Raw genomic sequence first — 144,179 nt, forward strand, 5'->3', positions numbered from 1 at the left:
CAAATCCTGCGAACTGACAACGGTACTGAATATTTTAATTCTGTTCTTGGTGATTACCTAACCAAGCAAGGTATTATCCATCAAAGTTCTTGTCCTAACACCCCTCAACAAAATGGGGTGGCTGAAAGAAAAAATAGACATCTCATTGAAGTTGTTAGAGCCCTCTTGTTTACGATGCATGTCCCTAAATACCTGTGGGGGGAGGCTGTCTTGACTGCCTCATATCTCATCAATCGGATGCCCTCTCGTGTCCTGAATTTTCATTCTCCCATTCTTGCCTTACCCGCGTTTTTCCCTCCTTTCGGGCTCTCTCTTCCCTTCCTTTAAAGTTGTTTGGCTCTGTGGTTTTTGTTCATATTCCTCCACATCAAAGGTCCAAACTTGACCCTAAGTCTGTTAAATGTGTCTTCATAGGATATCCTCCTAATCAAAAAGGTTACAAGTGCTACTCACCTTCTCTTCGAAAGGTCTTTGTTTCTATAGATGTTACTTTTTATGAAACACAATCATTTTTTCTCTTGACTTCTCTTCAGGGGGAGTCTATTGGTGTAAATGAAGACAAGTCTTGGATTCCAAATAATTCTACTGTCTTACCTTTACCCTTGGAAACATCTGTTGTTTCTTTACCTTTGGAGGCAGGGGGAGTTAATGTACAGGAGACAAGGAAAGCAACTGTACCAAAGACTGGAGATCCTCCCGGTAAATGGGGAAAATTCTACAGCAGGCGTAAATCTCCTCAAGATCCTCTAGACTACCAGGATTCTGACCCGAGTCCTAGTTCCAGCAATCCACTTGAGAACACTGGTTCAGCTGACCTAGATATGCCCATTGCCCTTCGAAAAGGTACTAGATCTTGCACTGCTCATCCTATTTCTCATCACATTTCATACGAAAAGTTTTCTCAGGTTTTCGTGCTTTCAACACTATATTAGACGGTACAAAAATACCAAAAAATATCCAAGAGGCACTTAATGACCCTAAATGGAAGGATGCAGTCTTTGAAGAAATGGATGCACTTAAAAAAATTGGAACTTGGGAGTCCGTGGCACTTCCCATAGGAAAGAAAACTGTAGGTTGCAAATGGGTGTTCACAATAAAATTTAATGCAGATAACAGCATCAACAAATATAAGGCCAGATTGGTTGCCAAAGGATTTACTCAGACTTATGGGATAGACTATCAGGAGACGTTTGCTCGCGTTGCCAAACTTAACTCTATCTGAGTCCTACTATCACTTCCTGCCAACCTTGATTGGCCCTTGCATCAATTGGACGTAAAGAATGCCTTCTTAAATGGAGACTTACATGAGGAAGTTTACATGGATCCACCACCTGGTTTTGAAGAGGGAGATGGTTCAGTATGCAAGTTGAAGAAGTTTCCTTATGGACTTAAACAATCCCCTAGAGAGTGGTTTGAAAAGTTTACTCGTGCTGTTAAAGGAAGAGGATTTGTCCAAGCTCAGACTGATCACACTTTATTTTTTAAACACTCCGATAGTGGCAAAATTGCTATCCTCATTGTTTATGTTGATGACATAATTGTCACAGGTGATGACTGGGAGGAAATAAAATCTTTAAAGGGGGGTTTAGCTAATCAATTTGAACTAAAGGATCTTGGATCACTCAAATATTTCCTTGGAATGGAAGTTGCTCGTAGCAAGGCAGGAATTTCCTTATCTCAGAAGAAATATATCCTAGACCTGCTACAAGAAACAGGTATGCTAGGGTGCAAGCCAGCAGAAACTCCTGTTGAACCCAATATTAAATTGGGAATTGAAGATGGAAAAGATGTTGACAGGGAGCAGTACCAAAGGTTGGTAGGGAAGTTGATCTACTTATGTCACACTCGGTCTGATATTGCATTTGCAGTTAGCATGGTTAGCCAATTCATGCATTCTCCTAAGGAAAAACACCTTAGTGTGGTTTATAGAATCTTCAAGTACCTCAAAAACACCTCTGGTCGAGGAATGCTCTTTAAAAGGGGACGCAAGAGGATGATAGAAATCTATACAGATGCTAATTGGGTTGGCTCTGCAATGGACCGAAGATCCACTTCAGGATATTATACCTATGTCTGGGGAAATCTTGTGACCTGGAGAAGTAAGAAACAAACTGTTGTTGCCAGAAGCAGTGCAGAAGCAGAATTTCAGGTGCTAGCCCATGGCATTTGTGAAGGAATCTGGTTAAGAAGACTCATTGAAGAGTTAAAGATATCTTATTCTCTACCTGTCAGACTCTATTGTGATAATAAGGCTGCAGTCAGTATTGCTCAAAATCCTGTACATCATGACAGAACCAAACATGTGGAGGTTGATTGTCACTTTATTAAAGAAAAATTGGAGGAGGGTAGTGTATGTTTGTCATATATACCTACCAAGGAGCAAACAGCAGACATTCTCACCAAAGGATTACACAAACCCATCTTTGAGGATTTAATTAGCAAGTTGGGGATGATCAATATATATCTCCCAACTTGAGGGGGAGTGTAGAATATTCTAGAGTCTTTTACTTGTTACTAGCTACTAGTGTAATATCAAATATTTTTATTAACTTTAACCTTATGCTTTTAGTTTAATTGAGAAGCTCAAACTTTTAAGTTTCGAGGACGAAACATCTTTTAAGGAGGGCAGAATGTCATACCCCATATTTTTATTAATAAAATAATAATAATAATAAACTATAAATTAGTAGTAATAATAATATAGATATATATAAATAAATATTATGGTGATAGATAACAAAGTAGAATATTAATTTTATTTTTGATAAAATTATTTTGTGCGATATGAATGCTATTGGAAAATAATTTTGATACTTTGTAATACTCTAAATTATTTATAATAACATAATATTAATATGTACACATATATATAAATATATATATATATATATATATATATATTAGATGATAAATTGTAATTAATTGGATTATTAATTGATTGATGATTTAAGCATTTATGTTTGATTAATAATGATTGATTGATAATGTTCAATTGATAATGTTCGATTGATAATGTTTGATTGGTAATGATTGATTGGTAATGTTGATTGGTAATTTGATTAGATATGATGAGTCAATAATGAGTCAGCCTTGAGTTAGCAAATAAGTTAGCTGTAATCTGAGCCATAAGAAATTAATAATAAAATAGTGTATGAAGCCCATATCTGAGTCAGATAAATCAATAAAGAAAAAGGAAATAAATGCACGAAACCCATATCCGAGCCCAAAACTTCAACTATAAATAGAGGCCTAGCCTAAACAAACTAATTCACTCTTCAACATTTCTCCTCTACTACTCTCTCTCCTTACTTCAAAACTTTATTTGTTTTATTTTCTATATTCTTTTGGTTACCAACCGGTTCTCTGCCCCAATTTATTCTCTTCTAGAAGTTAGCAAAAACGGAGACTAGGTAATCCTAATCCTTAGGTTATAATTTTGTTTGAAGTTTATTAATAGTAATCCTAATCCCTAGATGTTTGTAGGTTATCTGTATTATATGAAATTTGGGCATGATCCTTATATGTAATCCGTAGATGTTCTTAATAGTTTGGTATGAACATTTCTATATATATAGGTATTTGTTCTTTTTAAAATTTAAATTACTACATATGATAATTAGAATATGGATACAAGTTATTCCTTAGAATGAAAGAGAATTCCGAATAAGCTTTTTTTGAAGTACATGGGAATCGATCTGCAACACACACACCCACTAAACACTACACACCCCACCACCACTAGGCTAGCCCTAGTGGGTTGAATTCTGAATAAGCTTGCAATATATGATATAAACTTTTATTTTAGAAATTATGATTATGTGCAATATATGATATAAAATGTTATTATTTTAGAAATTATAATTATGTGCAATGTATGGTATAAGATTTTTCAGGTGCAATATATGGATCTTATTGAATAATTATGAAAATTATGGAATTATAATACTCTTTAAGAAAAACTTTCCAAATATGTGTTTTAATGATTGAATTTGAATATTTATAACTATGATAATTGATGTGATGGGATTATTTGAATGACGATGATTGGATTTGAATTTTTCTATGATGAATGTTGCAGATTTGAATTATTATATCCTTGAATAAATTTGAAAGTTATGAAGAGGATCGGATTTGGATTTTACTGTGATGAACGTTGAAGATTTGAATTATTATATCCTTGAATAAATTGGAAAGTTATGATGATGATCGGATTTGGATTTTACTATGATGAATGTTGAAGATTTGAATTGTTATATAAATTCAAAAATTTATGATAATAGTTGTTTGAATTATGATACTTTGGAAAATTATAATGCCCTTGAGTAACTCATTTAGAGATGATAATACTTAAAGAATAAATAATTATGATTGAATCTTTCCTGATTGTGTGTGTTTGTAATAAATTAATGGTGGGAGGATAGCTTTGGGACGGTACCTCCCAAGGTGATGAACACAACTTTTGGGCTTTATGCCTCCGATGTGAAACTGATGTGAAAAAGATTATATCCGTTCTTCCCAAAGTGGTATCTGGTAACAGTGGTTTTTTTCCCGGGGTACTAATAGCAACTTTGGGAAGAGGTGTGCACACTAGGAAGATGTGAATTGATTATTGCCAATTTTGATTATACGTGGCTGGTAACAGTGGTTTTTTCCTGGGTCACGGGGTAGACTGGCAGGGTTTCCCGGGTCTACCATGGTTCTCTTCCCACTAAATATAATGAACTTAAACATTATTAATAATGAAATTTGTTATTTGATTTGATTATGAAGAATGTCATTGAGTTGTGAATATTATCATATTATGACTAATGTTGTGCTAAATATGTTAGTTGATAATTACCAAATACATCAAATGAACTTAATAAAGATAAATATTATATAATGGAATTTTGATTATTATATTCATATTTGATTTGATTAATGTGGAATTGATTTGAACACTATTTGATATTTGATTTAATTTGTTATTAATTACATTAATCGTATTTTGATTGGGATTACCAGCTTTGCTGACTTTTGTGTTTGTTTGACTGCAATGATCCTGAGGCTGCGGGGGAGCAAATTTTCAGTGAAGCATGTTGCAAAGGATGGGGCTAGCTGTGGGCAGTGAGGATCACGACTCGGATATTTCTAGCTGTCATAAATATTATGTATAAAAAAAAAACTGTAGTCTTAGATTTTTATTTGAATGTAATAGAGTTAGCCTTGCACTTGTCCCTGTACAAGTGCGGCGGTAACACTTCCCAAATTTGATTATTTTGAACTTCCGCTGTTATTTATAAAATTATTGAATTTATTTATGCTATTATAAATTGTTAGAATTTGAGGTGTTACAACTATTCTCTTTGAGTAGTGTGATGCCTCTTCGGATACTGTGTATTTTCTTTATTACTTCAACTCCTTAACTACCTTGTAATCTGTATATAAAGAACCCTTTGGGTGTCAATCAATATATGAAAAATACATTTCAGTCTTATATTACAACACTAAAGTATAGAAAAGGATGAACAGCAGTCTGTGTTCCAAAAAATAAAATAATGAAGTAACAAAAGAATGCTAGCAATATACTCTTTTCAACATACTCTCTATTATTAGGTGAATTTCACGAGGGTTTAAAAAACCTAGGCCCACTCTCAATTTAGTGACCCATATGACATTCACCAAATAATTAAGAATATGTTGAAAATAGAATTAAAGAGTGTGTTGCTAGCATTCATCAACAAACCAAAATGTAAAAATAAATAAATAAAAAAGAGACAAAGTAAAATGACAAATAACAAAGTCTCTTTATTGGCAAATCAATTCATTAATGGCCAAAAAAATAAAAAAATAAAAGAAATGTCTTTTATTAACGAATTATAAGGATGACTATTCCCCTTCATAAAACAGAAAACATTACAGGCTTCTAACAAAATGAAATAACAATACTATCCAATCTACAAATCTCAATAAGAAGAATGCCTCTACACAAACTGTAAAGTAAACACTCATCAAAGAAATGTCAAAATTCACCTGTAAGAAGAATACCCAAGATAGTGTTAGGCCAACCCGAACATCCCTAGACCGTACTCCACTTGCTGAAATGGAAGTAAAAAAAGTCATTACGTGCCCACAAAGAATGGACAGGATCAATGGAAGTCCTAATAAGGAAATGAGGACAATTGTAAACTTGTAATTGTTAGATACATAGGGATGTTCCATTACTCTTACTGTTTCAGGTTTGTATCTTTAGAGTTATGTGTTATTATTTTGTACAACTGTAAATGCTTGTAAAACAAGCTCTCTTTACATAATAAAATTCAGAGTATGGTGTCTGAACAAGACACGAACTCCATCTTCGCCTTTGGATTTATCACTTTCTGTTAATAGTAATGAATCCCAATCAAAATCCAACTAAATTTTTTTTTCCATATAGATGTAAACAGGTCATACATTTAATCAGCAAATGCAAAGAAAAAGCAAAGTGAATTGCAACTCAGAAAATGTATAAAAATAAAAATGAAACAATCTAATGCCCACTTGAAAGAAATTTTCGTTCCATATTGAACAAAAGCTTGTAGTGATATAAACAAACATAAAAAGCAATATTCTTCCACCCCATCCATGCAGACAAGCACTCATGACCACTGTTGCATCGAAACTGACACGGGACACGACACTATGACACGTTAATTCTAAAAAACGTTAGATTTCGACACGTTTTGATATTAAATAATATTTTTAATTTATGTAATATATATTATAATAAATATTCAATAATTTAACAAAAAAGTGAAACTAAACTTATAATACCCATCAATTTTGCAACGAAATATAAGATGTAAATATTTACTACTATATTTTCAAATTGAAAATCTCTTATACACTCCAGTGAGATTTTTCGGTATTCATTTTTAATTTTTATTTATCAGTTTGGTACAACATCGATCAATTTTTTTATGATATATAATGAAATTTCAAATATTATAGATGTTGGAGCTTGTCAAGAGTGTCGGGAAGTGTCGGACACGACACTTCAAGTTTTTTGAAGTGTCAGTGCAACATAGCTCATGACTATCAAAAAAAGCAAAGCCCCGTTGGCTGAGCATAATCCTTTTTCTGCACTATCTGAATGAAAAGATCTAGATTTAGTCACCTGCCAACCCAAAACTCACTTACAATCAATCATTTGATTTCCAATGATCTAATAGAAACACCAGCATTTAAGTGTCGTTTCATTAAATACACTCACATAGGAAGCAATATAAGAACTCATAGCCTCCGTGAATAATAATAACCAAAAAAACAGACAAAATGGTATAGCCTTGGCAATTTGTGCCTATCCTGCAGGTACCCAATTGGACACACACACCTACTTGATTAAATTCAAGACAGATGTGGTGAAAGTATTCACATGTCTTTCAATTATATGAGATGATGGTTGGTTTTTAGGATTTTGATTGATAATGCTGTTCGTATCTGTGCAGGTTTTAATATTTACAAAGGAGCGGGTTCAGTTTAGTATGGGTAGGTGCTACTTCTCTTTCTTTTTTTTGAGAGGGGGGAGAAGGTGCAGTCCCGCCAGTGATCCAAGCAAGCATTATACCTTTTGTGAAGGCCAAAATCAAATGCTTATGCAATCCACCTTCTAGTTTTTTTGCTTGAGGTAAATGACCCTTTCCCCTTGGTTGAACCTAGTAAGATTTAGAAACATTTATGAAGGATGAAATAATCAAGGAAAAACCAGAGAAAACCAATATATAGAAACCTGTGCCTCAGGATTCATTCCAAGAGCAAGCAAGGAACCTAAAGTTTCAGCAAAGGCGTCCCGAACAGATGGAACAGGATCTTCAAGGGCCTATCACAAGTAGCAGTGACAAAGACATATAAAGAATACTATGAATTTGCACCAAACAATTGGCATATTTATAAGTGAGGAGAAGAAATTGAGACAAAAATACCTGCCTTAACACAATAAGAGGCTGAATTGTCAAGTTCTGCCACACCTAAGCCTGGACCTCCAATACTAGCAAATGCCTTCAAACATCTTGAAGCAGCTATTCTCACAGCAAACGACTTATCCCCAGTAGCAGATTTAATTATGAGACGGAATGCCTCTGAATATGCTGTTGAAGCAGCACTACCACCAGAGCCTTCCAAAGCATTCTGAAGCATATATAATGCCTCTTGTCTTACAAACTCCTAAAGTTTGAGGGACATATCGAATTTATTAAAAGAAAGCATAGCTTAACTATAATGAAATAGATGTCTCTAAAATGACAATTGACAAATGATGCAGAAATGAGACAAGGAAACAAATAAAGGTATGTAGCCAATTTACAGATCCTCCCAGAAACAATTGGAACAATGAGCTGCCTTAAATTTAGGAAAGTGGGAAGTAAAGGTTAAGCCAATTAGACTTCATTCTTGTTGGCCAATACAATTATTCGTATTAAATTGGCTATGATTTTCCTCTAATGGTAATTTTTTTCTGGTTTAGAGAATAATCATCACAATTGAACAGTAAATAAGTACAAAAGCATAAGATATCCTCCTAAAAGAAACAAGAAAATGGGGGAAAATAAGGAAGGAAGAGAAAGAATACTCAACTAAGAAAGGCTCAAGTTCCACTTCTAATGAATTTGACCATTTTTGCTAAATGGAAATGACTAATCTGTCAGACTAAAAAGTACACTTAAGTCCTAGCATGCTTAAAATACTATCAAGCATTAGCAACTGAATTATCTACACCTTTTATTGTTCTTTCCAAAAGCACATACCACATAACATATGCAATTACCACTCTCTCTCTTGCACTTTCTATGATGTAATCAACCTCTGTTCCATACCTCTATGCCACATCTAAGCAAGATGCTAATAGAGTTTTTTTCCTTTTTTAATTTTTTTCCTCCTTCCATTTTCTTAATCATAGTCAATGCTCCTTGTTCATGATCATATACAGGTAACCTTAATTTTAGTTGGCTTGATAAAAACCTCAAGTGATGTAAAACAAACATTCTCAGCAACCCGGTGCCAAAAATTATAATGAATATTATTGTCCAATTAAAAAGTCTATCTTTTCACTCAACAGTTAGTTTACAGACATCTCAATATGTAATTAAAAAAAAATCAAATAACAAATCTTTAAACTTAAACAGAGAACTGAAAACAGAATAAAAAAAACTTGGAGTTATAAATTTATAATCCTTGGAAAAGAGGTTAATGTTATGCATAAACCAACAGCACCAACCAAGGGAGGAAATTTTTGTCTTTTCCATTTGGTCCTTCACTTCTTGTGGCTTAGCAATTTAAACATATAAGCATGCAAACTGAAAGGAAATACCTCATTGAATTTCATAAGTTTTGTTGCTATGATTGTTGTCTCAAATAAACCTGAAGTGATTCTTCTACCAAAGTACTTGTACAATTCTCCCAAACATTGTGCAGCACCTATAAAATCATTTTCAGAAAAAATAAAAGAAAAGTGGCAGAATCTAAATTACCAAATGAAAGCAACAATGAGAAAGACAATATGCTCTAGAAAAAACATGCAACACGAAATTTAACATAACTATGGTGTGCAAGAGTCATGTCATGCCAAAAGAAATCAAAAGAAAACTTGCAGAGTAAAAGAGATAGCTAGTTATTTTTTTAAGAGATTTGATCCAGTCCATAAATTCCTTACCTTCAAACTTGCTTTCTGATAGGACTGTTTCAAAGGCTTCTTTAGAGGCACTTGATTTGGTTTATTTCAGAGAATTAGACATGCAGAAATATCAAAAAGCTCCTCTTTTTAAACTGGAGCAATTGCAAGGTTGTGTGGCTTTGTGACCTAGTGGACAGAGGTTTTAGTCCGGAAAATAACATCTCAGTCCTATCCGCTTATGAGGGTAAGGCTGCGAACATATGACCCTCTCCAGTACCAACAATGTTGAGATCATCATGCATAGGCCACTTTGCCTTGGTTTTAATTATTGTTTGCTCCAAGGAAGACACTTGTTATCATTTTTACTTGTGTTTCTTCCACTCCCCCAATAATATGTTTCTTTTGTCTACAGAGAATAAATATATAGAGTAGTCCTCCCAAGCTACTATCCAGATTAGAGAAGATCCAGCATATATCCAGAATAAAAATAAGGTGTTTCTATTTTTGCTATGCTGACAAACTGGACTCCTTGCTACATTTCATATTTTTTCTTTTTTTCTTTTTATTTATTACAAAAGAGGTCCTAAGTCCAAGTGAAAGTTATGGGAAAAGATGAGTAAGTGTGAGCATTCTTACTTCTTTCTTACACCTTGTTCTTTCTTTTATCTATTTTGGAAATGTCTTATCTTCACCAAATTACTTTTTTCTCTTTTATTTCCAAAAGTTAATTATGGCTTGTTTTAAAGCTTTCCCCCTAATCCTCAGTTGATTATGGCTCGTTTTAAAGCATTCACCATATTCCACAAGCTTTTGGTGATCCAGTCACGGCCACCATCCGCTACCCGCTACCATCGCGGGTAATTGATAACCCTGGTTGTAGTAAAAAAAATGGCACAATAAATTTTTTGGCAGTGTACAATTTATACAGTCCTTTGATTTGTGTGTTCCACTTGCATCCTTAAGGGCAACTCTTTTCCCCTAAACATGTTAATACAATAGAATTATGTTTATGGCTTCTCTTTGGTGTTGCACTCATGGCTTCTTCAAAGGAGTTGCTAACTAAGAAATGCATTATTGATACTTTATTTTGGTTTGTTGTCTTTCAGTTTCTATGTTTTGGAGGACATCTTACCCTCCCTTAGTTGGACTTTCCCTCTATCCTCTCTAATAAAAGTTGTTTTTGTGGCATATCATACTAATTTTTTTTTAAAATAAGATGAAAATAATTAGGCAACTCAATCACTAAGCGAAAAACAAAAGATATAAACATTGCATAACACATAATGTCACTAAGCTTTTACTGTTCCTCTTCAGCCAAAAAACACCACTCTTTAAATGGATGAACCAGTTCCTAAGCATCTGAAAGTTTGAAGCAATAAATCTAACATATCCAGTGTATTTTCTCTTGATGGTAAAAGAACAATTTTTTGGGAAAAAAGAGTACAACAATGGAGAATAAAGAATCGTCTGAAAGAAAACCAAAATAGAAACATGTGCTAGCTCAAAGGGTCTTCTAATGCCTCTGCAAATCAAACAAAGAACGCCCCAAGGCAAAAACAAAAAAGTCTAGAAGTCTACACAGAAGAACCTTGGCAACATGTCAGATGTGCCGTGTTCAAATTGTCATATGCCTAGGCTGACTCAATGAATAGTAAGCTTAAAGTTCCACCGACATGCATTCACTACTCAGTATAAAAAATCTAAGAGTCCAAGCCAATCTACGTAGGTGACAATCACCAGGTGCTACATGCTCTGGTGCTAAAGTAACCAATCTCATACATACATGCATAAAAATAAAAATAAAATTCTTTCTTTCTCTCATGCAATTTAAGGACACAATGTAACTACACAAGTTTATAGTGTGATAATAAGTTCACTTGGAAGCAGGGAGAGGAAATATATTATAATAGAAAAAAAAAATTCATTAGCCTTCATAAAAGAATCTTTGCATCGATCCAAAGAGTCAATCAGAGACATTGCAATAATTCAATGTCCATCTATAAGTTCAAGAAATCTTTAATTTTAACAAACCAGCAATTCTCTGAGGTTCACTCCTCTTCCCATCAGAAAGAAATCCCTGAAGGCTGCTAGCTCTAGAGTAAATCGATATCGCATCTCCCTTAGATATGACCTTCGCCATCGCTACTGATCCCAAGTGACGCACGGGCCGTCGTGCACCAATAACAAGCAGGGAATATAGCGCATCCTCACATCTCCTTTGCCACAGCAAAACATTTTCCTGGAAATTATATATTTTAACATCAGATGTCAAGAATCAATGCTCTAAGAGTTTCTAGTTAGAATACAAAATGCCAAAACCTTTATAAACTGTAAAATCAAATGAATACCATTGAACCTCCCGCTAATTATGAAACTTCAGATTAAAAATGAGAGCCAATTAATAACAAGCAACAAGAGCTTTGTCTTAGTCTTAGATTACTATCTCAAGTCTTGTGAGTGTTCTGTTCTGCATATATTGAATTTGAAACAATAGTTTGGCTAATCACAGAAAGCTAGCATCAGAAGAACAAACAAAAACGGTTTATCGTAACTGATGCAAACAAATGTAGATTAATCTCAATCTCAGACTTAATCCACTACAAAGAGAGATTCACGAAAATGCAACCGTGAATGAATCCAAATAAAGTAAGGAACACATCGGATCAGCGGAATTCCAAATCAAATCACAAACAAACGAACAGTGTGAAGCTATGGGAATGAATGACCTTGGTGTCCTCGTCGATGGCGGAGACGAGATCGGAGAGGAGATCGAAGCAGAGGAGTGGCTCCGGAGATTTATGAACTGTAGAGGCCACTATGGATTCCAGTTGTGCCACCAGCACGCCGAACCGCGACAGCGGCGCCGCCATGTTGTAATTTTTCGCCATGTAAATCCAGCTTCACTTCGTTGCACTGTACTACCTATCGCGCAGATGCTAATACAAGAAGAGGGACTTGCCCGGATCCGTTCAAATGCTGTGTAAATCACAAACTATCTCTCATGTAAATTTGTTTTGCGAGACATAACCCTCGCAATTACGGCAAGAAGTGAGATAAAATAAATTTCAAAGATAAATAAAGGGATTATGATTTCTCAAATAATTTTTTTTATCTCTTACACACTGAGAAATGTGGGAAAAGCATACAGAAATATATGAAGTAATGTTTTTTTTGAAAGATATATGAAGTAATGTTTTAAAACTCGATCTGGTTTGTTATAAAAAAAAAAAAAAAAAAACTCGATCTGATTATCGATTCGATCAGAATCATTCGTTCAATTGGTTTAATCGGATTTATTATTTATATATTGAAAAAATATAAACATATTATTTAGATTAAAAATTCACGTAAAAAAATTATCAATGAGCTTTAAAACAATAATTGGTTCAATAATAAATATTATATATTTTTAGGCTTCTAGCTCTAGATCATGTCCTAACATTCGATTAAAATTACAATATAAGTTAAATATATCTTTTGTGCCTTGACATAATGCAAATAAACTAAATCATGATAATAAATGGTAGGCATGAAATATACACTAAGAAGAAAGCGTTCACAATTAAGACGAGACCATCAGTGTTTTCCTCATTTAACTTCTTGAGATCATTATAAAATGCAACTAAATTACATAAACAAATTGCATTAATCCAAAATAGCTTATTTATCACAAAATATGAACATGATTTAATTCAAAAATTCTTAGCAACCAAAAAAAAAATATTTGACCCCGTGATAAAAAAAATATCTGACCCGGTGATAAACCGCGATTCAACTAGTATCGGTTTTCTCTTTAAACCAATTCTCAGCAACCAAAAAAAACATATTCGACCCGGTGATAAACCGTGGTTCAAGTAGTATCGGTTTTCTCTTTAAATCGAATTTTTAAAATTAGTTACAAAATATTTTTCGCAGCGGGTGGGATTCAAACCCCTTGCATTGAGGATATACAGCATAGCAAATACTATTAAATTACATCAAGTTATTGTTTAGATTGCACCATTTAAAATATTTATTATATAATTAAGTATAAAATATAAATTTATATATATATATTCGATTCATGCGGTTCAACCAATGACTCACCGATTAAACCAGTGATCTAGTACCTCGATCAGATGAATAACCCCTACGGTTGTAATTACATTGTTCATTACAGAGCTGCACCACTATCTGAGTATTTTTTTTATTTTTTTTTAGTAAATCCATCGGAGTATTTTAGCGAAACTAGTCCAGAGACATATTGTGGTGGGACTTTTGACCTAATGAGCCTAACTACACTAATTAATCGTTGATAACGTTGTGGACATTGGATACCCAATGAAATCTGAAATATATTACCTAGTGCCCGCAAGGTCAGATGATGTCTTAGTATTTATGATGTCACGAGTATCTTACTATGTTAAATGAAATGTCAAGATGGTGTGGTATCAACAGGGTTAGAAATGAAAACTATAATAGATGTTTATACATGGGGCTGCTCTTGGAGAACTTAAGCATCTTGTATGCAAGGAAAAACTAAATCCAAAAACAGACAATTGAACCTAACCATACATATCCTAAATAATTTGAGAACTCGGTAGTCACACCAAGTTACATCGCAAACAAATATTTTGAGGAGTTATCTGACTTAAAAAAATTGGAAGGTAAAAGCAAAGAAGGAATATATTAGAAGACAGGTGAAGGTTAATTCCCATCATATGAAGCTTACCGGTCAAAGAGGAAAGGTGCAAAAATTAAACAAGGAAACTTGGCAAGTAAATTTGCAAAACTAAGGGACTATGCTATGATTATAAGGAAAGATAATTCATGCACCAGTCAACGCCACCAAATGTAACCACCAAGTACAGAAAATTGAGCTAAATAGAAAAGTCAAAGGTAATAATTTTCTTATGTAGTAAAACATAAAAGTTATTTTCTACACACTCATTGGTATATGTGAGGTCCATTTTTAGGGGAAGAGAGAGAAAAAGTAAAGTGAGACTCATCTTGAATTTGTGTGTGTAGGAGATAGATTATATTTTATGCAACATAAGAATAATAAATCCCAAAGTTAAAATGGATATATGTTATAAATATAATCTATATAAAATTATTTAAGGGGTGTAACTTTTTGAAAGAGTTAGTTATTGACATACTATTAGAGTCCTTATGGCTAAGTGATGTGCTATCTCATTCTTTTAATAAATATTATAAAATTTCTTATCACATTATAATCTCTAACTTTTTATTTATTTTCTTGTATCAAAAAAAATCTCTAACTTATAGTTATTCAAAACGTACTATTCAAATTCAAATCACTTTCAAAACTCTACCTTCAAAAAGGTGACAAATTTTAGAAGAATTACAAAAGTATTTTGACGGTGAGCTGAATTAAAATGCAGTCCATATATTAATGTAGTAGTAGTTATTATTGACTAATATTAGAAAATCTTCACGGGTAGTGATAAGATTTTACATTGTTTTAATATATAATTTATCTTATGTAACAAATCAAGCCAAGTTACGCTAGTAAACATCCAAAGCTTTTTAAAGAATACACATTTTTTTTTTTTTGGTGAAAAAATATACACATTAACAATAACAGTAATTGACATTTTTTCTCTTCATCTTTTGCACCTTTGTTTCTCATTCTCACTCTTCTTTCACCTCATTTTCACCAGAATCTATGTAAAACTTAGGAACATAGTGTTAGAATCCTAATGAATCCATTAAGGTACACTACATCAGCAAAATTGATGAGGTATACCCGTTACATACGTAATTTCTCGATGTGAATATTGGTGGATTCCAGAATACTCTAATCCAACAACTAATACTTGTATTAACTTTTTATTGAATTAAATAGTACCTGGCTATGATGTCATTATTGGTGAAATTAATCCAAGGTGGCAATAGCTAAGATGTCTATATTGCTCCCATAGTGGTCCTATCCTATGGCACAATCACAACCTTCTTCCAAAGCATCATTCCTTTTAAAGAAGTCCTCTGACTCATATTCCATGAAGAATCCCAGTTCAGAAGAGGCCACTTACCCTACTCACACTAGAATATATTGTTGGTTAAGGACAATTTCTAAAGAAAGAATAAAGATACTCAGCAACACGGACCATCCCTTTTCTTAATATATGCGTTCTAGCTGATTCCCTTTCATTTCAGTTTGCAATTTCTCAGTATTTTTATCCCATTACTTTGAAACTTTCACATGGATCCCGCCTAGACCGAGACTATTCTGAAGTTAACTGTAGGGTATAATAGAATATATATATATATATATATATATATATATATGGTACAAAACGAAATGACAACACCAACTCATACTTAATATGATCAATAGATATTTTATTTATTAATCATTTGGATACAAAAGGAGGGGAGAAGAGTGGAAGGAATAAAGTATTACTGTTTAACAGAAACAGAAAAGACTAGTATTTTTAGATAAAGCTAATTTTCTGTTACAAAAACTAATGTTACGATCACCAGAAACAAACTGCACCAGTTACATAAATGCCTAGCAACCCCAGATTTGAGTTTTACAAATATTCTAAACACTTGAAAATCTTTGTACAGATAATGGATTGAAACTATAGGTACCATAACCATCATCCTAACAAGTTATCATGTTCTAGCACTATGAAATTGTAAACATTCAGAACAAAAAACAAATACATCAGATAAGTAGCGCAGCATGCGCATGCAAGAGTTACTGGTTCAGGAAGTTCCTGATATTAGAAATCATTTCTTGGGTCCGAGAATGGGAAAGTTGATAATTATGAAGCACTTGGAATGCATGACCTACGCCTTTGTAGATAACTGTTTGGACCCTTTTCCCTGCTTTTGCCAAAGTGTTTGACAACTCCAAGTTTCTGTCTCTGAGTATATCCATTTCAGAAACGCATACCATAAGAGAAGGAAGCCACAAATCTCTCAACTTGGCCGTGCCATGTGCAAGAGGGTTGCAATATGGATGATCACGGGTAGCCCCAAGAGGAAGTGCTAAGCGCCAATAAGTGTCAGAAACTGATAAAGTGAGTGCTGAATTTGGTGGCTGATGGGAATGCTTCTCAGAGCTAGTTCTTTCCTCTCCTCCAAAGAAAGGTTGGATCAAGATTACACCCTTGAGAGATAATGGATTTAGAATGGTTGATCCTAGGCGTGTGGCCACATTGTAAGCTACGTTGGCCCCTGCACTGTCACCAGCTAGAAACATGCAAGATAAGTTGCAATGACTCAGCCACCATTTTTGAACACTGGAACCATTTAGAGCTTCTCGTTTCACCCACATGAGAGCGTTGAAACCATCATCATATGCAGCAGGAAGACGTTTCTCTGGGGCTAACTGGTAGTCTACAGAGACAAGGACACAATTTGCTTTGGAAGCAAGATTGGTCAAGAAATCATGGTAACAGCTCCAAGCAGAAGAGCCAACACAGAATCCACCACCGTGGAAGTAAATAAGCAAAGGAAGCTTACCGTGACAGCTTGAGGGAACATAAATACGTGCCCATGAATTGGTCTCTTTATTGATTATAACATCTCTGGCAGTGACACCACGTTCTGATGCCACTGTGCATGAGACATTAGGCACAATTTTTGGCCTTTCAACACGTCCATCTCTGTGAACTCTTATGAGTCCTTCAACTTCTTCAGTGATGAAGTCCCTTTGCTGATTAGTAGTGTTTACTTGTGGGTTATGCCTAAGTGAAATGGCAGCCATCCTATATTGACTCTTAATAAAAATTGAAAAGTAGTGAAAAATTCTCTTTGTGATTGCTTAATGGTGTTGTGGTTTAGTCCCTTTTATAGAAGATTAGAGAATGAAAAGACTTGGCGTCCAGGCCAATGAGAAAGCTTCAAGCTTAAGAAGCTTCCCATGTCTATACAACAAGTGGTGAAGCTGAAGCTCAATCTCATTCCCCCACGTACTGTCGCGATGATTCTCGTGTGATGTCGGGAAATTTTTAATATATGACTTTTTTCAATTGTATTTAGATTTCCATTATTTTTCTTAAAACTGTTATGTCAAATCCTTGGGTGCTTGACTTTTTGCCCTGATTAAATTAAAAATTACAACTTTACCCTTATCCTAAAACTATACACTAATGTATCCATATTTGACCGTTGACTCGTTCAAATAATCAATTATATGAGCGAAGTAATCGATTAAGTGTCGAGGATTTAGTTAATCGATTACTTCATCCATATAATCGATTAACTTACACCATATTGATTTTTTTAAAACCCTCGTTTCGGTTGAAGAGGGTTAAAAGAAACGAGATAATCAACTGCTCCCTTAAACTCAAACTCCCAAATTATTGATTTTTGCTAGAAAATTTCCTCAAATCTTGTGGTGGGTTCTTTTCCCAACATCATTCCCTCCTTTCTCCAAGTAATCGATATGTATTTTGGGTTCGCTTGATTTTTTTCATTTTTCTTTTTTGGATTTATGAACCCTAGACCAAAATAAACAACTTTGGTTTGATTGGCTTTATTTTTTGCTTTGATTTTTCAGTTTAATAGTTGTTTAGTTTAGGTTTAGATGGTTGTATATGGTTCAAGGTTTGTGATTGTACAGGTTTTGTAATATATATTTTTTGCTGATTTTCAAGACTGATTTTTGAGTTTTTTATTAATTAAGTTTTTGCTTTGTGTCGTTGATGAACTTTCATGTATTTTTGTAGGTTTGTGTTGTTATTATGGCTAGAAAATAGCTTTCAAAGAGATCCGCAACTGACAGACGGCCCAAGCATCGCCACGATGGTTCTTCTTCTTCAAGGACCGTTGAGCCTGACCCTGTAGACTTGCCATTTGGATATTTGCTCGAAGATGATCTAATGGAGAAAGCAAGATTTATGTCTAATTTTGTTAGCAAAGCCAGTTGTGAACCGAAGTCATTAGATTCAGCATTTTTTTTACGGAGGGATTTAACAGCATTGTTGGAGCAGTCACATATGAGAGTGCTTGCAGAGATGTTGAGTCCCTATTCAGAGGTTATGGTGAGGGCCTTCTATTATAACCCCAACTATTCATAGGGTGATCTGAGGTCTCACATTTGCGGCGCAGACATAATGATGACGACTCTTATATAGATGGAGTTATTAGGGTACGATTTTAATGCTCAGTCTGCAGCCTTTTATGACATAGAAAGCAATGCCTCCATTGATGTATATGTACGGGGGGATATTGTGGACGAGACCAGAAGGCATGATATTGTGCATGGGTTTCATGCTATTTATAGTGTGGGGTTGCTTAACATCGATGCTCGCATTTTATTCTACATCATGACCCACATTGTTTCCACGAGCTTTCAATCATGGAAGGGTGCTGGAGGGTGACTTTGTTGCAATGTAGGCCATCTGTCACAACATACAGGTCAACTAGAGGCACTATATATGCATTTGTATGCATCAAACTAAGGCTAAGGCTAAGGGTGCATCTCCATATGTCTTCTTCATTTAGAGGATATGCAACATTTTGGTGTTCTGTGGAGACTAAGTGTATTAAGATGGTTAGAGGCTGGAATGCCAAGTTTGAAAAACGTCTACTGGAGCAATGCGAGATCTCAAATACAAGGAGTGAGTGTAGTGGAAAACACAACACAATATGTTGCTGCCAATTGCTCATTCTTTTGTATGGCTTTGACAACCTTCTTTGAAATTCTCTTTCCTTCTGCCATATGATCCTGTATCTCATCACGTTTTTTGACAAAATATTCAACAAGTCTAGTTTATGTACACTTCATCAATGCTGTTATCGGTAGACTATGTGCACTTTGAGGGCCTTGTTCACATACTTGGATAGGTTAGTCGTCGTGTGAGCAAACCTTTGACCCTCCTCATCATAAGCCATACACCATTACTCTTTCAAAATTTGATCATTCCATGCAACAACCTCTGTGCTAGTGTCCTGAAATTCCTGAAATTCCGTGTCAAAATGAATCTTTGAACTCGTACCCTACAATACAAAGAGTTTCAAAGCATTAGCATATTTCAAACTTTGAATCAAAAATCACAAAGAGTTTATATAAATGAAATTTTATACCTAATTTCATCAAATCTTTCTTCAATTTCACATTCTTGAACCTAATATTAAAATTGCTTCATGCAAAACACATGATAGGCATCTGGAGGCTGTCAACCAAGATGGACATTTGAGATCGCAAATATGATGCTCTGATGACAATCAGATATTAGACAAATACCTCGCCTTTGTGTTACATGAAAACGAAGAAGGTTAAGAAACCATGACCAATCTTCCAACTTCTCACCTGGGAGGAACGACAACAAAGGCAATTGGCAGCATATATCCATCTCCATCTTGTGATGTCACAATCAAAAGAGTTCCTCTGTATTTCTCATACAAATGAGTGACATCAACTTGAATTATCAGCTTACAAAATCTGAAGGCCTCAATGCACTTGTGAAATGTCCAAAAAATCCTATGAAACACAACCTTATCGTTGACAAGCCGATGATGGACAAAATATTTCTTTATATCAAGCTTGAAAGCAGAACCCACAACACATTGTGTCATATATGTCAACCAATGTGCAAGAATGCATAGGATTTGTCCCAGTCGCCAAATATCTTCACAATGTCCTTCTTTTTTGCCTTCCAAGCCTTCCTATATGATATTCTGTAGCCATACAAATGTTGTATCCTCTCTTGGATCAGAATTGGTTGAAGTGAAAGATCTTCCTTTAATATCCCTATCAAATACAAATAAGGTTATTAATACTTACATCAACATTTTTCACTAAATAAATAACATAAACAAACCTATATAACTGCACACCATACAAAATATACTTATAATGGCTGAACATATAAACTCTAAAATTCAGTTGTCTATGATCCTGAGAAAGACCTTGCTGCTTCAAGTAGGTGTAATCTTTACCCTACTTACGGATCACTCATTTATTTCCATTCTTAGGTATGATTACCCTCACATACTAGGGACTACCTTTAGTATGATTTCAACATTTCATCATAAATCTGTGCTCATCGCTTTTTGCAACTATGGTTGTATAATGACCCTTCATACAAAATAATTTCACAGCATGTTGCATTTCAGACTTGGAATCAAATTCCTGTTGCACATATAATGGATCCTCAAATTGCTAACCATCGTACAACTCATCATCACCATACAACATCTCTTCATTAGGGCGTGCCCAATTAATGTAAGAATAATGATGGCTTTCATTCCAAAATAGCTCAATCTCTGGCACTACACCTAAACCATGAAATTTTCGTCAGAAGCATTAATAAGATAAATATGATACGTTAAACAAAAATTGGAATTTACTAACTTACCACTATTAACTGGGTCAACATGAAGTGGTGACTATGTCGGGAAACTTAGATTTACTGGGTTCATATTAGCATCAAAATCACCCTCCATGTCAGTATTTAATGAATCACCTAATGGAATAACACTTTCGGGTTCTCCTTCCTCATCAATGTCCATATCCTCCTCTTTATCTTCTTCTTTTTCCCTTAATGTTATCTGACTTAACATCTGTGAAGATGCAGATAAACCGTCAACTCTATCTTCTTGACCAAAATACCGTAAAGTGTTCGTATGCATGGGCAAAGATGAAGGCTGACCATAATTAACTTCAACATATATCTCAATAAAATTTTATTCTTTTCGGTTAACAAATGCCTCTATGACACAATTTATATCTTCATCATCATTGATATCGTTCCCAATGTAATACCCATCTCTAGTCTCGTACCTGGCTATCAAGGATGAATGCATTGGTTGTCTTTGAACCCACATTTTTTATGAATTCTCCTCTTAAGTTCATTGTATGTTATGCCGCGTTTGATTTGCATCATTTTTGTTTGTCCTTCAAAGTTGGAACCATTGACCTTCAAATTGCCTCCCATTGTGGTAGATAATTGCAACATAAGTATTTGAACTTGAGCTCATCTTTCAGGCAAAAATGGGATTAGGGTTTGGTTTGGGTTCAATTTTTGAAAAAAACTTGGAATACGTAAGTGTAATGACAATAATTTCATAAGCTAGGTTAAAGGTTTATAGATATGGGATGAAATGCAATCTTAATGAGTTGGAATAAAGATGAGAAATGACTGAGATTTTCGTATAGAAAATGAGTATATGAAAAATGAGGCTGAAACCCATTGATATAGCGTTTTTGGCTTCGAAATAATTGATTACAAGAGCCTTGTAGTCGATTATTTCATCCACCCACAAAATAATCGATTACATGATTCAAGTAATCGATTAAATCATCCCGTCAACGATTAAACATGGATAAATTGGTGTTATATTTTAGTAAAAGATTGAAATTTTTAAATAGTATAAAAATAGGGGTATACTAGTAATATTTATTTTAATCAGGGGCAAAATAGTGGGAAAAAAAACCCCAAATCCTTCTGTTACTTGCCAATCCCAGTGTGAAATAAAACATGGCGAATCTGATTGAATGAGTGAATGAATGTTAAGGATAAACATTATTCTTATCTGATAGAGGTGAATGCAATGCAGCATTTCACGCGTTACTTTCGTAACAAGCATGAGTAACAACTTGCACCGTTATTATGAGATTTAAATTCTGTAACCTTTTTTTTTTCTGCATATAAGGAGGAAAATATAGACATGGCTTATCTGTTTTGAGATTTTGATACCCAATCCATAAAGTGAACTAGGACCGGCTTATCCTTCTGCAATCTTTTTTTGTCTGTGTCTTCGAAGGTATTATAGATTATAATCCCCAAAAGATTATTAATTAGCGTTTAAATTGTTACAATCTGCAAATAAGAGTTGGCTTAATTTATATGACTGATCACCAAGTTGAGACTAATTAACCTGTTAATAGATTAATAGATTATCAATATTACTGTGAACCTTTTAAGACTGGTATTGTGACATGCTAAGACATAAGAATGAATAACCTCCCATCCTCTTAAACTTTATCCAATCAACGATTCCTGACCAATTTGAGGTGTAGTTTTAGCCCACGTCAAGATAATTTCCAGCTTTGGAATAATTGAGTATTTGAGAGTGATAAGTGATAACTGATAAGTATCACTTCAACCCAAAATCTTAAGGTTTGGGTGAAGTTATATAAATTATTTTATATTTTTCTAACACAATCATTCACGTAAGAGTTTTTTGGGCTTAAAGCGTAGATATGACACAAGTCTATTTTTTTTATCTACTTTATGCCGTACATGTTTATTTTTTGGTTTACCTTGTACTAAAAGTAGATAGCGGTGGGAATCGAACTCGTAACCTTCTAATCACATATATATCATGGTAAGTATCACTTCAATTCAAAACCTAAAGGCTGGGGTGAAGCTAAATTAATTAAGCTAAATTAATAACAAATAGCAGTATAGGTTCAGTGCTGCCGACATCAAGTGTTTGTTTCCTTTCCTTTATAAATCCACGAAATTGATGATTTTACGTTAGAAGTTACTAAACAGATTGGGAATTGACCTGAATATCTAGACCATAGCAATAAACGGATATTCCTCTAATTCCAAGTACATGCGAATGGAAGTTAACTTTATTCTTTAAATATCCCATATCTTTGCAAATATGCCCTCTATATATTTTCTTCGAAGTTATTATTCTAATTTTCTTGTTTATCCTTTTAGAAATTGAAAAGAAGTAAAACAATTTATTTGCTTCAGGAAAATGAAAATTAAGAGAATCTCTATTTTAGTCTTTTGAAGATTTTTGTAACATCAATTAAACTTTAAAAATTTTATTATATTAATTTGGTCATTGAATGATAGTTTTATTAACATCTAGATAGTCGAAAATTTAATATTTATCTCGGGTATTAATTCTGACAAAATTTAAAAATATAAATTAAGAAAGAAGAAAATTTGAGAAAAAAATTATAAAACAAATATAAACTATTAATTCAAGTAGAATATAAATAATAAATTAAAATAAAAAATATTTTAAATTATAAAAAAGATTATATGTATAACTAGTTTAAAAGAAATTGAATTTGAAATTTAAAATAAAAAATGACATAGGTCATTGTTTAAGGAAAAGTAGACTAAGAGATGAAATTATTCTAAAAAATGAAACTATACATAATATACAAAGGTAGATTATAACGAAATTGCTTACCAAAAAAAGATTATAACGAAATTAACGTCAAGCCATGATAAATATTATTTGAAGAATAATTTGTTCCGACTAGTATTTTGAAAACCAATAAATTGATGTTAATTTCAAAAATCTTTAAAAAATGAAATTGAAGATTTGCTCATAAATATAAATTATTGAGAAGATAAAGAACACAGATTAAACGTGTCGGCTTTACTGTAGTGGCTTAGTGGATTTTATTCTTTATACTTGTATAAGAATATTTCCCTTTTAATCAATCTTTCAAGGGTTTTTGACTTTCTCCGTATATAGCATAATACATTGAGGGGGTGTTTGGTAGAGGAATTTTTTTTTATTCGGGAATCTCAATTTTTAGAAATATGATAAAAACATTCGGTTTACCATAATATTCGAAAATTAAAAATTTAAAAAAATTTAATTTTTCGAAAATTCTGAAAAATACCAGCTACCAAACGCCCCTAACGAAAGTACACTAAAACAATCAACCTGGCAAAAAAAAGTTCTTATTCTTCCTCCCTCCCATTGTCATGTGTTTGGAGTTTGGACTATTCAAATATGGCTTTGCTTGTACACGAATTCCATTTGGAAACAATGTGCATGAATACATTGAAATGATGACAATTTTTTTAGAGAGAGACGGAGAGAGAAAATCACATAATATTGTTCAAAAAAATAAATAAATAAATCACAGAATAATTTTTTTATCTATTTAAATTAATATATTGTGCATAATTACTTCTCTTCTGTAAAATAAAAGGTTCATTGGCCAAAATGATGACAATTTTCTTCCTATATATATATATATATATATATATATATATATATATTCACATAGATAAATATATTCGCATATGAAGACTTTCTGAATAGCTTTTAATATCTTAAGGAATAATATACAAAAATAAAAAAAAGGGACGAAGTTCACCAACTAGCTATGTAGCACCGATATTGACACGGGATACGACACGACGACACGTTAATTTTAAAAAATGTTAGATTTCGATATGTTAGGACACGTTTTGATATTTAATAATATTTTTAATTTATGTTGCGTATATTATATTTAATATTTTATAATTTTACAAAAAAATAAAGCCAAACTTATAATACTCATTAATTTTGTAAATAAACATAAGATATCACAAATATTTATATTAAATTCAATAAAATAGTAATAGTAATCCAACGAATCTAATAGTTAAAACTAAAAATGCAACATAACGCAACCTTTGAACCTTTTTTTGAGTTTTTACAACGTGCGTTGGAGTGTCGGGGTGTCTGAGAATGTCGGGAAGTGTCGGACACGACACGTCGAAATTTTTGAAGTGTCGGTACTTCATAGCCAATTAGTGTGGCATTAAAAAGGTGGAGAGAACAAGAAAGCATCAAAAATTTTTCATTTATATATAATTATCCTTTTTTGGGCCAAACATTTATGACAAATTTTCTTGACTATCTTAGCTAACTGCTTTTGTCTTTTCTCCAAAAGACTAATATTTATTTGTAAAACACTAATTACCAAACCACTTACATAATAATTACAACTTAAAAGTGCAAGGGTCTGCTTTAGTCCAAGGTGAAAATGTAAAATATCTAAAAAATAAAATCATTTTAAATTTGCTTGTAGGATAAAAATATGAGACTACTACTGATTTTAAGTTTGATTATAACTTTTTTTTTTGGGGGAAGATTTTTTTTTCTTTTTTGAGATATTTCGATCGGTTAATCGCTTCGCGACTAGTTTAATTCGAGGTGAGTCTTGAGATTAAGACTTTAAATTTCTCCCAAAAACGATACGGAGAAAGTTTGAACACACACTTGTATTCTTACCTCTGTTCAGTTTCTTGGTGTCAACTGAGCTATCATTATTTTTTAATTCAACCAAATAATTAGGTATTAGGGAATATGTAATTCCTATATAAAGCAAGCAGAAGTAACAAAGGATAAGAAAGGAGGAAAGAAAAAGATAAGCCTCATGCTCTGTCCGATTGTCTGGTCTAAAAAAAGAATCCACACATTGTCTTGAATTGAAATGTTAATCATGCTTGGGTGTTTATAGCTAGGATTGCACTGAACAATTTGAATCGAACACTTGGCAGTTAGCACTACTGTATTGAACAATGTCAATAACGGCAGGTAAGACTTTTTACACTCTTCACATCAAGGTGTGCATATAACGCATGGCGCAATTATCTTGGATTATGGGGCACATATAAATTATAAATGCGGAGGCACAAAAGTTTTGTATCTTGCTTTTGTTTCATATACATTGCATGAATTAAGATAAACTAGCTAGCAGTTAATAATAAGAATCTACTTCTCTTCTACCTTAGGGAAAATCTCCATGTCAATGTAATATGATACATATCTTGTAATATCCACGTTTTTATTCCATTTATTATGCACACGCCGCGCCCAGTATCTTTAATCAAATTAAGGTTCAGGATTCCACTAACCCTTTAACTTTGCTGTCTTAACCGAAAGTACCAGACTAAATAATGCTTTACTATTTGTGCATGGGTTTTTGGTTTGGCAGAGGATTAGCAAACTTTTCTTAGATCAACCTTAATTGGTATATGGAAAAGTCTTCAAAATTCAGTAGGTCCCATTCGGTAGATTTTATTCCAAGAATATAAATCTCATGCAATTAACTTAACGTCGTGGAGAGAAGTACTTTGAAGAATTCCAATCTCTGTACTGAATTGTGCGGTGGAACCCAAGTACAGAACAATGGGTCACATTCACCTTACACAAGTGTCATGGGGGTAAGAGTCAATATTCTTCTGATCCTCAAATCCATATGAGCCTGTCAAGTTCAAAGTCCATTGGTATACAAAAGGGTTGCTATCTTTATTCTTCAGGTTAATTATTCCCTTCTTTCTTCTTCACCTTTTTGACTGTCTCTGTCCATATGTGTGTAGCCAGAGCAAAGATAAACCACTGAGACAGTGAAGAAGGATCAAACTTCCCTTTCACCTAAAGTGTCACTTTCTTCTCTCATCAGAATGCTCTAGATTTCTATTCATTTTAGCTAGGGATGGAGTTGAAAATTCTATATTAAGAAATTGGTGTTTGACACATCCTTTATTAATCAGTGATTCCTTCTGATTACTACCAGCCCCCCCAAACAATATGCACTTAAACGACTTAAATAACTAAAAAAGGAAGCATAATCATTAATCATCTTCTGATTTGCAGTACAGACAAAGCTCCAAGGGGACATGTTAAAGATATATAAAACTATTAATGTAATTTTACCCAACAACTATATTAATGATTTTATATATATCTTTAACAGACAAAATTGAAATTCATTACATAGAACTCGCTTTTGTTGGAGATCAAGACTCAACTTTCCCATGCCAAAGTTCCTTGTCTTCAGCAACAACAGTTCTAGCCCAAGCAATAGACAGCAACTCAACCTCAGGCCCAGCAGACCCTCCTCCATGATGTGTTCCATGAGAATTCTGCAAGTCCAATCAAGAAAATGAAAATGTGACAAATAACATTAATATGTGTGATCACACTATCAAGACTTGTCCAATAAGTCAAAAAAGACATGGTCTGAATCATGCAATAAATAGCATTATAGCATTCTCCTTAGCAAAATGTATCAATTAGCACCAAAAAAATAAAAGTAAAAATCCATGCATGCATGCAGACACAACAAAAAATTAATGCCTACAATTTTCAAACATTGTAAAGAAGAAAATTTTTCATGACAATAATGAATTACTTAGAACATAAAGATGCCCTTGTATATTCTTTTTTCTTTTTGGTACAATACCCTTGTATATTCTTTGCTAGCAGGTAGATCAAGACAAAAGTTATAACGTGAGCAGAGATAGCAAAACTAGGGGTGTTAACAAGCCGAGCCGAGCTTTGGTCTTAACGGGCCGAGCCTGTGTTCAAATGTGTCAGATTGGCCCTAGCCTGTTACCTGTTACGAATATAATATCAGCCTGTGGCCTGACTCATTTACAAAAAATAAAAACCTGGTTTAGCCTGTTAGCCTGTTTTAAAAAAATAAAACAACAAAAATTTACCCAAACAAAATCTACAATCAACAGCACTAGTAATTCCATAAATATTCATAAATTTAATGTATATCCAAATAGAATAATATAAAATAAAATCATTCAAAAAGTCTGTTTAATTAATAAAATGGGATGAAATGAATTGAGAAGAGAGAGAGTGCTATCACAAGTAGTATAAAAAATATAAAATAAAAATATATTAGGCAAGCCTGAGAGGCTCTAAGGCCGAACTTTTGAATTAGAACCTGAGGCCTTTTTATTAAACGAGCTTTTATACAAGTCCAAGCCTGGGTCCAACAATCAATTTTAGACATGTAAGCTCAGGCCTTCACGAGCCGAGCCAAAGGCCCCTGGCTCGTTTAGCACCCCTAAGCAAAACCACTAAACAAAACTCCAAGGAGTGACGGTGCAAATCAGATCCATTACTACCCAAATGCAACTTACCAAAAATAAATAAATAAATATAGTAACATATTAGTGTAATTAACACATTATTAGCATAGTTACTACAATTAATATCATTGTAACTAATTGTATTTTTATTATTTTTCTTCTTTTTGTAATCAATACTATACAATCCTAAAGTTATAAATATATGTAGCATTCTCTTTGTAAATACACACAGATTAACATAGTGTTTACAGCTTCTCTCTGTCTCTCTCTCCCTTAAACTTTATCCAGTTGATTACAAAAAAATTTATTCAATACTTGATTAATTATTGTGTTACCTGAAATAAAAAACTTATTCACTAACAATTAATTATGCTTGCCTTTTAAGTTAAATTATATTAATATTATTATTGAGGAAGATTATACTTACAATTTTTTTTTTACAACTTCTTACAATCATATATTAACACCGTTGATTTCTGTCAATCAATGGTTATCATTTATTGTGAAATAATAATTAATTAATGAGTTTGATTGGCGAAAATCATAACGTTGATTGGCGAAAATCAACGGTGTTAAAATATGATTGTAAGAGGTTGTAAAAAAAAAAGATTGTAAGTATAACTTATCTCGTTATTATTTGGTTAAAAAAGTTATCCAAATTAATATTAAAGTAACTTTGTGAGCCGAAATTTAAGGTCACTTTTTGGACACAGTAAAGCTAAATGTTGAAAGATAATAGCCCAAAACTTGATAAACCAATGTGAAACTAGGTCACGTAGGCACTCTACCCACATCCAAGTAATACTTAGAATTTGAATACAATGCATGTTCATGTGTGACTAAATGGACCATGGGCCCGAGAAGTGAACTATTAGGTCAAGCCCGGTGGCCTTTTTACCCACGACATTAAAATTGTTCGCAATCCCCCAAAAAAACAAAAAAGAAAGAGAGCGTAAACGACAAGGCGTTTTTGCCAGTCGCTTATAAACGCGAAGCATCTAGCTGCCGTTCAGAGTGAGTTCCAGAAACTGAAACCCCTAAAAACCCCACTTGTGTATGCTCTTCATTTTCGCCTTCTCCTCTATTTCAAACACTTAGCATTCATTTGTTTCGTTGTTCCTCTCAAAAAGATGTCTCTGCGAGTGCTGAACCCTAACGCCGAAGTGCTGAACAAATCGGCGGCACTTCACATGAACATCAATGCCGCCAAGGGCTTGCAGGATGTACTCAAGACTAACCTCGGTCCCAAGGGCACCATCAAAATGTATCTTATCTACATTTTTCATTTCATTTTTTTCGTACTCCTTTTTCCCTCACTCTCTCTCTCTCTCTCTCTCTCTCTCTCTCTCTTTCTCTGAATCAGGCTCGTTGGTGGCGCTGGTGATATCAAACTCACCAAAGATGGCAACACTCTCTTGAAAGAGATGGTCAGTTTTTTCGTCACTCTTCTTTTGTTTTATTGCGATCTACGCATACGATTACTTGAAAACCGCTATGTATAATTTTGTAGAATGTTGATCTTGTTTCATTTGTTGTTGCTTCAGCAAATCCAAAATCCGACGGCTATTATGATTGCTAGGACAGCTGTGGCACAGGATGACATTAGTGGAGATGGCACCACTTCTACTGTCATCTTCATTGGCGAACTTATGAAACAATCTGAGCGTTATATTGATGAAGGTTAATTAATTTGTAACAGTGCTGCTTTTATTTTATTTTTTACTTCTAAGTGGCTATTAAGTTATTATTCACTGCTTGCACCACTTTTACACATTGTGTGTTTGTAGTTGTACCCCTGACTGAATATCTGATTATTGATCTTAATTCATATCTATATTGTTAGTTTTATCACTTCCCCAGCTCCACTGAAAAATATGAATCACCATTACAATTTTTCTGCTTTTAGTAATTAGTCGATGGGATTTTTTTTTAATAGAAAAAAAGTTGATTTGGGAGAGATTCAGAGAAGAGGAAAAATGCAACTAGGGTGATGATAAGATATCCTTCAAAACAGATTAAAAAAAAGCTATATATCCAAAACATGCGAGAACTCAAAAATGTGACAGTGTTGGTCAATCTCTTTGCATGTCACTGACCACAATCCCCTTGAAACAACCATGAGATGTATGCTGAAGAAAGGCGATAAATGTAATCCTGTTCCCTAATAGTTTTAGGAGCCAAGAGATATCCCTAAAATGCGAGTGCATGAACATTTCCATTCTATGTTTTCTGCATTAATCCTTGGCAACAAATGTTAATATGATATATGGATATCCAGGTATGCATCCACGTGTATTGGTTGATGGTTTTGAGATTGCAAAAAGGGCAACTCTGCAATTCCTTGAAAAGTTTAAGACTCCTGTTGTGATGGGTGATGAGCCTGATAAAGAGGTTCTGAAGATGGTAGCAAGAACAACCCTGAGGACAAAGGTAAATCTTAATTTATTTTATCTGTTTTAGTCTTTTAGATGACATTTGATCATACTTTGATATTTCAGACAAAATGAACAAATAACTTGTCAACATAATTTTTCACTATGCATTATATATATATTTTTATTTATTTCCTTCTTATTTGCAGTTGTACGAGGCACTCGCAGATCAGTTGACTGATATAATTGTTAATGCGGTGAGTTCACATTGTGGTGTTGACATTTATTTTGAGTACTTGTAAATATGAAATTTTAATTTGTCTATTTTGTTTGGTCATTTGAATTAGTAGATTTTGATTTGTTGGACATTTCACAACCAGGTGTTCAGTGATTTGTGATTTTTCTATGATAGGTTTTATGCATCCGAAATCCTGAGGAAGCAATTGATCTGTTTATGGTGGAGATTATGCACATGCGACACAAGTTTGATGTTGACACACGCTTGGTATGTTTCATGATTGTACTCACTCTTTTGCTCACTGGGTTTAGTTAGTTGTATATTATTTTGATAATTTTCTCAAGTGTCATATTGGATGTAATGTATACATCTAGGATGTTATTGCATTTCCATCATTATTTTGCTAGCAAATTGAAATTCTCAACTTAATATTACTCAAGTAAAAGTTGGATGTGATAGGAAATCAGCTTAATTAACCAGGGACTTCCCTTTTTATTGTAGTGACTGTTTAAGACTTAGGCTTTGCTTTGGCTAAAATCATTGTCCTGACCTGCATTTGTTAAAAAACCAGTTAGATCGGACTTTGGCTAGGTTCAGAATTGAAATCCAGTAAATGCTTAATAGTTTCATAACAAGTTTGTTTATTGCGGTCAAATGCAGTCTAGTTTGTGCTGAAAGCATATCTTTCTTCACTTCCATTTGCTGTATAGTTTGCCACATTCACATACTACTAGATAGCATGTTGATGAAGGACAAAAGGAGTTTTCATCATCCCCATCTCTGAATTCATCCTCTAGGCAACTTTCTGGAATTGGGAATCTCCATGAGAATGAACTTTATTTCGAGACAGGTTTCTGTCTTGCATACGACATTCATCATATCTTGCCTATCTCTTACGCTTAGATAAGCCTACTAACTCTTGCTTTATGTGCTGCAATAACTAATATTGATCGAATTTGGCTCTGATTACCCAAAAGGCCAAGGATTCAATCAGTAGCAGTGAAGAGAATTAGCAAGAGGAAAAAATTGTAAGGAGATCTAAAGCCCAGCCAAAGTGGACTATCTTCTGATTAGAAATCAAGGGAATTAGAAAAAAAGTTTCTGCTATTGATAAAATCTGAACTCATAAATAAAATATAAATGAACAAAGCTACAATACTTGTGCTACTGTAGCCCAGACAATTTTCATTATCTGCAATAGCCGAAATAGCAACCTGTATTCAACTATTGTTGACCGGCTTTGTCCTAATTCGCTTGTAATTGTAGACATTTGTAGTGTGCTTTATGTACTAGGTTTACCTGTGCAGCTTTTCAAATTACTCTTTCTTGCAATCAATCAGTTCCTGGATTTTTTTTCTAGGTTGAGGGTCTTGTCCTTGATCATGGTTCTAGGCACCCGGACATGAAGCGACGTGCAGAGAACTGCTATATCTTGACATGCAATGTATCTTTGGAATATGAGAAGAGGTAATCAAGCTGATATTTATGTGTGTTTATGTATGTCACAGTTAAAATGGGAGTTATTTGGTTCTTTTTCACCTGTTATTAACTCACGGCAGTGCTTTTCAAGAGTCTAGAGACGATCATACTTATTCCTTTATTGATTGACCCAAATAAGCCTGTTATAGAACGTTGAATGATTTAAATTAATGTATGGACTGTTTAATTATCCTCAATTGGTTAAATACAAGTATCAGAAAACTATGAAATTTAAATGTCTTGCTTCTGTTGATTGCCACTTGTTGCTAGCTTTACTCAATTGGTCTAGAATTTGGTGATTGTGTAGTTTCTTTTCTTCAGACAGAATATGCTGTATAGGGAAATGATTATGCTCACATGAAATGTTCTCGTTAGTATGAGTTTTATGGTTACTCTGTCTTACTAAGAAAGTATTTGTTAATCTGAAACAATACAAGCATTCATGTGTTAAGTGAGAAAATTGGATACTTTCACTTAAAATGTCTTTCCCATTGATCTGACCTTTATTTTTTTACTATCTGTTTCTAAAAAAGGCTTTTATTAACTGAAAACAAATTAAGCCCAAATGTGCTACGAGGGAAATATATTTCTTTTATTTCCTGTAGCATACTGGCTTTATAACGATAAATTGAATAATTTCTAATAAACATTATTTGGTCAACAGTTATATATCACTTTAGGCAATGCTGTATCCATTTTATGGTTTTTCAGTCTCAGATGTCCAACCTATCTAAACTCATTAGTTCTCTTGAATTGTTGGAGCTTGGATACTTTGTGAGACTAATGAAGTCAATATTTTCTCCTCTCAGTGAAATAAATTCAGGTTTTTTCTACTCAAATGCGGAACAGAGAGAGGCTATGGTTGTAGCTGAAAGGCGTCAGGTTGATGAAAAAGTTAAAAGAATCATTGAACTGAAAAATAAGGTAGAAAAGATTTTCTCTTATATGTATTACACGTTGCTTTGTGGCCATAAGTTTTTGTCTGTGCTACATTGTCATAATAATTTAATTTTATCTCACTGCTCGTCTAATTGCCTCCATACTTATGTCTGCAGGTTTGTTCTGATAATGATAGCAATTTTGTTGTCATCAACCAAAAAGGAATTGATCCCCCGTCGCTGGACATGCTTGCAAGGGAAGGAGTAAGTAACAACTTTTTTTTTTTGGTAGTGTTTAAGTAACATATCATTATGTTCAATTTTTTTTTTTTAAATTATATTGGAAACTATCTTGAAACGCCATATGACGTGCCTCTTCGTCAAAAAATCTTATACATGATGTAAACTATGAAATAATCTGATTAACTGTTGGAATACCCCATGGCACCAATTGTATATTACTAATGTGGTGTGAACTCATAACCCGACATGTTATATTTTCCTTATCCTATTTTTTATAGTCTTATCTTTTTGTCCTCGTGTTTTAGATAATTGCCCTTCGGAGAGCAAAGAGGAGAAACATGGAAAGATTGGTTTTGGCCTGTGGAGGAGAGGCAGTAAACTCTGTAGATGATTTAACCCCTGAATGTCTGGGTTGGGCAGGATTGGTATATGAGCATGTCCTTGGTGAAGAGAAATATACATTTGTGGAAAATGTTAAGAATCCTTTTTCCTGCACTATCTTGATCAAAGGTACACTGTCCTTGCACCCATAGTGAGTTTGTCAGGCAGATCCTTCTGTATTATTATTTTTGCATGATGTTTGCTGTACATTTTTGGAGCAAATTTTGTGTCATTTTATTGCCACCAGTGCATTTAAGATGAGCTAATCTGCAATGCTGTCATATTGATGATACAGGTCCTAATGACCACACAATAGCTCAGATTAAAGATGCTGTTCGTGATGGTTTGAGGGCAGTAAAGAATACCATTGAAGATGAATCTGTTGTCTTAGTAAGATATTATTTTATTTTATTTTATTTTTGAGTTTTTAGTCAATCAATTATGTTGATACCTGTATAGTACAATTTTTCTCTTCTCTAGGTCAATGGCATGCCCATGTTATTGATTCACTCCATTTTTTGTGCTAATTTCCTCCAAATGAATTAGCGGCTGTTGTCTAAAATGCCAACAACATGGTTTAGCCTTGGTACAAAATACTTGTTCTGGTTGCTGAGATGGTTGGCATAGTTAGATGTTTCAGAAAATAATGAATCAAATAGGAAGTCTTCTTTTTCTTTGTATGGCTAGATAAGAATTTCTGGATCTAGTTGTTGCACCATGGTTTAGAGAACCAGTGCACTTCTGATTTAAAATGAGGAAATATTAATATAGAATTTTACATATTTTCAGCATGTCCTTAACTGAGTTATATCAAAACATGAGCAGGAAACATTGATCTTACATTATTGCAATAAGGTTCACATAATCATCCTGTCACATATGCTTGAGTGGGTGAATGAATCTAATTGGGAGAAAAAAGAAAGTGCTTTTCATATATTTAGATGAAATAACTTTGATTTGTTCCGATAGTTGATTGAGCTTCAAGAGCTATATCTATGTCTATAAATATTTGAGCTTCAAGTTGAACCCACTTGTTTCAAGTAGTTAATAATATGAAAGAAAATGGTACAGCTTCAAGGACGTTGGATCCAAGCAATTATGCCGTTAGCTTTCTATAATAGTACTTTATAGATTTTATATATTCTCCAATACAGAACTTTGGTTTGCACCTTTTGTTATGGTCATTGTGATTGACTTGAGGTGCATTTCCTGCCCATTTTCAGGGTGCTGGTGCCTTTGAAGTTGCTGCTAGACAATATCTGATCAACGAAGTTAAGAAAACAGTTCAAGGGGTAATATTAATGTCTCAGGTTTTCCTTGTTTATATAGTTCTTTAATTGTCAGTTACATATTTCAACACCCATGTTTATAACCTTGAAACAGCGTGCACAACTTGGTATTGAGGCTTTTGCTGATGCACTTCTTGTGGTGCCTAAGACACTTGCTGAAAACTCTGGACTTGACACTCAAGATGTGATTATTGCCCTTACGGTATGCTTCCCTTAAATTTACTGTACTTGTCTTCAGTTTCCTATTGTTATTGTATATATATCTTCATATAAAGTAGAAGAAAGATTGGCATTATATATAAAGTAGAAGAAAGATTGGCATTATTATTGTACTTGCTGAATACTGTTTCAGGGAGAGCATGACAGAGGGAATAATGTGGGATTGAGCCAACATACAGGAGAACCTATGGACCCTCAAATGGAGGGTATTTTTGACAACTACTGTGTGAAGCGCCAAATCATAAACTCAGGGTATGGTTGAACCTTGACTATCTGTCACCATCAAATTATCAATGTGCTTCCCCCCCTCCCTCCCTCCCTCCCTCCCACCCACATTTTTTGGGTTGGTTTTGGAACTAGCTTGGGTCATGAAATTTCTTCCACCCATACTTTAGTGGGTTTAACATCCATTAAAAAAAGTTCATTTACAGAAATAAAAGTAAAAATTCATTATGTATAACGAAATCTCAAATGAAACAAATATAAGATGTCTCGAATTAATCATAAGTCTCAAATGAAATCAACATAACTACATAGTACTAAATTGAAATAAATATAACAAGTGCAACTTTGCCTGGTGGTGACACCTCCTCCAAACATCTATATGTCAGACAGTTAAAATAATTACGACCCAAAAGAAACCATGAAACATTAGTGAAACTACGAATATTTGACCAAACAAATTGAATGGATTCTGTATGGCACTTTCATCTATCTTCTTAATTTCACATTTGTTCACATAGGATGTTGATAAATAGATTTTGTGAGAGTCCCCAACCATTTCTGAGCACAAATCAATGCCCACAAGTGGTGGATTGTAAAGAACTATGTAAAGGCTTTAGAGCTTGAAGTAAATGCTGATTCAGATGGTGTAGAAACAGGAATTGATAAGATATCCTCAGCTATGTGATAGAGACCTCAAATCTATAACCTGAAAAATAGCAACAACAGCTGAGAATTTCTGAATGGAAACGTAAACTTGCATTACTGATATGAAAAATTACAATACTGGTAAATGAAGATAGCTAGTTAGATCAAAATACTTCAAGGAAAATTTACAATAAATGAAAAGGGAAATTACAGAACAACAAAGTTACAAGACTAAGAATTAACAAAATACAAACACTGATATCCAGAACAATTTGAGAGGTTTTGGTTCTCTCCCAAGAGCCCAAGAATCCCAACTTTCCAAGATGCCTTTACAATGTTTCCCAATCCATTATATGGCAACTTCAGCAAAATACACCCTAACTAGAAAAAGGAATATCATTCCCATAACTAACCACCTAATAGAAAGAAGGAATATTATTCACATAACTAACCACCTGTTGACTCAACACTTTTTATTATTAGGGATCGTATCAAGAACATAATACTCTATTGTCTTCTGTCTCCACCACTAGTTACCAGTGGAGTGCAGTGGAGTGGGGTGGGGTGGATTGCGACATAACTTATAAGCTAATCCATGCCTTGTAGTTTGGCTCAAAACTCAAACCTGTGAGTTTGCAAGTTGAGCCAACCCGGTGCCCCCCATTAGTCATTACATTTAAGTTAAAAATAGAAAGGACATTAAATAATATCATCTATGTTCTATGTCTTGCATCTAGTTTTGTTATTATTTTTATGGTAATGGATCTATTACACTCAACAATGCGTATCTAAAACTTTATCAGGATGTGCAACCATCTTAAAACTCCATATATTTGCGCCAGAACATTAAGTTTCATATGCTTTGGTTTGGTTAAATTACGTAGTTATATGTCTTTTATCCGTCCATTTTATACAGGCCAGTTATAGCATCTCAGTTGCTATTGGTGGATGAAGTCATTCGTGCTGGACGTAACATGCGGAAGCCAAATTAGATGTTCGTTCTTGCCCGAAGCTTCTCTTTTGAATGGGGTGTGCCTTGAACTTCCCTTTTTACGAGGTGCTAGCAGCATTCATTGGAACTGTTATGACTCCCTCCTTTTTATCTGGCTCTGGAGTGTACCTTGAAAATGGAACATTGTTTTTGTTTCTGGTTTTTTTTTTTTTTATCCCGTCATATTATTTATTTTCTCTCTCAAGGACTTTGTAATATAGGTCTACTATGACTGAAATTTGTAAGCACAATTTATTTTGTAGATCTAGTTGAAAATGTGCTTTATCTTTGAATGTTTTTGTTGTTTTAACTCATGAAGTGCAGAAGTAACTTTCATCCTCTCTCTCTCTAAACCAACAACTCCAGACATAGTTTTTACAAGGTGGCATCATCTTGATATTTTTTATGAAATATCAGTCACACTGAATTAGATTTTCAAAAGAAAATATTAGTTATTCGAGGAACCCGGGTGCCTAAGCCCATGATGAAATGGAGAAAAACTATGCCCTCTAGTCTAATGGGGGAAGGAATGGTTGAGGTCCTTGAGGAGACTCACAAAAAAACTGTTTTTTATAACTAAAAGTAGTATTATCTATTTCATTGTGATTAGTAATTATAATCGTCCTTAATCCCTAACCTTTATTTAGTAAAATTTCTCCCTTTAATCCCTAACAATATTTTTCTTGTAAGTTAGTCCTTGATTTAAATTATAGGACAATTTAGTTTTTCAATTATTTAAACTGATATGGCTTTACTCCTGTTATTATCTCCAAAAGAGCTAAAATGAAGAGTTTGAATACTTGAAAGACTAAATTGTATACATAATTTAAAGGAGAATGTTCAGGTTTGCTTAAGCTTTTATAAATTCAAGTCTTAATCATTGCTGAGAAGGTAGCTAATGTTTTGAATTGCCTAAGAAAGGATAGTCAAATTTGATGACTGGGGATGCGAGCATGATACGAATCCAAGCATGGAGGGTTATGATCATGCAGTGGATATAACTCAGGAAACAGAGGCGAGGATGAGGCCTGGGTAGCTGAATGACGATCATGCAGTGAATATAACTCAGGAACCAGAGGCAACGCTTATAAGAAGATAAGGAGCAAGGATGAAGACGAGGCTTGGGTGGCTGAGTGTAACACCCCCAAATTTCTAACAATTTTTAAAACATTTTTTTAATAAATAAATAGTCAAAATTCACGTTTTATATAATTATGATAATAGAAATATTGCGGAAGCTAATCTAAAACTAATTTGGGGAAATATTACCGCTGCACTTGTACAGGGACAAATGTAAGGCTAACTCTAGCGCGATCCTTTGGAACCTGTTTCACTGAAACTCTGCTCTCCCGTAGGATCATTGCAGCAAACAAACACAAAAGTCAGCAAAGCTGATAATCTTAATGTAACATCCTGAGCGCTGATGAGGGCAGGGAGTGATCGCCGGTGCAAAGAGGCACAGACAAAGAGCGGCTCCTGACAGGCTTCCATTGGGGGGTTACATGCATGAATGAATCGAATCGACACCCGAAAGAGAGTGATTCCAAAGACTGTGCAGGAATGAAACTGTACAGTTTGGGATAACTTATAAGAATTAATTGGTACTACCTATACTAACAAGATGCATCTACTTTTCGGTAGCCTAGAATAGAAGAACTCCATAGTTAAGCGTGCTTGACTTGGGGCAATTCTGGGATGGGTGACCTTCTGGGAAGTTTTTTCGGGAAGTGTGCGAGTGAGGAAAAAGCACACTGAAAAGTCTCGTGTTAGTATGTGGGGATAGTCATTGATTCTTGAAGCGACCGGACGTTACACTTAATAAAAAACAAATATATAACTTAATATAAAAGATGAAATCAAATAACAACGGACTCAAATAATAATTCAATATGCATCATATATATATATGATTAAATCTATTATTATAAAATTATCTTATATCCCCTTTTGTTCCTTCTAAGGTAACTAACTAACTGTTCCCTGTTTCATAAAACAACAGACTAATTTATAATTGCAGTAAATATAACTCAGGAAACAGAGGCGAGGATGAGTGACGATCATGTGAATATAACTCAGGAACTAGAGACAACACTTATAAGAAGACAAGGAGCAAGGATGAAGATGAGGCCTGGGTGGCTGAGTGACTATGTGACTCATGCAAAGAGAAACTGAAGTCTAGACATGTGAAACCTGAAGAACCACGTGGATTGCATACACACTTACAGCACTTGTTGGGCTTATTATGAGGCCCAATAACTTTATTATAGGACTGAACAGAATGAATGATAAATAGGAGGGAAGTGGCATTTTCTTTTTTATCAAAATACTGGATAATTGATTTCAATTCTCTCTTTGTATTCTGGAGTTCACAGCATCCTCGAATTGCCGCCGTTATAGTAATATTCAGTGTTTCTATATTCCAATTGCTACGAACGCTTATGAACAGGCCTATAACATGCATGGATTATGGGTTTAACGGGTGATTCGTAAAACCAAATTCGGTTGTTAATACGTAATCGTTGAAGGAAGCTTAGCAGTTTGATATGAGTAAGGGGCAAAAAAGGCAAATTATGAATAAAGGGTAGTAAATAATCGAATAATTGTGAGTTTGTTGTAACAGAATACTGTTAGTTAGTTGGTGTATAAAAGGGAAAAGGGAATTGTGTAGAATGTTGTAAACCCATTTTCTGTTTGTAATAAACTAATCGTTCTCGCCTCTTTCTTCTTCTTAACTTTGCTTTTTTGTCATCTTCAATTTCTGTTATGCAAAATAGGATCCAAATCCTATCACGGTCACATGCTTAGTTTTCAGTGAGTGGGTAATGAAGTAGAAGTAGAAGTAGAAGTGTAGGTCTCCTTTCTTCATTTTGATATCGACAATGTTGGCAGGAGAAGAAGAAAAAGTGGAAAACATGCAGGTGATATTCAAAGGGTACATTGATGGAGTTGCTAAAGAGACTGATATGGAACTCAAGCTTACAAAAATTGAACTCAAGCTTCTCACTCAAGCTCAAGGCACTAGTGGTCTTCTTGTCAAGAATCTTTACCTTTATTGCGACCCATACGTGTGCGAAGTCGTACGCGTGATTTCGATGGATCTTATATCCCTTTTGTTCGTTCCGAGTTAACTAACTAACTAACTAACTCTTCCCCTGTTTCTTAAAACAACAGATTAATTTATAATTGCAGTGAATATAACTCAGGAAACACTTATAAGAAGACAAGGAGCAAGGATGAGGATGAGGCGTAGGTGACTGAGTGACTATGTGACTCATGCAAAGAGAAACTGAGGTCTAGACATGTGGAACCTGAAGAACGTGGATTGCATACACACTTAAAGCACTTGTTGGGCTTATTATGAGGCCCAATAACTTTATTATAGGACTGAACAAAATGAACCATAAATAGGAGGGAAGTGGCATTTTCTTTTTTATCAAAATATTGGATAATTGATTTCAATTCTCTCTCTTTGTATTCTCGAGTTGAGTTTACAGCATCCTTGAATTGCCGCCATTATAGTAATATTCAGTGTTTCTATATTCCAATTGCTATGAGAGCATACAAACGCTTATGAGATAAATTTATTTAATATATAAATATAATAAATTATTTTAATATAATGATTTTCGTTTATTTATTTTTATATAATAGTTTTGGACGGAAATAGAATTCCGTCGAAAATTCATAAATAAAATTTCTTTTTTATTTAGTTTTATATAATGGTTTTCGATAAAAATCAAATTCCGTCGAAAATTCATAAATAAAATATTTTTTTGATTTATTTTTATATAATAATTTTCGACGAAAAACGAATTCCGTCGAAAATTCATAATAATAATTTCTTTTTTATTTTTTTTAATATAATGATTTACGACGGAAAATGAATTCTGTTGAAAAATTCATAAAATTAATTTCTTTTTTATTTGTTTTAGATAATGGTTTTCGACGGAAATCGAATTCCGTCGAAAATTCATAAATAAAATTTCTATTTAATTTTTTTTATATAATGATTTTCTACGGAAATCGAATTTCGTAAAAAATTCATAAATAAAATTTCTTTTTTATTTATTTTTATATAATGGTGAAAATTCATAAATATATATATTTTTTGATTTATTTTTATATAATGATTTTCGACGAAAATCGAATTCCGTAAAAAATTAATAGATATAATTTCTTTTTTATTTATTTTATATAATCATTTTCGATGGAAATCGAATTCCGTTAAAAATTCATAAATATAACTTTTTTAATTTTTTTATATAATAATTTTCGACGGAATTAATTATCTGTCGAAAATTTTGACGGAATACGTTTTTCGGTTGAAATTTTCGTCTTTAATTTTGACGAAATATTTTGCGTCAAAATGTTTCATCGAAAATTTAGTCTTTTCTAGTAGTGTCATACAAGCTCGTCTCAAAGGCCATCAGAATGCAGGTTTTTTTGCCAAGTCTTTACTTGCACTTATACCCACGCTTTCTGAAAGATGTTTCAAGTTACTACAAGCAGGGAAAGATTTTTTATGTTGGAAGACATGAATGAAGGCTTGGAAAGGTTGGTCTTTTCTATGGCAAGAACGTTGGTAAGCAAGTCATTCGCGTTGCTCGGGAATGATTTTCTTTTTTCCGAGCAGAAGCTTGTTAGTTTCTACTAAGTAGTAAAACATATTCACTTGAATTTTTTCATGTATATGTGCTCTAGTTGAGTTTCGGAATCGTTTGATGTTAGATGATATCACCATAGCAGATAAACAAGATAAAAAAGATTAAATGTAGTCTCGGCCACAATAATTGATGGCATCATTTTGATGTTTTTGTATGAAATATTAGTTTCAATGAATTAGTATTGTTCAAAAGAAAATATTGGTTATTCGAGGACCCGGGTGCATAAGCCCATGATTAAATGAAAAAAAAAACTATGTCCTCTAGTCTAGTAGGTCAAGGAATGGTTGAGGTACAAGAGGACTCTAAAAAAAACTACCTTTATTTTAACAAAAAATAGTATTGTCATCAAAATGGTAGATCAGTTAGCATAAGGAAACTAATAAAGGTGAGCGTATGAGGTTATGTTCGATTATCATTTTTGGAAGAAGTTTAAAGTCTTGGACCCATATTAAATCGGACTAGTCGCGAAGCGATGAACCGATTGAAATATCTAAGAAAAGAAGAAGCAATATTATCTATCACTATTATTAGCAATTATAATTGTCCTTAATCCCTAATTTTTATTTAGTAAAATCTCGCCCTTTGATCCGTAAGAATATTTTACTTGTGGTTTAGTTGCTGATTTAAATTATAGGACAATTTAGATTTTCAATTATTTAAACTAATTCAGCGTTACTCCTCTTATTATCTCCAAAAGAGCTAAAACGAAAAGTTTGAATACTTGAATGCATAATTTAAAGTAGAATGTTCAGGTTTGCTTAAGCTTCTATAAATTCAAGTCTTAGTCGTTGATGAGAAGGTAGCTAATATTTTGAATTGTTTTTTTTTTTTTTTTTAAAAAAAAGATAGTCAAATTTGATGACTGCAGATAAGCGTACAAACGTTTATGAACGGGCCCATAATATGGTTATGAGCGGGCCTATAACGTGCATGGATTGTGAATTTAATGGGTGTCTGGAACGAATAACCCCAAATCAACCGGGCTGCCCTGAATTGATGGGGCAGGACTCAGGACTCGGAGGGCGTTAATACATAACCGAACCGCAGGTGTAAGTAGATTAACAAAGTGGGCGGTCCGCTTCATCTCGCTATCAACCGGCCAAAAAATGAGCCAGTCCGCCTCGCTTTTGAAAGTGGGTTGAAAAACTCAGCCCGCCCCGCCTCGTTTGGTGGGTTGGGCGGGTTAGCTTGCCAGCCCGAACCTATTTTACACTAACCCGCCTATGCCCGCCATCGGCCCGTCAAAAAATGAGCCTATCCCGACTCGTCCCGCTTTTAAGATGAGTTTAAAAACTTACCCAGCCCCTTTTAACGGGTTGGGCGGATTGACCTGCCGAGCGGCGGAGCCCGTTTTGCGGGCTATACGTGTAAGAGATGTTAGGTAAAAGTAGAAGATGGCTCGTGGACACGACGACACTTTAGTACCCAACCAGCTACTTGGGTTAGGTGCATCAAATAAAACTAAAATTAAAAGTAGAAGTAGAAGTCACATGCTTAGTTTTCAGCGAGTGGGTACTGAACTGAAGTAGTAGAAGCAGAATTAGTAGAGTAGTTCTCATTTTTTGCATTTGGATCTCAACGATGATCGCAGGAGAAGAAGAAAAAGTGGAAAACAAGCAGGTCATATTCAAAGGGTACATAGATGGAGTTCCTAAAGAGACCGATATGGAACTCAAGCTTACAAAAATTGAACTCAAGCTTCCCACTCAAGCTCAAGGCACTAGTGCTCTACTTGTCAAGAATCTCTACCTCTCTTGTGACCCATACATGCGAGGTCGTATGCGTGATTTCCATGGATCTTATATAGCCCCTTTTGTTCCTTCTCAGGTAATTAATTAACTAATTAACTAACTAACTCTTCCCCTGTTTCTTAAAAACAATAGACTAATTTATAATTGAATACAGTAAGTAATATTCATCAGAGCATGTGATTGATTGTGTATTTTGATGAAGGTCCTTGAAGGTTTTGGTGTATCGAAAGTTATATTCTCTGATAATCCAAATTTCAAGGCAGGCGATTTCATCTCTGGATTCACTGGCTGGGAAGAATATAGCTTCATCCATAAAACAGATCAGTTGAGAAAAATTCAGCCAGATCATCAAATTCCCCTCTCCTTCCATCTCGGTCTTCTTGGTATGCCACTCCTCTTCATTAATATCATGCTAGCTTTGTTTTCTTCTTTTATCATTTTAGATTTGTAAATTCTTACTCTTTGTATTGGTTTCATTCTCTTTATGATTATTTTTTGAATCCTGTTTCACAACTATGCTGAAGGAATAAAGTTTTCAGTAGGATAATTGTGACCTCAAGAAAAAAAAAACTCCCACGAGCATGAGCAGAGATGATTTCTTTTGATCCACTGAACCAATAGTAGTTTAGTTTGCTTTTCAATTTAATAATATTTTCAAATAATGGATTATCAGCGGTGATCAACAGTTTTGAGTGCCTCAAGGTTTGGATTTTAAGTTGTTGAAAGTGTAGACACTTCTTGCAGTCAAGTAATTCGCTCAGGCTGAACATTTTAGCCACCATTTGATAAAATAGGATAGCACCATTTTATGCATAGTTATTATTTTCATATTCAAGGTTGGTATTGTCAAAACCTTGAATATCCTCTTACCATGCTGGATTTATGTTTTTCCGTTTTCTGATTTATGTGTGAAAGTGAATCCATCTCCCATTCTTATATTGGAGAACCTGTTCCAATTGACTCATTTTGATAAATAATATTAACCCATCATATTTTGTTGTTGTTAATTTTATAGGAATGCCAGGTTTTACAGCTTATGCAGGATTTTATGAGGTCTGCTCCCCAAGCAAAGGAGAATATGTTTTTGTATCTGCAGCATCAGGTGCTGTAGGTCAGCTTGTAGGCCAACTTGCTAAGTTGCATGGGTGTTATGTAGTTGGAAGTGCTGGCTCAAAGGAAAAGGTCAATTTCACTAATAATTTATTGTATGATTGCGGAAAAACAAATTAGTGCTTGAATTACTTTTTCCTGCATGAATAAAATAGATGTTGTTTTGGCAATCAGACACACATGACACAAATACTTGGACTAGTATTTAGTTGAGTTGCTTATTAAATCTGTTATATTAGGTTGACCTTCTAAAGAATAAGCTTGGATTCGACGAAGCTTTTAACTACAAGGAAGAATTAGACTTGGATGCTGCTCTGAAGAGGTGTGTAACAGGCTCGAGGATAATATATATAGTTTTGTCTTTGAAAAGGAAAATGACTTAGAAAATAAAAAGTTTGTTTGAGAAATAAGGTTCCTTATATAAGCACTTCTCACTCGTTATATCCTTAATGACTTCCACAATCAAAACTGAAGACACCATTTTTTTCTGGCTCACTGGACAGGTATTTTCCACAAGGCATTGACATCTACTTCGATAACGTGGGTGGGGACATGCTTGATGCTGCACTCCTTAACATGAGGATTCATGGTAGAATTGCACTCTGTGGGATGGTGTCTCAGAATAGCCTTTCTAATCCCCAAGGGATTCACAACTTATACAATCTCATTACAAAGCGCGTCAGAATGCAGGGTTTTTTGCAAAGTGATTACTTGCACTTATACCCTCGCTTTCTGGAACATGTTTCTAGTTACTACAAGCAGGGAAAGATTTTTTATGTTGAAGACATGAATGAAGGCTTGGAAAGTGCTCCAGCTGCTTTGGTTGGACTTTTCTATGGCAAGAACGTTGGTAAGCAAGTCATTCGCGTTGCCCATGAATGATTTTCTTTTTTTCTTTATTCCCTAGCAGAAGCTTGTTATGTTGTAAAACTTAATTCACTTGAATTTTTTCATCTCTATGTGCTCTAGTTTAGTTTCGGAATCGTTTGAAGTTAGATGATATCACCATAGCAGATAAACAAGATAAAGAAAGATTAAATGTAGTCTCAGCCACGATAATTCCCTGGCCAATGGCAATGCATATGAGCATGAAATTTGCACAACTAACACAAATGTATGTGTCTCAATTTTTAAAAAAAATATGTAAGTACCTCAATAAATGGCATATGTAGACGAAGACATTAGTTATTGATCACATCATGAATTGCAACTGCATACAAATATTAATTTTTTTTTATTTTTGTATTTTATAATTGATAACTATAAAAACGATATTTTATAATTTCACATGAATTTAATTTGTGATAAATTTTATAATATAAAAAAGTTTAAAACTTGGCGTTCTTTTAAAAATGTAATCAAGTTTGATTTTATCTTGAAAGGCTGATTTAAGTTATCGATCATTTTATTATGTAAGAGTTTGACGAATAAACTTACATAATATAATATAGTTGTATCAAATAACTGATAAAGTTATAATGCTTTTTTAACAATTTATCTTATCAGGCTTGATTCGTCGTATTAAATAATTTATTTATTTATCGACTCTCATATAATAAGAGAGAAAAAAAATTAGCTGACACATATAAATCAGAGATAAAATTTATTTTATATTTTTTCTTTCTCCTCTTTCTTCTGATTTATGTATGTATGAGATTTTTTTCTTTCTAGATACATGAAAATTGATTTTTTTTTTTTTTATGTATAGGTGAAAAATAAAATGTAGCAATAGAGAAGGTTATAACCACTAAAGCACGGACACGCTCGTCCAAAAAAATTTGTGTGTTGGACACGCGATCAATATTTAGAGAAACGCGGTCAACTCTCTGACAGACACATTTTTTCGTTACGCGGTTAACTTTTTCTAACACGCGGTCAACGTCAGGACACGCTTGGACACATTATTTTTTTAAAAAAAAATCTTAATTTTATTTTGTTAACTAAATATAAAAAATAATTTATAAATTAATTTTTTTCTGTTATGAAATTTGACATGAAAAATTAACAAAGTACGAAAAATTATTTAAGACTTTAATGTTTCTTAAGTGATGTAAATAAGTTATTTACATTCGCTCCCAAAACGACGTCGTTTTTTATTGAAAAACTAAAAAATTATATTGAAAAAGACTATTACAAAAATACTTTGATTTTCGTTTCAAAACGACGTCGTTTTGGACTCACAGTAGATAAATTATCTACATTGATTGTAGAAAAAAGTGAATCCATTATTTATATTTATATTTATGTCGTGAAATTTAAATATTTGATTGGTTGTGTGACTTATTATGAATTTTTATATATTAAATATAAATTATATCATATATATTAAAAAATTTATTTAATATCAAAACGTGTTTCAACGTGTCCAAATATAACATTTTTAAAATTAACGTATCGGCGTGTCGTGTCTAGTATTTCGTGTCCGTGTATTAAATATAAATTATATTATATATATTAAAATAGTATATTAGAAATTTCACCGTTTACGAGAGGCGTAACTCACTTGATGGGTCAGGTGAAAGCAGAAAAGAAGTCATGAAAAGCATGCTTTTGTGGGGCCCATGAGCGACCCAACACACGGGCATCGGTTGAAAAAAAAGGAAAAAATTGGGATAAAAATGGAATTAAAACGAAAATGTAGGTTTAAATGAGAAGAAAATTTATTTATTTTGAAAAAAAAAAAAAAGTGCCTAATTAAGTAGGTTAGAAGAAATTTTCCCAACTCACGCTCTCTTCTGCTTCTTCATTACGCCCGCAATTGATTGAGCCAAATGGTCAACGCAACCTATTCCCGACGGAATCTCTGTCATCCACCACGTGTCTTCTTCCCATAGGACCCTTCTCTCTCCTCTTTCTCTTCATTCCTCTAACCCTCCTCTTCGAAATTTGAATCACTACCATACCATCGATACAGGTTCGTCCTCTCCTCTCTCTCTCTCTCTCTCTCTCTCTCTCTCTCTCTCAGTTACATCATCGTGCCAGTTTCTTTGTTTTAGGGTTTTAATTTCGCTCTATTTCTCAATTTCGTTCATCCTATGTTTCATTCTTCCATATCTAGATCCTTCCACGTCTAGGTTTTTGTTTTTTGCCACTCACTTTTTTTTATTTACTTTTTGTTTTTGCTACTTCTATGTGTTTTGCGTTTTGATTTGGCCAATTGGCTATGTTAATTTGGGCTATCGAATTATGGACTTGTCTGATTCCCGGAAAAATTAGAGAAATGGATTGGGAAATTTTTGGATTGTGGAATATTGCGACATTTAGGTAATGAATCTCATGTTATTCTTTTTCTTTTCTAATTTTTGTGAATTTTAGTTTGCAGGATTAAGGTGTAAGATTAGCCAAGGCGAAAAATGGCAGCTGCAGAATCTTCTCGCGAGGAGAATGTTTACATGGCGAAGTTGGCAGAGCAGACGGAGCGATATGAGGAGATGATTGAGTTCATGGAGAAGGTTGTGAAGACGGTGGATGTTGATGAGTTGACTGTGGAGGAGAGGAATCTCCTCTCTGTTGCTTACAAGAATGTTATTGGGGCAAGAAGGGCTTCTTGGAGGATCATTTCCTCCATTGAGCAGAAGGAGGAGAGTAGGGGCAATGATGACCATGTTGCTCTTATAAAAGAGTACAAAACCAAGATTGAGACTGAACTCAGCAAGATCTGTGATGGGATTTTGAGCCTCCTTGACTCTAATCTGATCCCATCTGCTGCATCTCCCGAATCTAAATTGTTTTACCTTAAAATGAAGGGTGATTACCACAGGTACCTTGCTGAGTTTAAAAGTGGGTCAGAAAGAAAAGAAGCTGCGGAGAATACTTTGTTAGCTTACAAATCGGCTCAGGTATAGAAATGTAGCAGTTTAAGCATTCTACATTCATCATTTAATCCGATATGATGTTTATAATTATTTGAATGATGTTACAGTAGTGATTACGAAACTCAAAATTTGTGTGTTTACTTGATCCAGGACATTGCTCTTGCAGAACTGGCCCCAACCCACCCGATAAGGCTGGGTCTTGCACTCAACTTTTCTGTGTTCTATTATGAAATCCTTAACTCCCCCGATCGTGCTTGTAATCTTGCGAAACAGGTATCTTTACTTGGTATATGATCTAAAGGCTGATATATTTTTTTATACATTGACCAGTATATCTTAGTTGAACATAGATGAAAAAATTGTATTTATGTGTTAGTATAGACCTCAGCCTTGAGCCAATGTTCTGAGTACCAGGCACTACGGAGCTGCAGGGGAATAGCCTCTCATCACATTGCAGCAGGATAGCAATTTCTTTTAAATTTATCAATCTAATTAGGAGACAATATATTTTGACATGATTCAATATTCTTTGAGTTGATGAACATCCCTGTAGTAATCAGATGAATTGAGTTTGCGAAATCAGAGTACCAAACTTCTCCTTGGGAGGATAGATGGGGTGATTCACCCCTACAGTATCGTCACCGCAATAGAGTTTAACCACCAAGTTCGGGATGGATTGGTGTGGTTCCTCTACACCTAGGACACCAGAATATCGAACCATAAATGAAGAAAGGCACGAGATAAAAGAAAGCATATTGGCTATTCATTGTGAGACCCAAATTCTTGACTGGATCTTTGATGGCAGTTTGTTAGTTAAAACTGATTTTTTATGGGCTGGTGAGGGTCAAGATCTTCCTGTATTATGTTTGACGGGAATCTTTTGTGTCCACCCTCTTTACTTGGCAAAGTCATAATAAATAAAATTCATACATTTTAGCAATTTTTATTGAAGAAAATTGTATGAATTTAGTTCTTATTTAAGAGATTGAACTTTGCATTGTGTTACGAATTTCAATAGTGTACATTCCTTATTCAGTTTTCTCTTCTATTATTTGACAAGGTTGATGTATCATTTAGACAGTTATCTAGCGCTTCCCATGTCCTGTTATGATGGGTCTAAAAGACTCTGATGTTTTATTTTTTCATTCTCCCTTACTTTCCTTCCTCTTCTCTGTAGTGATTTATGTAAAACACTTAATTATGGCAGGCATTTGATGAGGCAATTTCTGAGCTTGACACATTGGGTGAAGAGTCATACAAGGACAGTACATTGATCATGCAACTTCTGCGAGACAATCTGACTTTGTGGACATCTGACATCGCGGTCTCTCTCTCTCTCTCACACACACACATACCTAGTATTGTGTATTTATATACTAAATATTTATTGATTTGTGTTATAACTGTAGACTTTGAGAGTAGATCATTGGGTGTACATGTAGTCCTTTATTTTCTGTTGTCTATTCTTGATGGCTGAACAAAATTAAATTCTTGAGAAACAAGCGGTTTATAAGCTGGACACTAACAACATAAACTTTTTTTCTTCTGTGAGAGCAAAGCTTGTTCCACAGAAGATAGTTTCAAACAAATTTGAACTTGTTTAGTTGGACAGTTTTGTGGTTGTTGTCTAAGTACTTAGTACCTTGTTCCGAGCATTATTTTTGTCTCAAGTTGTGTAGTTGAGGTTTTCTTAAAGGACTCTTACAATTTTATCCTCAAACATGCTGAAACAATTACACAAACGATCAACATATGTTCTGGCTGAAGGTCTAATGCATTATGCACCTATGCTGTCTATTGTCATTGATAGCTTTTACACAGAGTATTAGGATTTGGCTATTTTTCAATCCAAGTTTTTTTTTTGATTTGCCTCTGAATATTTCAGGATGAAGCTGGAGATGAGATCAAGGAAACATCTAAGCAACAAACAGATGATGGGCAGCAGTAATGTGGTAGTTAATGGGATATGTATTCTGTAGTTTACCTTGGGAGACCCTTGATATAGATTTCATGTGGGTTGCCGTAGTAGGATTGTATCAATGGATTTCATGATTTCAAGTGAGGGTTGCGCTTGGGATTTACAGTGTTTCAGTGGATCATGTATGTGTTTTATTGATGAGAAGAATGAGATCTAGCTTGTTTAGTGATTTACAAATTTTCGATTGTTGCTAGAATATGAGTGCATAGCGTTCTTGTGAGATCCTTTTTCCGTAGCGGTGCTGTCTACGCTCCCGAATCATTACTGAAGCTAATAAGATTATTTCTTACTAAATGTAGAATTTGACTCCAGATGTATGTGGTTACTGGTTGGTCAAACTTTGAATGTCCTTTTACATATCAAGCATTGAGTGGTAGCCCTTCATGATATTAGCGTGGTCTATATTGATTGGCGTCGTTATAGAAACTTGAATTTCACTTTGCCATTCATGAAATGCTTTTCAGTTTTCAGGTCTTTCCTACTTTTCTTTTATAACATTTTTTTAAAAAGTTTTCCAAGGCGAATGCTTTTAGCATGGTTGCCATTGTTTGGTTAAATAGCTCGAGTCTTGAACAATTGAATTTGTAAGGGCATTAAATTGAGTATTGAGACTAGTAAAGGACGAGGAAACACCAATTTTGGTTTCTAAAAGATGTACGCGACATCAGTATCTCAAAGATAAACAGTCCTTGGACGATACATGAGAACTTTCGATGAGATGCCTCTCAGAAACATTCTCTTTCGTTCTGCTGTCGAAGTTACTCACGCTCCCAACACTTCAGTCATGCTCTCGGCTTGATTTCCTGGCTATTACAGTATATAGTTTTGTTAGTATTAATAAGGAGAAATTCTAGTCAGTGTCTTTTTTATTCGATTGAGTATAGTAATTTATGAGTTGACAAGAATCTCTAATTTGGGTTAGTTTATGGGTCATCTGTCAATTACTTCACACTGGCGAATTCAATAGGGCAGCTACTGAGATCCATTTATGGGATCACTTCCCTATATGTCTATGTCAATTACTTCACACGGACCAGTTCAATAGGGCAGCTACTAAGATCCATTTAAGAGATCACTTCCCATTATCTCTAAAGTGAAACTTTTGACAGTAGATGATCTCACTCTACCTTATTAACACAATTCCCAAAATTCTCACAATTCGCAAGGGGGTGTTTGTTACAAAAAAAAAAAAAATTAAGATTCCGGAAAACTGAAAGTTGTAATCGTATTTATCCATGTTTGGTATTAAAATTTTCTCAGAAATCTAATTTTTTTGGGATTTTATTTTGTGTGTAAATTTTTTTGAAAATACTATCCAAGAATACCACTTAGGAGGTGGTATTCTAAGATTTCTATGGTAAGGGAAAATTAACTACAACTAAACATAACATCAAGAAAATTAACCCAATATTGTCCGAAATATTTTAGTCTAGCAAACAACTTTTTTGTAACACTCCCAGAAAACTCATCTTCCCATCATATTTTTTAAAATCGTGATTTCTGGATAAAAATTTTTTTCTCTCTGCCAAACGCACCCAAATGTTATTAATGTTCCCGAGCGATGAACAAGTGAAACACCCCCTTCGCCTGCAAAGAAAATTCGTCTTGGTGAAGCTGTCTCAAAGGTCGGTTTGAACTAAATTAGTTCCAAGTTTTCTTCTTGTTTTCCCTCCTTGTCAATTGTCATTGTCCATCTTTTAAGACATGTTGTGATTCTTTTCATTTTTTGTTCCTTTCTAAATTTTTGGTCAGGGAATTGTCAATAATGAGCCTCTTTGTTATTTCATCGGGAGAGTATATCTTTTCTTGACACGTCTTGGTATAGACAAATACCGTTTAAGATTTAGGCAACACCTTAGAAATGAGATGGCCCATTATGCTGATAACTGTTGGGATACTGAGATTGAGTGTTTCTATGGCTGGATTGAGTGTGTTGGCATTGCCGAGATAGATCTGCATTTGACTTGAATGCTCACTCGGTAATCCCTCTAATTATTTGTATTCTTTGTCATAAGTTTTCTTTTTATAATGAAAATGTTAATTTTCTAGTTAAAACAAACAAAATATAAGGTGTATGTGCACAACAAGTTGCCTTACAATTACCAAAACAAAGTTTTTCTTTATTACTTTACCTCCCCTGGAGTTTGTTTATTTGTCACTTAACTCATCTTGAAGATTGGTTTCAAGTGTTTGGAGTTTAACTTGCATTTTTTTTAACTGAGAAAGTAATATCTTCACTTAAAATCAAATCATGTGAGGATAAAATGTATTTTGGAAAATATCAAAACAACTAAGCAAATTCCAATCTTATATTCTGTGGCGTACCACATTCTCATAATGCTTTTGTATTTGATACATAAGGAGAAAAGCGGTGTTCCACTAGTAGTGGCTCATGAAAAGTTTTCAGAACCTAAGGAAGTGGAGGTACTGTTTAATTCTAATAGTATTGATTTATTGATGGGATATACATGATTGGTCCCTGCAATTTCATGCACCACCCTCAAAAGTATTTGCTCATCATTGATTGACATGGTTTGTGAATTGTTTCAGAAATTGGTTATAGCTCCAGTTAAGAAGGAGTTGGGTCTGGCATTCAAAGGGGCTCAAAAGAATGTGGTTGAAGCACTTGAGGTAATTGATGGTGTAATTATTTTGGTTGGTTGTTAATTCCATGATTCTTTGTAAAAAAAATTTATATATGGAATTGGCAGGCAATGCATGAGGAAGAAGCTTTAAATATGAAGGGCTGCACTTGGAATCAAAAGGGGAAGTGGAGTTTAATGTGTGTACACTAGAGAAAACTGTGACTATTAAGAAGAATATGGTGACCATTCACATGGAGAAAAAGCATGTGAAAAAGAAAGAGTCTTTCAACACTCTTTCTACATGAGGCCAAGTAAAGCTGGGGATGAACAGTTAAATGTATTTTGCTTCCCTTCATTTGTGGCTCCTATTAAGTGTACGGTTTTCCCTCTGGTTCAGAATCAGAAGTATGAAGAGGTTGCTAAAGACATTTTCAAGTCATTGACTGCGGCTAAAATTTCGCATAAGATTGACATTATAGGTTTGTCCATAAAATAGATGTTCTCATTAATATGCATAATGTCATATAAAATTTTAGAGGTTTACCCTGGATGATTGCATGAATACATGTTAAAAATGTGTACTTTTTTCTAAAAGAAGAAATTCTTTAAGATGAAAATAAGAAAATTTTGTGAAATTCTGAGGATAAAACATTCTCCATGCTGAAAAAAGGTAAAACAAAACATCCAAGCAAAAGAGAAAACACCAATGGATTAAAGCTGCCCAATTTCTCTTCGTGTCTGTCTGTTAAGGAGAACAGAATGATATGCTTACACTAAGCAGAAGCTAATTGCCTATTCTCATAGCAAATCTGCTTTGGAGCCAAAGAAACCTTAAAAATAGTGTTATACACCGACCAAATATTCCAAAATATTAATAGCCTTTTACTTCTATCAAAAGTCAAAACCACTAAAGCTGGTCACCGAAAAAATTATGGATGACCTTAGTGCACACCCTGAATTCCAAAAAAGCTGACAGAATGTATTATTCCATTAAAAAAAATGTTATTTTTGACTTTTTCAAATCATAAATGCACCCTATGGGTGAGAAGAGTTTCAATGGTTCAGGATCACTATTTACTCAATGGTCCGGACCAATTAAAATTACACAAAAAATAAAAAAAGAGGAGAAAGAAAAAATAAAAAATAATTTTTTGTCCAAATATCACCTCTTAATTAGGAGAAAAGTTACTATGCACCCGGTGCAATGCACCTTTTTCTAAAAATAGAAAAAAACTAGGATATAGAAAGAAATATCTAAAATGATAGGGATAAAAGTGTCATAAAAAAAATTTTAATTTGGAAAAGGGAACACTGAATTATGGTGCACCGAGTCTTTTCTCCTTAATTAGAAGGACCACGTGAGGCCTGCACTGAAAAAAAAACCCTGTGGGCTCTTTGAGGATCCTGTTCTTAAAGCAGTGCTTTTTTGTTTTGTTTGTCAGTTGTCTATATTTGATTTATTTTAAATTGACTTTTCAAAGGTGCTTCTTCTTCATGGACATCCCTAAATCGGTGGATATATTATTTATTTTAAATAATGTGTGAAAATGGAAAATAATCCTTTGGCTTGATGCAGATTTCTTTATGGTCCTCCAGATACGTCGGTATACCCTTATATCCTTTCGTTAGAATTGGGATTTGAGTTATACTAGCCAACCACTCAAAACACTTTACAACCACAAGAAAGATCATAAGGATTTCACACTTCAAAAAAAAAAAAAGGGCCAACTAAGGTTTTAAGACACTATCTTTGCAATTTTATGCTTGCCTTATCATTTAGAATGGAATGGGCTCCAAAAAACCTTTTTATTGATAAGGTATAGGACATGATTGCTATTTTTTGGAGCATGAGTGAAACTAATCAAAAGAAACGAAGAGAAAATGAAATAGCTGGATAAAAACATCACTGTTGCGAACACGGCAAGTACATCGATCGTACAAATAATAAAATAATTAAATAAAAGTATCGTTCCAACAAAGATTAATTACAAACAATAATTTTACCATTTTTATCTAAGTTAGACAATTCCAAAAATGATTTCACATGTAACTAATATTTAATTAAAAATTAAATATAGATAACAGTAGAAGACATTATGTAAAAGACTGATTTAAAATAAAAAAAGAGTATTAAAAATTGAGAATAAAAATACAGCTAGGGTCTATTTCACCTTTGATTCCCCTTAAGTGAATTAAATTAATTCAATAAAATTCTAACCCTATTGTTATCAAACGATTCATCATCTAATTATTAATTGGTTAAATCCATAATGTCTTAGTTATTTAATCCTTTAATCTAATTAGAATCCTAATTTCTTAGAAATTCTTTTTAAATTAAGCATTAAACGCGATGAATTTCGCACGTTTGCAACTCTTACCAGTCTATGTCTAGAAATAAGCAAAAATTGGTATTTATCCTAGTCCGATTAAAATCTTAAATATTTCTATTTAGAATTTTAGCCTCTTTATTCTTATATGGTTGATCAAGTCATATAGGAAATTAAACAAATAAATCAGGATAAACACATGACAATTGAGACAGAGTTTTATTGAAAAATAATTTAAATCAATATAAGAGTAATCATTGGATCTATATCCTTAACTATTAAGAAAATTAGTTAGACATATTCATATATGAAAATATCAAATGAAAATTAAAAGATAATTAATCTAAATTCTTGGATGAAGAATGATTTTGAGTCTCCAGGTTTTCGCTTTGATCCTCTTTCAGTTCTCATCGTCTCTGATTTTTGAGTTCTTTTCATTCTGTCTTCCTTACTCTTTGCCTATGTGCTCGAATATCTCCCCCAGAATTTTCTTTTCCTTCTTTTTTATGTTCAAGAGAGAGTTTCCTTAAATTTTTTTAATTCAAATCTTTAATCAGATTTGGTACGATTTCTTTTAAGAAAATCTCAACTTGAAAAAGATATTCAAATTATCAAAGCAATCTTCAATCAAATCTTCGAACAATTCCCGTGTCGAGAAATCAAATTTTAAAACTTCAAAACACGTGCACGTGACAGTGGCAACACTTGGTGCATTTTGCGCAACTACAAGAGAGATTTGTGCCACTTTACATAAACTCTAAAAGCTTGGCTGCCATGGTGTGAGAGAAGTTGGCACAATTTGTGCCAACATAAAAACTCTGCGCATTTGACTTTCTCTTTTTGCGTTCCTTTTTCTTTTCTTATTTTCATTGTTGTTTAAGCCTTCCATCTTGATATTCTTTAATCAGAAAAATTCCTACAAAATACAATGATTTCATGAAAATAAATCAATAAATAAATTATAATTTTCATGTATTTTGTCTGAATTTAAATTAATTACTTGCTCAATTTGACCATTAATATATAGTGGATTAAGGACTTATCAGTCACACTGGTTTGTAGTGCAAAATAAAAATAAAAATAGAGAGGCATGCTTGGTGAAAAAGGATTTGTATCCTTTCATGTTGTTAATATAACAGTGAAAATTTTTAAGAGAGAAAGACGTGCAGGGAATTATGCAAGTATTACACGAAAGTACTTTGTATCTGCTCAACAACCATGGTACTAATTTGTTTATGGATATTACTAAATTTCGTCATCAAGTATTAAATTTAACTTAAGCTGTTTTGATTACACTTTAATCCACCACCTCTTTTTCTACACCAAGTCATATACCTCCTTTGTAAAGAGAGAACAGCTTATATTGCGTTTCGTGACAGTCATTATTTAAATAAGAATATATAGTTCCTGAAATTTCATTTGCTTTTCTATGGTGTGATGATGTGATCATTGGTTCAGGCACTGATTCCACCTATGTTGACATTCTTCTGTTATGGCATTAAGAAATGACCCTATGTTGACATATGATTAAAGAAAGTTAGCTAGATCCCTTTTAAGTCAACCTGCTGACACAGAGAAAGAAATTGGCATTTCTAGGCCTAATAATAATAATAATAAAATATAAAACTAAACTAAACATTGATATTGTGTCAAATGCTTACTCATCTTGAAACTATCATTTCAAGGATACAAAGTAACAAAAATACATCGTAGTCGTACTATAAACAATAGCTGCTCTATGCCATCAAGAAAGAAATGCAGCTACTATACTCTATAATATATCCATCATCCATGCAGGTGACGTCATCAAGAGATTAGAGGAACATGGATTCACGTTCTTGAACAAAAGCTCCAAAACTCAATGAACATCGCATGATAGTAATTACTTTCAGACACAGTGAAACAGAAAATGTTTCACCATCTATCTGTATATAATCTTAATCCACCAGCAAATCTGTGCCTCGCTTCAAGTACCAACTCCAATCAACTTGAGCTGTGGCAGGAAATTGAAATCAGATTACATTATCAGCATGTGAAGAATGTACAACTCTTAAGTAAAAATTGCTAAAACTTCAAATATGCCATAATAAAAAATTATGATCACCAGAATCAGATTAACTAACAGTAAAAACCAGACTTGAGTGGGACATAAAAATTACAATGTTATTCTGAGGCTTTCCCCAATAAAATCCTTGGAGGAAAATTGGGAAAACGTTGCAAGCCGCAAGGATATAAATCATTAGTGCATGCATGCCCATCCATTCCATAACCGCAGTCATGCGACTATATCCACATACATCAACCTACGAGGAAAAATAAAATAAAAAAGAATTCATCTATAATATGATTAAAGAATGATGCTTAACTTGAGCAAATTCAATTTTTTATAGCTCTCTATAAAGCAAGAAATTAAATCTCTAACCATCAAGTATATAGCGACAAAGAGGATGCCCGCTGCACCAGCAGTGACACACGTATAACTGACAGTGTAGAGAACCTTATTTATATGCATTCCTACAAGAAGAGCTCTAAGTTAATATGTACCAAGGAATAGAAATGTCAATAGCACAATGATCACACGTAAGACATATGAAAAGACAATGCTTACCAAATAAGTCCAAGGCAAGGCCAACAACTACAAGACAAGAGGTTGGGATCATCCAGTATATGATTCTAACTCTGTGATCCTGCATGCAGCAATAAGGAAACAACTAAGATACTTGTAACCAAATGAGGAAAGAGATAATAAAAAGAAAAATGTGAGAATTACCTTAAAATGGACAATAATATGTCCGTAGTGTAAGCCAATCAAGCAGGTAACAACAGCCATTACTGAACTATAATTCCACAAGTGACACAAAATTAAGGACAGGAAGAAAAAGCAATCATTGAAAATGAAATTCTAAAAGAGAAAGATGACAAAGTGAACTCACCTTAAGAGTCCTTCAGGATCAAATGGGGCCTGACACCAAGCAGGAGCATCAGGAGGCAATGGTCCATAGTTAGGGGAATTGATACTGCACTCCTGTTGATAGTTATAAAAGGAAACATAATTATAAAAAGGAAGAGCAACAAGAACTAAGAAACTGAGCCAGAACATCTCTGAATAGAGAGGACCATACAGGCATCCGTGCGTATATTGGTCTCCTGTACAGATGGCGGATACCCAATATCTTACGATCAATCATTCCAACAGCATTGCAGCCTGGTCCTGTGTTAGCCCTTACACCACACTTAATCTAGCAAATGTGAAAATAGATACATAAATCCGGTTTGCAACTAATATCAGCAGTTAAATTCTTCCCGAAAACCTCAAGACAGATGAGAAAATAAGAAGACATCTACACTCACTGAAAATATCTTTGGTCCTGAAGAAGGTTCTGTTTGAATTTGATACTGCCAATCAGGAACGTACAACCCATATAGCAGGCAAAGATAAAGGCCAGAAAGAAACAATGCCACGGCCCTGTTACAATCAAACAGCTTAACACGGTATGGCCATGATGAAAAAAGAGAAGAAAAAAAATCCCACTCAGAAAAAACATGATTTGAGATACAGGTTGAAGAGAAAAAAAGCAGCATCATAGCACTTATCATTAACACCATAATTACATTGCCAACAGAACACACAGGAAAACAAGCATGGCCATAATACAGGTTAAAGTGGAAGCAACATCACAACGTGTGCCATGAATGCCAAAAATACCAACAGTGTATTGTTGAGTAAAACACATAAGCAAGGTATTGCCATGCCATAAGAGAGAGAGAGAGAGAGGGGGGGGGGGGGGGGAAGTGGGAAGCAACATCACAACATAATCATGAAAACCAGAATTAAATTGCCACCTGCGTGACTGCAATAACTAAAATCTCAGCTCTAAGATGGGACTACATGATTTTAGTTCCAAGATCATGTCAACTAAGTTGAAAAACTATAAGAACTTGTGTGTAGACAAGAAGTCACTGAATCAAAAGTCAGGTTAAAGAAGGCTTTAGCATGTATTCTATATTTCCAATATATCAAAGCACATTAAAACAATGATTTAACAATCCGCAGGGCCATTTATAAGATTCATAAGGAAAAAATAGAAATTTCATAATACTAACTAACCAGGATTATACTTGGCATTTTCAACCTTTGGTATTCCTGTGTTTTATTCCATTGAAAAAGAAATGATTTGTTCCTTTTCACATTTGTTTTTCCCAAAAATTCTGAGGTATATGTAAAATAAGTATTTATAGAGTCATAAAAATCCAGGTTAAAAAGGTTGTAGCTGCATCAATCGTCAATTAAGAAACTAAAAGTCTAGAGGAAAATTTAGCTTACCACTGGTGTCGATACTTCCTTAATAGAGATGATCCTGAATTAACAGTATCATCACCCTTGAGCCAAATTTCACACAGTGCCGTAAGCAAATATGCTATCGCAATTCTCTGGCATCCAATGAAGAAAATAAGGAACAATTATTACTATCGTATAGGAAAGAATATAGACAACAGAATATTTTTGTCATGAACTTCAGCTTATTGGTCAGTTGTACAACTGTAAAAATTACCATTGCCTGAAAATAATTTTGTATAAGACAAAGAATTAGACACTAGACAGTTAACAGTTAACTTTAGTTTTTAACTTGTGTTCAAACTTCTTGTGGGGACACAAGTTCCAGCTGTCAATTTGCACTTGATTTTTTTCCTTTACAATTTGTCACAAGGAGAGGTAGAGAAAACCTGCTAGTAAAAGCATACCTGCAATATTCCCATCCATCTTATCTGTTTGATATCCACTCCATATGTCAGATCATTTATTCGATGGAAATAACCTCCTGCAGAGGGTCAATTTTTAACATTCTAAAGAGAAAAATATAACATATTGGAAGTTCTCAACATCTAGCATATATATTGCATACACACGATTACCTTGAAGGAAAAGGCCTAACAGGAGAAGCTTTAGAGCCCTTAAAATTGCTTTTCTAGTTGCAACAACTCCGCAAGATAGCTTCTGTTGAAGTAAAAGATTAGTTAGGTATAATGGACTTTTTATCATGAAAGTACCACAATGAATTCTGGTTTTATTCAAATGATATAAAACAATCTAGATTGTAGAATTGAAAGAAATTGCATTAATAAACAATGTCATGACATGTTTTTTTTTTCTTCTGTAATATGTCAATTTATACAACAGTTTCAAGTAAATACCTTGTATGTGAGTGCAAGCGAAACACCGACAATAAAAAGGAAAAATGGCATGACAAAATCTGCTATTGTTACCCCATTCCATGGGGAATGATTGAGCGCTGGAATGATTCCACCAGCATCATCCACCAGTATCATCAGCTGCATCAAGATTGATAAATTCAGTAAAAATAAAAAAATGTAAGAGGAAAAACATCAAAGATAGTTTGTTTATCTGAGATGTACAGAACCTATGAACTCATCCCGAGTCTGTAATACACACATTTTATAAATTATTTGCCAAAAAATGAAATATCAAAGGTCCAGCGGGCGTCCCATTTGTTTGATATTGAGAGATTATTGAATCATCACATTAATTCACACCCATTTGTTGTGTTGTTCCTAAGAAAACTAGGGTCACCTTTTTTTCATCTGTCACCTTTCTTGAATGACTAACTGTACAGAAAATAATATTATGACTATAAAGTAGATACCAGACTGGAAATGAAGAAAAGAACAAGATCATGTGAATTACTTACGTAAGAAAACTAGTTTCTTGAGCAACTTTATTGTTTTCATCCTATACCACATATTTTTAACTCCAATTAGAAATATAACATAATTTGATTATGTTCCATGTGAATAGTTGAAGAAAGGAAGAGGCAAGTGGTTTGGTCATGCTTTTCAGTGAATAGTATACCTTCAATTATAAATTTATACAATCCCATGTGTGCACCAAACACTATATGAGGCTAAACAGGACAGTTTATCATATCAAGTCCAATTTTATTGGACACACCAAACCATGTCTAAATTTAAAAAAATTCCTTATAGAAAATAATGAGTACTTTACAATGCCACAAGTTGCATTCAAATGCAAGTTATACTATTGAAACAACAATTATTTATTTAATTATCATCTTAGACTTCTTATTCAATGATGTATATTTGCCAACAATATATGATATGCATGTAACTTCTAACATGGTTAAATGCTCCAACGTAGGATGCTTTTTTCTAAAGCAAAAAGCAATCATTGCGTTTCTTTGTCATCTCCAATTGATAAAGTAATACAAAAGCAAGTTATAGTGGTGGCAAGTCGATTAGCTATTACATCTAACCAATTGCATGTTATGCCACCACTTCTTGACAATGATGCGTCAGTCATCTAATATATAAACTTAGGCAATTTCTGATTAACCTAATCCATTACATTAATTTATTTATTTATTTGGTAAAACATTTACAATAGTTTTAGTGGCCTTATTAAATGGAAAAGAAAAAAAACACCGAGTCTGTGATTGGGCCAGAACTGATATAGCACAAACGGAAGCAGTTATCATTATTGTCTAACGGTTTAGAGGGTGGCCAAAAATGCCCCAAACTATAATTATGGGTAATAATATACTATATGTTGTTTAAGATTATTATGATTTTTTTTAGGCAATTATAACTGAAGGGTATAGGAAGTTGCAAGCTAAAGAAAATAAGCTCAAGTATGCCCGATTTATTCGGCTTGTTAGCAAGTTGTTATAGAGGATAATCATGTTTTTTAAATTAAACACATTTTGTTTTTGTATAATAAACATATATAATTCAAATTTTCAATAAAATGCAAACAAAATCGAAAGCATATAATAAGATGAGATACAGTTCACAAGACACGAAAGTCCTTCGTTGCTTGGGAGTTGGGATATATTCCCTTCTTGATATAGATTAAATATCTAAGTAGACACTATTTATTCCCATATCAATAATTGCAAAGACTATTATTTTTCTAAATGCATTTAGGAAAAAAAGCAGATGATTCGAAAAACAGAAAAATAGAATTGATATGTAATAAAAAATTTGATTTAACATATGAGAATAAATAGAAGAATAATGAGAAAAGTAGAGAAAGAATGTGAAGAAAAGAGGAATAAATAGAGATATTATGATTTAAAATAAAATCATGGTAAATTTTTGTGAAAAAAGGACTAGGAAATATTTTTTTTAAAAGTAGAGATACATAATAATCAGAAAACATTGCAAAATTTTATTGAAAGGGCAAGTAGCCCTGATGCTTTAAACGAACGGCTTACCGAATGATTAAAGTGATAAGATAAGAACCTTTCTCTAAAAAAAGGATGGGTGGTAAATCAATGTAAATTTTTGTTAAAAAACATTAGTAAATATTCTTTTATCAAAAGTATAGATATATAATAATAAGAGAATATTGTGAAAATTTCTCGAGAGGACAAGTAGCAGTAATACAGTTTAAATGGACGGCTTTCCGAAAAACTAAAGAGATAAGTTATAAAAACCAATCTCGAAAAAAACGGAAAGGGGGGAATTTAAAAAATACTTATAGAATTAGAAAATTAATAAAAAAAAGTTAATTTAGTATACGATAATAAATAGAAGAATAATGAGACAAGCAGACAAAGAATATGAAGAAAAGAAGAATAGTTCGATATATTATGATTTCATGGTAATGTTTTGTCAAATAAAAATTAAAAAAATACTAGATACATATAAATATATAAGAGAAATTATACTCTTATGTTACATAAGATTTCTCTCTCGTATTACACTCACATAAAAAATGTGTTTCTCTTCTTTCTTTCTTTTAAATTGGTGACCCAACTTAGTTTATTTCACAAGATAATTTCTCTCCTACGAAGCCCAACATATTATCTGAGAATATTGTGGAACTTGATAGAAAGGGGAAGAGCCGTAATGCCTATTTAAACGGACGGGTTTCCTAACGACTAAAGAGATAAGTAACAAACTATCTCTTAAAAAAAGGTGGGGCAAAAGTGACTTAGAACCAATGGATGGTAACACCAAACGCAATTCTTTTCTTCAAAGTAAAGCAAGATAACTTTAACACGTGCAAACTCTTTGGATTCTCTCAAAACACAAATTGGGATGGTAAATTGAAAGCCAGAAAAAATCCCAAGAATCTCTCCCTCAATATTCCTCCATTACCCATTAAAAAAAGAACCACCAGTGGGTCATGAGTCATAAAGCGAGCGAGTGGTGACTAATATCAACATAAATAGTCCCTAACCTTTGTTATCATTTTTGGACTACCACTCAATCCAAATTCACGGGAAAGGAAAGGAAAGAAGCAAGACCAAGAAGCTAGCATATACGACGTCGTTTGGTTCTTCCCAAAGTTACTATTAATAAATGCTAATTAACATTTAACACAATAGAGCTAAGTGCTAACAACAACTAACAAAATATCCATTACCTTTATTGGACAAAATAATTAAAAAAAAAAAAAGAGAGAGAGAGAGAGAATAAAACAAGGAAAACACAAAAAGAGAGAAGGAGAGAAATTACCGCAACGGTGAGGCCACGAAAAACATCGAGTGAAACTAGACGCTGAGGTTTGATTTGAGGTTGAGGTTGAGGTTGTTTCTTGGAACTGGAACTGGAAGAGGTTGAGCGTTCCTCAATAATCTTGTTGGTGTTGTGAATGTTATGCCTTTTAGTTTCCCCATTGCTGAAAACAGTGGCAGATCTTGTTGATTTAGAGATCTGGTTGAGTGCCATCTCTACATCATCATCATTTTCATCTTCATCGAAGTTCTTGATAGCCTCGTAACTCTCCATCTCTCAAATTAATGCCTTTTGCTCCTTCCTTCCCTTGCTACCATCTACTTGTAAATATTCACATCAAACAATAAATAATAATAATAATATTCATAATAATAATATCAATAACAATCATTAGAATCTCTCTCTCTCTCTCTAAGAATTTGCAAGAAAGAAAGGATTATGCTTACAAGAACAAGTAATGCAATGCTTGGCACTGGTAGATGGAAGTGCCCAGAACTAGAAGACCCTTCCTTTTTCTCCCTTCTTTCTTGCACTTGTTCTTGCCTTTCTTTCCCTTCTTCCCACTTTTATAGGCAATTATGTGCCAGGCACCTAAACACTATTGATATTTTTGTGACCTTTTTCTTTATTATTTATTATTTATTATTTATTATCCCACAAAAATAGCTTCCTCGGATAAGATTATATAATTCCCCCCCTCTCTTTTTTTGGTAAAATGTAATTCCCTTTTAAATTAAAAGAAAAATATTATGAAAATTCAAAATTGCACTTAACTTGCTCCCATTTCTATTTTAAAATATAATACGGTTGATGCTTATGATTTCATTGATTGATGTGCGTCACATTAACGATTATCCTTCTTCCTTTGCGTTACCACGCTCATGTTACCTCCCCATAAACCACCAACGCGGGTCGTTATCTCAAAATATTATATTTTTTATTTATATTGTCTCTATTAAATATAGAACGGTTATTAAAAAAAATTTAAGGGAATTTAGTAAATCTATAATTAATTTTTTAGACTCTTGGCCCTTCTTTTCGGCCATTCTGACTTTCGAATTTTGATTTCGTTAACGTGTGTAACTGAAAACAACAACAACAACAAAAATAATAAGCTGTATCATATATCTGAATAAAGATTTTCTTTTTTTTGGATAAAATATAATTACTTAACTCTAAGATATGATTTATTTATTTTTTACTTTCGTTAAAGCACTTCTACAGGTTTACTGATTTTGATTAGCTATAGGTCAAGCTGATTTTGAGCCAGTCAAAATTATTCTGAGCTAGGAATTTGCTACCCCAAATCGAACCTAAGCTTGCTAAGATGGGCAAGTTAGGTGTTTAATTTAATTTTTAAAATTTTCCTTAAACTTTCAACGTTTATTTTATTCTTATGCGGGATTATTTTCTTGCATAATTTAAACTCTTTAATCACCCTTAATTTTTGTAAATTTAACTATTATAATTGTTGTTGAGGACAGTGGGTGAATAATCACCATTAGATTTGATTCCGTGCAACGAAAATGCTATAATTAAATCTACAATTAAAGTGCAATAAAAATAAGGAATGAACTCACATAATATATATAAAAGAGGGGTTCGCTTTTTCTGTAGTTATTGCAGATAAGCTACTGATGCTCTCCGGCAAGTATACCGATCGCACAAGGTAATATAGAAAGTAAGTAGAGTATCGTCTCCACAAGATTGTAAACCAAGTACTACAATAACCAGTCCCCTTAAGTTGGAAAACTCAGTTTGTTATTTGTAAAAATTGTGAATTGATTTTTTAGTAACAACAAGAAATAAAAGTAAAGACTTGTTTTTGAATTTTTATTTAATAGAAATAAAACAATAACAATGAGAATTGATTTGTAAAAACGAGAAAAGTATTGTAGTTAGAGCGCACTCACCTTATGATCCTCACTTCTTGCTTTGGATTGATTTACAACATTAATTTATAAAATTACTCGGATAAATTATTATCTAAAATAATTAGTTAAATCTCAATCCCTTGGCAATTTAACCCTTTAATCCCTAAGTGGAATCCTAATCTCTTAGCAACCCCTCATGAAAATTAAGCGATGAACTCTATAATTTAGGCATCCGCAATTCAATACACATCTATTCCTAGCATGCATACGAACCGTTATCCTACCCCCTTTCAGGATGAAAACCCCAATATCTCTATCTAGGGTTCTAACCCTCAGACTATTATCAACTATTAGAGTGATCAATTCTAATAAAGAAAATATCAAATACGAACAAGGTAGAGATAAAGATAATTATATAAACGATCAATTATAAATCAATCCGCGTAACAAGGGTTCACATAGGGTTTGTGACCCTAACCCTAACTACAATAAAAGAAAACTAGCCAAGCATAATCATGGCTAAAATAATCCAATATTCAAAAGCATAAAATTAAGGAGAAAAGAGAAGAAGAACTTGATCCCAGGAATCTCCTCAGAGCTCTGTCGTCGTCTCTCTTCAGAAGAATAGGTCTGAATACCTAATTCTGTCATATGGATCCTATTTATAATCCTCTTTTCTTCCTTCCAAAAATACCCCCACGGCAACACGGTATTATTTTCCCGCAACCCGGCGCCACTTCGCACCGCGCCTCTGTGCAAAATTGCAAAGTCGGAACCGAATATTCGTAACATGGCGCGAGTTGGCGCCATCCTTCACCTTTTGGGCGCCAACTCGCGCCACTTCTTCACTTCCTTGGCGCCATCTTGCGCCACTTTTGTGTGGAGTTGGCGTGGTGGCGCTAGTTTGCGCCATTCTGGCGCCAATTCCCTGGACTTTGGCCTATGCGACATGATGCAACATGAAACTTTCCTGTGTGCGGAGTCGCGTCAACAGGCTTTTTATAATTTGTAATTTTTCACTCCTTTTTTTCCGGTAAAAACACAACCAAAAGGTGAATATTATTGACATAGAAAGAATCAATATAAATAGCAAATATGTATTTAAATTGCTCTCTTATGACCCAATTCTTATCAATTTTAATACTGAAAAACCACACTTGCCAGAGGCACATCAATTACCTGCAGTAAGCCCAATACGACGTCATTTTGAGGCGAAAATCATGGTGTTTTTGTAATTTTAATTTATTTTAGGATTATAATTGTCTTTATATTTATAATTTTTTAAGATTTCAATACCAAAACGACGTCGTTTTGGGAATAAATGCAGATAACTTATCTGCATTAACTGTAGAAATATTTTTCCTATAAAAGAGATGTCAATATGTAAATAAATCTGAGACCAACATATGTTATTTCCTTAAGACAGTTTGTTTCCTCTATTGATGTCGAAGGTTGATAAACAATTGTCTCATAGGATGATAGAATGAATTGTGTCTAAAAAATGATGGCATTATCAATCAAGAGCCTTAATGAACACAACTGAACGTCCAGAGGCGAACCCAGGGGAGGGGCTAGGGTTGGCCACTGCCTCTCCCTGATTTTTAGATTATTTTTTCAATATATATATATGGGGAAAACATTTCTGCAGCCACTTTATATAAGGTTGTCTACAGCTACCCTTTTTAACTAAGTACGACCGGTCGTACATTAAAAGTGTATTTTCTCTCTCCGCCACGTCAGCCACAATGTCTGAAGAAAGAGAAAAAAAAGCAGCTTTACTGTTATAACTAAGTACGACCGGTCGTACTTAGTTAAAAAGGGATAGTTGTAGATAACCTTATCTAAAGTGGCTGTAGAAATACTTTTCCCTATATATATATGAGGCAGGATCATTTGACACTGGTGTCAAATTTATTTGAAATTTGACACATCATCTGAGAGCCGTTAGATCAAAAAAGATCAACGACTCTGATTTGTAAGCATGTGACACCATTGATCTTTTTTTATCTAACGGCTCTCAGATGAGGTGTCAAATTTCAAATTTGACACCGGTGTCGAAGGATCCTACCTCTCTATATATATAAATATAATTTTGGGATAAAAAAAATTAAATTTGGACTAAAAAATTAAGTTATTGGGCTAAAAGTTTCAAAAAAAAACTTAAACAAACACAAAACTTAGAGATTGAAATTGCAATTTCTCCAAATGAAGTAGTAAACTTTTAGGGCACAAGAAAAAATTCAAAATCGGGCACATCTGAAAAATCAATTATTTATCCTCTTATTGATAGAGTGATTAGACTTGTACTTATTGTCCCAATTTTTATGGCAACTACTGAAAGAGCTTTATCTGCCATGAAAATAATCATGACCAGACTTCGAAATCAAATGGAAGACCAATTTCTTAATGATTTTTTGATTACATATATTGAAAAATATTTTTTTTGAATTTTAGCACATATTCAATCATAGAAGAGTTTAACAATATGAAAAAATGTAGAGCAAGAGTTAAGTGAATTGACCTTGAATTTTGTAATAAAACTCTTTCAAACTTTTTATATTAGGTTCATATACGATTGTATGTACTTTTCTTTATAATAATTTTTTTTCGCCCCCCACTATAAAAAGTTTTGTCCGCCCCTGTGAACGTCTGAGGAATCACACTATCTAATACTATGGTATGGATGCACAATACATAAAAAAAACGTAAACTAAAATCCCGACTCTATATATTTATAGAAAACTTAAGGTCACGATTCAAAATGCACCTTTTCGTCGACGAAAAGACATATCCGTTCGACACGGAAAGACACATCCATATATTGGATCCAAAAAGACACATCCGTTCAACAATAAAAAGATACACCTTTTCATATCAAACTTCTTATTCATAACCTATGAAATTTAGACCAAAAAATTCAACAATAATTCACTAAGAATTAATAATTAGTTGATAAGTGTACCCTATAAATTATAACAGTTAGATTGACGAAAATCAATGATGATCAACTTAGCAATAAGAGTTGTAAAACTTTTTAGTAGTAAGTATAACCACCTCTTAAAAAAATTAATCAATTAAACCATGATTTTCATCATAAATTTAGGAGTTTTTATACTTATTTTACTAGGTTGTCAAGAGACAAGACCCAACACTAATTTTTTTTTGTGGTGAATTACACTCCTCTTCCCCGGGAGAGGCTTAAATCACTTCATTAATTCTATTTTGAGGAATTATCCGTTCCTCCATTGATATAGCAATATGTGCTACATTTTAATGTGTCTTAATGTGAATGAACATGCATCTAAAAAATAATATTCTTTCTTTGCTAATCTTAGCATCATTAATGGTTCATTTTGAACCCCTAATATTTCTTCTGGGATGTAGGACCTTAGAAGATGAAATGAAGGTTTTGAATAAAATTCCAAAACTGATAATAGATGTGTTTCTATCTTCATTTCATTTTCTAAAGTTTCAAAGTCGATAAAGATATTTTTAAAACTAAGTGCAAATGGCAATAAGAGTTGTAAGAAGAGAAAAAAAATGTTCTTATGAAACTTGTTCATTGTTGATCACTATTGCTATGCTCGTTAATTTACATTAAAATAAACTAAAATATAACACACTTAATCTCTCTTGAGGAGAATGTAATTTATTCAAATAACTAATAAAACCAAAATCGAACTATAATAAATTTAATAAACATTCACAATTTTATTTTTTTACAAATAAGCACAATTTAAAACAACTATATTCATATTCTCTTCATAAAGAAAATACCAATGCAATTAATAAGGTGAAAGAAAAGACTCGGAACTAAAAAAAAAAACCAACCAATCCCAAGAAAATATTCTTTATAATATGAAAATATATTAATAAATATTTTGAATATGTAAAACAATATATACAATCAATTTGATCTAGACGAGCAACGTACTCGAAATTGAATAAAGTTGAGTAATTTTGTTTTAGTAATTCTAAGATGAATTAAAAGTTTCTCCTATTACATAAAAAACTTTTAACCTTCCAGCAAAAACAAATAATTATGGGCCCATTGTTTTAAAAAAAAAAGTTAATGGAACTTTTTGTTATCTACAGGAAGTTACAAATTTCTCCTTTAACGTAGGAAATTTTTAAACTTTCTAAAAAAAATATAAAAACGTAAAATCGTAGTGATAAATCAAAATTTTAACTACTATACGTATAAGTACATCAGTATTTTTTTTTGGTGAGCAAAATATAAGTATTTTAACTTACCAAAAAAAATGTATAGGTATTTAAAAATAGGGTTTTGTGAATGTTATGTAACAAGAAAATTAATACATCATGTTACATGGATCTGGATCCTCTCATGTGAAAATTCACATGACCATGTCATGTGAGGAATCATTATCATACAAAGGTGGATTAATAGTAATAAAAAAATAGAGAGAAATATTAAAGTAGATAATTATGAAATCATAACCGTTAATTTACCTTTATATGATTGTAATCTTTTCACATTACCCTATCATATTTTTTTCTAGATGAGAAGATCCATTTCCAATAAACTAACCATTGGAAACCGTAATAGATTTTAGTTGGACTTAATGTGGGATGTTTTTTTTTAATCATATTTAACTTTTAAGTTGAAAATTTGATATAATCAATTAAACAACTTTCAACTTTATTTTTAAAGTTTTTTTTAACACAAAAAGATGCCAAACATGCTCTTATCGTCATCTGAAATATGTGGTTATTGTAAAGGTGTAATATATATATATATAGGTAGGATCATTTGACACCGGTGTCAAATTTGAAGTTAGACACTTCATCTGAGAGCCGTTAAATCAAAAAAGATCAATGGTGTCACATGCTTATAAATCAGAGTCGTTGATCTTTTTTGATCTAACGGCTCTCAGATGAGGTGTCAAACTTCAAATTTGACACCGGTGTCAAAGGATCCTGCCTATATATATATATATATATATATATATATATAAGGCAGGATCCTTTGACACCAGTTTCAAATTTGAAGTTTGATACCTCATCTCAGAGCCGTTAGATAAAAAAAGATCAATGATGTCAGATGCTTGCAAATCAGAGTCATTGATTTTTTTTTATCTAACGGTTCTGAGATGAGATGTCAAAATTGAAATTTGACACCAGTGTCATCCTACCTATATATATATATATATATATATATATATATATATATATATATGAGATAAGATCCGTTTACAAATTTTTTTTGCAAATTACACTAAGTGCGATCGGTCGTACACTGCATGATTAAAGTATGACCGGTCGTACTTAATGTAGTTTATAAGAGTTTGTCAACACAAAAAAGTTTGTAAATATATCATGCCCTATATAAATATATATATATATATATATATATATATATATATATATAGGAGAAATGTTTTTCTCATGTTGCATGAGACAAGTTGTCTCATGCAACACATAAAAAAGTGAGTGGGACCCACTAGAAAGAAGAGAGAGAAAGAATAAAACATTTGAGAAACAATTTTCGATCTCTCTATAGCATGATGTAATGAGTTTGATGTAACCTAACAATTACAAATCCCATCTTAAAATCAACATAATGTAGACATTGGAAGTTTGATTTTCATCAAACTATTTCTTTTTGACGTACACGTATATATTTTAAGGGTTTATCATCTATCATTTAACATGATCACAAAAAGTTTTATACACACATAATATTTTGTGGGGCCCGCAGCAAAAAAAAAAAATCGACACGCAGAACAAATCTCTATAACATAACACAATCATTTTTCTTACAACATAACTCTTAAAAAACCCATATTTTAAAGTCAAATTAAAAAAAAAAAAAACGAAGTGAATGCGCGCAGTTTAACAATTACACAACAACAACTACTCTAATGACTAGTGGTTTAGGTTTGTCCGGTTTGAGATACTGGGCAGTGGGCAATTCGAGGAAGCCAGTATTAAACACGAAACAAGGAAAAGTGATTATTGAAGTTGCAATGCATTATACTGTTCATGCCATTTCTCGACTTTTTTTTTTGGTAAAGGGTTTTTGTTTTGGGTGAAATAATTTCAAACGACTTTGTTATGCACGCAATGGGCGGTGCAATCTTGTCATACTTATCTTGAACCTAACAGAATAAATAATAAGAATATGCCGAATCATCTTATCTCCAGGACGTGGCACTTAAATTTCAAGTTTTTTATTCCACATGCAGGTCTATCACATATACTTTCAAAATGTTTGGAGTAATAATATACTTATAAACATTTTGAAATGGGTAAACCAAAACCCATAATGTACTTAAGATTTATAAAGTTTCATTTAAAAAATATAATTCTCCTATAAAATAATGTAAAATAGGTAAACTCTAATTTTTATATCAATCGATAATTTTTTACTGGATAATTTTATCTTAAAATTCTATCATTAGATTGAAAGTTCTTATCATATAAATTATATTTCTCAAATATCACATTAATGAAAAACATTAAAAACTTCATTAATATACGTTAGTTTTAATTTTTGAAATATATCAAAAAATATAAATTAAATCGATTTTATTGTTATATTCAATTTAAAAAAAAAACAATACTCATAAATAGATTTTATTCACATTTTCCCCATGTATTTCTTTATAAATTATTAATTAGACGACACTATGAATTCTATTGCAAATTTTGTTAATGGCCTAAATTATACACAAATTGCCTCACATAATAACTATTCTATTATGAAAAATTAATGATATAAAGTGTTGAGATATAAATTTCACCAAAAAAAAAGTGTTGAGATATAAAGGTATAAAAACAGTCTTTCATTTAACATCTTCAACTTTTGAAATAATTAATTAGTTCATAATATAATATCAGAGTTTCTATAACTATATGATCAGGAATTAATTTACAAACTTAAAATCTTAAAATAGATGGCTAATGACAAAATATTATATTACACTTATCTATAACTGCGTTGTGCAAAGAAATATTAACTCTGTTAGTGACATAAACCTAATCTTTCACATACTTCTCATTGTTGTATAACTATCACATTCCAAAAAGTTGTTATCAAAATAAGATTCTACAACTGTCACGACACTATAAGTTGGAGCAAATATCAATTACAATAAAATAAAAATTATATAAATTAATTCTTTTGCTTTCAAATTTTGAATGCAATATGTTGGTTGTCTATTTTCATTTTATTCATATTAAATACTTTTCATATAGCATTCTCTGTATTTTTCTTTTTTAAGATTTGCGCTTCACCAAATTATTTAAATTGTGTGACATACAGTACCAATTTTCAATGCACCGCTTTCAGAACAGCTTAATAATAACTATTTCATTATTGGATTGAATGGTTCTTCCACCTTAATTCGGTAACCTACCCTTGCCTGATTGGCAGGTGACATAAAACTTCCATTGTTTTTATACATGGGAATATAATTTTTCATATTACATGAGATAAAATAGATATCTAACTATAAAAAAAATGGGTGAAATCACTAAAAAGAAAAAAGAGAAAAATAAATAAATAGATTTCATCCACTATTTTATATCTGCACGAAACAAAATTGTGTTAGGAAAACTAAGAAAGTATAATCCCTTTAATTCTATATATGTGGTTTTGGATGCTTTAATTATCTTTTTCAACTTTACGTGATATTCTCTTTCACCATGATGTAACACTAACACATACGTACGAATATTGATTTCTTTTTTTTTTCGTAGCATGCTTGGTTTTTATGCTGTCACAAAGCATGAATTAATGAATAATTACTGAACAAATTAGGTATTGTGTGCCCCAAACAAAATTAGGTATTTCCCAAAAAGTTAAACATTTACAAATAATGAAGTGGGTGTCCTAATTAGGGCTTAATTTATTTACACTCTTGCGGCTATGGGTGATAGGTGTCAAAATGCGATTTAAAAGAAGTATCAAATTATTATATAATATACATTATTTTCGCAGCTGAATTGCATAATGTCTCTATTGTTTGCATTAAATTAAGGAAATAATATACCTGACTGAGAATTTTTAAAAAATAAAAAGATAAATAAATAAATAAAATTTAAAATTTAAAATATATAAAAAAGTAAATAAATATAAAGTTAAAATAAAGATAGCAGATAAGAGAGAGAAATAAATACGAGGGAAACAAATAGAAAAAAAAAATAGAGAAAAATAAATAAATGAAAGGAACTATAGAAAAAAATAGAGGAGTAGACAGGATCATTTGAAACATAAAAAACAAAATGTGCTTACCCCTTTATAGTGCTAATAGCTTTTCTTCAAATCTTTCTAAAATACATCATTCATCAATATAATTCTACCTTTATCAAGTCTTGTTTTATTGCTTGTCCCCAAGTAAGGTAACAAATTTATATTCTCACATCAGCTTCTAAGGGTCTTAATTTGTGTTATATGTAAAAATCTTTTCAATTTATGTTTTCTCATCTTTTCAGCTACTGATACTATTTTTATTTTTTCTTGAATATCTTCATTTCTTATATTATCTTTTCTTGTATGACCATACGTCTACCTTAATATCCTTATTTCTACTACTCTCATTCGTCCATCTTTTAAGCTGAATCCTGAAGTAGATTTATGTGCGAAAAATCCAATTGTTGGATCTTGACAACCAAACATTGGAATCTCCATTTTCACAAACTTGAGAACGGCACATTGATCTAGCGGATCAGACTGTTTCATGGGATTTTGGTTCATTTTATGCAATTGTGAAGATTGGACAATCTTCACACAAGCTCTTATATCATATAAAGTGTCAATTCATGTCCTCTCTCTTAATAGTTCATTGTACTTGAAGGGTAAGTAATATATAATATTACCAAACAAATGTGAATTGCATATAAACAGAAAGAACTAAGATTCAAAGTAGTCACAACTCTTAATAATATATTTATTTAACCAAAATAACCGAATAAATTAGGGTTCACCACACCCTTAAATAGGCAATGAAAAGCCAAATAATTAAAATTATGAAATTGTCACCACTGAAATAAAATATAATAATTAAATAGAAAATAATTTTAAAATCCATGAAAATGACCCGATAGCCCAAAAAATGTTGATGTTTATTGCAAGGCATGATCCTTGCTCAGAAGGCCAATTCTAAAGACCCAATTGAATTTAAGCCCATTCTGAGATGATCACTCGGGGTGCATCATATAGACTCATCTACCTAGCTCTGAAACTCTATAGTATTTAATTATTTATTGATAGAATGAGATGGTGAGAATCAAACTCGTGATCACTTTATCATAGAATATCATATACCATGTTAATAATCAATTCAATCTAAAATATTAAGCGGTTAGATAAATGACATATTAATGTTTTGATATTATATTTTTCTAACACTTTTTATTTTTTCACATTTTTTTAATATTATAAACGAATTCACTTAATATTTTTAATACATGATTGTAAAACTATTCCTTCATGACTAAAAGGTTATGGGTTCGAATCCAGGAAACAATCTCTTTACAATTATGCAAGGGTAAAACTGCGTACAAGGATTTTCTCCACCCCACATTCGCTAGTTGGGTTTAACGGGAAGTGATTTTTTTATTGTATTATCATCCATTTTCAATTTTGGGTGACATTTTTTCTATCTTGTCCTTTCCTTAGAAGACAAGCTTAATCAAACATATTTTTTAAAGAGCAGGGTTATATTTATAATCTGTTTGTGTACAAACTCTTACAAACTATACTATGTATTACGGATAGTACATACTACTTGAGCATATACTACCTGTGGTACATAGTATAGTTTATAAAAGTTTATAAGTATAATCTATCCCTTTTATAAAAGCTAGTATCATAAAAGAAAACTTTTAATGAATAAAAATAAAAAAACTAGAAACTCTAAAAGGATAACTTTTTTTAAGATGTACATCAATTTTTATGGAGTAGTTGTATTTGTTTTTGAGTCATGTCTTTATTCTAAATTTATATTTACAAATAATGTTCCTCCCAAAGAGAGATTTTGCACATTAGGTTGCACACCGTTAATTTGACTCTTTTCTTTTGCACAAAGTAAGGCTATATATATTTTTGTCTATTTTCTTTTCATTTGAACGTGAATATTAGGTAATAATTTGTATTAAACCAAAAAATTATAAAAATTTAACGAAGGATTCTAAAATTAGTAGGTGGATTACAAATGTCATTTTGTTGATACACATACACCTTCCATTAGTAATGATCCTAGACCAGTCTCATGTACGCGATACCCTATTAGTAATTTTGTTTCCTATGCTAAGCTCTCTTCTCCGTACACATCCTTTCTTGCAGCAATTGATGAAGGACATGAGACGCAAACCTTCAAGGAGGCTATGAGTGATGCCAAATGGATTGAGGCCATGAAAAAAGAGATTGCCACACTTAAAGAAAATCGAACCTGGACTATCACGAACTTGCCACCAAGAAAGCGCGCATTGCCCTACAATTGGGTTTATCGCATCAAATACAAATACAAAGTAAGATTGGTGATTGCAGGCAACAATCAAATAACTGGAGAAGATTTTAATGAGATGTTTGCTCCAGTGGCAAAGATGGTCAGCATTCATACTCTACTTGTTGTGGCAGCTATTAAGAAATGGGAGTTGCATCAAATGGATGTCCATAATGCATTCTTGCATGAGGATCTCTCTGAGGAGGTGTATATGCGGTTGTCTCCTGGTTTTTCCTCAAGCTCCTAACACAAAGTTTGTCGTCTTCAAAAATTATTGTATGGATTAAGACAATCTTCTAGGAACTGGTTCTCAAAACTCAGCTCATCCTTGGTATCCTATGGCTTCATCCAATCAAAAGCTGACTACACATTGTTCACATTACAACGTGGGTAAGTGTTTCTTGCTTTATTAATTTATGTTGATGATTTGGTTCTCGCTACTGCTTGCAAGGAAGTTAAAGAATATCTCAACTACATGTTTAAAATTAGGGATTTGGGCCCGTTAAAATTTTTCTTGGGTCTTGAGATAGCTCACAACGATACTGGCATTTCTATTTGTCGGCGTAAGTATACAATGGAAATATTGCATGAAGCTGGTCTTCTCGGGTGTAAATCAGCTTCTTCGCCTATGGAACCTTATCGCCAGCTTGCCTTAGCCGATGGTCCAACTTACAGTGACCCAGCCAGATATCGAAGACTCATTGGACTTGAAATAAAAGGGTATTTGAAATATTATTGAATCGTATTTGAATCTGTACATAGGGGTCTCTATTTATAGAGACTTATTGACCTAATTTTGACCTAATGGGCTTGGCCCAATATACAAGTAACGGACTAAATAAATACAAATAAATTACTACATAATTACTAATAAATGACTACATAATTACTAATAAATGACTACATAATTACTATTTACAACACTCCCCCTCAAGCTGAGGAATAGATATTTATCATTCCCAGCTTGCTAGCAAGTTCTTGAAATCTATCTGAAGGAAGCCCTTTTGTCAATAGATCAGCTAATTGACGCCCAGTTGGAATGTATGGAGTGGTAATCAACCCGCTATCAAGTTTCTCTTTGATGAAATGGGTCGACCTCAATATGTTTAGTCCGATCATGTTGAACTGGATTATGAGCTATACAAATAGCGGACTTATTATCACATAGCAGCTTCATAGGTCCCTCACATTTTATTTTTAGATCATCAAGTACAATTTTCAGCCACAGTAACTCACAAATGCCTTGAGCCATAGCTCGAAATTCAGCTTCTGCACTTGATCTGGCGACCACATCTTGTTTCTTACTTCTCCACGTCACCAAGTTACCACAAAGAAACATGCAATAACCAGTGGTAGAACGACGGTCAGTCACAGATCCAACATAATCAGCATCTGTGTAGACTTCTAAAGATAGATTGCCATCACGTCGGAATAACAACCCTTTACCAGGAGTACCTTTCAGATACTGAAGAATTCTCTCTACTGCCTGCATATGTTTCTCCTTTGGATCGTGCATAAACTGACTGACAACACTAACAGCATAAGCTAAGTCTGGTCTAGTATGGGCCAAATATATCAATTTCCCAACTAGCCGTTGATATTGTCCTTTATCAACTGGAGGACTCTCTTCTTCATAGCCCATTTTGTGATTCTGCTCAATAGGCGTATTAGAGGGTTTACACCCGAGCTTTCCTGCTTCTTTGAGAAGATCAAGGACATATTTCCTCTGGCTGATAAAGATTCCTTTGCTCGAATGAGCTACTTCTATCCCTAGGAAATATCTCAGTTTTCCAAGGTCTTTGACTTCAAACTCAGAGGCAAGCCGTGTTTGCAGAATCTGTCTCTCCACAAAATCATCACCTGTGATAATAATATCATCAACATATACAAGGAGCACAATAAGCTTCCCATTTTGGGAGTGCTTGAAAAAAAGAGTGTGATCTCCTTGACTTTGTTTATATCCTAAGGTCATCATAACCTTAGTAAACTTTCCAAACCAGGAACGAGGTGACTGCTTCAATCCATACAAGGCCTTTTTTAATTTACAAACTTTATTTTCTCCCTTCACAGAATCAAAACCAGGCGGAATTTCCATGTAGACTTCTTCTTCTAACTCACCATTGAGGAAAGCATTCTTCACATCAAATTGGTTTATATCCCAATTGTAATGGGCAGCAAGGGATAACAAAACTCTCACCGTATTCATCTTTGCAACTGGAGCAAATGTTTCTTCATAATCAATGCCATAGGTTTGAGAGTAACCTTTGGCAACTAATCGAGCTTTGTATCTCTCAAGAGTTCCATCAGAATTATATTTCAGGGCATAAACCCATCTGCACCCTACTGCTTTCTTTCCAGTAGGTCTATCAATAACCTCCTATGTTTTATTTTTCTCCAATGCATTCATCTCCTCTTGCATGGCTTGAGCCCAATTCCTATCTTTCAAGGCTTCATGTACTGATTTTGGGATTGCAATAGAGTCTAGTGTTGAAACAAAGCTTTTGTGCTGCACAGAAAAATTAGCAGAGGAAACAAACTGGGAGATAGGGTATTGAGTACAAGAGGGACAAGATTTCTTGGGAAAAACTCTTTTTCCTTTTCTAAGAGCAATGGGTAAATCATCAGAATCAGTAGTAATGGGTAAGTCATCAGAAGTATTAACATCATGATCAGAAATATGAGATTCAGGACTTACCAGTGGTTCAGACGATTGAGGTTGCTGCTGAGACAATGTGGGTTGTTTCCTTCTTTCAGGTGTCATAATATTTCGTATCTCTGGTGTACTTGATGTATCAATCACAGGAGAATCAGTCACAGGAGGATTACTCACAAGAGGATCAGACACAGGAGGAACAAACACAGGAGAAACAGACACAGGAGGAACAGGACCAGGTGGAGGATATACTGACATAGGTAAAGGAGTAGACACTGATGATTCAAACTCAAAGAAGGGAGGTGATGATATTTCTGGTGAAGGATTCTCCACCTGAAGATGAGGACCTTGGAAAAAGGACTCAGATTCCTGAAATGTAACATCCATAGAAACAAAAAATTTCCTACTACTAGGGTGATAGCACTTGTAGCCCTTCTTATCAGGAACATAACCAAGAAAAACACATTTAATAGCCCCAGGGTCCAACTTACTACGATGATGTTTATGAACATAAACAAAAGCAACACACTCAAACACTCGTGGAGGAAGACTCATCATAGTTGGAATAGAAGGGAAAAAAGAAGTCATAGAGTGAATAAGACTTACATGGTTAAGTACCCGAGTGGGTAAACGGTTGATCAAGAATGCTGCAGTAAGAATAGCATCTCCCCAATAGTATTTGGGTACATGTGTCTGAAACATTAATGCACGAGCCACTTCAAGAAGGTGACGATTTTTTCTTTCAGCAACCCCATTCTGTTGGGGGGTGTCAACACAAGTAAGTTCATGAATCATACCGTTATTTCTTATAAATTGGGAAAAACTATGATTAACATATTCAGTACCATTATCTGTTCTTAGTCTCTTGAGTTTTTTTACCAAACTGGGTCTCAATCAATTTATAAAATTGAAAGAACAGTTGTGGTACCTCAGACTTTTCACACATTAAGTACACCCAAGTTACACGAGTGCAATCATCAATAAAAGAAACAAACCATCTATTTCCAGAACCATGAGGGACTTTAGAGGGACCCCAAACATCAGAATGAATAAGATCAAAAGGTTCAACACTCTTAGTAATACTAGAAGGAAAAGACACACGATGATGCTTAGCAAATTCACAAACATCACAATGAAAAGACTCAACAGATTTAGACAAAAACAATGACGGAAATAAAGATTTGAGTAAACTAAATGGAGGATGACCTAAGCGCTTATGATGAAGCCAAATCAAAGAATCAGCAGTTGATTGACCATGAGACATCAAGATGTGATTTGTTACTTTATTTGCAGGAGATTGTGACACCAGATAGTACAGCCCACCTTGCTCTTTAGCACTACCAATCGTCTTCCCCGTGGCGAGATCCTGAAAAACACAATGGGTAGGATAGAAGGTTACAGTACAATTCAAATCTTTTGTAATTTTATGAATAGAAAGAAGATTCGTGGAGAGTTTAGGAACATGAAGAACATCCTTAAGATGTAAGGACTGCTGTAAGTTTATGTCACCAGAACCCGCAACTGATGTATGAGAGCCATCAGCTACGGCTATTGTATGAGTTCCAATGGTAGGATGATAAGAGGTAAAGGAGTCAGCACAACAAGCCATATGATTAGTAGCACCAGAATCAACAACCCAAGAATGTTTAAAATCATTACATGAAGAAAGGAAAGAATAAGTTTTGGAGCTCATACCAGTCATAGTTAAAGCACTAGTATCAGATGGCTTACTCATAGAATCAAGAATGGTTCGGAGCCGTTCCAACTCATCTGGACGAAATGCAGGTTGGGTCTTATTAGGTGTAGGAGTTATTTCAGAGGAAGTCAAATGCGCTTGACCATGCAACTTTGCCATCTTTTCTAAGACATATTGCTTTCCATAAAGGCGAAAGCATAAATCCTTGATATGACCTGTTCTTTTACAATAAGAACACCATCGATAATCTCTCTTAGGTCTAGAAGAGGTACCATCATAAAATTTTGAAAAAGAACTCCTTTAAGAAGAGGCCATACTGCACAGAAAATGGTCAAAGAAAAACTCCAAGAAGCCAAAAAATCACAAATAAATACCAAACGATGTCCGATAAAAGAGAGGAGCACAGATCCAGAAAGAGGATGAAGGGACGATCAAGATCGCAGTGGTCCGATCCGGAAAAATGGTCTCACGCGCCGCCACGGGCCGATGAGATTGGCTGCGCGTGGGCTTCACTCGCGGTTGAAGGGGCGGCGCGTGTGGGCGCGTGCGGTGGCCGTCCGGTCTGAAATTTCTGGAGCAACGTCGTCCGGTGAGCGCGGTTCTTTCTGGGGGTCTGTTCGGAGTTGAAAAACCACCGGGAAAGGGTCCAATCGTGATGAACAGATGTTGTCTTGTGATGAAGAATAATGGAGACGATGAACAGTAACAGAGATCCAGTATAACAGAGATCTTCTCGGTCCAAGAGGTCCCAGGAAAAAAAAAATCCGGTGGCGGCTGATGGCAGCGAGAGACAAAAAGAATAAAAGGTTCTTGTTCTAAAGACAATAGGCGCGGAAGCAGAGCCCTCAGGATCGAGAGCTCTGATACCAACTTGAAATAAAAGGGTATTTGAAATATTATTGAATCGTATTTGAATCTGTACATAGGGGTATCTATTTATAGAGACTTCTTGACCTAATTTTGACCTAATGGGCTTGGCCCAATATACAAGTAACGGACTAAATAAATACAAATAAATGACTACATAATTACTATTTACAACAATTGGTAAATTAATTTATTTGACCATCACCAGGCCTAACTTGAGCTATGCAATCTATACCAGTCACAATTCATGCAGAACCCACAACAACAACATTTCAATGCTGTCATGACCGTACTTCGTTATGTGAAACAAAATATACGTCAGGGACTCTTCATGAAGTCCACTTCTACGTTGCATGTCAACGCTTATTGTGACTCTGATTGGGCTATTTTCACTATTACCCGGAGATCCATCACTGGTTTATTTATATTGCTTGGTGTCTCTTCTATTTCATGGAAGCCAAAAAAGCAAGTCACACTTTCAAGGTTATCTGTTGAAGCTGAATATAGGTCAATAGTAACTATAACCGCTAAGCTTGTCTGGTTAAAAAGTTTCTTTGCTTCCTTAGGGGTAACTCATAACAACCCCATGTCCCTTTACTGTGATAACCATGCTGCTCTTCAAATAGCAGCCAACCCTGTATTCCACGATCGCGCTAAACATATCGAGTTTGATTACCATTTTGTACGTTAAAATCTCCAAGCGCAAACCATCTCCACCTCATATGTTCGATCCCACATGCAGTTGGCAGATGTTTTTTACTAAAGCTTTGGGCAAGGGACCATTTCTTTCATTATTCAGCAAGTTGGGCATTTCAAATTTACATGCTCCAACTTGAGGGGGAGTGATGAAGATGAGATCAAATTCAAAACAGGTTGTCGCCAATTGTCGCTGAGTCATCAGTTACAAGGATACGATGAGACTGTAGGATTATGTGCTGGGTCATCTGATGAAGCTGTAATTATGAAGCTATTATAATAGGATTATGATTGTTTCTATTTCAAATTTGAATTGTAGATAAGTCTTCTATTTTAAACTTTTATAATATTCACGTCCATATATGATGTTCCTTTGTACAGTGAAAGTGGAATATAGCAAATACCATTTCTATTACTCCACCTCGCTTTTCCTTTTATTGCCTCACTTTTCCAAGTTGTGGTTATTAATAATGAAAAAAAGTTAGATTCTTGAATAGAGTCAGAGAAAGAAAAAATAATAAAAAAGTTACATGTTTAAACATCGTAAATTGCTGGAAGGCTACACTACATTTTGTAGTGATACTTGAGATATATTACAAGCACAAGAGTATTATTACAGGTTCAGGTGAGGATGCACTATACGAAAATTGGTTTTCAGAGGCGATTATATTGGCATTTTGAGGCGGTTCAAAACACCTCTAAATCAGTGTTTTAAAACCCGGCTCGGACCGGCCGGGTCGACCCGGGACTCCGTGACCCGGTGGGTTCCCCAGTCCGTGCATGTAGTTAGACCGGTTATGCAGTCAGCCCGGATTGGATCAGTTGACCCGGCGACCCGGTTGACTCGGGTTAAACCGATTTTTCCTTCTTTTTTTTTGGTAATTTTTTTTTTTTTGTTGATAAGAACTCTTGAATTAAATCCTATTCATATTTTATGATGAATATGATTAAAAGTAAGGTGAAAATAATAAGGTATTTTAGATTAGTGTAGTTCGTTTATGTAATTTAGTTGCATCTTATAATGATCTCATGAAGTTAAGTGGTGATAAACACTTATGGTCTCATAATATCATCTCAACGGTCTAGAGCTAGAAGCTTAGAAGTATATAGTATTTGCTATCATTGAAAACCAATTTATTTTTTGAAGCTCATAGATAGTTTTCTTATGTGAATTTTTATTATTATAAGTAATATTTTTATATTTTTAATATGTGAACAGTAAAACTGGTTGAACCAGTGATCCAGTGACCTAGTACCTCAACCGGTTCGATGACCGGTCCGAGTTTTAAAACGCTGCTCTAAATGCTTGGATCGGCGGTTCATAAACCGCCTCGTTTACCACTGTCGCGAGGCAAAATACGACAGTTTTCAGAAACCGCTGGAATAACCGCCTCTACATGACAATCTGAGGCGGTTATTCTAACCGCCTTCAAAACATATTCCGAGGCGGTTATTTTAACCACCTCCACTACTGCCTCCAAAAGACAAGCTTAGGCGGTTATATAGCTGCCTCCAAATAACGTGTAACCGCCTCCAAATGGTTAAAATTATATAAATTTTAAATTTTAAATTTTTACTATTAAAATTGTTACTTTTAAAAGTTAATATAATTTTTATTTTTAATTTTTTTTAATATAATTTCCGATAGTGATTAGTTAATATATATTTTTTTTAAAAAATTATTTTTAAAAATTAATATAATTGTTATTAGTTGAATATAAATGACTTATTGAATTTTGTATATGTGTGTGTTAGTATGAGTTGTTATATAGAAGGGAATGGAGAAAGAGGAACAAGTGACGTCCAATTTGGGACTTAAAAGTGAAGGTGAGATGGTTTTTTTTAATGTGCAACAGTCATCTTTAGAAATTTATATATAACACCAGATAATTCAACTTAAAAATCTGAACGGTTAGATTAAAGTATTACAAGAGAAGAACACACTAACCAAATTTGAGGACGATCCATCGGCTGAACAAAGAGATTTTCCTCTTTGAATCTCACTGTCCGATAGATCATGAACCGCTTCTAAATATGCTTTGGAGGCGGTTATTTTAACCACCTGTAATGTATATTTTGAGGCGGTTGACGTGCAACCGCCTCCAAATGTATATTAGAGGCAGCTAAAATAATCGCCTCCCTTTACCATTCAGAGGCGGTTACATTGAAATCGCCTCTAATTGCTACATTTATAGGCGATTATATCTCAACTGCCTCTGAATGATCAATGGAGACAATTATTTTAACAGCGTCTAATATATATTTGGAGGTGGTTATGGTTTAACCGCCTCTAAAGAGAGGAATTAGAGGCGGTTTCAATGTAACCGCCTCTGAATTGTAAATGGAGGCGATTATTTTAGCCGCCTCTAATATACATTTGGAGGCGGTTGCACGTCAATCGCCTCAAATCAATTAAACTGCCGAAAGTACTGTCTCTATGTATCAATTGGAGGTGATTTAAGTGAAACCGTCTCGAATCGAATAAACAGTCTTCAAATACCATGTAGTGATGAAACATACGTGAGGAGAAGGATGATTATAACAAAATGTAAGGTAGAAATGATAGTTAGGAATTAAGTTTATCACGAAGTCTTTGATAAGTAGAAGCGGTAAAGTACTGTGTTTTATTGTGATATGAATGTTAGAAATAAAGGCAAAAAAATATTGGGGAAAAAATAAATAAAAAACGAAAGTGATATGAATAACAAAATTAGATCCTTTAAATTCAGGATCTCGATCGAGGCAAATGAAATATCAATGTATTAAGAATATTAATACACTAATTTTTTTTCTAAAATTATTTGTTTATATAAATAAATTAAAATATTTTAATCATATTTGTTATAAATTGATATTTCAATATATAACTTGATTTATGTAAACAAATCTATTTCTATTTTTGCATATATTGATAACTGAGTATTTATTATTTTTTAAGAAATTTTTTTTTTATTTCTTATCCTATTGTTTTAACTTATTTCTAGTTTGAACTTCTAAATAATTTTTAAATTAAAATTTTATATAATTACTAAATAACTTCTAACTTAAAAATGTTATTATTTTTAGCTTTTAAGTCAAGAAAAAGTTACTCCAATTTGTCTGAAAAAACAAACTTAATTCAATAAGAAAAAGAGTCAATTTTTTTGTGAAAAAATGTCTATCGTTTAAAAGGATGGTCCTTTTAGATGGAAAATATCTAATATACTAATGTAGTACTATTTGTTTGGTACTACCGGCAAATAGAAATTCATGAATGACTGTTATATTTATACACATGTGAGAGAGAAATATTTTTTTATCCAAATGTCAGTTGTTTAATGGAACAATTACCTACTACAGTTGTATGAAATATTGTTAAAATCGAGATCTTAAGTAAAATCGAAAGGGAATTAAAAAATCGTAAAACGTAAAATCGTAATGTAAAAAAAATCGTAAAAACCTAAAAACGTTTGGAATATTAGTAAAATCGTTTTGATGAAAAAAAATCGTAAAAGCATAAAATCGTAATGATAAATCAAGATTTTAACAACAATGATTGTATGGAAGATGTTCTCTTTTAGATGAATGTAGTGTTTTTTTTTTTTAATTTTCGATTAGAAACTTTTCCCTTCACTCTCTCTCCCCATATTTTGTTTCCTTATCTTTCTTAAAAGGATATAAGTGTGTGTCCTTTGAAAGGAATTACACTCCCCCCGCCTTTTTTTTTTTCTTAAACTGAACTCATTTGAATTTACTATTTACTCAAGTTTTATGAACCATTTCTAAAATTTTTATGTTTAATAATTTTTTTAATTTTTATATATTTAATGAAAAATGTTTATATATATATATGTGTGTTTTTGATAAGTTGATAACACGCTAATTATAAATACTTATTTATTTAAAAGTGAGAAATTAACATGCTAATTCAAACTAATCATAATTTATGATAAAATCCACAATTATGAAATCCAAAAGAATATGGTTTTGGTGATAAGGAAGTTGGAGCTCTAATGAGACGAGGTTTCCCTTTGTGGGAATAGACAGTTACGATGATATCCAAAACAAAAATTAATATCGTGTTAGGAATTAGGATACATGCTAAAAATAAAAACCTAATCACAAAAAAATAAATAAAATAAAAACATAAACAATATAGTTAAATAGATGGGTTATTTTAATAGCAAAGAATAGGAAGAAATTAAAATAATAGATTATAACCAATAAGGTGAAGTTAAAAGAGAAGGGGGGTGAAGAAGGGTGGAAAAAATGATGGGGCGGTGGTGGTGGAAAGTTGGGGTGTTGGTGGGGTTAGTGGCATTGTGGAGAGGTTATGGTTATGGTTATGGAATCGGTTGGGAGAAGGAGACAGCATTGAAGTTTCTGAGAGAATGGTCTGAAAAATTAGGGTTTTGGGCGATCCCTTTATACGTTTCATTACATACTCTCTCCATCGCTCTCTGTTTGCCATCTGCTATTTTCTTCGAAGCCGCCGCTTCTCTTCTCTTTGGTTTCTTCCCTTCCGTTCTCTGCGTCTTCTCTGCCAAAATCCTCGCTGCTTCTCTTTCCTTCTTCATCGGCAGGTTCGTTTTCCCCTTCTTCATTTTCACTCTTTTTTTTCTTCTTCTTCAAGTTTTTTAATTCAAATTAAAATTATAGCTCATTTCAGGGTTTTTTTTTTTTAATCAGTTTACTGCTTCAAATTCAATGTCATATATTCACTACTTTTTAGGATCATTGTCTATTTGGCTTTTTGTTCCTTTTTCTAGGGCATCTCGCTTGTAGAATTATTTTAAGGTATTGGAGGGTGCTGTTCTGTTCTGCTGACTTTGTGTTTGTTTTGTTTACAGAAGATATATTCCCCTCTTTGGTTGTTCTGATTATTTTTCACTTTGCATTTCAATAAAACTTTTCCCTTTTCTGAAATAAGTAATGCTTTTCTTTTGCATCCATTGATATTGATTCCATAAATACATACTTTTAAATTTAAAAAGTTGTTTGTTCAGTATCCAACCTTGATTTTTGTAATGAGTTGAATATTGATTTTTGAAAATTGCATTTAATTTTCCTTAAAATATTGTACTGTTGGAAGCTAGTTGGAGGGCATTGTACCAAAACAATTCTGTACATGAGTTTAAGTTTTCCTAAACTTGTGTCCTTAGGCACCCTTTGGTGGAACCTAATCTATATCCATGCGAATGGGAAGAAGTATAGATTGTCTGATTCATGTTGTCCTTAGAACGTGTTGAGTACAAACCATTTATAGCTTCATTATAGAAGTTCAAGAAAGCCTTTGCCATTTTTAGATATTGCTTCTTGGACTTTACCACTGACAGCTAGCTGAGAGTAGCTGCCTGTGAATTGAACGCTATTAAATGGTGATTTATAGGTTAAGTGAATGACGCAGTTTTGTTAAAGACTATTCTAGTTTTACCTGTCTTGTAAGAAGTATCTCCTTGTGTTAATAATGTGTTGTCTATTACATGTGCTAAATTCAATTCCTAGTCTGTTTATCTCTCCGTGTTTGGGCTGAATTGAATATATGTCATTTTGGGGTCTTTCAGGTTGGTATTCAGAAGTTCAAGCTCTGCGATGGGATGGGCCCAAAGAAACAAATATTTTCATCTCCTTAAGAGAGGAGTTGAGCAAGATGGTTGGAGATTTGTTCTTCTCGCCCGCTTCTCACCTATGCCCTCTTATGTTATTAACTATGCTTTAGCTGCTACTGAAGTTGGGTTCTTTGTGGATTTTCTTCTACCTACTGCTGTTGGATGTGTCCCCATGATCTTGCAAAATACATCTATCGGAAGCCTTGCTGGTGCTGCTGTTGCTACAGCCTCTGGCTCTAAGAAATCTCAAATTTGGTCGTTCTTTTTTCCTATAGTTGGTATTCTATCTAGTATACTTATTTCTTTGAGAATTAAAAAGTATTCAACCCAAGTTTCAGTATCTGAAATCTCTCCCGGCAGAGATAACACTGATTAGTAACAAACTTTATCTGGTAGTGAAGAGATGGAGTACCTTCCAAAAGTTAAGCGTCATTTTTTGTCGAGTTAACATTATATATATGCCTCTGGTTCCTATTAATGTTATGACTTCATTTAGTTTGGCAGTTGCACTTCAGTTCAGTTATTTAGGCGTTGATTTGGATTTTTCTGTTTTATTATATTTGATGCTTTTCTTTAGGTAGAGTAGTGGAACTTTGCTCAATAAATCTTCACAAAAATGCACACAAACTTAGTGGGGTGTTAGGTAAGTCCAGGTGGTCCTGTGTGAACCTTTTTTTATAACTAAAAACTCAGATCTATGAGCCAGCGGTACACACTTATGCAGGTTTATGAATGTATTATCCTTGCGCAGTTTAGCATTATATGGAGTTGAAACTCTGTCAAAATAATGCTGCATATACAATTCTTCCATTTACAACTGTGTATGTATACTAATAGAAGTTGCTTTATTTGAGTAATGGCAAAGTGTGTATGCAAGATCGTTTAGTTCCATTTTAATTATTATGTTGTTTGTAATTATTAGGAGAGTATGACTTTTTAATCAGTTATCAACTTGAATTTGGACAAAATACGGTCTATACTGTAATTATTTAAATAAAAATGTCAATGCTCTTTAAATTCAAAAGGTATTATATGTTTTGACATTTATTTAAGAATATGAACATTACAAAATTAAACAGTCACCCGTACAACATTTAATTGGGCAAATTGTACACTACCACCAGGCAACAAAATATTCTTGGATATTATTGGCGGCGATAATGATATATTTACAACTGTTTTATAGGTAGCTGTGTTTTTATTTTATTTTATTTTAATAAACATTAAATAGTAGAAGTTTTATTAAAATGTATAAATATTTATAAAGAGAGAGATAAAAGTAAAATTTTGTATGATAAGATCGTGTGAAAGTTTAATATAAAAATGTTTATTCTCTTTGTGGTGCTTAAGCTTAAGTGTATTAGTATTAGTAGTTATTTTAGGCGGAAAAATGCTATCGATTATTGAGGAAAACAGCACATGTAGCTGTATTTGAGTTCTACAAGATGTGTAATGAGTTTTACATGATGAATTAATCCCACCGTTCACAAACTACATGTTCCGAACAGAAGTGGCAGTTGTCGAATGCAAGAACAAAGAAGCAGTTGTGCCACACAAAACACACATTTTGAGAGAGAGAGAGAAAGAACGCATTTTAATTTTTTTATTTTGTTCTACATTTATATGTCGACATCAAGTTAACAAGAAGCCACATTGTTGTGGGCTTGTGGCCACTATCTTAGAAATTCAATCCCTTACTTCCAGCTCACTAGGCCCAATGAATCCAATCAAGCTCCTAAGCAAGGGAACTGTCTTCGGCCCTCAAGTGAAGGTTGATAGGCGAAGCCCAGAAGGCTTTGCTTTGTCTCTTCAGCCCACTGAATGAGGCCCAATAATAGTTTAGTTCAGTTTAGTTTAACAGTCCTGATTCTGATTCCTGAACTTAAACAATTAGCATAGCAGGAAGAGCTTCATCTTCTTACATTGCTGAATGCTGAATGCTGAGTGGTGAATGGTGAGTTGAGTCAACTGAAGAATCAGAGTGGTCTTTAATCAAAAATGCTGTCGCCGGAGCTCCAGCCCCGCTCATTCCGCCCCCACATATCATTGTCCTCCTCCACCAGTGCTCCTTCTTTCTCTCCCTCTTCCTCTTCCTCTCACTCTAGACCTAACCCTAACAACACTACCGATTCCCAGTACCATGGCATCAGCAACAGCAACAGCAACACCAACGAGTTCCCCTCCTCCAGATCCCTCAAAAACCCCTCCGCTTTCGCCTATAATTACCGGATCGCCATCGCCCTCATCCCCTCCGCCGCCTTCCTCCTCGACCTCGGCGGTACCACCGTCGTCGCCACCCTCGTCGTCGGCCTCATGATCTCTTACATCCTCGACTCCCTTAACTTGAAGCCAGCTGCGTTCTTCGGCGTCTGGTTCTCACTCATCTTCGCTCAATTGGCCTTCTTCTTCACCGCCTCCTCCTCCCTCTTCGCCGCCTTCAACTCCTCCGTCTCCCTCGCCGTCCTCGCCGCCTTCTTCTGCGCCCACACCAACTTCCTCGTCGGCGTATGGTCCTCCCTCCAGTTCAAATGGCTCCTCATGGAGAACCCTTCCGTCGTCGTCGCCCTCGAGCGCCTCCTCTTCGCATGCCTCCCGATCACCGCCTCCTCACTCTTCGCCTGGGCTGCCATCGCCGCCGTTGGAATCAACAACGCCGCGTACTATCTGATGGCCTTCAATTGCTTCTTCTATTGGGTCTATTCAATCCCTCGTGTGTCCTCCTTCAAGGCCAAGCAAGAAGCTAGGTACCATGGAGGAGAGGCTCCCCAAGATAGCTTCATCTTGGGTCCACTTGAGAGTTGTCTACACACACTTAATTTGCTCTTCGTTCCTCTCTTGTTTCATATTGCGTCACATTACTCGGTTGTTTTCTCTTCCGCTGCTTCCTTCTGTGACTTGCTTCTACTCTTCTTCATCCCCTTCCTGTTTCAGCTTTACGCATCCACGAGGGGCGCGCTCTGGTGGGTCACTAAAAACCCTAGCCAGCTTCACAGCATTCGAGTCGTCAATGGTGCGGTTGCCTTGGTTTTCGTGGTGATTGCCTTGGAAATCAGGGTTGTTTTTCATTCCTTTGGGAGGTATGTTCAGGTGCCGCCGCCGCTGAATTATGTTCTTGTTACTATAACTATGCTTGGAGGGGCTGCTGCTGCTGGTTCTTACGCCATGGGTATGGTTTCCGACGCCCTCAGCTCCGTCGCTTTCACTACTTCGGCTATAGTAGTCAGTGCCGCCGGAGCAGTTGTCGTGGGGTTTCCCATACTGGTAAGCTGTTTCCACACACATTTTATTGTTGTTTATGATCGCTGATGATTCACTGTAATTGTTGCTTGAATATGGATTCTTTAATCATTATTTTGGATTTTGATTAACTCTTCCTGAACCGGAAATGTGTTCACCCTGATTTCTGTTCCTAATTTTTCTGAGATGAGCTATAGTAGTGCTGTTTGAATAGTAATGCGTTATTTTTGATTTGATAGATGATTGTATCTGTGAATTATGGTAGTTTTTTTCTTTTTTGGATAGAAGGAGAATTCCTTAAGAAAGGAAATATGACAAAATGATTCATGACTATTCTAAAAGCGGCTATGAGAGTAGATGACGGAAAAAGCGTGTTAAAGAAAAGAGCAATGTAGTTACTTTGCATGTCCTTCACCCTTATAAAGGCCATGAGCAGAAACCCATAAAGAAAAGAAGCTAGGAAGACAAGCCTGTCCCATTAATTTTTTTGACAAAGATAATTGTTACTAAAAATTCTGGAATTATTCTCCTTTCAATTGCAGCTAATACCATGCCAAGTGCACAATGCCAATGCGCTTGTTTACCTTTCCTTTCTACTCCGAAAAAGTTTATTTTTTTGGGGGGGCGGGGTTTAAGTTATTATGTGGCAAGTCCAACTTCCTTCTCCAAGTATATATTGCAGACTTTCTAAGCTACCTCATACAAAGAGAGGCGGCTATTTGTTTTAAGAACTCTTGTATCACATAATGCAAACATTCTGGGATTTGGATCCACATTTTATTTACGAACAAGAGAGGGTCATGTTATGATATTAACCACCATACTTATGTGGGGTCCATCAACAACAGAGTAGCCTTATCAGGTCTGCATTTTTGAAGCAAATCATTCTTAATCCTCTTAAGCACCTTTTACAAACAAAATCCTTAACATTAGACAGAACTTTGGCCTTCCAGATCTATTTAAGGCTGAACTTTGTGAAGCATGGTAATCAAAGCTGAGATGCAGATTGTAGGATCGTATGACACTACATGTTCCTCTGGCCTCTGCAATCCTGTTCCTCTTACCGATGCGCATGTTTTGGTGGGATAGCTCGTGTATCATCTGTTAGCATGGAAAAGTAAAATCACCTTGAACATGCATTTCCATCAAGTTGCAAGCTTCTGCTGAGTTCTTGAGTTGGGCAGATGCCAAAATAAACCCCATTTAGCCCAAAAGTTTACCCAGCCCCCCACAGTTAGACGATGGCATTTTACATTCACCCACCAAAATTAACCTGCTTTGAACCTTCGCCATTTGAACCCTAATGTTCTGGTGGTTCAACCTCGTGTGTGCTGTGACTAGGCTACACGACCTCAGCTGTGCAATCTCGACTGTCCTTGTCTGACTTGAACTGAGCAGTTTCTGGTGGAGGGTTTATGACTTTCCCTGTTTCTGGTTTGTGCTGGATCCTCTTGGCTCTTATTCTCTGCTATGTACTGGTTTGAGCTGTGTGAAATCTGGTTGGGTGTTGTTTTTGTCATTTTCTTGTTTTGGGTGTTGATTCTGCTTGTTTGGTGTTGGGAAACTCTCATAGTGTTCCTGCTGGTTCTAGTGCTCCTAGTGGTTCTAGTGCACATGTTAGTGCTAGTGCTCCTACTGGTTCTGGCAGTGCAAAAGTGTTAAGGAAGAGTATATTATATTTGAATGCCAGTTACGATTGTGATTTTATTGTTATTATAATATTATGTCTGATTTGTGTTATTTTATTTTATGTGTGTGCATACGCACGTGCATATGTATTCTTGAATATAATTTTAGGTAATAGGTAGGATCTTTTGTCTCGTGTTACAATCTCATGTTTTACATTACTACCTCCATTGTCCAATCCAATGTAGGATTTACGATCTTGACAACCTTGTTGAGGAGAATGATTAAAAACCAGAAACTGAAAACAAGATTTACTGGTAAAAGTTCCCAGAGGGTTTAAAGTCCAAGGACAAGCATCCTGGTTATTACTTATGAGAAAGGGAGAAAGTACTGAGACCAGTAGGGAAACTAAATCTGAAGCTTCTCGGTCATTAGTTAAGGTTTCAGGAAAAAAAAGGAAATTCTAAGAAACAAACCTATTAACGGAAAATAATTTTCCTGAGTAGAATAGTGATAAAGTAAAGGCGGGAAAATAGACCCCAATAATTGGATTCTAAGATTATACATCCTCCCAAAAGTGGAACAGGGAGCCATTCCCCACATAAAGAAAAACCAAGGGAAAAGAAGAGGGTTATTATCTTTTGCTCCAATCTTGGTATCCCACCCATTCTGATGGAGAAAATAGTTTGAGCCTTTGAGGTTGCAAAGGAAAGTGCTGCAACCTTTTAGTTTACAACTAACAAGATGATCCTACCACTAATCCCTGCTTCTGAATTATGTATTTTTATATGTTTTATAAATTTTTGAAACTTTTTAATTGTATCTGCTATCTGCAGCACAAGGGTCACTCTAGGATCCGCTATACTGTTTTAGCATTTTTGAGGATGGCTGCTCCTTGCTGTGATCCTCAATTAACCACCATGTTCATCATATTAAAAGTGGAAACTGGAAAATACTGTTTGGTGTGCTAAACTTAATTTGCTTCATGATACAACTGCTTGGTTTTTTTCTTATAATGATCAATTCTTCGTGTGAAGGCTTCTTTGGGTGATGCTGATAGTATCGCTTATTTTGGTGGTTAAATATTTATTTCATTTATCCTTATAGGTTCTCTTACTCTATTATTGAGTTATTATTTACCTTTAATTTGCAGTTCCTTCCTTTGCCTTCAGTTGCTGGCTTTTATTTGGCTCGATTTTTTGAAAAGAGGAGTATAGCATCATACTTTGCCTTTGTTGTTCTTGGGAGCTTGATGGTTACATGGTTTGTGCTGCACAACTTCTGGGATTTAAATATTTGGTTGGCAGGCATGTCCCTTAAATCTTTTTGTAAACTCATAGTAGCAAATGCTGTCCTGGCTATGGCTATTCCTGGTTTAGCTCTTCTACCTTCAAAGTTAAATATTTTATCTGAGATTGGTCTGATAAGCCATGCATTGCTCTTATGCTATATTGAGAACCGGTTTTTCAGTTACTCCAGCATTTACTATTATGGATTTGAGGATGAAGTAATGTATCCTAGCTACATGGTTGTGATGACAACTTTATTGGGTTTGGCTTTGGTGAGAAGGCTATCTGTGGATCATCGGATTGGAGGAAAAGCAGTTTGGATTTTGACTTGCCTCTATTCTTCGAAGCTTGCCATGTTGTTTATTGCATCAAAGTCTGTTGTATGGGTTTCAGCTGTTCTCTTATTGGCTGTTTCTCCTCCATTGCTTCTTTACAGGTAATTATTATGACAATCTCTGGATTTTGTCTGTTCGGTGGATCTTAACCTATATTATGCCTCTAGATTTTGTTGTCAGCCTTATTATGCTTCACTGTTGTTGGATTTTGTAGGGATAGATCGAAAACATTGTCTAGGATGAAACAATGGCAAGGTTATGCGCATGCCTGTGTAGTTGCCTTATCTGTATGGTTTTGCCGTGAAACAATTTTTGAAGCCCTCCAGTGGTGGAACGGAAGGTCTCCTTCAGATGGTTTAATTTTGGGCTTCTGTATTCTGTTGACGGGAATGGCTTGTATTCCAATTGTTGCTATTCATTTCTCTCATGTTTTGGTATGTATAACTATCCAATCCAGTGTTTTTCATTGTTTAGTTTGGGAGTGGGGACTATTTGATATCCTTTGCAAACTTTTGGGTAGTCACATGATTCCTAACCAATCAGAAATTATTTATGGTTGACAGAGCATTCCATCATGTCTTCCTCATTCATGCAAAGATATTAAAGATTGATCATAAGCTTTTTGTTGTCCCTGCAGTCTGCCAAAAGATGTCTAGTGCTGGTAGTGGCAACTGGTCTACTTTTTATTTTGATGCAGCCACCTCTTCCCATGTCGTTGACTTACCAGTCGGACCTAATCAAGACGGCCCGTCACTCTGCTGATGATATCTCAATTTATGGCTATATAGCTGGGAAGCCTACCTGGCCTTCTTGGCTGCTTATTATTGCAACTTTGCTGACTCTGGCGTCTATCACATCTATCATACCCATTAAATACATTGTTGAATTAAGGACATTTTACTCCGTTGCTATGGGGGTGGCCCTTGGTATCTACATTTCTGCTGAATACTTTCTCTGGGCAGGCGTTCTGCATGTTCTCATTGTTGTCACCATGGTTTGCGCCTCTGTTTTTGTTGTCTTCACTCATCTGCCCTCTGCTTCAAGCACAAAGCTTTTACCCTGGGTATTTGCTCTGCTCGTGGCTCTCTTTCCAGTTACTTATCTTTTGGAGGGCCAACTTAGAATTAAAAATATTCTTGAAGATAGTGAGATAGGAAATTTGGGTGAGGAAGAGAAGAAGCTTACAACATTGTTAGCTATTGAGGGTGCCAGGACATCTCTTCTTGGTTTGTATGCGGCAATCTTTATGCTTATAGCCTTGGAGATAAAATATAAACTTGCTTCAATTTTGCGGGAAAAGGTTATTGATTCGGGTGGAATTAGACATAATCATTCTGGTCAAACTGTATCCGCTAGTTCCCTGCCAAGAGTGAGATTCATGCAGCGAAGTCGGGCTTCTACTGTTCCCTCCTTTACAATAAAGAGGATGGCTGCTGATGGAGCCTGGATGCCTGCGGTTGGCAACGTTGCTACAATAATGTGCTTTGCTATATGCTTAGTCCTGAATATTAACCTTACTGGTGGTTCAAACCGTGCTATATTTTTCCTGGCTCCTATCCTGCTGCTGCTTAATCAGGATTCGGATTTTGTTGCTGGTTTTGGGGACAAACACAGATATTTTCCTGTGACTGTTGTCATCTCAGCCTACTTCGTTTTAACTGCCCTCTACAGCATATGGGAAGATGTTTGGCATGGTAATACTGGATGGGGTCTTCAAATCGGTGGGCCAGACTGGATTTTTGTTGTGAAGAATTTGGCCCTTCTCATTCTAACGTTTCCAAGTCATATACTTTTCAACAGGTATGTATGGGGCTATACGAAGCAGAGTGACTCACCCCCATGGATAACCTTGCCTCTTAATCTGCTTCCTATTGCATGTACAGATGTTCTCAAGATTAGGATCTTGGGTATATTAGGAGTTATATATTCCGTGGCCCAGTATCTAATTACTAGGCAACAATATATATCTGGTCTAAAGTACATCTAAACCAGCACATAATCTGTACGATATGTTTTGTCAATTTAGGTATTCATGTTTGTGCTTGTCTTGCCTAAATTTGTATGAGGAAAATTGTGAAATGCATTTTTGTTATTGCTAATTGTCATTTAACCCATACTGGAAAAAATATGAATCAGTCTTCCTCGATGAATTAATGGTTTGGTTATTTATTACCGATCGTAGTTTGGTGCATCTTGTGACGTGTTTGCATGACATCAAGAGAATCGATATCCAATAACACTAGCAAATTACAGCGGACCGTTATCTTAATATTGTATTTGATATATTCATAAATAAACGACGTTATACTAAAACATTATTGGAAATCCTTTTGAAATTATATATTAAATTTCGACGAGTTCCTTTTTTGGCGGATATTGTTTTGCCAAATCTTGTTCAATAATTATTTTCTTTATGGACTTGCCTGGATTGACGCTAAAAATGAGGCATTCTATTACAGTGATACACAAACAACGATTTCTATTAGCCAGATTTTTGCACATTTAATAAAGAATGAATGTGTCTTATGTATGATCTTTTAAAAAATTCGGAAGGTAAATTATATACAGCTTTGAATTTCTTTTAACTCCGTTACTTTTAGCCAGAAGATATGCCTTTGTCATTGAAGTTAAGCAAGACATAAGGAATTAAGGATGGTCAGTTCGTCACAATAGGTGTCTAATCCAAGGTAAAGGAGTCTTTCAACCCAATAACACATCTTTTAAGAGGTAAATTCGAATCCTCTCGTTATCAACCCAATAACACATCTTATAAGAGGTAAATTCGAACCCAATGTAAATTATGAAAGAACAAAAAAAATAAAACAAAATTAGTCGACCCAACAAAAATTATAATATGTTTTTGTCTCTTTCTTTCTTATAATATGTTTATAACATGACATGCTCTTATTAGTAACTAATTCGGGAGGATGCAAATTTCTTTATAAACAAGGTGGTCAACAAAAAATTAAACCGGAGAAGATTAAATGGGGAGCCTTGTGGCATTTTAGAAATCTTTTCATTCTTCACTAGCTTTTTGTCACTGTTTTAGAGGGAGGCTATATTTTTACATGGAATGGATGATCATTTCTATCAATCCAAGGTTTTCATAGAAGCTGTACATATCCATCTACTCATTCCAACTTATTCCTATGCAGTAAGCAAGCCACCAAGGGAGAATAGTAGGATGCGGAAGAAAAGTGAAATTTCGCGTTAGAGGAAACAAATTCCATCATTGGATAAGTAGGTAATTTTCATATTCTAAACCTATGTTGCAAATTATACATTCACCATTTAAGTCATTCAAGTCTATGAATTAAATTGCTTTTAACAGCCAAGCTTTCAAGGAAAAATCGTCACATCAAAAGCTTAAACGTTGGAGTTACCTGCAATTCCCATATTGATGATCTCCATACAATTTTGTGGCTAGGAGAAGTTTGTACCATTTCCGCAGCGTATAGCAGTTTTTTTGCAACTTTACATCTCGATTGAACCCTTTTGCATGTTAGTACCTAACAAGTTTATAATTTTCTAGAACAATGTTAGGTGTAAAAGTATAGTTCACATTACTATTCAGTCGGAGTTTAGTTATAGGACAAATAAGTTCATTCACTTACTGAAATCACGATTAATATCACATGCTGAAAGCGTGAAAGATGAATTCTTCGAAAACCAAGGATCTCCTTCAAATTTCAACTCCTGGATCTAATTTCAATCGTAGTCCTTGTTTTTGTTGTTGTTGGAGTTAACTCAATCCTAATTATCTCTTTGAAGCAAGTTGGCTCATCCCGGTATGTCAACAGATTCGACTCTTTGAGTCGGCTATGAGACTGATTTGGAGTGCATGGCGGATCAGGGATGAAGATATTCAAATCCCTTCCAAAGGTGACATGTAGGGATCGAACCAATGCCCTTTCCTTTCTACTTACTCAGCTCCTTGCTACCAATTGAGCTATCACTATTTGGTAATCGTACTTCTTTTTTGTTGTAATACTTTCCTTTGAAGAGTTTTGCTAATATATATATATATATATATATATATATATATGACTTATCGTTTTTCAAGTTGCTTGAGATAATTTTATCTCCGGCTACTAAATTATAACCGTACAAAGATGGATCAATGGTGATAAAGGAGGAGAGAGAAAATGATAATCATAACCATTCATAGGTGAATCAATTAATATAATGAAATAAATAAACAAAACAACGTAGTTTTGGACTGACCGGAGATAAATATATCTCAAGTAATGAAAAAGTGTTTCTGCCTTTGGGCAAAATTTTTTTATCTGCTGCAGACAGATTTTTTTTTCCAGGATCTTTCCACGGATCCTGGTGAATATGTGTCTGTCACAGATAAATTTTTTTGGGATATAAACAGCTTTTGGTAAAATCGGTTTACTTTTTGTTTGCAGTATAAGTTACTTTTTTAATCTAATCTTGACTGTTGATCTCATTTTTATCTAATGATTATAATTTTTTAGCCATGTGAACCATTAGATAAAAGTAGATCAATAATCAAGTTTGAGTTTAAAAAGGAAAATATATACCTTGTTGATTTTGTGCGTGAACTTCGTTCACATGAACAAATATTCTTTGTAAATGATGTGGGTCTAGCCCATTATAGTGGCTTTAATGCAAAACAAAAAGAGAAAGGAATATGTGGCAAACTTCCTTAGGCCGGGGGATGGCTTCAAAACTGCAAAGAAAAAAAGAAAAAAGAAAAAGTGATAGTGTGTGAAACGCAATGTTTGTTCCAACTTCATGCGAATCTTTATAAATAGAGACGTTTCGTTCATTCAAAAACACAAAAAGAGGAGGGGTTCTTAGGTAAGTCATTTAAAGGTCATTCATGTCATTTACATAAACTATCATTGTCTCATGAAGTGAAATGATCATTTTTTAATGACGTGAAAATTTTGAAGAAGTTTTAGCTTTGTCTGAAATGTAAGGTTGCAGGTGGGATGTGAATATGAAAATCCTAGTTAAAGATGAGGTTGAAAGATGCTAATATTGAACTTTTTCCAAACTTTGGAACCTTCCCAAGGGCTAGCTGAGGACATAAATTTTTAGATGTTAAATTGTAAACGAGCACCGTATACATATCATCTATAGAAGTAGGATGTGCATGAAAACTATATGAGAATCAATTTTTTTTTTTTTTTTAAATTTATGTTTTTGAGATATAAACAGCTTTTGGTAAAATTAATTTTTTTTTTTGTTTCCGGGATGAATCAGTTTAATTTTTGTGTTGGAAAAAAAAAAGAAACAATTTTATTTTGCTTCTCCGTTTCATGATACAAAAAGAGAATCACTTTCCTGTTTTTCATTTGCCACTTTCAACCCTTTCTCTCTCTCAAGAAAAAAAAAATGACGCCTCATGCTCCTTCCTCTTTTGACGCTTCTGGCTTCTGTAAATTTTTTTCCTCTAAAATATATATATTCATGAATTTTGAGAATCTAAATTATTACTGGAAAATTATTATGTTGAGTCATGAACTTGATAGCAATATTCACTTTCCCCAAATTGACTTAAGTTGTTGTCGCTCTCCTACTTAAGCATAGCTAGTAATTTTTGTCTTATACTTTAATGTTAAGTGCTGAATTTTTATGGCAAATTTGTTGGATTAACAAATGCAAATGATTTATGGAAACACATATTGTGAAGTATTTCATGTTGTTGGAAACACATGTAAACACATGTTGCTAAGTGCTTCATGTTATTAATATATTATTTTGAATTATTATATGTTAATTACCTTCCCAAAGGGGATTGTTATATATAATAATTTAAAAAATTGTATGAAGAAATTATTGATAGGAATACATGATTTAAAATTATTTATCTACCCAAAAGGAATAAATTATTTTTAAATTGCACATGGTATTATGGAGAAATATATATAATTTTTTTGGTAAGCAGAAATATATATAATTTAAAAGTTTGTCTGCCCAACGAGGATGAATTTTTATAATTGTATGTGATTCTCCTTGTTGTTCAAATCTTCATGCGGTGAAAAATATTTGCATATTATATACCCTGCCCAAAAGGAGTTTATGATATATAAATTATTTTGTTATTGTCAAATTTAATCTTGTTGCATTGTGTATGTCAATAAATTGTTTTGCCACTAACAACAACCATGTCATTGATGAGTTATTGACTATGTCAAATTATAAGAAATGAAGATATATAATTTATAGAATATTTTTATTTATTTAGTTGTATGCTTCCGTTTGAACTGTTTAAATGCAAAACATTTTTTTTAGAATGCTATTGTATTTGAATTCCTGATCAATAAGGGTGTTACACCTTGTGGATTGTGTTATGATTTTAGGCAAGAGGTGTAGGAGTTTATATATATGAATTATTACGGGTGACTACCACCAAAGTGGGATTGCGTGTATTAATTCATGGAAATTTCTTTGTGATTTGGTAATGCTTCTATTTGTTTCATAAAATTTTCTGCCCAAAAGGAGGTTATTGTGTGTTTTGATTGAAAGCTTGTTGGAGATGAAGTTATTGGAGGTACATTAGTTTATGTGATTTTTTTGCCCAAATGGGACAAATCTCTCAAGCCAATTTTTTTTATAGATGAAATTTTTGGAGGCTCAATTTGGTCTAGAGATCTATCTATCAAAAAGGGATAGATTTTCAAACCCAATATTATGCTCATTGATTGATTCATTTGAGGTTCTAACCTTGTTTGTGCATTCTACCTAAAGGGGAGTGCACTAATTTGTTTGCCTTATTATGATAACTTGTTGTGCTCATTGAATAACTCATCTGATGTCCTGACCATGATTGAGACTTTGGTATGTGTATTTTGCCCAAAGAGAAATGTACTATTATGTTGACCCCGTTGTAATAATTTGCTTTAATTAAAGTTATATGTTGCCTTATAGTTTATTTTGATGCATTCTTTATTGCCTTAATAGTGAACTTTTCTATTAGTTTATTTACATTATTTTACAAATATATATTTGACCAATGCATCTACATGAAAATAAGTGGGAGTAGATATATCTTCTTGGTACTTTATGTAGATGACATTTTATTTTTTAATAAGATGTTCTTTTACTGTATGAAACAAGAGCCTTTTTTGTTTGTATAGAACATGAGTGCTTTAGATTCTTTTGATTCCCTTAATTAGTAGGAGTTATAGAGGCTTACTTTTGAGTATTTTAAATTCTTTTGATTATCTTGATTAGTGGGAGTCATATTCAATTTGCTTTTTTGATAAATTTTCTATGCAAACTGATGATGTTTGTGACATTTGTTTGAATTTTCATAATTAATGATCATCGTTATTGTTATTTCTCCTGTTGACTGAGAAATATATGTATGAATAGTATCTTTAAGCATGTTGAGCTTAAAGATGTCTGGATGTCACAAATTTTGATATCTCATGTTGTATTGTGACATATTGGTTTAACTAACCTGAGCAATTTCATGTCGTTTGAAAATTGCACTAATACAATTTCATGTTGTTAAGAAATCGGATTGAAAGGCAATTTTAATTTGTTTCAAAATTGCGGTAATGCAATTTCATGTTGTTGAGAAATTGCATTATGGAGTGCAATTTCATGTTGTTTGAAAATTGCACTAATATAATTTCATGTTGTTGAGAAATTACATTGAGGATCAATAAGAATTAGTGTGTTATATTGTTGATCATATTTTAGCACTAATTCTTACTACACTACTGGGCCCTAATTCATGAAAATGTAATACTTATTGTATGTGACTATGGAAGGTCATATGCTATGATATTTTCGGTATATTGATTGCCATGTTTCTATGATAAGGTTATATTGGATTGAATTGTGTTGCTATGCTGTAATTGAAATATTACTTTTCAAAATCGTGGCCACGTAAGATGAGTTTTTAGTTATTAACCTAGAGTCATTTCAAAATAAAAATAATTTTAAAATAATAGTAAATTAATTAATATAGCCCAAGTGGGAGAATGGTAGAAATTTTTCATTATGTGGGGAATATTAATTAATTAGTTGTATGTTTTAAAATTAATCGGGTTAATGGATATTCCAATTGCATTATTTTGATTAGCCCATTGTGATCATATTGAGCTGGGCTTATGGCATCTGTTGATATTGGGCCTAATTAGGCAACAATGCAGGCTTTAGTATGACCTTGATTTTTCCATGATGGGTGGATCCAGTCAATATAGTCAAAATCGAGTTTCTACGTATAATCGAAATGGGTGGTAGAAACGTAAATCATAGAAACGAGACGAAACGTAAAGTTTTTACTACTTAAGGTCAAGATACAAAATTATATATATATTCATGTAAAAAAAATCACATAAGTCACTACTCAAAATTTAATTAATAACTTCATATTTAAAAGATTTAAGTCATATAACTATATAAGACACAAGTTCAAAAATATTAAAAGAGAAAATTGAATTTAAAAAAATGGAAAATAGTTTTTTATTTATTTATAAAACAATTGAGTTTAAGTAAAAACGGTAAAAAACGTAAAAACTTGTGTTTCTATCGTTTTTACGTTCCTACACGACGTTTTTACCCGTTTCTACTAAAGACCGTTTCTACTTGTGTTTTAACACGTTTTTACACTGTATTTCTACCGTTTCTACGTTTTTAGACTAATTTTTGACAACAATAGACCTAGTGGATACAAACTCTTTTCAGGGCAGTTGGTTAGATCTCCTCTCTAGCCTATTTATATTGAGATTAAGCCCCATGAGCCGTCATGCTCCCATCGCATTGAGGCTGCCACATTTGGAATAGGTTATGGAGAGGAATATCCTGACATATAATCCCTTCTTTCCTTCGACTTGTGATGATCCAACAAGGTGCCCAAATTTAATTTCATATTATTTGGTATTTTATAATCATATATATGATCCGGGATTTATGAATCTTACAACATCATGTATATATAGGGATACAACCATAAATGAGAAATTGATACTCTATTAGTGTAGTGGTTACAAAAAATAAATGACGGATAATTGTACCATTAGTGCCAATAGTCACATAATTCAGAATTCAAGTCATCCATAAATTTGTGTTTTACAACAATATGAAGCATATTAAGAGCTCATTATCTTTTTAATGAGAATAATTAATATTAATTATTCAATTTCTATCAATTATCAATGTTATAATTTACTTATTTAATTTTTTTGGAGATATTTCAATCGATTCATCGTTTCACAACTAGTCCGATTCAGAGCAGGTCTTGGAATTAAGGTTTTAAAATTTAAACCCCTCCCAAAGACAGTACTAGGAGGATCAAACGCATAATTTAACTTAACAGAGTCATATGAATTTATGTTTTAATCTTGACCATATATTCATAATCCAATTTCATTTATTTGTCTTTTCATTCTTTATATATATATGAGTTTTATAAGAGTTATGTTGTAGGAAAAGTTACCATGTCATGCATGTTGTAGAGATTCGTTTTCCGTGCTTATTTTTTTTTTCTTTTTTTTCATAAATTGTGTGCCCCACGAAATATTGTGTCTGTAGGAAACTTTACCATGTTATGTTGCATGACAAACGAAAACCCTTATATACATATATGGTAAAATCATTTCTACAGCCGCTTTACGTACTGCAACAACAGGTGTATGGTTATGATTTTCCGCATTTAATGCTTTCATCCTTTGGATGGTTATGATTCCCCACATTTAATGCTTTCAAGTATATATATGGCAAGTATTTGATTGTTGCACATACATCTGCTGTAGAAATGTAAACCCTATATATATATATGGAAAAAGTATTTCTACAATCACTTTAGATAAAGATATTTACACCTATCTTTTTTTAACTAAGTATGACCGGTCATACGTAGTTATAACAATAAAGCTGTTCTTTTTTTCTCTTTCCTCAGACGTTGTCGGCTGATGTGGCGAAGAGAGAAAATGCAATTTTAATGTATGACCGGTCATACTTACTTAAAATAGGGTAGCTGTAAATAACCTTATCTAAAGTGACTGCAGAAATATATATATATATATATATATATATATATATATATATATATATATATATATATATATATGGGCATTGTATTTCTACTGCGGCCGGAGATCAGCAACTTTTTCTGTAGATAGAAATAAATTGAGTCCCATTAGTTTTTTGAAAAAAAAAAAGAGTTGGTTACATTTTACGAATTGAGAGTAAGAGGAGATGAGTGCAACATGAGAATTAATTTTGCCTATATATATATAAAAGGAATCATAGGTGACATTGAGATAAATTTAACTTACGCTTTTTACCTTTTTATTTCATCCAAAGAAAATGTTCGAGGATTACATGGTGACAAAAGTGAAAGGTTGTGTTAGATTCTCATTCTTCCTTTCTTCTTGCACCCTTTACCTTATTGGCTGGACAATCTAAGAGAATGTCGTAAATAGCTTTAGAATAATTGGATCACTCATGAATGTCAACGTCTAGCTACTTCAATTTTGCATCCACATATCTAGAATAAGGAAATTCGCTCGTTTCTCTCTCTTATTTATATCTTTGCAGGACCACAAGAAGTATGACAAGCAGGCATGCAGAAACCTCTCATACTCTGTTGATGATGAATGCACGTATAACTTTAGCTAAAGTCTAAGTATAAAACTGAACTGGGTACTTGAGAACCTGACAAAAAACTTAGATTAGCCACCAAGAAATATAGGTATTGTTTTTGGGGAGGGATATATCCCCATTCACACTCCAACATTTAGCAATGTACTCCAACGCATTCAATATATTGCAAGGCCAAAGATCTTACATAAATATATTATAAAATTATTAATATGACCTTCATTTAATAACTTAAGTGTTTAAGTTGAATTGACTTTACGCATGATATAAAAATCTCACAGTGTTCATGACTATGGAGTTCAATTCTTACGTATTGTTTTCATTTTATAAATAAATAATTAAATATTATAAATTTTTTTAGCACTAGACAGGCTATATATTATTTATCTTTTAAGTTTAATAAACTCTTGTGTGATAAGACATATTAAAAAATGGGTTTTGTTTTTATAATGTTACGTGACAAGAGATTATTTTCCTACACACTCATGATATATGTGGGGTCCATTAAATAGTAAAGTGAGAAAAAAATCAAAAGTGAAACCCAGCTTAGATTGTGTGTAAGAAAAATGGTTTATTGTTATGTAACATGACAAATTATTTTTCCTTAAAAAATATATTATAAAATTATTTATGTAACTTTCACCTCATAATTAAGCGATGAATTAGTTCTTTATCGGCTAGTGCATATTTCATGGTCTCATCCATATAGAGTATTCTACTAAGAAAACTGTACAAATAATAATATAAGGGGTCGTTTGGTATACCGATTATTTCCGGATTTTCGGAAAATTGAAATTTTTAAAATTTTAAATTTTCAGATATTATCGTAAACTGAATGTAAAAATTATATTTTTGAAAATCGAGATTTCCGGACAAATAAAAATTTCTACTGTACCAAATATTCCCTAACAAGCAATTTAAGCATTAGTACTCCAATCACGAACATAAACATGTATATATAATGGAAGACTTCAACACAGGTGGCCATGGGCAAAACTTGACATGAATAAAAGTCTCCGAAACCACGATATAGAAATATATTTCGATATACAACAGGAAAAAAAAGTTACATATCAAAGCCTCCAAACTAAGCACTTTTCTCATCATGTAACGGTAATCGATCTATTAACTAAAGAAACCAAGAAAAAGAGGAATATACTGCTTTATCCAAAAGTTAAAGAAATGGTTGCCTTTAAAATCATAGTCATAGATCTAAAACGTAATCATACAAAAAGTAATCTGATGTTTCATCTATGAATAAACCAAATTTAACTGTGCATGGAACCAACAAACTCAGATAACGAAATTAGTTCTTTCACAAAATGATCCAGCTCAACGGGGCCCAGGAAGAATTTCAGTGATCAAATCCTATGGTCAAGTTCAAGGGCTTTATTGATAGAAAGGTGCAACAGGTGAGGGAATCCGAGTCCTTTATTGGGAACTGTATTTTTCATTCTATATATGTTGACTTATAAGTCTTTATAACTTTCTAAAGGATGCTCCCTTTCACACACAGTCCTTTATTTCTTTCTTTATATATATATATATATATATATATATATATATATATATATATATATATATATATATATGGGACAAGATCTGTTTACAAATTTTTTTGAATTATTTTACAATTTACACTGTATTCTCTCGGGAGAACATAATATAGTTTGTAAAAGTTTGTATTCTCCCGGGAGAATATAGTGTAGTTTGTAAACAAAAAAGTTTGTAAATATAACCTGCTCATATATAAGATAGGATCCGTTTACAAATTTTTTTTTGTAAATTACACTAAGTACGACTGGTCGTACACTACATGATTAAAGTATGACCGGTCGTACTTAGTGTAGTTTGTAAGCAAAAATTTTGTAAATATAACATGTCCCTATATATATATACAGAAAATGTTATATTTAAAATTTTTTTATTTATAAATTCTTACAAACTACATTAAGTATGACCGGTCATACTTCAATCAAGAGTGTATGACCGGTCATACTAAATATAATTTGCGCCAAAAAATTTGTAAGATGTTTTAAATGAAAATATATTGTAAGTATAACATTCGTATATATATATATATATATATATATATATATATAAATATATATGAGTTTGTATTTTTTGCAGTCAATATATATAAGTTAACTACATTGAACCCAAGATATTTTTATAATCATAATTTATTTCAGGGTTGTAATAGTCTTTTTCATTATAATTTTTTTCAACACAATTTAAAACGATGTCATTTTTGAAGTGAATGTATACAACTTGTTTATATTGAGTGTAAAAATATTAAAACTTATATTTATATGTATATTGAAAAATATTTTTACTTACATTTTTACACATAATTTCAATAAAAATGTAAAAACGTAAGTTTCTACGGTTTTAATAGCGTTTTTTACAACAATGATTGTGTCTCCTTCATTCTTGTTGAGATATATAAATTCCACATTAGTTGCACATATAATCAATGTGGGACTATATACAACCAATCTGGGACTATATATCTCAACAATTCTGTTCTCCAAAATATATGTCACAAACATAGAAGATAAATAGAAAAAAGGATTAAAAAGAAAAAAAAAACCAGAATCTATTGATAAACTCACATACCAAGGCATATATAAAAGGCAAGGCAAGGCCACCATTGGAATTGGACACACGGAGCAAATCAAGGAGTACGTACTGTTCATGAGTATTATGCCCAGAACAATGAACCCTCTTGTTGTTGGACGTGTAATAGGAGATGTTTTGGATCACTTTACAAGTTCTGTGTCTCTGAGGCCTGTCTATAACAATAACAAAGAAGTCTTCAATAGCGGTGAGCTCAAACCCTCCCAAATAGTTAACCAACCAAGAGTTGATATTGGTGGAGATGACCTCAGGACACTATACACTCTGGTAAAATCTTCAATTGATCATCCTTCAGTATTTAGTTACATTCTTCATTTTCTAGAGTTGTTGAGTTATACCGGTGGTGAGCTTAATTATGGCATGCACTCATGATCTTCAGGTCATGGTGGACCCTGATGCACCTAGCCCAAGTGACCCAAATATGAGGGAATATCTCCACTGGTAAGTAGTAATTAAAGTACCCTTCTCTCGCCATGTCTATGCGTAATATTGTGTACGTCTACTATTAATGTAAGATTCTTCCAAATATTCTGAGAATTTTAGAACATTCTTTGCACTATTCTTTGACAAATAAACATTCTATTATCTGCTTGATATGGTTTCATGTCAAAAAATTGTCTTAGTAGCCCATGTTACTCATTTCATATTTCTTTATAGTTTCGTTTGTAATTTCTCAATCATTTTTCATTTCTAATAAACACAATGTCATCCACATATATAATGTAACCAGAGCTCAAACTCATGCCAGTTCATCCACGTACGTGTTTAGTGTTCACTTTCATACTTCACGTTTAAGTAGGGCTTTTCTTAAGATAAAATGTATTAAACAAAAATAGTTGGGACTGTCCAGCCTTTTACGACTTTATGCACATGCATGCAATAGGTGCTTGGTCATTTTAAATATATATTTGCAAAATAAATATATAATTTATTATATGTTAAACAGTTTTCAAAGTCTCTTTTGCTTCTCTTTAAAAACAAATTTCACTGGTGATTTACTGTATCGATTTAAAAATGTATCACTTTGTAAAAATCAATCCACACCCTCTTCTCCTTTAGTTTTTAAAATTAAAACTTCTAAGAGATTTTTGGAAAAAAAAAAAAAAAGAGTTAGTGCAGCTATTAGCTTATGACTCACAAATAAGATTGTATGGATATTATATAAATTGAAAAACATTTTTTAGTAAACAAAAATAACTATTTTTTTTTTAATGGATGCGTAGGTTGGTAACCAATATTCCAGCGACTACAGGGGCAACCTTCGGTACGTACACAACTTTTTTTATCTTTTTTTTTTTTCTGACTCTTCTTTCCTTTTAATCTTTGATCTTTTAATTATGGGAAATATTTAAATTATATCCTTTCACCTTTTTATAATTATGTATTTATGAGAATAGATAGTTATAATATTAAAATTATATTTTTTTTACTTTTCACGTTAACTAAAATACAATTTTAATATTATAATTATGTACTCTTCAAAATACATAGTTATAACGGAATAAAAAGACATAATTTAACTCCTTTAAAAAGCAAACTATTTTCCCTTTAATTATTTGGTTATAACTTATAACTCTATTATATACGCGCTTGCTATCCAAACTTAATTATATGTTAAAGTATAAATAAAATCTAACTTCCTTATTCAATTCCTCATCCCTTTTATTTTGCAGTATTCATGATTTTTCAGAAGCAGAAAAAGGATGGACAATATTATAATTTGTCATCCCTTTTATGAACTAAATTTTACGATATAACAGCTCATTGCACAATATATATGAAGAGTAAAAACAAAAGTATATTGTTCCTTACTTATTAGTTTTTTAAAACAAAAAAACAAAAAAATAAGTAAGGAACAATATACTTATTATTTTTTATATCTGCAGTTGAACTATAATTTCTTTTTTTGAAAATAAAATTGAATTAATGGAATAATTTAATTATACTTAGATAAATATTTTATTTTCATGTTAAACTTTAAAAGTTAAATAATAAATATATGATTAAGTTGCTGATATTTTGATATCGTTTGTTTAAAAGTTATATCATATATTAATTTTTGGGAAAATTAAATGAGTAGAAAATACTTTAGATTAGTAAACTGCATGAGATTAATATGTATTATACAAAAAAAATAAATATGTATTATACAAACTTTTAGTTAATTTGTGAATTTCTCGAAAAACTAAATCTAATGTGTAGAGGATGCATGTTGAATTGAAAAATTATATAATGCTTTGTACTCAATCAAAGTGCCTAAAAATTAGCATTAAAAATGTCTTTCAAATAAATGAACATATCAATAGTTCAATTACAAATTTATTCTTGCTTAAACCGTATGAGGTTTGACATGGTAGTTAATTGAATTGAATTTTTATTTATTGTCAATGTAAGAGTTGTTTATACTATCATTTAATTATCCCTTACTAAATTTGTAAAGAAATTTAATAATAATACTAATAATAAAACAAGTATATAATTCTTTACTTAGAAGTTAGAAGTTAGAAGTTTAACACACCTTTAGATGATAGTATTAAAAACTTTATACTAAGAACTCGATGCTGTCAGGATGATCATTTTTATTATGATCGTTTTTTTTTATGCTTAAAAATATTTAAAAAGAATGTAAGTTTTTGACCGAGTTGAGAGAAACAAAAATATATTGTCATTTAATTGTTATTACTCATGGATGGTATTGAATTTATATATAGGACAAGAGATTGTGAGCTATGAAAGTCCACGACCAACTTCAGGGATTCATCGTTTTGTATTTGTGTTGTTTCGTCAAATGGGTAGACACACAATCATTGCTCCAGGATGGCGCCAAAATTTCATTACTAGAGATTTTGCAGAAGTTTATAATCTTGGATTACCAGTTGCTGCTGTCTATTTCAATTGTCAACGACAAGGTGGTTCCGGTGGAAGGAGGATGTCGTAATCTAAACAGAGCAACAAACACCCTTCATAATATATAATAATATATTAGAATATTGTTTCTTACGTTACATGAGACAAATTATTTCATGCAACATATAAAAAAATGGGTGAGACTCATTAAGAAAAAACAGGTCTTACTCACTTTTGTGTGTGTTGCAGGAGATAAATTTTTTTCTATAACATGAAAAACAATATTTCCATAATATATAAGAAAAAAACAGAAGAATGAAAAATAATGGAAAATGTTAGGTATTAATGCCTGAGTGCAGCAATCCTCTAGTAATAATACGTTGAGGACTGTGACAGTACGCTGTCAATCTTATTAATGCTGTACAAGTTTTTCGAAACCTCTATAAACTTGGAAGTTGGTGTCAAAATGTGAAGTTGGTGTCAATTTATTACTGCAATTCTGCTTACATATACACTCCACAGACTTAGCGGATATCTTTATGTGTCAAAATGTGTCAGAAATTATGGGCCTCCAACACCCTGAGCCATCCAAACTAGGCCTAGTGGATATCTTTATATCCATGCAATAAGCCCAGTTTGAATTTTTTTTTTTTTTTTTGGGTACATAGTTTGAACTTGTTTTCGATCTAATGAATATGTAACAATCCAATTCGACGACACAGAATATACAACTTTTGCCCAAAATCTCCCATCACCTTAATCTGACCACCATTTATGAATCTGATGAAAATTCCCTCTGAAAACTACTTTCAACAATTTTATTATTTCAAAATTGGGAAAAGTTTAAAAAACCCCTATATGATTTCTCTAAATATCACTTATCCCCTAATGGTTAATTTTTTTATTTTATTTTTATCATTTCACCCTTTATGATTTTCTTTCCATTTAGTCCACCTCCTAATTCTGTTAAAAGTTAAATTAAACTATTCATTTTACCCTTGTAAAAAGAATCATTGTAGAAATAAGAATTTTACACTGCAATATTATTTTTTTCATCCATCTCTGATTGTTTTCTAAAATTTATACCAAATTGTCAAAAACAATTTCATCCCAATGATGTTGAGAGAAATATTACAACGAAAGCTGCAAATTAGCAACTAATTTTCGATCTTCCAATAAGATAATATTCACAATATTGTTAGTAAGAATGCACACTTAGAATTATTATTTTCCTCTTATACAAATTTATATATCTTCAATAAAACTGACTTGACTTGAGTTTGATAAATGTATTGATATCTTAAATTTAATAAATAAAATTAAATATTATTTATGTAATCAATTTATATGTAAATATATTTTTTAATCTGAGTTTAAAAATTAAAATGAAAAAATGTGAGACAGAGATAGGTAACAAAGAAAATAAAAATATTGGAAAAAATGCTAATATATTAACGAGTTGATTGCTCTATTAATGTATACTACTCACCAACATTACATTACGCTCAAAACTATAAGAAAATATGCATAGATGAAAAGCGAATTGACTATGAATAAAACATGAAAATATAAAAAATTCAAATAAATGAGTTTAAGCTCCTCATTTATTATAAACTGGGTTAAGTGAGGAGTCGATTGAGTTAAAATACAAATAACATGAATTAAATTGAACTCTTGCTTACAATAATTATGAATAAAATACAAGTCAATTTTATTAAAAAATCTTAAAAAGAAAAATAATAGTTCTAGGCATTTATTCTTACTAACAATGTTGTGAATATTGTCTTGTTGAAAAATTGAAATTATTTTCTAACTTGCAGTTTTCATTGTAATTTTTTTCTCAACATCTTTAAGATAGAATTTTTTTATAGTTTGGTATAAATTTTAGAAAACAATCAAAATTGGATGAAAAAAATAACACTGCAGTATAAAATTATTATCTCTACAATGATTCTTTTTATAAGGGTAAAATTTATAGTTTAATTTATTTAGAGGAAGGTTATACTTACAACTTTTTTTTTACAATCTCTTACAACCATATCTTAACACCGTTGATTTTCGCCAATCAATAGTTATCATTTATTGTGAATTAATAATTAATTAAAAGTTTAATTTGCGAAAATAATAACCATTGATTGGCGAAAATCAACGGTGTTAAGATATGGTTGTAAGAGGTTGTAAAAAAAAGTTGTAACTATAACCTTCCTCATTTAATTATTATCAGAGTTACAAGATGGACCGGATGAAAAAAATCACAGGAAAATAAATAATAATAAAATAAATATAGGAGGTAAGTGATTTTGAACTTTTCCATTCAAAATATATGATTGTTGTCAACACTTTGCGGTGAAAATTACAACAATACTTGGATTTTTTTTATTTTTTTTGGAAGTTAATCATGCAGAAAATAGTTTAAAGATAATTTCGGTTTCTTTTTTCTAATTTTTTTGAGAAACTTCTTCTAGTATAAAAAATTAAAGATTTCAAAATGTTCTTCAAACTCAATAGGAATTCCATATATTTTAAAAATAAGTTCTTTACGATCTCCATATCAGATTTCAGAAAACCAGAAAAAATTCAATTTAAATTTCCAGCAGTTTATTTTATTTTATCATAAACTCTATTAAATTACTCTCCACAATTCCTTACATTTAAAGACTTAACCAATGGTTTTACAAAAAAAAAAAAAAAAAAAAGACTTAACCAATGAATTATGCTATATCTTATTTTATTGGAACCAAGTCTATTTGGAGTAAATAATCAGGCAAGAAAATGATACTTTAGTCTTAAAAATATGTAAGTTTGATAAAAATTCTTAGCCTTGTCCCAAAAAAGGTGACTTGCAGGTGGGATGTGAATATAAAAACCCTACTTCACTTCAACCTACTCCTTTTCTAATTTGAAACTTCTCCTTGAGATCAATAATTTTTGAAATTAGTTCAAGACAAAAGAAATTATAAACGACCAACTTACAGTGCCAAGAGAGACATAAAATAAAATATTCAGCAGTGTGCTTTTCTACTCTCCCTTGCTAATTAAAAGAGGTTGTGGTTTTTCTGACCCTGGGTGAGATACCGACGTCTAATTCCTTTTAATTTTTTTATTAAAAAAAAGGATTCATGGACAATCTACCATTAATATCTAAAAGTGCCTGTTTGAATCGGCTTTAATTTCTAAAAAAGTTGCTTTTTTAAAAATAAAAGTGCTTTTGAGAATTTTTAGATGTTTGATAACAATTTTTTTAAAAAATAAAAGTTAAAATGTTGCTTTTTTTTAGCCAATAGTTAGTTGCTTTTAAAAAAAGCAGAAATTAAAAGATAATATTTTTTTTTTTTGAAAATAAGATAATATAAATTTTTAAGATACAATTTTAACCTCATCTTATCATTTCTATTTTATCTCTCCTTATCCTTATTTTATCTCTCCTTTAATGTAATTTTATATATAAAAAGTGTTTTTTATTTATTTTAACATCCAAATAAATTTTTTTTATGTAAAAGTGATTTTCAGATCATATATCCAAACGTAAAATAACTTTACTTTTTAGAAAAAGTTCTTTTGAAAAAAGCAATGCATAAAAAGTCATTTTTTTAAAAGCTCATCCAAACGGGAGTACAACACAATGAGGTTTTATGACAGCCATGAAAAGGTTTTATAATTTTTTTTTATCCTCAATTTAAGAATGAATATCTTTTTGGAATGGTAAAAACTTCCTTCACTTTAAACATTTTTTCTTAATTAAAAAAGTATGATTTTTTTTTTCTTTTCAAGTCTATGATCAGTTAAACAAAATTTTGACATGTCAATTATTTTCTGCTTTGGTAATTTATGCTAAATATATTTAATTCAAGCAGTTTATTCTTTTTTTTTTTATGAAAATTACTAAACACTTTTTTTATACACTATAAACACTTTTTATCTTCTACTAAAAAGGTTTAAAGCATGTTTACCCAACAAAACAAAGAAGAAGGTATAAAGCATATGCACCTATAAGTTGTTAGATAATCAAAGTCGTTATCTTCTTTTTTGCTTACCCCCAAAGAATCCCATAGAAATATAAGCTACCGTTAAAGATCATAGGGAATATTGCTCTACCATACCTTCAGATCTTTTTGTTTGAAAAGTCTAAATCTCTTTTGGAAGACAAGGATATTCTCTCGTTTTCTATCTTCAAATCCGCAAGGTATCTTCTTCGCAAGACCACACAATGTGAGGATGAAACGCCGTATTCTGATTCCTCAGTTTCAAATTCCTCTCTTAACTTTACCGCTTACAGCCAAAAAAACATTCCCCTACCTTTTTTCTTCTTCTTTATATTAATTAGACCCGTGTGGTTTACTCCATAATCACTTATGGTTCTGTGGTTTTTTTTATCACATATATCCAGAAGGGTATGCTTTTTAATTACATATCTCCTTGTGATTTTTTATTTTTTATAAAACACAGGGACATAGGTGATTCTGAAGCAAATCACATGGGCATTGGTGATTTTTTTCTATTAATTATTAATAAGGGAAACCAATTTCATTCGAAGTAAGAGTTTGAAATTTTCTTGTAATTCATGATGTTTTTACTTGCAAGAACAATAAATCAACTTCCTTTACCTTAACAATAAATTACAGTATATAGTTTAATTTTTTTTTTTACTTTCCAAAAAAAAGTGACGTTGTTATTTTTATTTTAAAGAACACTACCACAAATATTTTTCTACCTTCCCCGACTACAAATAGTACAACGTAGCCTTAAAAAAAATCTTGAATATCACCAATACTACAATCTTTGTTTTTTTTTCTCACCAGAAAAAGATTTTTACTTTTTTTCCCCCATCTCTTTCTCTAGAGTATATTTACAAATCAAAGTCTAGGGAAGTATATCAAGTTCCGCATATATGAAGCTTTCCTTAGTTGTTCTCACATTTCCACCGCAGATATTGATACGATGATGTAACAATGACATAGTATATCATTTCATGCACTTTAACAATAGAACTAATATATACTTGGAAATATATGCATAATTATTATACAAAACATGTAGTACGCTCCGATTAAAATTTACTTATTACACGAGAATTTTCAATAATGCATAATGTGATGATAAAATGTGACCATTGAAATATAATACGAGCTCGTTTGGTGGATGTGATACGATAAAAATAAGGGTCTTTATTTTATCATGTTACATGATGTCATGCAACATTAAAAGATAAAAAAATAATAATAATAAAAAAAATATGATAAGACACTTTGTTCAATAATTTTGTTTTGTCTTATCTTAACATAATCAAATTATTTTTCCTACAACATAACTCTTATTTATTCCTAAAGATAAATAGGATAAAAAGGCTAGATAAGAGTAGAAAATGATAATGGCCTAATAAGCTCATATCATATGTGTATTAAATAAACAATTCAATATAATTATGTTAACATATCTTGTGTGCGAAGGGAACTAAATAATGTCGAGATATCATATAAATAAATAGAAATTCTTTATAACATATTTCATATAATTTTTTTAAATTTTACTCTTTTGACTTATTTTTAGATTAATTCCTATTTTAATTTTTTTTGTAAATGTCATAATTTAAAATAAAATATATAAGATAATTTACAAAATTTTCTGAAATAAAAAAATTATATTTTTACCAAATAAAATTTTAAATAAAATTTTAAATTAATTTTCAATTTTAATGTATCTAACACAATAAAAATAATTTGAAGAACATTAGCACAAAAAATAATTCACAATATTTGAATACAGCCACAAATTTGTTGTTTGGTGAAAGTTAATAGATTTTTTTTTTCAAACACGCACATCATGGTGGCGGTGGCTAGCTGGTGGAAATAGTGGTGGCATCGACGATAACAATGGTAATGACTGATGGTAGTGATGTTGGCTGGTGGCTGATAGCGGTGGAAGGACTGACTCTCATGTTATTAAGGAAGCTTGAGAAGACAAATGACTATCTTTGTAAGAAGAATTTCATATTCTATCCGTTGAATCTTAACCCAAACCTAGATACTTAGGGTAACTTATTAGGCTGAGAATCAAATAAAATGAGCTAACGTAGGATAACTTTTCCTATCGAATCCCAACTATCCTATCCACCAAAAAAGCTCTAAATATAATATGAGAAATGTTATACTTATCATAAATTAAGTTTATCATTTTTTAATACCAAATCTTAATCGTTGATTTTTGTCAATCTGACGGTTATAATTTATTGGATTACACTTATTAATTAATTATTAATTTCCTATAAACTATAACCGTCAAATTAGGAACGATTAAGATTTGGTGGTAAGAAGTGATAAACTTAATTGGTGGTAAGTATAACCTTCTTCATATAATATTATACATGTAACAAAAAAGTTAAAAAAATAAAAAATAAAAAATAAAAAACAAAAATGTTGAGATGGAGGGGGTGTCATGGAAGCACCCCTCCAAGTGTGAAAAACATGATATTTTAATAATATAGTAATATTATTTATTAAAAAAAGGCTATAAAAACCCTTTAAGGGATAAAAGTGTTTTAAGGGGGATAGAAAAAACAGAGAATGAGAGAGAGATAGTGTGTGTGTGAAAGAAAGTAAAAAGTATTATTGAGAGTCAAAACCAATCTCATAGTTTTACATTTGTTATATATTTTTATGTTTGAACTTATATTTCTTTTAGTTTTGGGGTACACTATTTTTCTTAATTTGTGGAGGCACTATTGTTATAGCAAGCCATTTTTTCATAAACTTTTCTACACTCTGATTTCATGGTTTTTGTTGGATGTTCTCATGTTGTTTATGTAAATGGTAATTGATTAAGATTATGGAACTAATTGATTTTGTTAATTGTAAGTATATTCCTTTGGTACCAAATGAATATCTAGATAATAGGTAACTTTTAACGGTAAATTATGATGTGAATTGACCTGAGGAAATTCGAGATTAGACGTAATGTAGTAAGGGACGTCTTACTTTGACTAAGAGCTTGGCCACCAAAGGCGGACCCAGGGGAGGGGATAGGGTTGGCCACCTCCCCTCCTTGATTTTAGATTTTTTTAATGTATATAATTTTGGGCTGAACATGAATTTTGGCTTTTTGGCAGACATCGACCCTTGCTTCTAGATGACATCGTTCCATTAGCGTTTTTCTGCAAACATCATTTTCATCAGCTCCGTCTGCAACACCTCATTCTCCTTCACCAAAGACACGCATGTCTGTAGCTGATTCCTCGTTATCGCAACGTCCTACTCCTCAGCTTTAAGCCATTAACTGATCAGAGTACAACACATGAAGCAAGATCTGCACCGACAATCGCTTGTTCTGTGATGCATGCACACGTGTCTTGTAAGACAATTGATTGAAAATATTACTATGATCTGATGGTGGGCTGGAAAATTGTGATGAGCTTCTCATCATGGGCTTGTTTTTTTTATGGAATTAACTATTTGTAACACCCCGTATATATCCGGTTTGTTATCATATCATCGTATTAGGCCACACTTAATTTAAAAATGCGGAATATCTTTTTCTTTTCAATTATGACGTCATTATCATTAGCCAAGTTGAATTACTTAATTCATTTCATAAAACATCGCTTGTATGTAAATTGCAAAAGATAGCTAACTGAAATACCTCATAACATAGATGTGAGTATCTAAGTCACGGATCTACAACACGTAGTCCGGACAATATCCTGATACATTATTTATTACAACTAGAAACAACTAAACATAAAGTCAAGTCAATGTGGCATGGACAATCCCCATGCTCACCAAATAAGGCAACAAAGTCCCACAACGGTCTCAACAATAACATCATTAAGCTAAAAACATAAAAGGCAACAGTCAATATCCAGCATCCAACAAAAGCAGCATAACAACATATAATCAGCTAAGCTCCGGCCTCCTGCCGCTAGAGGTCTCAACCCCCGCATTACCTGAACCTGAAATATGTGCCCCAAACGTGGGGTGAGATCTCTAAAAAGAAATCTCAGTAAGACAAGGCGTCCTCAAGAATCTTCCACCCCAAGCTCACTTACACGTGCAATATAAGTTCAAAAGCATTTAACAGTATAAGTTCTAAAACTATGCAGTGCAACAGATATTCATGCCATGTGTGTTTTAACTATTCTACTGGCCAGAGATATGCAGGACGTACGTCTACAACCCCACAATAAGTACAAGGAACATCGCTTGCACCTCACCCACAACCTCACCATCTTGTATGTCTCCACATACTCAAGCTTACCGTATAGGTGGAACACCACATGCATATCATAAAGGCACTCGCATATAACAGCTCAATCGCATTTATCAAAACAATACATGAAAACAACACCATGCATATAAACCATCCCCCATAGGACATGGTGGAACCAACAATGGCTAAACCGAGGACACGAAAGCTTCCCTGGCAAGCTAACTATCCAATGCCAAGAGTCCACACTAGCTCAGAGCCCAAACACAGCAGAATCACAATCTGTTTCGGACCAACAATATATCAATAATCATACTTAACAAGCATAGATCACAAAGGCAACGCCTTTCCTTTACGTTTTACGTCTTTAGGCTTCTCACAAAGCCACAAGCCCTTAATCACTTAGATTCTGACTTATATTAATCATTACAGAAGTTCAACTTCATCAACATAGGGTCCACAAACCCATAACTCAGTTCTGTATGAACAGTACCTTCACTGTTCACGAAAACACAGAATATTCGGATATATGTCGGGGGCATATCCGGATATTAATATCCGGATATTAATATCCGGATATCTCTCTTCCAATATCCGGATATTCATATCCCCATATCCGGATAACAATATCCGGATATCGATATCCGAATATTTCGCGACAGAATGCAGTTCTGCATTTCGCGAGATATCCTTCCCAAAGGTGGTTCATTTCATGCATACAGAAGCTCAAACATGCGATTTAAGGTGCGTTTAACATTACCCAACCTTAAGTTATGAACTTTAGCTTGTTACATGCATCAAGGTTCTATTTTTAACCCTTAAACTCATGATCAAAGGTGATGAAGCTTACCCAAGCTCAAAACTCAGAAAAGGTTGCTCTTGGAGCTCACCAAAACACTTTAAAGATTCTAACTTTGAAGGAAAACGAAAATGGCACACCACAATGGTTCTTTCTTCACAAAGGTGGCTTCTTGAAGCTCAAACCACTCAAAGAATGGCTCTCACACCACAAAACCAAAGAGGTCAGCCCCAACACCCACTCACACAGACCCACCAACTCAGAAATAGAGTGTTTCCTCACTCATCATGCAAGCTCTCACACACACAAGGTATTTTGTGAAGAAACAAGGACCAGATGTGATCTCTTTGGCTCACAAGAAGGGGAGGAAGAAGGTGGCAAGGTCGCTGATGAAGAGCACTCATAAAACTTCACGTAGGGAGCCTCAAATGACCTAAAAATTTGTGTCACTTAGTATATATAGGCGGATTACACTTAATCACATTGTATTAGCATTAATAGCTACATTTAGCATTTTAATCCCAAACTTAGAATTCTGAACCTACTCATTTTTCTAAGATTTATCATATTTTTTTTATTTTTCGCAGTACCTTTATGGTACGCGCTTTTCCATAGCCAGTATCAGTTCTGGCACCAGTTCTCATTATTTTAACTTGAAACTTATTTTACAAGTCCTATATATTATTCTAGTGACATATACACACTTTTCGTAATTTTTCGGGATACTTCACCGGTACGCATTTACACAGAGTAGTAGAATCGGTATCTGCACTTTTCGTCAGAAAAGCGACTTTCAGCATTATTACTTACTTACTATAATTATCTAAGCCTTATAATAATTATTAGGGTCAATTATGGAGTTATTTCCTAATTTCACATAATTAATTAATTAACTTCCTTAATTAACGGTGTGAGTTCTTACACTATTAGTCCTTGGTTTTAACCTACCTCTGTTTAAAATTCCAGAACAACATCAAGGTCTTCTTTTGCTCATTATTTTTGTGTGTATGAAGCTTATGGATTTTTAATTCGATAAAAAATACACGTGATGAGAAGTTTGTACGATTTTTTTAGAGCTTGTAGAAGGCACGAAACCTACTCTTTTATATTAGTGAAATAACATGGTGCTTTTTGATCCCCAGTTGCTATGGGTCGCTAGGTCCTATGTTAGCGGGTCCATCACACTACAGTGCACATCATTAGGGGTGTTAACAGGTCGAGCCGAGCCGAGCTTTGGTCTTAAAAGGCTAGCCAGTGTTTAAATGTGTTAGCCTGATCAAGCTTGTTACCTATTATAATATAACTATCGGCCTGTGGTATGACTTATTTACAAAAAAATAAAAGGCTTATTTAGTCTGTTTAAAAAAAATAATACAACAAAAATTTATCCAAAAAGAATATACAATCAACAGCCCTAATAATTCCATAAATATTCATATATTCAATGTATATTTAAACAACATAATATAGAATAAAATCATTCAAAAAGTCGGTTTAACTAATAAAATAGGGTGAAATGGATAGAGGAGAGAGAGAGAGGGCTATTGCAAGTAGTATAAAAAATATAAAATAAAAATAAAATTTAATATACTAGGCCAGCTTGAGAGGCTCTAAGGTCGAGCTTTTGATTTGAGTCTGAAACCTTTTTATTAAACGAGCTTTTATACAAGTCTAAGCCTAGTTCCAACAACCAATTTTAGACATGTAAGCTCAAGCCTTCACGAGCCGAGCCAAAGGCCCCTTGTTCGTTTTCCACCCCTGCACACCATCTCCTTCTAATAAGACATTTTTTTTCTCTCTAAACATGAATTTTTTAGTTTGATTTTGGTAATGACATTCTAGTCAACATGGCTTTTTGGTAAGTAAAAATTTCTTTTCTCACTACTGGCTTTAATTTCTTTCTTGTAGAAGCAAGCAGACAACTTATGGTAAGGTAAAAAAAATATTCCCAATTTTTTTTGTTATTTAATTTATAGCCGGTTGTGACCATGTTCTTATAATTCATGCTTTGGTTTAAAAAAAATATTTGAAGAGATGAATTTTAGGAAAATTTATCGTTGTATTATAGTTCAAATTATGTATATGTGTAGTTCCCACCTCCAAAGCACGAACACGTTCCTTTTAAAAAAATTTGCGTGTCGGACACGTGTCCGACACGGACACGCGTCCGACACACGGTCAACATTTGAGGACACGTGGTCAACTCTCCGACACGTTCCGACACGTTTTTTCGACACGCAGTCAACTTTTTCCGACACGCGGTCAACGCTGGGACACGCTCGGACACATTTTTTTTTAAATCTTAATTTTATTTTGTTAACTAAATATAAAAGAAATAATTTGTAAATTAATTTTTTTCTCTTATGAAATTTGACATGAAAAATTAACAATGTACGAAAAATTATTTATATTTATATTTATGTTATGAAATTTAAATATTTGATTGGTTATATGACTTATTATGGACTCTTATATGTATTAAATATAAATTATATTATATATATTAAAATTTTTATTTAATATCAAAACGTGTCCCAACGTGTCGAAATATGACATTTTTTAGAATTAACGTGTCAGCGTGTCGTGTCGTGTCCCGTGTCCGTGTTCGTGCATCATAGGTTCCCACAAATTATAAGGCTTTAAGAAAACATAGATTTCAACACCTATAGCTAATTTTAACTTTTTATATATTAAAATAATATAGGTGATTATTATAAGGAAGGGATAGAATAATTCATGCTATTTGTAGGTGATTATTATGGAGAAGAATGTTGAGTTTCCGTCCTTATCTACTTCTAATGTTGAATTGTCAAATATTGAGACTCCTCCTTTAAAGTCTCTGAGAATTAAAAACAAAAAGGTAGTTAAAGAAGTTGATCTTGTTTTATTGAAAAGAGATCTTGCTCTACACCTTCCAATATGGAGATATCTTATCAATCAACAAGATGAAATCCATTGCGCTTATCATAAACTTGATCCACATGAATGCAAGCTTTAAAATTATTCTTTTTATGGGCTAGAGAAGAATCAACATCATTTGTGCTCTTCTTGGTTTGATTTGTTTCCATCTTGGCTAGAGTATTCTTCAACGAAAGATGTTGCATTTTGTTTGCCTTGTTATTTATTTAGTAAACCAAGTGGCAATGGATATTTTGGACTTAGTACATTTGTTGTTGAGAGTTTCAAAAATTGGAAAAAGGTTAATGTTGGAGAAAATTATTCTTTTCTACGTTATGTTGGGAAAACTATTATCTCAGTGCATAAAATTGCTTTTGAGATCATGTAGTGATCTTATGAACCTATCTCAACATATTGAGACATTGATTGAAAGACTTACTTTTGAACAGATTACAGCTAATTGTTTAAGGCTATAAGTTTCTGTTGATGTGACAAGATGGCTTACTTTTCAAGGATGTACTTTTAAAGGTCAAGGTGAAAACTTAGATTCACGTAATTGGGCAATTTTTGGAGATGATAAGGTTTTTAGCTTCTTATAATCAAGAAGTTGCAGTAGTTGTGTTAGAAAAAGTTTCTCCAAATGCTTCATATAGTTCCCCTTGAATTCAAAACGAAATTCTTCATGTTTTCTCTCAAAAGGTAAAGGGCACAATACGAGAGAAAATTTCCAATGCTAAGTTTTGTCTGATTGTTGATGAAGCTAGTGGTGTATCTAGAAAAGAGCATATGAATATTGTTTTGAAATTCGTAGATAAAGATAGTTTTATACGAGAAAGGTTTTTTGGTATTGTACATGTTGAATATACAAGAGCTAAGACTTTGAAACAAGGAATATTCAACATTTCACGTTAAGATAATCTTGACGTTCAAAGTATCAGAGGACAAGGCTATGATGGAGCTAGCAATATGCGAGGTGAATGAAAGGATTGTAGGATTTAGCTTGCGCTGAGTGTTCATATGCTTATTATGTTCCTTGCTTAGCTCATCGACTGTAACTTGCCTTGGTTGCTGCATCTAATAAAGTAAAATATGTTCATCAATTTTTTGAGAAATTGAACTTCATAATTAATATTGTTACTTTTTCTTGTAAGTGTAATGATGAGTTAAGGGTTGCCCAAACAAATGAAATTGCAAGAATGATTGCTATTGATAAACTAAAATTAGGAGTTGGTCCTCATCAGATTGATACTTTGCATCGAGCTGGAGCTACTTGATAAAGTCATAGTTTATCATGTTTTAAAGGACTAAAATCACATTATTAGCTAGTCAAAAACATGAGAAATTAGGGTTATTTGGCTAAAAAGCATTAACTTTAAATTATTGAATTATGTGAATGAATTTTTGCTTGTTTTGTAGGACAATTAAGTTGAATTGGAGCATTAGAGCAATGGTTAACTTAAAAGGATTTAAAGCGATAAAAGAGGATCAACGATTTAATGAAAATTTCCCTAAAGCTGTCTTCCGGTCAATTTTTGTATTCATAGAAGTTGTAGATCTCTCTTTTATATTTCCAACTAGACCAAGATCACATCAATTAGACGAGTATAACTTAAGTTGTCCCAAAAATACGAGATCATATTTTTGCTATCAAAATAGCGTGTTTTAGAGCGCTAATGGGAATTTTAGAGCGCTAAAAGGCGCTTTATCTTCCAATTGCGACCCAATTAAGGCCCATTACGTGGTTTTCACCTAAAACAAGGATTCATGCACCTATTTAAGTTATTCTTCATGAGTCTTTGAGATAACTTGACACCGGGGGCGTAGTTTTTATCGGAGAGGCGAATCTTTCATGCTTTTAAAAGGCGAAGACGAGTCAGATTCAAGATTACGCTAGAAACCTTAAAGATTTACCATGCCATCACACCAATGGAGTTTGAGGAAGCTTTCTTATTTTTTTTTGTTTTCTTGATTCCACTATGTTAGGCTAGTTTTTCTTTGTAGTTAGGGTGAAATGGAATACAATTGAATCTTTATGTTTCTGAATTAATCTTTAATGTAATTTTCCCTTTTTATATAGAATGAATATGTCTTTGCTTAATGCCTTGTATGAGTTGTTCTTGTAGATTGAATTAGGATTCGTATATGACAATAAGGATGTTGATATATGAATTTGGTTAGATTTATGCATCATTAATTTGTATGATTCTAGGAATAGACATATGAATTGTGCCATATACCATTTTTATTATTCTTGATATTAATTCTTAAGTCCTTTGGAAAAACACCAAGGAATTATGATTCTCTTAAGGAAGTAAAGGGTTAGAATACCAAGGGATTGAATTTTAACTAATTTAAGGGAGTTAGTAGGCAATATAAAAAGGACGATTAATTAAGATTTTAATTTAGAACATAAAGGGGAGATTTGGAGAAATCGAACCCCTAACTGCATTTCTTGATTGTCAAGTTACTCATATTTTAAGTTATTATTTTGTCATTTAAGTTAGTTTTATTTAAATTCTCTTGATCAATTGTCTAACTTCAGCATAAATGGTGAATTAATGGTTGAAATCTAATCCTCGTGGGAACGATCTCTTACTCATACACCTTTATTACTTTTATGATCGGTACACTCGCCGAAGTCGCAATTTTTTTTGCTTTTTGTCCATCTGCACTACTCGTTGGAGTTCTCATTACAATTCTATATGCAATTTGTTTAAAATGTTTAAAGCCATATGTGAAGTTCTTGACAATATTTCTAATGAAGGAAATTCAACATTTTAACATGGAGATGCAGATAATGCATACTTATCATTGACATCTTTTGATTTTGTCATCATATTGCACCATATGAAGGAAATTATAGGTATTACTGAAGTTCTTTGTCAGGATTTGTAACGAGAGCCCCAAGATATTTCAAATGTTTTCACTTAGTTTCAACTACAAAAGAGTTACTTCAAAACTTAAAGGAGATGGGTTGAGATGTTTCTTGGTTCAAATTCGAGAATTTTGCATAAAACATGACACTGACATTCCAGAGATGACTGCAAAATATATTGGAAGGAGAGGTCGTGCTTGAAATGAACAAGGTGATTTTTCTACAAAATATTTTTATAGGATTATCTTTTGTGCTACAATTGATTATCAATTACAAGAACTGAATAGCAAATTCAATGATAATAATGTTGAATTACTTGTGTTGAGCATGAGTTTAGATCCGAGAAATGGGTACAATTCATTTAATATGATGATATTTGCAAGCTTGTAGATAAATTTTATTCTAGTGATTTCACAGAACAAGAAAAATTGCATTTGAAGATGAAGTTATAATATTTCGAGCTCGATATTCCTAAACATCCCGATTTGAATAATTTATCAACTACATCTGAATTATGCCAAGGATTGGCAAGAACTGGAAAATCAATCATTTATCCTCTTATTGATAGAGTGATTAGACTTGTACTTACTCTCTCAGTTTCTATAGTAACTACTAAAAGAGCTTTCACAACCATGAAGATAATCAAGAGCAGACTTCAAAATTGAATGGAAGATCAATTTCTTAATGATTCTTTGATTACATATATTGAAAAAGAAATTGTTTTAAATTTTAGCACAGATTGAATTATAGAAGAGTTTAACAATATGAAAAAGCGTAGAGAAAGAGTTAAATGAATTGAACTTGAATTCTGTAATAAAACTCTTTCAAACTTTTTATATTAGGTTCATATATGCTTTGTATGTACTTTTTTTATAAATATAAAAAATTTTATTTTCACCCCCTACTATATAAAACCCTAGGTCCGCCATTGTCAGCCACTCAGTAACCTTTCATATTCAGAGACCCTCGGAGGTTGGGCATTTAGTAGTTTCGGTTAAATAGTACATATTCTTTGTTATATTTATTATTGCAATAATTTTTGAAAAAAAGTTTTTTATTACAAACATGCTTAGAGAGAATGACATTTTGTGTTATAGCAGCTAGACTGGTTAAAGTTTGAAAACCTCAATGTTACTGAGATTTATCTCATGTGTGTGTATATGTGTATGTTAACTTCTCCAGAAAGTAAACATGCCTAATATGTGCTTGGCGGTTGACAAATGAAGGATAACACTCAACTTTCACGAGGATCGCACAGAGTTTTACATAGTGCTTTGGGTTGAAGGAGTGACTACTATTTTCTACCTGGACATGATATAAACTTATGTGTATAGTGTGAACTAAATGGGACTTAATCGACGCACCTAATTATTGTAAATAAATAAAACTAGTAAGTAGGTCACACATACTTAAGATGTTTGCGTACCACTTCTACTGATGTAATTTAATCTAATCTAGATGTGATATTGAACTTGACTCCACATATAATGTATAATTATATTTGAAGTTCCTATTATATGTCTTCCTTTAATCTTTCAATTCATAAGCGTATAGTTATAACTCCTGATTTTAATTCCTTATTTCCCTTTATTCTGTTATAATTTGTATACTTTCACTTAAAATATAATTTAGGAATGAATGTGACATTAACTATGCTAATTAGTTATAAAGGGCGTTACAATACTTATGTATACCTTTGTTATTAGGTATTTGGATATTCTTACCTCCATTTCACATGAAAGATCATTAAGTATAAAATGTAAGGAAAATAAAATAAAAATAGGATTACATTAAATTAGAACACTAAATATTTAGGCTTATTGAAAATATGATTCAAGGTATCTAGAAAGGCTATTTTGCTCTGATGTTCCTGTAAGGTTTGAAGGACTAGGATCTTCTTCTACAGTTCGCACCACTCCTTGAGGCAAGTTGTGGAGCGAATGTTTCTACAACGTATCATAAATGTATAGGGGACCTAACTAAACTTATTAACCCTTGGGCCTATGTGCATGGCTTAGACTATTACCCACATTAATCTAGACCTATCAAAATGGGCCAGCGTGCCTCATTAGGCCCTAGCCTATATGTTTTATGGCCAAAAGGTTTGCATGGCCAAAAGGCCCACAATAATAAAAGCCCACACTGGCCAAAAGCCTTGCAAAGCCCAATGGGTTAAAGCCAACCCACAGGTTATCCGAAGTTACAATTTCAAATTTTTTTATTTCTTTTATAAAGTTCAATGCATTCAAAATTATTTTAGTAAATAAACTTTAACACGCTTTCCTAAAATAGTTGATGCAAAAAATTGAATTTTTCATAATTGAATTTTTTAAAGAAATAATATTTGCACACAAAAATATAAGTGAAATGTAAGCGAAAGTTTAATTATTTTCTCAATAATTCTTGAACATATTTTCTATTAATTTTATAAAACCTGTCCTGGTCATTGACTAGGTTTAGGTATTAAGTCATTGAGTTATTGATTCAAACGATAGGTCATTAGTTGAACTGCTTGAACCAAATTGATATATATATAGATATATAGTTTATATTTAAATTTCTAAAAAAATAAATAATATAACTTAATACAATTTAACAATTTATATTATATTCATTAATTATTTAATTATATTTTATTAAATTTATATAATAAAGTTTAAAAAGATAAATTAATTTTTTTGGATATTATCTATCGGTTTATCGGTTACTCGAATAGTCCAATTAATTCAAGTCAGGTAGGATCACATAAGAGGAAAATGATGCAGAAAGCACGAAGAAAAAATGGCTAAACAGAAAGTGTCCTAATCGCCCTTTTTATAGACTAATTACAAATTAATCCAAATTCTCAAAATTGATCATAACACATTATATTTATTTTAGGAATTTCTTTATTTTTAGAATTTTGAATTTTGGATCAATTTGTAATTAGTATATAAAAGGGGCGCTTAGGACACTTATTGCAGGAATTGAATTTTATTATTTTGAGAATTATAATTGAGAACCATAGGGTAATAGTCATTTTCTGTTTAGCCAGTTGATCTACATACTTGGTTATTAAAGATAAATTGCTTTTGAATGATAGGCTGATAATATATATGTATTGGAGCCAGATTATGCTTAATATATATAAACCGAATTCAAATTGTGCTTGGCTTGCTATATGAGTAAGAGCCCAATTGGAAAGTGTTGGTGCATGAGTAACACCCTGATAAACGCAAGTGAACGTTGTCAACAATTAATATAAGATTGTGAGTCCATATACCATTTCCACACAGATGATTTATAAAGCGTGATTATTCAAGTAAAGAAATGAGGAATGATTTTTATGGTTGGTTTTGTAAAATAAGAGACGATTGAACTAAACTAATGAAAACAACAAATTAAACTAAGGTAGTTTTTTTGGATACAAAGGATAAATTAAGATATTAAAGTGATGGATGTTAAATATAGGTCAGATTCAATTTTCTTGATATAACAATATTATAACGATGCTATAACATATATTTTATTAACTTTTAGTTAGTAACCGAATACTATGGTATGTATGGACTCTCGCCAACATTGTATATATACCCAACACTTAACCTCCATATCTCTATGCAAGAATTAACTATTGAATTCATTGAAGTTCAAGTTCTAAGGCTATGTGGTATGAATGATATCTCTACCCTCAACCTAATCAAGTTTTCTTTAACTTAGTTAATCCACATTATTCAACAAGGGTCTGGATTCAGAAATCTCTCGGCCCTAGCCTCCTCTATATCATATATGTATCTCTTAGCATGCACACATGAAAAAAATAAAGCATACTCATCGAATAACTAATTAAAAATTAACAAAGACTAAGTTTAGGCATCCATTGCTACAATACAACATATGTGATCTATCACCCAACCTAAGAAATATTTAGCTATGAAGGAAATAAAGAAAGAAGAAACAAAAGGAACAGAATTCACTGAGATATATTCTAAAACTATAAAATAATGTTGCATCAAAAGCTCTGTTCTAGCGCTGCGAACAAATTCCTCCTCAGCAATACTATAGCACGACGCTGCTCACTGCCTTAAACTTCCGAAGACTTTTCTCTCTCTATCTCTTTGAACGTCTCTGTGTAATTACCTTCAATCTTCAGCATTCGAGTTTGACTTCAAAACGCATGGTGAAGTCCTCATTAAATATAAAGTGTGGGTGATGACTTGGGTCTCAAGTTTGGAAGTGTAATCCTTACATTTTTTTGTTGTAGTCTTATCTTATCCCTAATTTTTCTCTATTTGGCTTAGGCTATTGACACTTAAAAAGATAGGGTCTTATCTTCTTGATTCAATCTGAAAATATTGTTTTTCTTAAGAAAAGAACCCGTCTTCCTTAATTTTTGGGATTTGAAGATGGCTTGATTTTCTAGAAGTCCTTATCCCTTGCTTAATGGCGAGTTATCCTTTGTTTGGGAACCTTAACTAAATTTTGAATTTGAATTGTTTCTACTTCCGTGTTGTCCTGCTGTCGCGATTTCTATAAGCATGAGTTTCCTCGTCAGCTTTTTATGCTATAGCATTCAGGTATGATTTGTTCCTGCAAAACAAAATACTCAATCAGTCATCGATTTGTATATAAAATCAAGGATATTTATCATATTTTTCATACTTAGTCATTTTAAAACTCTTAATCATGAATGTGCAACATTTAGATCAAATGTCGTGCAATTAAGATAATTTATACAAAATTTATGCAACTAATTCATCATAAAAATCCTATATTAACTTTCTTTTGGGAAAGTTAACAGAAAACATAAAAATAAAAAAATAAAAAAAATAAAATTATAAACTTTTCAATTTCTAATTTTCTGGATCCCCTCAATTACCTTTCTCAAAAACCAATAACACTTACTTCCTCCTCATCAAGTCATTCACTTCCTAATTTCACCCTTCTTTTGTCTCCCTGTTTCTCCATTTAATCGCTTCTTTCTCTTCATTTCACAACCGTCTTTTTCTTTATTTATTTCACATACTCTTTCTATGTCTCTTCGTTTAACCTCATCTCTCTTTCTCTCTCCCCATCTCACCATTGTATTTTTTTTATCTCTTTCTTATTTCTACTATAGATTTTAGTCATTCTAACTTGGTTTTATTTTCTCCATTTTCATCATGATTTACGCCCTCCACCATTAGACTAATGAACCCCTCCACCCCAAGGCGGTGACAACAAAGAGATGTCTGACTGGGTGAACCAATGGGTAGTTATAAAAATTGTTAAATTATATGAAACTATTTGAAATTTAATTAAATTATAAAAATTACATAGTAAATTACCTAGTTATATTGTTTTAAAGACAAATGTCGGGCTGATTGACCATCTTGCCCCCATTTTAATAAAAAAATAATTACTTTACCCCTCTTTCAAATTATATACTAATGTATCATTCTTCTTAATCTATATATCAATCTATCAATGTTTGACCAAAATTTGACACATACTTACTCTATTGGTATATAGTTTGACAAAATAAAAAAAAGTAGTAAATTGATAAAAGAGGGATAAAATGGTCAATCAGCCCAAATACCAAGAATTTATTATTTGTTATTTTGTTTAATAGAAAAAAAAAGATTTAAAAGAATCTAGGAATATATTTTCTCCCGATTAGTTTTAACATGACCAAGTCATATAAATCTCAAGTATTCAATAATAGATCCACGGTCAACAAATAATTTAAATATTAATTTTTATCATTTTTTAAATTTTCTCATTAAAATTGTGATAATTGTTTTGTTATTGATTGGTTGAGATTCATCATAAGACATGATTACGTGAAAATTAAATATGAGAGGATTCATTCTTGTAGGACTTATCCCTGCGAGCAATATTAATTATTAGACAAATAATATTTTTTTAAATATTTTAGGTTTATGGATTTAAATTTAGATGACTCGGAGAATGTAAATTTATATTTTAATACAAGTTTATCTTTTCGTTATATTATGTAAAGTTTGATATACGTATATATATATTTTTTTGGTACAAATATACGTATATTTTTAAATATTGAATATATAAATATTAACTCTATTGTTAATTTTATTGAAAAGAACATATAAAATGAATAAAACATAATTCTAAATAGGGAAGGAAATATCTTTCACTTAAAATAATTCAAAACAACAATTAAAATAAATAAATAAAATTCTTATTGTATTGTTAAAAATCTATTTATAATATATATATATATGATATGTATATTTTTATATTAATTTATTTTTATAAATATTTAAATTTATATATATGATATGTATATTTTTATATTATTTTACTTTTTATAAATATTTAAATTTATATATATGATATGTATATTTTTATATTATTTTAATTTTTATAAATATTTAAATTTATATATATGAAATGTATATTTTTATATTATTTTGCTTTTTATAAATATTTAAATTTATACATATATATATATATATATATATATATATATATATATATATATATATATATATATATATATACTATTTTATTTTTAAATAATGAGAATTTTAATAAATGGAAAATTGTGGGTAGTACGTAAGTCTCTATTTAGCTTGCTAAATTATAGGCTTTGGGGATTAGGGTTAGGAAAAGCCCTTCACAAAATGGGCTTAAGGTTAATATAGGGCGTTGAGAATTATCCCGCCAGCTATAACCTATTTTGATAGCTTCGCCTTTACATTAATCAATATTATAAAAATCTAAAATCAAACAGAAGCATTACTCAATTAAGCAAGATTTTTGTTGCACCCCAAGTGAGGGTGAAACTGGGCCGGATCGGCCTACAGGGGCCTATGGCTCGGCTTACGTCAGGTCAGACATGACCTAATATATTTCGTAAAATAAGCTGGGCTTGGACCTTGAAAAAGCTTGCTTAATAAAAAGGCCGTAGGTCCACTTTCACAAGGCCTAACCTATAAGCCTATAGGCCGGCCTATATTATACTATTTATTTTAAATAAAATAAAATATAATAAATATGCCTTGAAGAAAAACAAAAAATATAAATTTAATTAATTGCAATTATTTATAACTTAATTATATTTGATTATATTTTAATAGAAATCTGACTTTATTTCTTATGTAGGAGGAACCAACATCTCAGCATGTTAGATTGTGTATATGAATATATTTAAAGGTTTTTGAGAGAAGTTATATTTACTACAAGCATCATGATGTGTTTGTTGGATTCATGTAGTTATTTTAATTTACATAGTATGAATTTGTTTGTTGGATCTGATAAAATATATGTTATTTAGTTTGAGCATTTTGCTTTTGAAAGTGACTTAAATGCAGATTATATGAGTTTTATTGTGATTCATGATTCTATTTGGACGTTGAAATTATGATTTTTGGTTTAGCAACAGAATTTGAGCATTTTGTAAAGTTGATTCATAGTTCTGTTTGGAAGTTAAAAATTAACAGGCTAATGGGTCAGACCAGACCATTTGTTTTTTTTATAAAAGGGTAAAACCAGGCTAACAATTAGACTCGTTCTAGGCTTGGGCCGTGCCAAATTGAAATTTTTTGGCGTAGGTTTGACTTTTCGGAGCAAAGTTTGGCCCAGCCCAGTCCACTTTCACCCCTACACCCCAGTCTCCATATGAGTTACGACTTATCCCATTTTTATTAAAATAAGAAAAACTGATTGAAACCTATAATAATTAACAAAAACTCTAACGTAAAATTCATGGAATGGTGTGAAGGTGTTTCGATTCCTTTGGTAGCTTTGGATGAGCATCTTTTGATGGTGCTACATGAGATTTTTTATTCTCTATAAACTAAAGTCTTACTCTTCAATCATTCAGACAGTAACATTAGGTACATGTTCTAATAGTCCCCAACTGATTAAATTAGAAGAATATATATTTGAATTTTAAGCAAATAAGGTCATGCTCTATCGCTTGGCTATTGCCATGGAAATTCAAATAAGTTGTCACCTGCTAACATAATTAAACATACATCATCATCAAAAGGATACAACTTTTAGTGCATTTGACTCAACTAGCTCAAGGATTCCAAATAAAGTTCAATATATCTCCAGTGTATGAGTTTGAATGTGAATAGTTTACAACTTTACATGTGGATTTTTTTTTTGGAGAAAATATCTTGGAGACAATCCTCTATGTAAGTCCTTGCCTGCTCATCGGGATTCCTGACAATGTCACTAGCATCCTATATATTGACGTATTAGAATAATTTATCATTATTTTATCTCAAAAGAAAGAAAATTCTCTCTCCCTCTTTTTTTCTTCTCTCCCATTCACCCCAACAAAATACAGGACCATAAAAAGTATGGCATGGGAGCAAGAAACCTCACATTCTCTTTGAAGGAGATAAGCTAACTTGTAATTTTAGTTTAAGCATGAGTTGGTAAGTGAATGGATATAATTTCAGGAAATCCAACATTACTTAGAGAAGAGGGTGAGTTGGGGGTAAAGAAACTTGGATGGGCCAAGTCTTGACCCACACCTAGCCACAAGGCAACCTGGTGCACAAGTTAGTTAACATAATCTAGTGTCTTTAACAACACCACGTTCTAAAACTAAAGGAAAATGTTGCTACAGAATCCTGTAACTTCCCTTAAAAATAGACATCCTAAAATAATACTGGTACTTTTGAAACTAACATAAAATTAACTAGGCAGAATTAAGGCCTTACTCAGCTCAAGCAATTCAAAATCAACCAATGATGTTCAACAGAAAACCTAGTAACATATAGCCAGCCACAACTAAATAGTGGTGGAACTCAAACCTAGAATATGAGAGATGTAATTTACTACATTTATTACCAGATCAACTTTACTTATAGAAAATAATATTTATAATTTTATATTTATTATATATATCTTGAAAAGTTTTTGTGGTGGGACTCAAACCTATATAACATGAAGTATGTAACTTACAACACTCCCCCCCTAGATAAATTTTATTATGTATATATATATATATATATATATATATATATATATTTCAAACGATTTAACCAGTGACCCACATATTAAACAGATGATTTATTGATCCAATATTCTGACCAAACGATGACCGGTTCGAGTTTGATAATATTACTAAATAATAATAATAATATTTAAGTTGGTAAACCCAATTCTATGTGTAAAGCATAAATTCATACTTTAATCAAATAATAATGATAATAATAATAAAGTGAATATACTCAAATAAAATTACAACGGGCATCCCATTTCGATCTCAGGCTCTTTGCCTAATTTGGCTCTACATATTACTATAAAGATAATAATATCAAGCCACCTCGTATGAGATAAAATAATATTATTAGCCCCCTATTAAGACTTGGTGCACCAAGCTTACATCTTTATTTTTAGCTGCAAAGTTATGACCAAGTCATTCCCCAAACAATTCATGATTATAGGCCATAATATATACAAACAAACCTTTCAAATCAATAATTTATATATTATTCCAAATTCCCAAATTATACAAAATTTAAAATGCTGCATCAAAACTATGATATATTCATCTTAATTACAATGTCTCTTAAATAACATAAATAATGGTTGGTAGAAGCCACCTCTGTTTATATATATATATAATGTCAAACCAAGCCCTTTAATTTTCTTATCATAAAAAGTCTTTTTATTTTATTTGTATTAGACATACAACGTCAAACCTAATTAAGCTGTTTAATTTTCTATCATACAAAGTCTTGAGATAGAGGAATATATTGCTGTATCGATCCAAAAGTAAATTAGAAAAGGTAGCATATATTGAGGCCCTTATCCTATCATACAACAGTTGTTTGTTCTTTCCTCTTTAGAGAAACCAAATTCAACTGATGCATTGAACCAAAATACTCAGAAGAAGGAAATATTTCTTTCACAAAATCTGACTGAAATCTAAGATTTAAGGTTGTTTCAAGATCTAGAATTTTGCTTGCAAGTTGCTTCCGGTGAAGGAATCCTAGCCCATTATAGTGCCACTGTACTTGCTTTATTCTTTATTCTATGTTGACTTTCACCTTTTTGTTCTGGCTGGTGCTGCCAATGTTAGAGGGAAAATAATATAGCGAGGACAAAGATTGGTAGAAACTCAGGTTATTCTTTGGCTTTTCGTTTAACTAGGGACAAATACAATTCTTGATTGGGCAGTGCCCCCTTTGTCATACAAAGGTAAACGAAAGTTTTAGTCAATTGGTGCAACTTGATCTTGCTTTTATTGTACGTGTCTGTCTACAACTTGTCCATGTTGTTGCACAATTATCGAAAGTATAATATAATTTAACTCTTTATAAGACCACAAGTACAATTTTAAACCTTGCTTCAAGCATAACATAATTAAGGCATCAACAAAAATCTCTTTTCAACTTTCTAAGAGATTCTTCTTTTCCACACACGACATAGCCCTTTTAACAGATATAGAAGTAAATCTTGGGAGAAAAGGAAAACCAGAATAGATTGATGGCCATTAATAGGGAAGTCGAAAAATTTTACGAGGGAGAAAAAATAATTAATATTCTTCTTTTGAAATTATAATTATTTATAGGGTTTATTGATCCTCCTGTTAACAAAGATAAAATTATCTTCAGCAATCATAAAACTATGTTATTTCTAGGGTTGAGAGAATTAATGAATGATATTTTAGTAAAATTTATATAACAAAAAACAAATAAGATTCCTAAAATATCCTTCATTAATTTTTTCAATTTTCAAAATGATGTAATTTTGGAATTGCCGGAGATACCTTTATCTCACGTGACAGGAAAAATATTTTTCATTTATTTATACGACTAAAAGAATTAAAACATTGCTCACAATAAATATTTCTATAAGTTTTGAGGGGGATAATCACTAATTATACGAGAAAAAAATATAATGTTTAAATTTAAAGGTTTGTATAGATTTAGAGGGGAGATTTTCCTCCTAATTACTGGCTCGCTGCACAACTCAACATGTCACATCAGTAAACTCACACAAAAATATATATAAATAGGCATTTCTCCCACTCTAATTAAACCCAAGCTAGGTAGGAAAAAAAATCAGGCCGAACCACGTTATGCCTAGATCAATGGATCCCCTTCTTCTTGGACGTATAATAGGAGACATTTTGGATCCCTTTACAAGTTCTATCCCTCTAAGGGTTGTCTATAACAATAACTCAGAAGTTATCAACTGTTGTGAGTTCAAGCCTTCCCAAATCGTCAACAAACCAAGAGTTGATATTGGTGGAGATGACCTCAGGACCCTTTACACTCTGGTATGCTCACCTCCATATGTTATATTCTTTCGAAAATTCTACATCTCTGTAGCTAGCTCGATATACTAGTCAATTTATTGCATGCAATATGCAGATCATGGTGAACCCTGATGCTCCTAGCCCAAGTGACCCCAATATGAGGGAATATTTGCATTGGTGAGTGCCCCATCTGTCGCCTTGTGATTGTGTGTCTATTAATCTATGTCATTGTGACAGAACCGCAGTTAATTATTTACGCCCAACATCCTTCAATTCTTATATACAAGCCTATATCTTAATGCTATATGAGCAATGAATTAATCTCGTGTTCTGTCCAAAATGGCTATCGTGTCCTTGATATATAGTAGTGAATTCATTGCATGCCATATGCAGATCATTTTTATTCAGCACCATTTTTATGTTGTTTTTTTTGACAAATTAACACATATATCTCTAACACACACCTCACAAGAGAGTCTATTGAGTTTGAATGGGTGGATAATGTTACGTTAGTAATTTTTATATATCTCTAACACACACTCTCACAAGAGAACCCAAAGAAAATGAGAGGTAATGAGAATTGAACCCGTGACACCAAGAAGACTCTGATACTATGTAAAGAACTAATTCAACACAAAAGCTTAAGCTGCTTAAGCTGGTGGGTGAGGCTACATTAATGATTTTTATATATCTGTAAGGTATATTATGGTGTGATTGATATAATTTCATGCCGAAAAAAGTCTCACTGGCCCCATTTCCATTGTGATTTCTCAACCATTTTTTATTATTTCTAATAAACACCAAATTGTTCATATGATTTACGAAAATGAGATTAAATCTATTTTTTTTCAAAAAGAAAATCATTTTCACTATAACTCTAAGATTTAAAGTAGGCTTAGAGCATGTTTGAGAATTTTTTTTAAGACTAAAAGCTACTTTTATATAGTTATAAAATAACGAGTTTAATTTCCATCTCTCTCCATTTTTTAATGGAATTAAGTTAGTACAAAATAGAATAAAAAAAGGATTCGTGCAATATTCATGCTTCAAACTGAAAAAGCTTTTGCGTGAGGGTGTGTTAGAGAAAAAATATAGAAAACTATTAATGTAGCTAGGGGTGTAAATATGCTAGACTTTGACTTAAATAGGTCAGGTCTACGTAAAAAACATTAGATCTGGCCTGGCCCGTTAACCTGTTTAGGCCCCAAATTACAAGTCTAGCCTGACCTATACTTAAAAACAAAAATCTTGGCCCAGACTTGTTAGCCTGTTTAAGCCTGTTAAACATTCAACAATTAAAAAAAGGAGAAAAAATTTGTCATTTTAAAGGATCTAATCTTAAGTCATTTTAGATCCTAACCGTTAATTTTCGTCAATCAACGGTTAGGATTTATTTGGTTTTATTGTGAATTACTAATTAATTAATAAATTTGACCCAATAAATCATAATCGTTGATTGACGGAGATCAACGGTTAAGATCTAAAATGACATAAGTTAGTTCTTTTAAAAAGACAAATATTTTCCCTTAAAAAATAACTTAAATAATATTACTTTATTATTCAAAATTATTAAAATAATAATTTATTTATTTTATTTAAAATAAATAATATGATATAGGTTGGCTTGTAGCTTATAGGCTCGACATATACAAAAAAACTTGTGGCCTATTTTCTAAATAGATTTTTGTAAAAGCCTAGGCCTGATCTATTTTATTATTTGTAATAGGTCAAACCTGACCTAATTTACATCCGTAAATGTAGCCTTTACTTGACAACTTAAATTTTTAAGTGAGATGATTGTTTATCATGGAACAAAAAAAAGGCCTGTGCAATATCCACGCTTCAAGCCCAAAGTACTCTTGTATAAGGGGGTGTGTTAGAAAGATTATATATTAAAACTATTAAAAAAGCCTTATATCAAACTGTTTTCAAATTTTTTAATAATTTGTTATTAGGGTAATTTTTTAGAGTAAAAGGTAAAATTTGTAAATACAAATTTAGAATAACAGTAAATTTTAAAAATAAATATGAAAACTCAAAAAATTTAATATACATATTAAAAAAAGCTCCTCCAGGATTTTTTTTTGTTTTATATTATTAAAAACTCTTTTTATGACATGAGTTTTTGTAAAATATTATTTGGCATAACTTGTTTTTATAAGAAGAGAAGTTAAAAGAAAAAAAAGACCCTTCAAACTAGTTAGTCTTCGATGAAATGATTAGTGCTTGATGCATTTACACTATATAATTAATTATATGTTTATACTAAACAAACTTTGAATCCATTTTACTGTTTTTGACAATTACTTTTACATGAGAAAATATAATTATGAAAAATCTATTAATTCTTTTCCGGTTTAACGGAGCACTTTTTAAACGTATCTCACTCACAGTCACAGACTCTTCTACTAGTTTACCAAATTAAAATTACTAAATAATATAGGGTTATATTAATCTCATGCAATAGGAGATATATTATCTCATGTTGTAGATACAATCACGTGATAGGCCGCATTATTTATTAAAAATGCAAAAAAAAGACATAACAATTGATGAATCTGTAAGAAATTATATTACTCTGATACAATATGAAAGTAATATAACCCAATAGCAGATTATATTTACAAACTTTTTTGTTTACAAATTCTTACAAACTACACTAAGTACGAGCGGTCATACTTTAATCATGAAGTATACGACCGGTCGTATTTAGTGTAATTTGCAAAAAAAGTTTGTAAACGAATCCTATCCCATTAACATAATATGACTCACAAAGAAAACTGCAGAGATTATAAGAAAGACTTTTTTGGTAAATGAATTTAATTCACCCTTATATTACAAAATAAAAGGAACTTGAAGTTTTAACAAAGTTACATTTTTAGGACTCGAATTTAAGATTATTAGTTAAGTTGGAATAATCTCTTAACAATTGAACCACATGCTTCGTAGTAATTTCCTATTATACTATAGTTTGCTATTATATGCAAGGGTTTAGTGTTGAAAAATGCCTTTTCTGCATTTTTTTCTTTTACATTTTTAACTATTTTTTAATTAATTATTTTTAAACATGAATCTACGTCAAATATAGCGATCATTTAATCTCATGACCTACCTTTTATTTTAGAAAATAATTCATCGCATTCTTAACTTATTATCTTTTAAATTAATTATTCATCCATTCTTTATAATCTCAAATATTTTTTATTTCAATCTATATTTTGAATTTATGTTTGAATAAATTATTAATTATATATTTTCTTAAAATCATAAAATTTTCTCTTAATTAATTTTTAATTTTCTAATATCCATGTATTTAAAGTTGATAATACAATATATATGGGTTAAATTAATTCTTTATATTCTGACTTGCTCTAACTTGATAAAAAGAGATCAGGGGATTGATCCACCTTTTTTAAATGAGTTGAAAATAACAACTTTTTTTTTTTATTCGGCAAGTAAACTCGTTAAAATAATAATAATAAAAAAAAAACTCATTATGATAAAAAGCTTAAAACATTGCAAGGAAAATCCAAATACAACGACACAGCAAGGAAGTTTGAAATGTGAGAAATGGAAGAAAAACAAGTCTTATTGTTGTGCTGTCGTTTAGTAATTTAGAAGGATGGTTTTCACGTCCTTGAGTTAACGCCACAAAAGCAGAGAAGAAAAATCAGACAACCTGAATTTGTGATCAGAACTAAGAATCTAAAATCCAATATGGCAATATGCTTTTTTATTTTTTTCTTTCATTTTATTTTACTTTTTTATTATATAGTGTACATGTCTCGTCCTACATGGGACGGAGTAAATTTCAATATTACTTATTTTGTGGGATGGAGTAATTAAATTTAAGTCTTAATTCAATAATAATAATAATAATTTAACAGCACAACCAGCTCTGATATATATATATATATATATATATATATATATATATATATATATATATGCCGGACAAATTTTAATCCATTTTTATAACTTGTAAAATTTAACGTATTAAACGAGCCGATCGAACGAATGTAACCCGTTATTGCACGGTATAATTTCTAGTTGAAATATAACTTGTGTTTTTCGATGGATGCCTAGGTTGGTAATCAATATTCCAGCAACTACAGGGGCAAGCTTCGGTATGTACATGTACACAACTTTTATTTTCTATCTTTTCTTTTTGTTCTACCTTGAGCTTTAATAATTGGTTAGATCTTAATTTATGTTTGCTACTTGTTATCGAAACTAACTTAAACATGTAAAGTTAAAAAAAAAAAAACCTTACTTCTTTACACGGGAATCCATTTTGATTTTGCGTTACTATGAATTTTCAGAATGAAAATAGAGAGCGACCATATTAAAAAATAAATAAATTGGCATTCCTCCATTTCGGAATTAAATTTTCCAATATAATAACTCAATCAAACATATATAATGAACAAAACAACTTATTAACTTTTATAGCTGTAGATGAATTATAAGTTTTTTTTCTTACTTGAAATAAATTTAAGTAATATAAAAATTTAATTTTATAATCACTTAAATTTTATTATAAATATTAAATTAAAATAAGAAAAAATGTATGTCATTTACTTGTTGATATTTTGATATCGTTTAAATTCTTAAAATTATAATATATGTTGAATTTTAGAAAATTTGATAGAGTATAGAAAATGGTTTATTCTTGTCGATATGTATCTGCGGATGTGATAATAGATTTTGTTGCGCCTATAGGACAAGAGATTGTGAACTATGAAAGTCCACGACCAACATCAGGGATTCAACGTATTACTTTTGTGTTGTTTCGACAATTGGGCAGACAAATTGTTCATGCTCCAAGATGGCGCACAAATTTCAACACTAGAGAATTTGCAGAGGTTTATAATCTTGGATTACCAGTTGCTGCTGTGTATTTCAATTGTCAACGTGAAAGTGGTTGGGGTGGAAGAAGGATGTGATTTGAAGACCCCTTCTTTGATAGCATTATAATTAAGCAAATAATCACATTAATAATATGTGTTGATGGCAATGATACTGCGTTGTCCTAGTCAAACTCTATAAATTATTCGAAGCCTCTTTAAACTTCCAAGTTTGCTTCATTAATTTGCTGCTACATAAAGCTGTGCTATGTAAGGAAATGGTATGTAATTTATATTTTAACTAGGAAATGGTGTTCGTACTTATATGTAAGGGCATATAATATATATTATCACAATACTGATATATTCACATTGGAATTTTTACACCATTTATAAATTGCTTAAAGATTCACAATTTTTTTATTGACAAAGTGTATTATTTAGCTAACGGAACGGACTAGTAATCAATCATGTTTGTACATATAGTTATGGGCAAATATCATGTTATTTTCACAATTTGAATTTAGATTCAGGAGTCAGGCTCCAATTGGAGCCCGGGTTAAAAAATTACATGTGTATTTATTTTTTTTAATTTTAATTAGTTCATATTATAATATATTTAAATTATATTAAATATAAAACACCTGAGCAGATAGTATCAAAAGAGTTATAATTTTATGAAATATTTTATAATTTTATTAAATATATTAATTTTTTTATAGAAGTAGAAATGAAATACATAACTTAATACAACTTACCCAAATCTCTCACCAAATATATTTTATTATTTTGATAGGGCTAAATTATAAATTTTAGCCCGGGAAAAATTACATTTTTAGACCGGACTAAATTATAATTAATTATATAATTATACACAATAAGCATAATTTGTTAAAATTTAGCCCGGGCCGAGGCTACCCCGATTAACATGTGGCTCTGCCACTATTTAGATTTAGTTAGAATATCTATGATAGTATTTGTCATTATATATTCAACAAAAAGAAGAAGAAGTAAATCTTCAATATTCCTATGAGAAAAGTGTGTACCTTTTTAAAGGATATAAAGTTGTGTCATTTTAAATGAGAAAAAATAAATAAATCATGGGAGAGAAAGTGAAGGAAAAAAGTTTTAAAGATGTGGATCCCCCTCTTTGTGAGAGTAAAAAGATGTAAGATGTGTTATTTAAAATGACACACATTTTTCTCTATTCCTATAATACATACTTCTTTATTAAAATGAAAAATAAGTGAAATTTAAGTGATTTTAATTATAAAGAAATGAGTAGAATAAAGACAATTAAGTAGATTACTTTTTTTTTAATCAGTGATACACTGAATCTTTGATGATATAAAAATAAGGAAATGTTTTTTAAAAAGGAGATTGTGGACACAAAATGCCATATGATTAAAAATCAAGAAGGGAATCAATAATCAAATTAGTTTATAATAAAAAAAATTCAATTTGTAGTTCCTTTAATCCTTATATATAAATAAAAAATATATATATTAATCTCATTAAAAAGATTCAAACCAAGGAAAATACAATATAATTGACCTATATATTTTCATTCTATTTCATTTTGTGTGCATGTGAAATGCTAACATGGGGTGTGTAATGATGTATCATAAAATACAATGAACACCAACAAAATCCGGCACAGTTGGTAGATAGTTGGGTCCTTTAAGCATGTTGACAGGGATTCGATCTTTGGCCGTGTGTATAGAAAATACTTTGTTGGAAGAGGCTATACCCACGATCGTATGATCTCTTCGCCTCGAGGAGATTAGTCCTTGGTTTTCGGCTGGAGGATATCCTTGGAACAATTTCTAAAAATAAAATAAAATACAATGAACTAAAAATAATAATATTGACAGATAATGTCTAATGTTAGTACATATAAATTCAGAAGATCATTTAAATTCAGAAGATCTTGAGTTCTTTCCGAACCAATACCATGAGCTGCCGCATGTGCTATCTTCTGGATTTAAACGCTCTTGTGATTGTGGTACATGGTTACAAATTCAAACTATGTTTGTGGAAGATAAAATATGTCAAATGAGGTTTCATTGCGTAGATCTCGAAAAATCATGTGAAATAAAAAAAATCATCTGATTTGAATACCCAAGCCAAAAGTTATGACTTTTCGAAGTTTTACGGTAACGGAACTGCTTACGTGGCGCTGACATGACACGAATCCCGTCAGTATCATTGTCGGGACTAGTTCCATCAGCATCAGTAAGTGTTTGACTATATTAGTTTAGAAAAACTTATCCAATCAACTTTAATCGAATAATTCTTTTGTACAAAAATCTTAGAATAGTACTTTTTTCGGCAGATAACGTTATCCCATACGGGCATGGATTATTCAAGGCCCATCTACGTATCATCACCGGCCCATCTACATAATAACCGGTGTATAACTCACCTATTTATATATGTATATTATGAATATAATAATCTTGACAAATTACCATCTTTCTCAACCCCAAAATTGACTTAACTACTAGAACCTCTATGATGGATCGACATAGATTTTGTGTTGGAAGTAAAATTAGCTCTTCATCGAAATTTATAAACGTGAAATCAGTTCTTGGGCAGAGCAAGTACCATGGACATAGATCCAAAAGAGAGACACCAAACCAGAGGCATTAAATTTGCTATAGGATTCGGATGTGAGGTTTTTCGTTTCAAGACTGGGGAATCCAAGGGCAATTTCCTGCCGAGGCTTCTCTCTAATGAGGAATTCAGTAATTTATCAAGTTCACCAGCTGAGAAGAAAATTCAAATCTTAATTTTATGAACAATTATTGGTGTATCAGGCGTGTATGAAAAGTTATGCAAGTAAAATTTTATTTTTTGGCTCTGTGCAGTGAAATGGTGTAGACACGGGTGTTTATTGGTGAATGGAAAACAAACGTGGACCTATTAGTTCCATGATTGTGAGGTGCTAATGAATGAGTGCGCCCTCTGTTTGTGAGTGGAATATGGTTCATTTGAATTAGAACACAAGTATAACAAGCAAAAACATTTAAGATATTCATGTGTCATAGGAGAAGGGGGAG

General features: G+C 32.6%; 10 protein-coding genes across 16 annotated transcripts; 7 read left to right on the forward strand and 3 right to left on the reverse strand.

Annotated features, from left to right (window-relative positions):
* Window positions 1-5,915: 5,915 nt before the first annotated feature.
* On the reverse strand, window positions 5,916-12,568 carry LOC133303553 (protein SWEETIE-like). The gene is made up of 7 exons (XM_061503471.1): window positions 12,352-12,568; window positions 11,657-11,864; window positions 9,323-9,429; window positions 7,941-8,181; window positions 7,748-7,837; window positions 7,586-7,673; window positions 5,916-6,077 (listed from the first exon to the last, which is right to left on the reverse strand). The coding sequence occupies exons 1-5, from the start codon at window positions 12,511-12,513 to the stop codon at window positions 7,830-7,832; spliced, it is 726 nt and encodes a 241-aa protein (XP_061359455.1). The 5' UTR covers window positions 12,514-12,568; the 3' UTR covers window positions 5,916-6,077; window positions 7,586-7,673; window positions 7,748-7,829.
* Window positions 12,569-16,330: 3,762 nt separating this feature from the next.
* On the reverse strand, window positions 16,331-17,345 carry LOC133303556 (probable carboxylesterase 17). The gene has a single exon (XM_061503476.1). The coding sequence runs from the start codon at window positions 17,343-17,345 to the stop codon at window positions 16,332-16,334; it is 1,014 nt and encodes a 337-aa protein (XP_061359460.1). The 3' UTR covers window position 16,331.
* An 11,923-nt stretch (window positions 17,346-29,268) lies between these two features.
* LOC133303566 (T-complex protein 1 subunit zeta 1) lies at window positions 29,269-37,273 on the forward strand. The gene is made up of 15 exons (XM_061503487.1): window positions 29,269-29,440; window positions 29,540-29,603; window positions 29,721-29,856; window positions 30,455-30,606; window positions 30,758-30,805; window positions 30,961-31,053; window positions 32,147-32,253; window positions 33,075-33,189; window positions 33,321-33,407; window positions 33,692-33,896; window positions 34,063-34,157; window positions 34,991-35,059; window positions 35,151-35,258; window positions 35,409-35,527; window positions 37,062-37,273. The coding sequence occupies exons 1-15, from the start codon at window positions 29,307-29,309 to the stop codon at window positions 37,135-37,137; spliced, it is 1,608 nt and encodes a 535-aa protein (XP_061359471.1). The 5' UTR covers window positions 29,269-29,306; the 3' UTR covers window positions 37,138-37,273.
* Window positions 37,274-43,271: 5,998 nt separating this feature from the next.
* LOC133303554 (2-alkenal reductase (NADP(+)-dependent)) lies at window positions 43,272-45,744 on the forward strand. Of its 4 annotated transcripts, none has more exons than XM_061503472.1 (5): window positions 43,272-43,627; window positions 43,754-43,934; window positions 44,567-44,733; window positions 44,901-44,983; window positions 45,165-45,744. In XM_061503472.1, the coding sequence occupies exons 1-5, from the start codon at window positions 43,382-43,384 to the stop codon at window positions 45,541-45,543; spliced, it is 1,056 nt and encodes a 351-aa protein (XP_061359456.1). In that variant the 5' UTR covers window positions 43,272-43,381; the 3' UTR covers window positions 45,544-45,744. The 4 variants fall into 4 exon arrangements, with proteins under 4 accessions (XP_061359456.1, XP_061359458.1, XP_061359457.1 ...); XM_061503474.1 differs by having other exon boundaries at window positions 44,916-44,983; XM_061503473.1 differs by having other exon boundaries at window positions 43,272-43,615.
* Window positions 45,745-47,402: 1,658 nt separating this feature from the next.
* Window positions 47,403-50,791, forward strand: LOC133303563 (14-3-3-like protein A). 2 transcript variants are annotated; one of them, XM_061503483.1, is made up of 5 exons: window positions 47,403-47,575; window positions 47,984-48,500; window positions 48,627-48,749; window positions 49,684-49,800; window positions 50,362-50,791. In XM_061503483.1, the coding sequence occupies exons 2-5, from the start codon at window positions 48,015-48,017 to the stop codon at window positions 50,422-50,424; spliced, it is 789 nt and encodes a 262-aa protein (XP_061359467.1). In that variant the 5' UTR covers window positions 47,403-47,575; window positions 47,984-48,014; the 3' UTR covers window positions 50,425-50,791. The 2 variants fall into 2 exon arrangements, with proteins under 2 accessions (XP_061359467.1, XP_061359466.1); XM_061503482.1 differs by having other exon boundaries at window positions 47,977-48,500; window positions 50,362-50,790.
* Window positions 50,792-56,943: 6,152 nt separating this feature from the next.
* Window positions 56,944-64,429, reverse strand: LOC133303561 (uncharacterized). Of its 2 annotated transcripts, XM_061503480.1 has the most exons (14): window positions 64,312-64,429; window positions 63,866-64,182; window positions 60,560-60,697; window positions 60,281-60,362; window positions 60,110-60,186; window positions 59,691-59,797; window positions 58,718-58,832; window positions 58,489-58,605; window positions 58,300-58,391; window positions 58,137-58,203; window positions 57,975-58,053; window positions 57,789-57,880; window positions 57,526-57,669; window positions 56,944-57,359 (listed from the first exon to the last, which is right to left on the reverse strand). In XM_061503480.1, the coding sequence occupies exons 2-14, from the start codon at window positions 64,136-64,138 to the stop codon at window positions 57,333-57,335; spliced, it is 1,410 nt and encodes a 469-aa protein (XP_061359464.1). In that variant the 5' UTR covers window positions 64,139-64,182; window positions 64,312-64,429; the 3' UTR covers window positions 56,944-57,332. The 2 variants fall into 2 exon arrangements, with proteins under 2 accessions (XP_061359464.1, XP_061359465.1); XM_061503481.1 differs by lacking the exons at window positions 63,866-64,182; window positions 64,312-64,429 and adding an exon at window positions 60,787-61,029.
* Window positions 64,430-86,366: 21,937 nt separating this feature from the next.
* On the forward strand, window positions 86,367-88,466 carry LOC133303575 (uncharacterized). The gene is made up of 2 exons (XM_061503497.1): window positions 86,367-86,685; window positions 87,667-88,466. The coding sequence occupies exons 1-2, from the start codon at window positions 86,372-86,374 to the stop codon at window positions 88,085-88,087; spliced, it is 735 nt and encodes a 244-aa protein (XP_061359481.1). The 5' UTR covers window positions 86,367-86,371; the 3' UTR covers window positions 88,088-88,466.
* A 1,152-nt stretch (window positions 88,467-89,618) lies between these two features.
* On the forward strand, window positions 89,619-96,313 carry LOC133303571 (uncharacterized). 2 transcript variants are annotated; one of them, XM_061503491.1, is made up of 4 exons: window positions 89,619-90,972; window positions 93,728-94,299; window positions 94,413-94,632; window positions 94,836-96,313. In XM_061503491.1, the coding sequence occupies exons 1-4, from the start codon at window positions 89,710-89,712 to the stop codon at window positions 96,183-96,185; spliced, it is 3,405 nt and encodes a 1,134-aa protein (XP_061359475.1). In that variant the 5' UTR covers window positions 89,619-89,709; the 3' UTR covers window positions 96,186-96,313. The 2 variants fall into 2 exon arrangements, with proteins under 2 accessions (XP_061359475.1, XP_061359476.1); XM_061503492.1 differs by having other exon boundaries at window positions 93,728-94,298; window positions 94,403-94,632.
* An 11,155-nt stretch (window positions 96,314-107,468) lies between these two features.
* LOC133303573 (protein VERNALIZATION 3-like) lies at window positions 107,469-110,841 on the forward strand. The gene is made up of 4 exons (XM_061503495.1): window positions 107,469-107,695; window positions 107,808-107,869; window positions 108,652-108,692; window positions 110,140-110,841. Exons 1-4 carry the CDS (start codon window positions 107,486-107,488, stop codon window positions 110,364-110,366), a joined length of 540 nt encoding a protein of 179 aa, XP_061359479.1. The 5' UTR covers window positions 107,469-107,485; the 3' UTR covers window positions 110,367-110,841.
* Window positions 110,842-136,066: 25,225 nt separating this feature from the next.
* Window positions 136,067-141,506, forward strand: LOC133303574 (protein VERNALIZATION 3-like). Its single transcript, XM_061503496.1, has 4 exons — window positions 136,067-136,291; window positions 136,386-136,447; window positions 140,357-140,397; window positions 140,993-141,506. The coding sequence occupies exons 1-4, from the start codon at window positions 136,091-136,093 to the stop codon at window positions 141,214-141,216; spliced, it is 528 nt and encodes a 175-aa protein (XP_061359480.1). The 5' UTR covers window positions 136,067-136,090; the 3' UTR covers window positions 141,217-141,506.
* The last annotated feature ends 2,673 nt before the right edge of the window (window positions 141,507-144,179 follow it).

The sequence above is a fragment of the Gastrolobium bilobum genome, unplaced genomic scaffold, assembly GCF_033153095.1.
Source record: "Gastrolobium bilobum isolate Gb01-03AN ecotype WA unplaced genomic scaffold, APGP_CSIRO_Gbil_v1 utg23698, whole genome shotgun sequence".
Classification (NCBI taxonomy): domain Eukaryota; kingdom Viridiplantae; phylum Streptophyta; class Magnoliopsida; order Fabales; family Fabaceae; genus Gastrolobium; species Gastrolobium bilobum.

Coding starts and splice junctions, on each gene's coding strand:
- LOC133303553 (XM_061503471.1), bottom strand. CDS start 12,513: ATGGCGAAAAATTACAACATGGCGGCGCCGCTGTCGCGGTTCGGCGTG. Junction 9,430..11,656: donor TGAACCTCAGAGAATTGCTG/GTTTGTTAAAAT, acceptor ATGATTTTATAG/GTGCTGCACAATGTTTGGGA. Junction 8,182..9,322: donor AACTTATGAAATTCAATGAG/GTATTTCCTTTC, acceptor CTCAAACTTTAG/GAGTTTGTAAGACAAGAGGC.
- LOC133303556 (XM_061503476.1), bottom strand. CDS start 17,345: ATGGCTGCCATTTCACTTAGGCATAACCCACAAGTAAACACTACTAAT.
- LOC133303566 (XM_061503487.1), top strand. CDS start 29,307: ATGTCTCTGCGAGTGCTGAACCCTAACGCCGAAGTGCTGAACAAATCG. Junction 29,441..29,539: donor CCCAAGGGCACCATCAAAAT/GTATCTTATCTA, acceptor TCTCTGAATCAG/GCTCGTTGGTGGCGCTGGTG. Junction 31,054..32,146: donor TTGATGTTGACACACGCTTG/GTATGTTTCATG, acceptor TTTTTTTTCTAG/GTTGAGGGTCTTGTCCTTGA.
- LOC133303554 (XM_061503472.1), top strand. CDS start 43,382: ATGATCGCAGGAGAAGAAGAAAAAGTGGAAAACAAGCAGGTCATATTC. Junction 43,935..44,566: donor CTTCCATCTCGGTCTTCTTG/GTATGCCACTCC, acceptor TTAATTTTATAG/GAATGCCAGGTTTTACAGCT. Junction 44,734..44,900: donor GTGCTGGCTCAAAGGAAAAG/GTCAATTTCACT, acceptor CTGTTATATTAG/GTTGACCTTCTAAAGAATAA.
- LOC133303563 (XM_061503483.1), top strand. CDS start 48,015: ATGGCAGCTGCAGAATCTTCTCGCGAGGAGAATGTTTACATGGCGAAG. Junction 48,750..49,683: donor CTTGTAATCTTGCGAAACAG/GTATCTTTACTT, acceptor TAATTATGGCAG/GCATTTGATGAGGCAATTTC. Junction 49,801..50,361: donor TGTGGACATCTGACATCGCG/GTCTCTCTCTCT, acceptor TGAATATTTCAG/GATGAAGCTGGAGATGAGAT.
- LOC133303561 (XM_061503480.1), bottom strand. CDS start 64,138: ATGGAGAGTTACGAGGCTATCAAGAACTTCGATGAAGATGAAAATGAT. Junction 60,363..60,559: donor CGCTTGCACTCACATACAAG/GTATTTACTTGA, acceptor TTACTTCAACAG/AAGCTATCTTGCGGAGTTGT. Junction 57,360..57,525: donor GAAAGCCTCAGAATAACATT/GTAATTTTTATG, acceptor TTCCTGCCACAG/CTCAAGTTGATTGGAGTTGG.
- LOC133303575 (XM_061503497.1), top strand. CDS start 86,372: ATGATGGGGCGGTGGTGGTGGAAAGTTGGGGTGTTGGTGGGGTTAGTG. Junction 86,686..87,666: donor CTTTCCTTCTTCATCGGCAG/GTTCGTTTTCCC, acceptor GGGGTCTTTCAG/GTTGGTATTCAGAAGTTCAA.
- LOC133303571 (XM_061503492.1), top strand. CDS start 89,710: ATGCTGTCGCCGGAGCTCCAGCCCCGCTCATTCCGCCCCCACATATCA. Junction 90,973..93,727: donor TCGTGGGGTTTCCCATACTG/GTAAGCTGTTTC, acceptor TTTAATTTGCAG/TTCCTTCCTTTGCCTTCAGT. Junction 94,299..94,402: donor TCCTCCATTGCTTCTTTACA/GGTAATTATTAT, acceptor TCACTGTTGTTG/GATTTTGTAGGGATAGATCG.
- LOC133303573 (XM_061503495.1), top strand. CDS start 107,486: ATGAGTATTATGCCCAGAACAATGAACCCTCTTGTTGTTGGACGTGTA. Junction 107,870..108,651: donor ATGAGGGAATATCTCCACTG/GTAAGTAGTAAT, acceptor ATGGATGCGTAG/GTTGGTAACCAATATTCCAG. Junction 108,693..110,139: donor GACTACAGGGGCAACCTTCG/GTACGTACACAA, acceptor ATTTATATATAG/GACAAGAGATTGTGAGCTAT.
- LOC133303574 (XM_061503496.1), top strand. CDS start 136,091: ATGCCTAGATCAATGGATCCCCTTCTTCTTGGACGTATAATAGGAGAC. Junction 136,292..136,385: donor TCAGGACCCTTTACACTCTG/GTATGCTCACCT, acceptor TGCAATATGCAG/ATCATGGTGAACCCTGATGC. Junction 140,398..140,992: donor AACTACAGGGGCAAGCTTCG/GTATGTACATGT, acceptor TTGCGCCTATAG/GACAAGAGATTGTGAACTAT.